The sequence below is a fragment of the Cricetulus griseus genome, chromosome 4 (genome assembly GCF_003668045.3).
Source record: "Cricetulus griseus strain 17A/GY chromosome 4, alternate assembly CriGri-PICRH-1.0, whole genome shotgun sequence".
Lineage (NCBI taxonomy): Eukaryota > Metazoa > Chordata > Mammalia > Rodentia > Cricetidae > Cricetulus > Cricetulus griseus.
Window position 1 is genome coordinate 144,207,992 of NC_048597.1, and position 144,179 is coordinate 144,352,170.

The 144,179-nt window shown below is 41.2% G+C and overlaps 1 protein-coding gene across 1 annotated transcript; it reads right to left on the minus strand.

The window, feature by feature from the left end:
* Positions 1–55,014: 55,014 nt before the first annotated feature.
* Positions 55,015–119,651, minus strand: Barx2 (BARX homeobox 2). The gene is made up of 4 exons (XM_027412207.2): positions 119,465–119,651; positions 67,807–68,107; positions 63,050–63,134; positions 55,015–55,281 (listed from the first exon to the last, which is right to left on the minus strand). Exons 1-4 carry the CDS (start codon positions 119,649–119,651, stop codon positions 55,015–55,017), a joined length of 840 nt encoding a protein of 279 aa, XP_027268008.1.
* Positions 119,652–144,179: the final 24,528 nt, after the last annotated feature.

Genomic DNA, 144,179 nt, shown 5'->3' on the forward strand with positions numbered 1-144,179 from the left:
CTCACTGTGGGCCCAATTAATGTAGAGAGACTGAAAAAAGTATGTTAAGTACATGAGAATGCTTTAATACCTAATTTCAATTGTGTGTTCATTTCTGACAATCTGTCCCTTGTTTGTTTTCCTTCCTCACTGTAGAAGCTACAAGAAGTCTGCTTAAAAACTCATACCTAAGGGTTTTGTTGTCCTAGTCAGGGCTTGTACTTACAAACAAGATCCACCCTGGTTGGTTTATACAAAATAGAATGTGTATAGTTTGTTAAAGAATATTGGGTAGCTGATGAAATTCCAGAAGAGCCATAGAGTTGGATTCTAGGGCCAGACAGCATTCACACCGGAGAGCTTCTCTAGCAAAAACACCCATAAACATGGTATGGGTCATGACTGGAATCATTTGTCAGAACCCAGGTCACATGGCTGTAAACACAGCTGGCTTTCATCTTGGAACAGTGATCTTAAGATACAAGAAAACTGAAAGCTCTCAGAAGGCAGCTGATAATGTTGGCTTCCAGGACAAGAGAAGGCTGTTTACTTCACTCTGCTTGCACAACAAAAATCCAAAAACTAAACACTGCACTTCTTAGACATTTTTGTAACTGTGACTCAGAATGTAATTCAAGACTCACCAATCTGCTATCTTACATACAATTTTGAAGCCAATGTAGAGGTGGAAGCTATGATTCTGCAACTTCAGTTATTTATCTAACATAACTGAGGGGCCCTTTATTTATTTGGTTGGTTTGTTGGTTGTTTGGCTAGTTAGTTGATTTGTTGGCTGTCATATTTGAAAAGAATTTGTCATCATTTGTTGTAGGTGTCCTATAAATGACAGTGTGCTGGGATGCCACATTGTTTAAGGGCTCAACATTCTTACTAGTTTTCTATTTGCTCTATCAGTTATGATGTAGCTTATCTAAATTCCCATAGTCACCAAAAATTTGCCTATTTTCCCTTGAAGTTCTATCAGATGTTACTTTCTGTACTTCAAATATATTTTATGTGTGTGTTTTGCCTATGTCAAATCTCCTGGAACTTGGAGTACAGATTTTTTATAAGTCTTCATGAGAATGCTGGGAACCAAACCTAGGTCCTCTGCAAGAGCAGCATGTGCTTTTAACCACTGAACCACTTCACCAGCCCCTTCTTGATGTGTACTGAAGACTGCGGTATTCCCTGAACAACAGACCCGGCTAACATGAAAACTCTTTGTCACTCATAATGTATGTTCTGAAATCTGTCTGATGAAATCTCTGTCTGATAGTGATATAATCATTTTAATTTTAATTAGCATTAGCATAGATTATCTTCTTCTGACCTTCTACTTTGAGACTAGCTTTATGTTCATATTTGAAACCAGCTTCTGATAAGCAGCACATATTGCTTCTTTAATATAACATGCTCTGCCTTTGGTAAAAGTGCTGTGACTATATGCATTTATTTGGTGATTAAGTTTGAACTCTTCATTTTGCTACTTACATCCTATTTGTTCTACTTGTTTTCATCTCATTTTTTTCTATTATGTCCACTCCTTGAGGTTATCTTGACAATTCCTTATTAGAGTCATCCCTAATAACAAAGGGCCAATAACAGAGGACATAAAAATCCTATACATTAGAGAGCCTAATAATGTAAGTTGATGTACATGATTATATATAACTATATAATGCTACATATTATGTTTGGTGTGTTGAAATATATTTGCACAATGATTTATGCACTTTTTAGAGGTTGCCTCAAGGTTTATAGCATACTTCTTTGCCTCATCACAAACACTATTGAGCTTTTTCACACCAAGTACTGAAACCATGTCTCCACATTTCTCTTCCTGATCCTTAAACTATTGTCATCATTTACTTCATATATTTCATTGTATGTTGTAAATTACATAATGCATTGTTATGATTTTTGCTTAGTCAGTTACATGTTTAAAGTACAATAAATTTTATTGTATTTGTTCTTTGGCAATCTCATACATGTATAAATAGTACTCTACTGTAGCCCCCTCCCTGTCTAGTCTGCATCCCACTCTTAGTACCCACACTCCTACAAGTCCCTTTTCAACACAGTTGTCTTGTTGGGGTTTTTATTAAGTTGTTTGTTTTGAGATGCATTGAGTTTAACCAGTATCATCTGTGTGACTCTGAGTATAGAAGTGTCCATTGGACCCTATGGATTCCTCAGTGGGTACAAAACTGAAGACAATGACAGGCCTTCTCCCAAGAACCCAATAGTTCAGTTGGGAAAGTTAGAGACTGATGAACTCTTCAATCCATGATTGGTTGCTGGTCTTAGATATAGGTGCATTGCTAGTAGCCACAGCATAGTACTGTGAGGTCATGACTGCACTGCCTGTGTCATGCTTAGAAGACCATATTCTCCCTATCTTACTGTTTTCTAAGGCTTTTATTAGGGGTGAAAAAACACACATACAGCTCACACACACAGAATGAAAGACCCTCCACCAAACAGAGGGGGAACTCAGGAAGTTGAAGCCCAGACTTTCCATGAGGGCTGTTTTTTGTTGTTGTTTGCTTGTCTTTTGTTTTTTATTTTTAGTTATTGAAGGGTCCTTTTTCTCTGGTTTGGCCAGTTTGAAGAAAAACAGGACAGATGATTGGCCCACACAGGTGTGTAAAATGTCTTAATCTGCCCTCGAACTTGTTGAGCCAGTCTATCATCAGGGGTCCTACTGGTGGGAAAAGACTGGAAAACCTTTGCTTTAAACTGCCTGCTTTTGTCTTAGGTCAAGAGGGTAAGGAAGAAGCCAGCCATCTTGGAAATTCATTATGTTTATTACCTAGTAATAGCCCTTTTCCCTATCTGTCTGCCTATCATGGAGTCTGTCTAACTCCCAGTTCTTCATTGTCCCCTCTCAGAGGTCTTCCTGACTGCTGTTAGAGGTCTGGGGACACCAACTACTTTAGCTTCTTCCAACTGTCAAAAGGAGACAAAGGAGGGGCAGCAGTCAGAATGCCTCATAAAGAGATTGGTCTAAGGGGCCATGAGGAAACTTAACTGATTGGTGGAGATTAAGAACACAATAGACAATTCATGAAAATGTATGTCCTTGAAAAGTGATATATAAATGAAATAGCATCTGTAACATACATAAAAGTGAGACTGTTAGTACGACTGTAGTCATGCCATCCTGAACACACATGATCTCATATGCTCTTACATTCCTTCCACCCTCCCTTCTATAATGATCCCCGAGACTTGAGTAGGTTGTAAAAATGTCCTGTTTTGGGCTGAGCACTCAACTCTCACTTAGCATCTTGAGCAGCCTACATCTCTGTAATTACAACCACTCATTGCAAAGAGAAGCTTCTCTGATTAAGGCCGGGAGTGGCACTTGTCTATGGGTATAAACATAAATATTTAGAAGGCATTTCAGTAGCATGGCAATTTAGTTAAACAACAGTAGCAAATTCACCCCTAAGGCCCAAGACCTTTTTATCCATGGGCTTTGACCAGGTTTACAGTACAGGGTATGAATACTCCTTTGTAGAGGGAGACTCAATGCAGAGAGCGGTTGCCTCAGTAGCAGTCACGCCACTACAGTACCAGCAGATACTTCTTTCCTGTCAAGTTGGTATTGTAGATCTTTGGTTACCTTTATAAAAGTTTTCAAAAGAAGAAAATGTTTTTATCTACATCCACACAACTACTATTTCCATTACTCTTAAATTGTTTATATTAATTCAAACTCTCATACTTTTATGCATGTATTGTAAACCCCCAAACACATATTATATTCCCTGATATTGTCAGTTATATTTTGGGAAGGAAGATGTTGGGTATTGAATTTAAAGCCTTGGACATATTAAGCATGCACTTTGTCACTGAACTAATTCCATCTTATCTTTTTAAAGACAGATAATAAGGAGGAAAACATTTTACAGATTCATGCATTAACTATTTGTGTTCCTTTTTGTCATTCCTGGCTTCTTTCCGCCTAAAAGATCGATTGCTATTATGAATCCTTTTAGCTTTTTAATATCTGAAAAAAATCCATTTTAAAGATAATTTTTAATTGGGTATAGAAAAAAAGGGGAGTTTCATTTATTTGAGGGCTTTTTTCAGTTTTTCTAAGATCTAGATCCACTCTCTTTTAGCTTATAAAGTTTTCAAAAGAAATTTATAGTTGCTGTTTCTTCTTCTATATAATGATATATTTTTTTCTGGATGTATTAAGCTATCTTTCTTGTCATGGGTTTGAATTAGCCTAAATATAGCATGCCTTGATATAGCTTCCTTCATGTTTCTTGTCCCTGGAATTTGTTGAACTTGTTGGATTTATGTGAAATTTTTATTGAATTTAGAAAATTTCTGGCCATTTTTTTTCTGCTATGTACCTAATATTTTCCCTCCTAATTACACACATATTATGTGACTAAAAGTTTTCTGCAGTTCACTGGTGCTTTGGTTTGTTTTCTTTTCCTTTTTCCTCCCTCCCTCCCTCCTCCCTCCCTCCCTCCTCCCTCCCTCCCTTCCTTTTTCTCCTTTTCGGTCTTCTTTCACTGTTTCGTCTTGGATAGTTTTCTATTTCTGTGTCGAAAGTTCACAGATTTTTCTTGTACAATGTCGAAGTAATTATAGTGAATTTCTCATCTCAGATATTATGAATACTATAACTATTTTGAGCAATCTTGTCTGCTAATTCCATGTTTGGTGTCATTTTGGTTCATTTTGTGTATATGCATTTGCATGTGTGTGTGTTTCTGGGGACTGAACTCATATGCTAGTCAATAGTTGATTATTTTTGCATTACAAGTCATATTTCCTGCCTCCTCTATATGTCTGGTAGGTTTTGGTAACATATCATGAATTATATGTTTTTATTTTGGCACTGATTATCTTTATATTCCTAAAAATTACTAAAAATTAGTCTGAGTCTCTCAAGTCTGTTTCTGCATTAATTTGGTGGCCTCAGAACAGCATTATACCCAGGAATCAATGTTCCCTACTACTGTAGCAAACTGCAGAATACTCTATCCTGCCACATGAATTGTTGGTTGGAGACTATCCTCAGTCCTGCGTGAGTGCCCGCCATCATCATATCTCATCCTCTGTGTGCTTTTCTCACTGTCCCTGAGTAGTTGCCTCACAGGTATCCATTGATCCTCACTCTGGTGAAGAAGGGCCTTTGCAGATCTGTGGACCTCTTTCCTGTGCAGCTTTGTTTTCAAATTACTTTGCTCTGTAAACTCTGTCTTCTCTCTTCACTCCCTCCCAGCTTTGCTTCCTCAACTCACTGATATCACCAAATCATCCTGTGTTGTCCAGAAACTCTTCTCACCTGTGAGATGATATCGCACCCATGATGTGTTCCCATCTCTTGGTATTACTTTCCTTTGTTATCTGATTTTCAATGTTGAACCAGGGTGTGTGTGTGTGTGTGTGTGTGTGTGTGTGTGTGTGTGTGTGTGTGTGTCTTGGTTGGGTTTTTATATATTTCAGGTAAGATGGTATAATCTGGTCCCTACTTTCCAATTTTGGAAGAAATTGAATTCCTCATTACCTATCATTGAACTCAACTAATATTTTGGCCAACCTTGCCTCTGTTGGTTGAATTCTGTACTTGATCCCTTCTGTTGTATAGTGTCCTCCATCACATTCACTCAAAGAATGAATTTCCATGGCCACACCCTCCACATGTATACTCGACCTGCAGAAAGCAGCTGCTACAATACCAGTCCTTTCACTAATTATGACCCAGGACTCTGGGTCATGGAGAACCTTTGCATTCTCAAGGATACACTTACCATTGTTAGATGGTCTCCATATTAAATCTACTTCAATGCTCTTTCTCATGCAGAATCCTTTGGATTTCTTCTCCACATTTTCCTAATGCTGGCTAGCATTTTTGACTACCATACGGCACAGAGACCTGATGGCATGTTTCAGCCACTAAATTAGAGACAATTACAACCACAGAAATTGCTTTAGCACACTAAACTCCACATCATCACAAACTGAACTCATATTAATGAATTTGGCCTAAACCTAAAATTCTGTTTTTGTCCTCCTTCCTCATTTAGCCCCTTATCATTTGTATTTCCAGTTTTTGACCTTATAAGTCAGCACAACTTTATTATTCTGTTTCATTTCCCTAGATTGACTTTGCCATCACCCCCATGGCATATTCTGAGACCTGAGTTTAGTTCTAGGCCAAGAGGCAATGCTAGATAGTTAATATAGGACATGAGGACAATTGGCTTTTACCACTATATGAGCAGCTTTTAATGAGGTGATTACAGATATTTCATTAAGAAACAGTTTTAGTGCAGAAAGGAGGGTAGGCTTCTCCTGCTGAGTCTTTGTATATTGACATGCTCTTAAATGTCTCCACACTAATTCTCTATGTCTCAGTGGTTCCCAGTCAGTGCCCTGGCATTGACCTGAGAATCCTCTTAAGTCTATGCAGTCAGCTTCCCAGGGAGAGTTGGATTTTTAGCTCCATCAGCCTGTGGCTACAAGAGGTAGCATAGAAACTGCCTGATTGGAGGAATCTTCAGATTCCTCCAATAAAATAAAATAAAATAAAATAAATCTTCCATAAAATAAAAAACTTTAGCTTGTGATATGTCTTTTTCTATCTTTAAACTTTCAGCAAGAGGATTGGGTATGTAGCTGAGTGGTAGAGTGTTGGCATGGCATTCATGAAGGCCTAGTTTTGATCAATAGCACCACATACAAAACAAAACACCCAACAGGTGTAGAAGCTAAAACTGAGTTGGTGACCTGTACATTTTCCAGTCCCTCCCTTATGGAGGCCACCAAAATCTTAAGTAGGTAGGTTAGGTGATAATTTAGGAAATTATTGACTTACTATCACATATGACTTTCCTTCTATTAAATGAAAGTACAAATGATATGGAAAGCAGCCAAATTATCCCATGGTCCAGTCTTGCCTGGAACAAGAAGCCTGTATCTGATGCCAAAAATGTCTTCCCTGCCCCTTGGAAATACCATCACTTTGTCACTGTGTAATATCCCTCCATAACCCTTGCTGGTTCTTCTATTTATAAAGCAGAATTTCTGGGTAGGAGATCCTTGGCAAACATTAGGACACTGATGTGCCAAGACAGGATTAAGGTCCTCTGAATCTTGGTCACACCAAAAGCTCATAGAAGGGACAGAAGCAGGTTGTGGCTAAAATTACAGGGTCCAGTCCGACCTGACTCCCAACAACCAGCCCAACATGCCCACGTTTGGAAGAGCTAATATTCCCTACCCTTCTAGAAGTCAGATGACTGAGGACAACAGCCAGGGCTCTTCTGATTGTGATGTGGACGTCAGGGTTCACAGTGGCAGCCGTATCCCCTGGGATTAAAAGGTTGCCACCTCTTTAAATCTGATCTTCCAGAGTTATTAGTAGGCTGTTCTTTGTTTTTTGTTTTTTGTTTTGTCTTATTTTGTTTTGTTTTCTTCTACCATCCTTCATTCAGGATGTAACTTGATCCCGAGAACTAGATCTGTGTTCAGGAGAATAATCTTCCCTAGCAAGAAGGACTGTGTAGGAAGATCACCATTAGCAAGACACATTCATCAAATACCTTCTCAACATGTGCTCCACCAGGACGCTGAGAAACAGAAGCAGGAGGCATGGCCCTTGGCTCAAGGACATGTAACTTAACACAGACGTGGGGGCTTGGACAGGTCTGCAGTGAACAGACATGCTGTGAAGAACAAGAGGCAGCTGACACATAGAAAGACTGCAGACTATTGTGCTGACAGTAAACCCTTTGTTTCCACCCCCCATCCAGGTCCTCACTACCTCATCCTGGAGCTATGTGAACAGTCCCTCCACCGTGTGAGCTCTCAGTGGCTCTCTTCCTGAGCAGGTTATTTCGCTCAGTGACTACACCTTGCTTCCCCAAGGCTTTCTTAGCCTAAGATTAAAAATAAAACAAAAAAAACAGAGCCACACAATAAAATTTTACTCTCATGATTTTCCAAAATAACCAAAAGCTAGTCATAACACAGCAGCAAATTTTTTTCTATTAAGTTGTAGTTCAAGCAGTGCCCACCTCCTTTCACATCTAAGTGGGACCTTATTTGCTCTGTAAAGACTGTTGCACATAACCAAAACAAAAAAACAAAAAACAAACAAACAAACAAAAAAACAAAAACAAAACAAGCTGGGATATGTGAGTTCAAGACCAGTCTGGTCTACAAGAGCTAGTTCCAGGACAGCCTCCAAAGCCACAGAGAAACCCTGTCTCAAAAAAACAAAACAAAACAAAACAAACAAAAAAAAAAGACTGTTGCACATTAGGATTTCTGATGAGACTCCCCATGTCTTCCTTTTACAGGCATTTTATCCTCTTTGGTACACTACTTATTTCTAGGCTTGTTTTTCAGAGTTCATGCCTTTGCTCATACTGTTTGTCCTCTGAAAACCACTATCTGATTTTTCTCCTCATGTAACCAAAACCCTCCCAATGGTACAAAGCATCATATAAATACCTCACAGGATAGTTTGTGCAAGGCTTTCATCTCCCAGTTCATTGGTTCTGGGTGAGGGTCGGGAATTGCAGTTTTATATCCAGGTCAGAGGACAATGAGAGATGGTTAACTTAGTACATGTAGACAAAATTGGCTTCTGCCACTAAGCTAACAACACTTACTGAGGTAATGGCAGATATTTCATTAAGAAAGGAACAGCTGTAATACATCAGGAAGGGCAGGTTCCTCATCCTGAGACTTTGGATATTTACTATCAATTAAACTAAAGAGAAAGAACTTAAAGATAATAAATGACTTTATGATGCCCAGGAAAATATAAACATAAGGCTGGTGATGAAGACAATTTGGGATTTAAAAACAGAATTCAATAAAGAGATAGCAACATTGAAGAGGACTCAAGCTGAAAAGAAGATGGGATTGAAAAACCCAGTAGTTCAACTAGAAAACTCAAAGGAAGGTCTCACAAGTGAAGAGAACCAAGCAGAAGATAGAATTCCATGTTTCAAAGATAAAATAGAGGATCTAGACCAAACAAGCAAGAAACACAAACAATTTAAAAAACCACAGAAAGCAACATTCAGGAAATGTGAGACACTATGAATAAAACAACCTTCAAACTGTAGGCATAGATGAGGGGAAAGAATCTCAGGTCAATGGCATAGAACAGCTCATCAACAAGATCATAGAAGAAAATGTCCCCAAACTAAGGAAAGATATACCCCTAGAGAAACAAGCAGCACCCCGAAAATTAAATAGTCAAGACCAGAAAAGAAAATCTCCATGGCATATTAGAGTTAAAACATTAAGTATACAGAATGAAGAAAGTATTGAAAACTCTAGAGAAAAAGCAGAAGTCACATATAAAAGAGAACACATCAGAATAACAGCTGATTTCCCAATGGAAACTATGAAAGCTAGAAGAGTTGGGAGCAATTCATTACTAGTCTTAAAAAACTATGATGGCCAACCTAGACTAATATATGCAGCAAAACTATTTGCCATTGTTGAAGAAGGAAAGCTTTCTACAATATAAATAGCCTTAAAAATTATACCAAACAAACCAAACCTAAAGAAAATATAGGAAGCAGTATTTTTGGCTGAACAGAAGAATGAGCAGAAGAATGAGACTGGAAGAAATATAAAGTCATGATTACTAGAACACAAAATGCCACTGAGAACACAAATAACAACACCAAAGTTCAACAACATGTTGATCACAATTAATACACACATTTCAATAACTCTAGATAATAATGGCCTCAATTCTTTCATCAAAAGACACAGGCTGGCTGAACAGATCAAGAAACAAAAATCCATCTATCTGTTGTCTACAAGAAACACATCTTAACTTTAAATATAGAGAAAACAATCCTGAGCAAAATAAAAATTAACAATGCTGAAGGAATTACCACTCCAGATCTCAAGATTCATTACAGAGCCTCAGCAATAAAAACAATATGTTAACTGCACAAAACAGACACACAGATCAACAGAACAAAATTGAAGTCCTAAATGTGAGTACATGCAACTTCAGCCAAGTCATATTTGACAAAGATGCTAATAACATACACTAGAGAGAGAAAAAAAAAAGTCCTCAACAAATGGCGCTGGGAGAACTGGATTCCCACACATAGAAGAATGCAATTAAACCCGTCCATAACTTTGAACAAACAAAAACTAATTCCAAATGGATCGAGGACCTAAATGGGAAACTTAAAGCACGGAAACTGCTAGAAGAAGATATAGGCAGCACATAGGTGTAATAAAGAACTTTCTGAAGAGGGCATCTATTTGTCTAAGAAGTAAGACCAACAGCTGACATGTAGACTTTCATAAAACTAAAAATTTTGCACAGCAAGAAGCAATCACTCCAGTAAATAAAAGCCCACAGAATTAGAGAGAATTTTGTCAACTATAGATCTGACAGACGGTTAATATCCAGCATATATAAAGAACTATATAACTATATGTAAGGACAACCCTAAAAAAGAACAGACCTACCCAAAAATGGGGCTGGGGCTTGAAGAGACAGTTCTCAAGAGAAAAAAAGGAGACTAACTCTCAACAGCAAAAGGCCATCTAACAAAAATCCTAACACTGGGCATAAAAAGGCCCATTTTTGAATTGTTGTTCGTGGTCACCCAAGAGACTTCACTACTGCTATCGTTTTTTGGTTGCCTTTCAAGTGGGCTACATCCCTCTTGCTAAAGACACTATGCACTTCAGACACAGGGCCCAGAGTCCCTCCGCTGGAACTGACATAAATGTCTCCTCCCTGAAGACTAGTTTTCATGTTACCAGAAGGCACCATGAAAGATTCCAAGGGAGGGAAGCAACCAACAGTCCTATGCAGCTATGATGCCTATGAAGCACAGCAAGCAGCATGTAAGGACAACCCTAAGGGTACAAGGGTGCAGTAGTGGCATGCACACCGTGGTAGAAATCAACCGTTCTCTTATTGGACTGAAGACACACTCAACAGGAGGGAATTCATGCCTAGTACTGGAAACCTAGCCAACTGTCAACTGCCCAGGGAAAGTTAAGTCATGGATCTTGGAAGAGAACCTACACCCACCACTTTATTAGAACAGTATAATCCTTAACTACATTCTAAATATTTGTCCTCGTACTCACAGCCAGGTGTAGTCCTCAGTCCTCATCAAGGACACATCTCCTTGCAACAGATCACAACTATTTCAGAAAACCACAACCTATCAAAATGCAGAGTTAAGCTTCCTACTTCCAACTGAAACATCTATAATACAATTCCTGCACCTAAGGAAGAGGAGACAGAAAGATTATAAGAGCCAGAGGAGCAAGGAGTTCTCTGTAAGATGCTGTCTCCTAGGAATGTCAGAAGCTACTCCCATAAAGCCCCACCAGCATGACTGCATAAACATGAGCAGAACAAGGACAAGCTCAATGACATGTTAATGTGGGAGGAAGAAAGGCTGATGAGATCTCAATCCTACATAAAGAACTGTAGGTAACTAAGGAATGCCGAGAATGGGAAACAAGTTCTTCCCCATACAAACACATAGACACGTGTAGAAACAAGTGATTGGAAGGAGGCCACAAACTTAAAAGAGAACAGGGAAGAAAGGGAAGGGGGAAATGATGTAATTATGTTATAATCTCAAAAAAATTAAAAATTGTAGAAAAAAATAAGGAAATTACAGGGCAATCTCTCTGATAAGCAAGGATAGAAATATTTCCAATAAAATACTTACAAATTGAATGTAACAACATACTAAAAAGATCATTCACCACGGCCGGGCACTAATGGCGCACGCCTTTAATCCCAGCACTCGGGAGGCAGAGGCAGGTGGATCTCTGTGAGTTCGAGACCAGCCTGGTCTACAAGAGCTAGTTCCAGGACAGCCTCCAAAGCCACAGAGAAACCCTGTCTCAAAAAACTAAAAAACCAAAAAAAAAAAAAAAAAAAAGATCATTCACCACAAGTGACACAAGTGAGTTTGTTTCATTTTGTACATGCAAGTTTGGTTTAAAATATATTAACATATATTTACTGAATATATAAGCATATGTATCCAACACAGAAATCACTTGACAATATCAAAAACTATGGGAAAAACCTTTGGCAAAGCCTAACATTGTGTTATGGGGGAAAAAGCCCTGGTTAAAAACTAGGAACTGAACCAACAACTTTAATATAATAAATACTATGTATGTATGACAAATTATATCTAACACTATAATATAAAACATACATAAGAATAAACCTAAGGCACAAAAATACCTCTACAGTACAAATTTCAAGATGCTAAAGAGAGAATTTGAAGAAGACACTAGATGACAAAAAGACTTCTTGTGCTCATGTCTTAGCAGAATCAATGCAGAGAAATTGGCTACATTTCCAAAGGTGACCTTACAGATACTATGCCACCCCCACCAAATTCCAAAGGCATTCTTCACAGAACTAGAAAAAAAATCAACCCTAAAATTCTTATGGAAACACAAAAGACCTTAAATAGAAGTAATCCTGAGGAAAAAGAACAATGCTGAAGATGTCCCAATACCTGATTTCAAGTTATGTTACAGATCCACAGTATAAAAACAGTGTGCTACTGGCACAAAGACAGACAAATAGACAAAGAAAATAGAACAGCAACAAACTTAAGATGGCAAAACACACATTGAAGAAAAGAGTGTCTTCAACAAATGCTGCTGAGCAGAAATTTTCTGATGACGAAATACAAATGGCCAATGAAAATAGCATTCAATGTCCTTAGTCATCAGGGAAATGCAAATTAAAACTGCCCTGAGATCCATCTCACCCCAGTCAGAATGTCAATCATTAAGAAAACAACACAAACCGGGCGTTGGTGGTACACGACTTTAATCCCGGCAGAGGCAGAGGTAGGCGGATCTCTGTGAGTTCGAGGCCAACCTGGTCTACAGAGCGAGTGCCAGGATAGGCTGCAAAGCTACACAGAGAAACCCTGTCTCGAAAAACCAAAGGGGAAAAAAAAATGAAAAGAAAGCAACATATGCTGTCATGGATGGAGAGGAAAATAATCCTCTATACAACTGGCAGGAATGTAAGCTGATAAGGCCACCATTAAAATCAATGTAAGGTTCCTCAAAAAAGTGTGAATAGAATAACCGTATAATTGCACTCTACTCTTCCACTCTACTCATTCCTACACCAAAGTAATCTAAGTCAGGGTACCACAGAGGAACTCCAACAGCTATGTTTATTTTAGCATTATTAGTAACAGCCAAGGTACTAGCCTAGTTGCCCATCAAGAGATGAGTGGATAAAGATGTGAGATATATACGTGTCATGTATATACGCACGATAGAGTTTTACTTAGCCACAGAGAATGAATTACGTCATTTGCTGGAAATGAATAAATTAAATATTGTCATGTCAAGCAAAATATGTCAGACTCAGAAAGATAACTGTTATATGGTCTCTCTAATACGTGGATCTTATATAGATACATAACATGAAAAGTAGAGAAAAGTCTATCTGAGGCAAGAAAGGGAAAGTGGTGGGAAAAGATGAAAGGGGAAATGGCAAATATGGGATGGTTATGGTCAAAGTATATGATACATTTAAGTGAAAAAAAATCACTATGTGCAATGAAAGTATGCTGATCAATTTTAAGTAAATTATTACCAGGTAAGAAACAGAAGAAAATCTGTCAGTCTGCTAGAGTGTATATGCCCAAACCCTATGAACACAAGCTTGATGGAAACAAAGTAAAAATAGGACTGTTCCCTTTTGCATAACTTAGTGGCTATGCCTGTAGTCTTAACACTCAGGCGGCTGACACAGGGCTGTCATGAGTTTGGCCCAAATTGAGCTGAAGTTTAGGATTCTGTCAAAGAACAAGTAAATAAATGACAATTCAGAGGACTGTTGTGATGACACTTGTCACCAAGCCTGACAACCTGAGTTTGATCCTTGGAACCCACATAGAAGGAGAAAACCTACCAGGGTACATTATCTTCTGATCTCCACATACGTGTTGTGACATGCACAGGTGCACACACAAATACACAACATGACAAATAAATAAATGTAATATATTTAATTAAAATATTCTCTTTAAAGTAAAATAAAAGCAAAAATCCCTGCTGCGATCACTACCTTGATGTCATATTGTAACAAGATCCTCCTTATCCTGTTTAATAGTAGAAAAGAAAAGAAGGGAAATGGGAAAGGAGGAAGGGGGAAAGAAAACATGAAACTAAAGGAAAGCTGTCATTATAAACAGGTTAGACTGTCTACTGGAATAGAAAACCTCTACAATTTCAGGTAGCACTAACAAGTGACCCTAACAATTTTCTGTGTGAACCCATTAAACAAAAATGACCCATAGTCTTACAGGCAATTACAACTGAAAATGGAAAATGTAATTATAGAAAGATATTACCTACAGCAGCAACAACAAATATAAAGTATCTAAAGATGATCCTCATGTTCTAGATGTTACATTTTTTAATCATTAAAAAGTAACTTCAAGATTATTTTCTTTTGAGACATGGTCTCACTATGTAGTAGTGCTGGTTGGCCTGGGACTCCCTACATAGACCCGATAGCCCTGAACTCACAGAGTTCCACCTGCCTCTGCCTTTGCCTCTGCCTCTGCCTTTGCCTCTGCCTCCCAAGTACTGAGAAGCACCAAGAATTTTTAAAAGCATTTTAAATATAATATTCCCTAAATTAATGTACATACACAGTGTAAGTTCAAATTAACAAGGTTTTGTTTTCAGATAGCTTAGCACACTCACTTAAAATTTCATATTTTATAAATCCAAAAAAACTATGTAGATGAAAATGTGGTAAAGAAGAATTGGCTGGATAGACTTTTTCTAGAAAGCCAAATAATTAAATGATCATGCATTTTCATGAAGGTAAACAAAAGACAAACAAAGTAAATGATTATAAAGTCCACTACAGAGAGACAGACAGACATACACCTGTGTCTTAGAAGACATTACAAACCAGTGAAAACTGAAATAGCTATTTAATGAATGACACATATCTGCAGGACAGGGAAACTGTATCTTACTTCATGTGATACACAAAAGAGTGTATCACCTAGAGATAGTAGTTGTTACAAAAGAAACTTAGGGACAATAGAAGAAAACAGAGCTTATGAAAAGCAAAGTGAAAACAAACCACACATTAATATTTTGCAACCACATTGTGATCCACTGTATGTAAGAATAAAGAAAATCAAATTTTAAATTTGACAAAAATATTTTAGATACTGCACAGAGGAATGCATCTGAATGACAAACAAGGGAAAACATGCCACACCTAATAGACAATTAGATACCATTTCATAGCAATTAGATTGCATAAGAGCGGACCTGATAACACTACTCCCATTGCACACTTTGGAGAGTGGTTGGGCGATTTCCATTGAGTAGAAGTTGTGAACACAGCAGACAATAGCAATTCTTCCTACTTGATGTCTATTCCAAAGACACTCACAAATATGCTCGAGGGCCGTGTACCAGTTTTATAGAGTCTATGTTGTAAATCTCAATGACAGTTGCCTTAGTGTATGTCTTTCTTAATTCATGAGCTAGATAAACAACATGCCTTGCTTTGTATGTGTGGTGTGAGGGATTGAACCCAGATTCTTGTGCATTCTAGGCAAGTGCTCTACTACCTAGCTAAATCGCTAGCCTTCGGTTTATGTGCTCCAGGCTGTCCTCAAACTCATAATCCTCCTGCACCTGCCTCCTCAGTACTGGTGTTTCAGGCAAACATCACCATGTCTGTCTTAGAAATACTTAATCTAGACATTAGTGTCTTTGAATTCTTGAAACATTCTTTGATTAGTTCTTTAATGAATTTCTCCACTTCGAACAATTTAATACAGTTTCTGCAATAAAATGTTCAGGTTATTGCCTCCCCAGGCCCATGTTGTGATCATTGGTTCATAGCAGCATTATTTGTAATAGCCAGAACCTGGAAACAACCTAGATGCCCTTCAACTGAAGAATAGATAAGGAAAATGTGGTATATTTACACAATGGAGTACTACTCAGCTGAAAAAAAAAAAAAAACCGATGACCTCAAGAAATTTGCAGGCAAATGGATGGAACTAGAAAACACCATCCTGTGTCTCTACAATTTTGTTCAAATGACTGCAGAACCTGGAAAAGCTGTTGCTGCTATTGATGCATAACATACTGCTATATTGGTCTTTTTATATAAATATAAATATATACATATGTAATTTGAATTTTTGGAAACTTTAGCTGTGCTGTCAACTTTGGAAAAAAGTATCCCAGTTTACTGTGTTGAGTTGGCATTGTACAGAAATCAACAGCCATATTGGTCTAGAAAAAAAAAAAAAGAAAAAAGAAAACACCATCCTGAGTGAGGTAACCCAGATTCAGAAAGACAAATACAGTGTGTATTCCCTCATAAGTGCATATTAGATATAAAGCAAAGGATAACCAGACTATAATTCACAGCTCCAGAGAAGCTAGGTAATAAGCAGGACCTTAAGAGGGACACATGGATCACTTTGAGAAGGGAAAAAAGATGAGATCTACAGGGTAAACTTGGGGTGGGGGTGGGGATGAGAACAGGAGGGAATGAGATGGCTGAGGTGGGGAGGGATGCAGTAAAAGAACAGTGAAAAAGTTATCTTAATAGAGAGAACCACTATGGGCTTAGGGGGAAACCTGGTGCTAGGGTAACTCCCAAGAATCCACAAGCAGGACACAAGTTAAGACACCAAGCAATAGAGGAGAGGATACCCGAACTAGCCTACTCCTGTAATCAGATTGGTGAATACTTCAACTGTCATCATAGAGCCTTCATCCAGTAATTGATGGAATCAGATGCAACCAAGAATTCCCACAGCCAAGCTCTGGGAATCCAGTCGAAGAGAGGGAGAAGGGTATATGGGAAGTCAAGATCATGATGGAGAAATCTATAGAGACAGCTAAACCAAGCTTGTAGAAACTCATGAACTTTAGACCTACAAGTGTGGAGACTCCAGAGGACCAAACTAGACCCACCGAATGTGGGAGACAGTTGTGAAGCTTGGACTATCAGAGGGGTCCCTGGCAGTAGGATGATGATACAAACCTAGTACATGAGCTAGCTTGTTGAAGCCCACTCCCCATGGAGGGAAGCCATGCTTTAATGCCAAGCATTAATGCATGGGAGAGGGGTTTGACCCTGCCCCAACCCATTGTGCCAGACTGTTTCTCATGGGAGCCCTTTCCCATGAGGAGCAGTAAACTGGGAATGGGCTGGAGGGGGAGACAAGTGGGATAGGAGGGGGAGGGGAGGTAGGAAGAGGTGTGGGAGGGAGAACTGTGGTTGGAATATAAAATGAAATTAAAAAGTAAAACAATGGCAAAAAAAAGCTGTTTTGAAGACCATAGAGCCTTTAGGAGGTGGGGCCTCATTGGTAGAAGTAGGTACAGGGTTTGAAGGTTATCCTTGCCCCTGGCTCTGGCTGCTTCTTTGCTTCCTGATCTGTGTTGTGTGAAGGGGCCATTGGTACATGCTCCCATGGCCAAGGAATGAATTACTCCTGCCACCAAGTGGTCCCTGCCATGATAGACTGAACACATACATGAGTCAAAATTCTCCTTTCTCCCTTTAAGTCATTCACATCAAATATTTTGTCACAGCAATGGAAAGGTGGCTAGTACATCTACCCACAGTTCCAGTTAACAACCTGGTGCATCATTCTATAGACAGTCAAAGATTACCAGCATTTGAGGAACCTTCCCAATCCTTAAGATACAGGGAGAAATGCAGATAATGCACTCTGGAACAAGCTTCCCTTCTGTTATATACTGGAAGCTGTACATGGAACTCGGGGTCAGTGCTAATGGGATACACACACATGAGGGTGGTTAGGTTTTAAGGAATTAGCTAATGCGGTACAGGATGCTGATGAGTCCTAAATCTGCACTGCACATTAGAAGACCTAAGACTTGGGTTTCTAAAGACAAGCTCTGAAAGTGACCAACTGCACATCTCCAATGTATGTTAGATCAAGGACTTGGGTCAGTTAGAGGACGCTTTCCTGGCATGAACAAAATCTCTGGTTCAGTTACCAAGATGCCATGAAACCATATAAAACCAAGCATGGGGTGAATTTCTATAATCTCAGCACTAAGGAGGTAGAAGCAGGAGGATCAGAAGTTTGAGGTCAGCCTGGGATATAGAAAATCCTATCTCAATAGAGAAAAAAGAGTGTGGGTAACTCACAATGAGCCAACAAGGACCAAAAAGTAGAAAGTGATGCCAAAGAGTCAAAGATGGGCTGCATTAGATTGTTTCCTGATGACCTGCACAAAGCAATATTTTGATATCCTGATGTTACAGTATTCAGATTATTTTATTCCTTTATCTTATTGTGAAACCTGCATGTTATGATGGCTCAGGGTCTTACAGGGCCTTAATAACAGGTCTCTATGTGGTTCTCACTGTAGCATGACCTTGCATTCCTTTATCTTAGTGTTCTTGTAGCCATTAGTTTGAAAAGATGACCCCCCCAAAAAAAAAAGATAGCCAGCAGCAAAATTTGACACACTACATTCATCGTGAGGCGTGTGGGCTGACTGAGAGTGAAGGGAGGGCCTGCTTTTTTCCCCACCTCCTTAAGCTTTTACTGTTTCGATAACAAATAAGACCCAAGCCAAATGGAATCAAGCAAGAAGGCAACAATAGGACAGTCGGTCTGTCTGTCTGCTCAAGGTCTGTGTCTGCCTCACCAGTGAGATTTCTAAGAACTTCCGGCCTGTCTTCCACACTATCTCATTTCAACCTTTTTCACTGTCTTTTCCTGATCAACTCTCACTTCCTTTTCTCAACATCTGAAACCTTGGGCTGGGGGTACTGCTTAGCGGTAGGGCATTTGCCTAGTGTAGCTGAGGCCTGGTTCTATTATCAGCACTGCAAAAGAATAAGCTAGACTGGCTTACAGGTCTACTCTTCAAGCCATCTTTTCTCAGTTCATCCTGTGTCCTTCTCCTGACTCAATACCTGCTTCTTCTTCTGAAGGGATAAAATTCAAACTTTTATGGACATGTACATCCCTTATTTTGTTCTCTCCCCTCTGCCATTTACCTGTCTAAATGATTCACAGCTGAACCTTGTGTATTTCTTCATTGTCATTCTGTAACTCAATGGAGCTAAGACATGAGTTGTCCCAAGCCATTTAGTTTATAAACAAGGCCCCAAAATCATTTATGAGAGGTACTGTTTTCAGCAACACCATTGATAGAAGCAGGATCAAAATTACTGCATGTGTCCTGCCTGCCATCCTGCCCCAAGGCTTCTTTCTGTCCTGTGAGTCACTGGATTTAGAAGGGTGGGATATTCTGGTAAGTGTGGGAGGCTCTTCTCAGAGCTCTTCCCACACCTCTGCCCAAAATAATTCACCATCTCTCATCTTACATCAACATGACTTTTGTTTTTAGCAGAGTGTCACTGTCACCTCGTCCCATTCATACATTCATTATTCATTCAGCGAACATTTCCATGGACCAGGATAGATTCTTGGGAAACAAAGATGACTGTGAAAATGTTTCTACTCTCAAAAAGCATGTAGTCCTGATGTGGAGGAGGAAGAGGACATAGACACATAAATAATCATTGACACATTGGAGCCCAAAAGGTATTTGAGACAAGCTTGGTATCTTCAGAAAAGATAATTCAGAAACACCTTCAGCCTGAAACTCTAGGGTATAAAGGAAACTCCAGGTAGTTTATTGTGGCTGGTGTATGGGGGAGGGGAGAGTCTTGAGGAGTGAAAGAAGTTATGTAAACCTGGCAATGGGAAGAGCAAATCATGAAGGCCTCGTGGGCCGTACGTGAAAATCTAGACATTATCTTTCAGCCTAACAGGAACCTTAAAGGTATTTAAGCTCTGGAGTTATGTGTCTAGACATGTATTTTAAAAAGGTTACTTTGGGGACAGAGTAAAGAATGATGAGAAGGAAGTGAGACCATAGACCAGGAAATAAATTGACAGATTGTTGTCACAGTGAAAGTCAACAAGGGCCTGCATGGATTGGATTTACCCACCAGCAGTATTTAAGAACACTGGTCATCCTTGCATAGGAACCATGCTAATCTTAGGGGATGTGCCTAGTTTTCCTGCAACTTGATATGCCATGTTTGGTTGATATCCATGGGAGGCCTTGTGTTGTTGGTTACTTTTTACTCCTTTGGCTATTTGGTGACCTGCCACCCAGCTCCCAAATAATTACACACAGAGTCTCACTCTTTTTTATGAATGCCTGGCCTTACCTTGGCTTATATCTAGACAGTTTTTCTTAATTTAAATTATCCTGACTACCTTTTGCCTCTGGGCTTTTATCTTTCTCTATTTCTGTATACTTTTCTTCTTACTCCATGGCTTGCTATATAGCTGGGCAGCTGGGCAGCTGGCCCCTGATGTCCTCCTCTCCTTCTTTTCATGACCCCTAAACTTCTCTTCCCAGGTTTCTCCTCCTATTTATTCTCTCTGCCTGCCAGTCTCACATATCCTTTCTCCTGCTTAACTATTGGGTACTCAGCTCTTTATTAGACCAATCAGATGTTTTAAACAGGCAAAGTAGCACAGCTTCACGGAGTTAAACAAATGCAGCATAAAACATGCAACATACCTTTGCATCATTAAACAAATGTTCCACAGCATAAACAATTGTGACAAATCTTCAATTAATATTCTACAACAACATGCCATTTTCTGGAGAGAAACAGAGGAGTGGTGGTGGGGGGTGTGGGAGAGAGGAGGAAGGGGAAATTGTGGTCAGGTTATAAAATAATAATTAATAAAAATAATAATACAGTTGGATGTGGAAACATAGTAATAGGAGAGAATTTAAGCACAGTTCTGAGGATTTTGATGAGAGTGGTTGAGTGAATTGTGGTCCATTTCACCAGAAAGCAGAGAAAGGAAAAATGGTCAAAGGTGAGGCTTGGGAGGCAATAAAATGACCTCAAGCTTGAAATTCCTAAGTTACATCCAGCTAGAGAATTCTCACTGGCAAGTGGAGATAGAGCCTCTCAAGATAATGACCTGAATTGAAGATGCTTATTTGAACATTATTGTAAGATGGGTCAGCAGCTGAAGCCCTAGAAGAAAAAGGTATTTCCTTTTAGTAGAAGGAAAATTGGGCAGAATCTTAAAGGATGCCAATATTGGGGTGGAAACAGAAAGAGGGGGTCTTAAGGGGCAGATTCATAAGCTGTTGCTAAATAGTAAAGAGGAGAATAGACAGTGTGGGCCGTAAAGGATGCAAAGGGATAGCTCAGGAAGCCTGTGGCCAGTGCTGTCCACTGCAGAGAGGCCAAATGAGAATAGATTCAGGAAGCTACTCAGGCCTCAGCAAGAACTCTGACTACTGTGGTGTTGGAAGGAGTTTGAAGACCTAAGACTAAGTGTAGAAAACTAGCCATGAAATGATGAAATGTGAATATTGGCTAGAACTGTATACAGTGGAATCAACAGTACCTCCTGACTAAGCAAGCCCACACACAGTGTACTGGGGCAATTGCCTCAAGGCCTGCATTCTGGCAAATAACACTCAACTAACAATAAGACAGCTATGGCCTCACAACATTGATGTAGTAGACTATCTCAGGTCTCCAACAGATCACCAGAAATCTCTTGAAAAATTCTAAACACAGAAATGCTTTAAATTCTTCTTAACATGTAATCTTTGTTCGTTTTTTTTCTTTAGATCCAATCATCATAACAATATCCATAGATTCAATGGGATCAAAATCAAAATCACAGTAAATTATCTTACTGAAATGGGAAATTGTGACTCTAGAGTTTACAAGGAAAGGTAAAATGCCTAGAATTGTAGAAATAATATCAAAAGAACAGAGTTGAAGAACTGCCATTGAGTGGACTCAAGACTTCTTTGGATTCCTAGAGCAGTCAAGACAGTGAGTACTTGTAAAAGAAAGAAAACCACATCAGTGGAACAGAATGGAGACACAAACAGATCCACACAAGCAGATTTAAAATATTTCTGATGGAGGAGCTAAGGCCATAGTCTTTCCAAGATGTGAGAATATCTGTACATACATATGAAAATGTTTTTCTTAATTCTAAGCAGACTTTATACTCTTTATAAAGAGTAACTCAAAGTAGGCCAGAAGGTGAAATATAAAGTATCAAAGGTAGAATTCTCAGATCAGCTTCATATTAATCTATACAACCACGAGTCTACCAATAGCCTTCACATGCTGCCATCGGCATGATCCATGAAGACACAATTAATGAGAGGGTTTTGTTACAAACAAAAACTTACAGTCTGGGGGGAATACACTGTCAAGGGACTAAGAAGACAAGACACAAACTTGAAGAAAATATTTCCAAAAGGTATACTTGACAAAAGATTATACAAAATATGAAATAAACACTCAATAATTTAAGCTTGATCTAAAGGGAAGTCCTGAACAGACTTCTCATGAAAGTAGTTAGATGACAAATAGACATAGGTGAAGATTCCCAGCATCATATAAATCAAACGAGGTTCTACTATACACCTATTAGCACAGCCAAAGTTCAAAACACTGACAACAACAAGCATGGAGAAGGATGTGAAAAGACAGAATGTTGGGAACCTGTCACTCATAGCTGGTAGGAATGAAAAATGGTGTAGCCAATTTAGACAACATCTTTGACAATTTCTTACAAATCTAAAAATATAACTTCTGCATAAGTTAGAGGATTAGAAGCCCCACCCATGCAATTCAATAGAAATTTAAAAAAAACGGATAAAACATAATCTCTACTCCTACAAGACAATTTTATCAAGCCAGACTCAATCTCCTTGAGGAAGCAGATATGGATACAGAGAACCCATGCCTCAATGGACTGGGGAACTCTGATAAGGTCAGTGCAAATCACCAGAGAATTACTTCCCTCACATACACTGGCATTACAAGAACAGTTAATGGGCAACCAAGAACTGGACACATAACTGGTGGTGAGGCCTGAAGATGTAATGCTTCAATCTCAACTCACAGAGCTCCAGCTGAGGTCAGTAGGAGCCAACACACAGACACTTACACCTTTGTCCTCTCCTTACACACATTAGCACCTGGGAGCAGCTCCAGGGAAGAGATGCTGCAGAGCCTGGAAGGGGAGCAGTCCTGGCTATGGAGGCCTGGACTGAATGGGTGCTGAGGCTGAGGCAGACTTCTTGGTTGAATTCAGCAGGAACCCACAGAAAGAGCTTCCTGAAAGGTCTCACCTCCTTTTTTCCTTTTCACTACATTCTTCCATAATTTTCATAATCCTAAGACTTTGTGGACCCTAAGAACTATCCCAATCTCCCTTACCAGTTAATTTTCCCACCTCTATTTTTTCTCACTTGATGTAATTCTAACCTCTACCCCAATCCAGTTTGCTTCCCTTTTGCTTCTAATCCAAAAGAATTCAAATAGCTGAGTGAAATAATAAAACAAAAACAAGATATGAAATTAAAATTCAATAAAAGATAGAAATATTGAAAATAAATCAAAATTAAATTTCTGGTGAGATAGATGGCTCAGTGGGTAAGGATGCTTATGTACAACCCTGACAACCCGAGTTTGATCCCTGGAATATATTTGGCAGAAGGAAAGAACTGACTCCTGAAATTGTTCTCAGACATCCACACAAGCAGTATGGTGCACGTGCGTGCACGCGCACACACACACCACATAATACATACACACACACACACACACACACACACACACACACACACACACACACACAATTTTTAATTCTAAAGTCGTCAATAATATATTCAATGAGATCATACAAAGCTTTACAAATCTAGAAAGACAGATGACCGTTCTCTCAGCAGATATTTAGAGCACCAAATGGACAGAAGAGAACCACCCACATTATTCTATAGTTAGAGAACAAAGAAAAATACTGAAAGCTAAAGGCAACAAGCACCAATTCACACATGAAGGAAACCCATCAGAATTGCAGCATATTTTTCCAAACCCTAAATGCCAGGACAGCATGGAATGTTGTGATCCAAGTACTAAAAGACAAAAGTCAACCTGTGCTATACACTCAGCAAAGCTCTTTGTTATAATTGAAAAGGTATCCATTTTCTCCATTCCTATTCAATGTAATGCTCAAGTCTTAGGTAAATCAGTAAGACAGGAGAAAGAAATAAAAAGGATATGTGTAGGAAAGGAAGGAGTCAAGTGTGTTTATTTGCAGATGGTGTCATCCTACACATGAGGGACCCTAAGGACTCCACTAGACAACTCTTAGAGCTTAGAATATTTTCTGAGAGGCAAGATGCAAATGAGTATACAAAAATCGGTCGCTTTCCTATACACTGGGAAACAATCTCATTCACAATTGCCACAGGAAAACAAAAACCCCAGGAATAAACCTAACCAAGAAAGTGAAAGACCTCTACAATGAAAACTTCAAAGCATTGAAAAAAGAACCAAAAACAAACACACTAGAAGACAAAGTCTACATTCTTATGGATTAGAAAGACTAATAGCATGAAAATGGTCTTCCTACCCAAAGTAATATGTAGACTCAATGCATTCTCCATCAAAATTCCAATGTCTTCATAGAAATAGGGAAGAAATCTTAAAATTTATATGAGCATACAAAAGACCTTTTCTAGTTACATTTTGTTGTTGTGATAAACAAGAGGACCAAAATCATCTTGGAGAGGAAAGGGTTAACTTGGATTACACCTCCAGGTCATAGTCCATCATTGAAGGAAGTCAGGGCAGGCACTGGAGAATAAGACAGCAACCTTGAAAGAATGCTGCTTACTGGCTTGCTCTCTAGTCCTCTGCTCAGCTTCCCTTTACTATAGCCCAGGACCACCTGCCCAGGGATGTCACCACCCACAGTGGGCTGGACCCTCCCTCATCAATCATTAGCCAAGACTATTTCGTCACAGATGTGACCACAGGCCAACCTGATCTGGGGCAATCCCCCAACTGAGACTTCCTCAAATGACTATGATCTTTGTCAAGATGACAGTTGTGGCTATCTAGGAAAAGACCCAAGATAACCAAAGTAATCCTGGGCAAAACAACAATGCTAGAGGTGTCACCTACCTGTTTTCAAGTTATTCTGTAGAACTATGGTGCAGTCCTCCAAGCATAATAGCTGTTGTCATCTTCATCAGAGCAGCTGTGACTAGTCCAAGAGACCCTCAAGCTCGGGCCTGTTGTCATTCCTTTGTAGAAGAGTGTCCTGAAGGTCATTAGGCTCTCACTTGAGATTCCTGCCATTGTTTGTGCACAAGCTGTACATGGTCTAGCAGTCTGGGGAAGTGACTGAGCATATATTGAGTGTAGAAGCTAACCGAAGAGGAGACTTCACTGTGCTACTGTGGAGAACTTGGCATCAAGGTTGGGGGAGACTTTTCAGTGGTGTGGTTGTTTTTGGAGCCAGTTTCCTGTAAGTAGCCCTTCACACATGCTCTTAGATTAGTTCAGTAAACTAACTGGTTCACGAACTTGGACTTGGTGGAATTGTACTCCGGTACCCTATCTGGAGTGAGTAGACATTTGTTCCTCTCTCCCCAGAAAAAGTTCACCCAATACATAGTAACAATTTGCACAGTAGTGGCACAAGAATAGGGCTGTAGATCAGTGGACAGAAAAGCAGACCCACACAGCTGTAGCCACATGATTTTTGACAGAGATCCTAAAAATATTCATTGGAGAAAAGTCAATTGTTTCTACAAGTGGTGGCCCCAAAAACTGGATATCTACCTGTAGGAGAATGAAAAGATATATTTACTTTTCACCCCCCCGTAAAATTGCCTCCAAATGGATCAGTGGCCATTAATGAAAGACCAGAAATTCTGAAGCACTCACAGATGAGAACTTACTAAATTAAAAATCCTCTGTACAGCAAAAATAAACAACCTGAGTGAATAGACATCCTGTATAATGGGGGAGAATCTTTGCCAGCTATACACTTGACAGAATTAATGTCTATGCTATACAAATAACTTAAAACTAACAAGAAATCAAATAACCCAACCAATAAATGAATTAATGAAATGAGTACACAGTTCTCAAAAGATAAAGTGCCGATGGCCAGCAAACACGTGACAGTCTGTTCAAAAGCACTCGCCATCGAAGAAAAGCAAAGAAACACTACACGAGAGTCCATCTCACCCCAGTCAGAATGGCTATTAAGGAAACACAAAAACAAATGCTAGTGAGGATGTGACAAAAGGGAACTCTTATACACTGTTGGTAGGAATGTAAATTAGTCCAGTCCAGTGGACATCAGTAAAGAGGTGCCTGGAAAACTAAATACAAACCTATCAAATGACAGAGTGATGCCACGCCTTAGTATTCACCTGAATGACTCCATGTTAACATTTCATAGACATGCTTGCACATTGATGTTTATTATAACACCACTAACAATGGTTAAGTTATGTGGTGTTTATACACAATGGAATTATATCAGCCACAAAGAAGAATGAAGTTAGTCACTTGCAGAAAACAAGTGGACACAACTGAAAATAATCCTATTAAGTAAATTTAATCCCAGAAAGATAAATGTTACATGTTTTCTCTTATGTGTGGATCCTAGATTTAATATAGATAAATAGAATCATATATATTAGTTAGGGTTCTATTGCTGTCATAAAAATGCCATGACCAAAAGGGTTTATTTCATCTTACAGTTTGTAGTTCATCATCCAAGGAAGTCAAGGCAGGAACCTGAGGCAGGAGCTGAAGCAGAGGCCAGGGAAAAGTTTGGCTTCACTATGGCTTGCTCATCTTGCTCTCTTATAGCATTTGGGATCACCAACCCAGGAGAGGTACCACCCACAGTGAGCTGGGCCCTCCCACATCAATCACCAATCAAGAAAATGCACCACAGGGCTGCCTACAGGTCACTCCAGTGGAGTCATTTTCTCCTTGAGGTTCCCTCTTCCCAAATGACTCTAGCTTGTGTCAAGTTGACATAAAACTAGCCAGCACATCATATAATACGGATGACATAAAAATAGATGTGGAACTGTCTAAGGGGGACAAAGGAACAATGGGATATAGAGGGGTCCGAATGGGGAGAGAAGCAGGCAATTGGGGAAATATGCTGAAAGTACATTATGCACTTACATGAAAATGGCCTTATGTAACTCAATAATAGTAATACAAAAAATACTTTAAACATTGTTACTATGTACTCCAGATATCAATTTGGACATTTACTGAAAGCAACTGGAAACAGGTACACACACACACACACACACACACACACACACACACACACACACACACCATCTATTGTAGATTTCTTCATAATTACCAAACCCTGAAAGCAAGCAAGCCATCCTTCGTTATATGAGCAAACATCCTTCAGGAAATGAACAGATAAACTATGGTCAATCTAGACAGTGGAGTATTTTGTATTAATAAAGTGTGACCTCTCAAGGCCTCAAAACACATGAAACTTAAACACACGTTACTAAAGGATCCAATCTGAAAAGACTACTACCATATGATTCCAACTGTGTGATGTGCTAGAAAAGGCAAAACTATGGAGACAATAGACCATGGTTGTTGGGGTTGTAGAAAAGGAAAGAACAACAGGAAAGCAATGGGAAATTCAGGGTAAAGAGACCACTCTACAAGGCTATACTGATGGATACATTTCATACTTGTGTTGTGTTGACATGGGGAAAGTCCATGGGTTCTAGTGGACTGCCTCTCATCCCCCTACCAATCATAACTAGCTTTGGAAACTTAGCCATGGGGATTAGACAGACAATCAAAAATAGAACTAAGTTGAAACAGAAGGGACAAAAGTGGAAAGTCATCAGAGCTTTGCCATAAAACACACAATAGGCAGGTGGGTGGTTCTGCACTTCCTGGTATTTGTGATGGGTGGGTGGGAGGGCTGAGGACACATGGAGGCAACTGTGAACTGTGATTATGTCTAGGGCAATGGAGACCTTCTTAATATTTGGAACTTAGTGGCAATACAAGACTTGTCCTAGTCACAGTAAAATTGATGCTGGAGTGCAGCTATAACCGTAATTGCTACCTGGCTCTGGTTATTAAGAACAAGCCCTGAATTCTTATTCATTTACTTAGAGAATACCAAGGTTCTATCACTAGGCAGGGAGTTTTTGAAGCTATAATGATACGCAAAATCAGACAGCATTTCTAACACCTGAGTGCTTACAGTTCAAACAGTAGAAGGCAGAAATTAAGAAAATACACATAAATATATCATTGCAAATAAAAGGAACTGTTGAACTGGTCTAGAATGTTTGTGATGATTGATTTCCCTAAACTAATAATGTGTGAGGTGAGAAACAAAACATGGAGCAGAGCTTAAGAGAGAAGGGAAAAGATGACAGCCATATTTCGGGAAGAGAGAAGAGCACAAGTGACCAATGAGAGAAGAGGAGATGATGCTTTCGAAGACCCCAGAGAAGGCCAACGTAGTGGAGTCCACAGTAGCTAGAGGAGGAGTGTGAGAGTAGGAGCTGCTAAAGCGGGCCAAACAAAGCAGCACCAGATAGTGAAGACCCTATAAAACGGGGAAGGAATGAGCTGCCTCTTGGGTCTCTAACTCAGTTACTGGATGTATAATAATAATGCCACTAACATGGGCACAGCAAAATCTCCTTTTTTATTTTGTGAGAATAACAAACCTGGGGGAATATTGTAAATTAAATTTAGGACCTGCCGAACTTATGATGTGCTTTTTTCAGTCACTTAGTACACATGTCCAGCAGATAGCTGAGTTATCGTTAAAGCTATGGGTGTACAAGAGATATCTCTCAGAATAAATATGTATAACAGAGAAAACAAAGGACCCATGGGAAATCTAGAGGCATGCAAGAACTTAATGACCTTCATAGATGATGACGAACCTGCAAAGGAACCCAGAAAAAGGTGTTGAAATGGGGGAAAAGATGAATAAATGTCATCGGACAGACTGAAGAGTGAGAGATAGCCCCAAATATGTAGAGAAGTTAAGTAAGATTGGGTCTAAAAATGATTTCCAGTTTTAGAGATAGTTCAGTGTTTACAAACTCTTTCAGTGATGTGATGAGCCAGCCAGAATCCAGACTGGAGCTAAGTAAGAAGAGTGGGAGGTAAAGAAATCTCAATTTTCAATCCAGACGACTTTTCCCAGGAGGCTAGGCTGCAAAATGGCATGATCTGTGGCTAAAGATAAAAGTATGCTCAAGAGAGTATTTTATTCCTGATATGTAAATACTAATGAAACCTATTTCTACTTCCACCCAAGATGGAGTAACAGATCTACCTTCCTGTTTGACATGACAGCATCAACAATTAGACAAATGAATGTTGAATATCTCTGATCTAAAATGCTTCACATTTCAGAGATATGGGGATTTTGGAATATTCGTATATACATAATGAAATACCTTAGGAATGGAACCCAAGTCCAAATGCAAACACCATTTATGTTCATATTAATTTATACTCATAAACAGAAGGTGCTAGGGTATTGTTGCAGGATATCTTCAATATGCCTGTGTTTTGACTGTGACCTTGCCCATGAGACCCCTTGAGCCTTTTCTACATCTCAGTGTCATGTATTATGAAAGGGTTACATTTTAGAGATTTTCACATTTTTGATTTTTGGATTAGGGATGCTTAGTGTGTTTATGGGGGGAGGTTTTCTCAGACTCTGGACAGAAAAGAAAAAGGGACACAGAGTTCAGAATCATGAATGGCCACAATTTATGACTTTAACCATGCTTCCAGCCTGTCATGCATGGAAGGATGGTGCGTGTGCTGGGCTTCAGTTGCATAGACAAATCCCAGAGTCCCAGAGCCCACAAAACCAATGAATCTAAAGTTTGCAGCACAGAGTAGCAATAAGGACAAAACTGCCTAGAAGGGGAACCCCAGAAAACTGCAGGATGGCCTCATGAATATTCAGCAGAATGCCACCAGTCTCAGAAATACAAAATACTTAACAGATAAGTCAGACCAGTGATAGGAAAGATCTATATGCTAAAACTGTAAAACATTATTCATAGAAACAGAAGAAGGCCTAAGTACACCTAGATGGAGAGAAGTGATACTAAAATATCTACATGTGTTAGTAACTTTCAATTGCTATGACAAAATACCTTCTGGAACAGCAGCTCTCAACCTGTGGGTCATGACCCCTTTGAAGGTTGAACAATCCTTTCACAGGGGTCATATATCAGATATTTACATTACAATTCATAACAGAATCAAAATTACAGTTATGAAGTAGCAAAGAAAATAATTTTATGGTTGGAGGTCATCACAAGATGAGGAGATGTATTAAAAGTTGCAAAATTAGGAAGATTCTGGAATCAAGTTAATGAGGAAAAGGTTTGTTGGGGAAAACATAACAGCTAGAATGGCTCTGTCCATGGTAGCATGAGCTTCCAGAGTGGCTTACCACACCTTGATGAAGGAGAGATCTTAGGAAAACCTGGAGGCAAATATAATGTTCCAGACCTGCTCCACCAGAGGCCCTCTTTTGCTAGGTCCTAGCTCCCAAAGTCTACAACCTATCAAATATCATTCCACCATCTGGGGACAGTGTCCAAACAAAGGAATTTATGTGCAACATTTCACACTCAAACCTTGACATTCCACCCTTGGCCCTCACAGGCACATGGCCATCTCATAATGAAAAATGTACTTAATTCAACTTCAAAAGAATTTCTACTCTCAACAGTCCCAGTACTGTTCAACAGTTCAAACATTTTTCTGAGATTCAAGGCAAATTCTTAGCTATGGGTGTCTGAAAAGTCAAAACAAATACATACTTCTAATATACAATGTCACATAGTAAACAGTTCTGTTCCAAAAGGGAAGGATAGAAAGAGAATAAGGAAAGACGGAACCAAGGCAAGTTCAAAATGCATCAAACCCAGAATCTCATGTCCAGTGTCTGAGGCTCATAGAAATCTCATCTGTGATATGATGGTCTTGGGTAACTATTTCTGTTCCTTGAATAATACATGGCATCTCTCTTGGGCCTGCTCCATTTGGTGCCTGCAGTTTTCATAGGCATGTTTCCAACACTCTAGAGTCTCTATTGAAACTTGAAGTTCACTCTCACAACTTTATATATCTGCACTGTGGGGTCTTTCTTCAGAGGATCTGACCCTATCATGAATTGCCTGTCAACGTTGCCTTTTTTCTGGAACAGTGGTACAGCCCTCAGTATCTTGTAACTGTTGTATTCTGGTGCCTGCAAAACCAGCACTACATGGACAATGTCTAATTCTGCTGATAGGCTGAGAAGTAGCCTTGGCAGCAAAAGCCTATGAGGTCCATATGGATAGGTCAGGAAAATCACTTCCATTGGTAGCCCTGTTCAAAAAAGAGCTCCGGAGGCTCTCTTTGTTCAGGACACTCTCCTTTCTAATTAATTCACATTTTGTCACTTGGGACTTCATTTGGGTGGGGCCTTGCCCTAAAGTTACCTTTGCTGTTACCCTAGCAAAATCTGAGGTTACCCTTTATCAATACCAATCTCTTTAACTACTACAACCACTTTGTCTGTACCTGTTTTGTCTTCTCTTTTAAATGTCTTTTCCTTCCTAAACTCCATATCTTTTATATTTTTATATTTCACTTTCTGTTTAAAATTCTCACCATGAATCTGACTGGAAACAGCAATTAAATTTGTGCTGACTTAAAATTTCCTCTGCCAAATAAGTTAGTTAATTACTTTTAAATTAACCCCAAATTTTCAGGTCCTAGACAGAATGCAATAAGATTCCTTACCAGAATGTGGCATAAATGCCTCCACTCAATTTCCTTTTACACTTCCTGTTTCTGCCTGAGAACTCACTAGCACAGTCTTTGCTTCCTTTTTTCTGTAGGCAATCGTCCCTCCAAACTTCCACCAGAATGGCTCATTAAGCTCTAGTCACATCTCCAAACTCTTCCACATCCCTTCTATAAACCAGTTCTAAAGGCTTAGGAATCACATATCATTGTGTATTGCAGCCATGGCCCCACTTCTCAGCAAAATTTTCTCTCTTAGTAAGTTTTGTGCCACTATAACAAAAATGTCAGACATAGCAATTTAATAAAAATAAGTTTACTTTGGAGCGTAGTTTTAGGACATATTAGTCCATTAATTATGGTAGAGAAGGTATGTGGGCTCAGGTGGTTCTGTCCCTGGTAGCAAGAGCTTGCAGTATGAATTGTTATATCTGTGCATATGACAAAGCAAAGAGCATGGGAAGAACTAGAGACTGGTGAGCATTCAAAGTCTGTCCCCCATAACACACTTCTTCTAGATATGCCATAATCCCAAATGTTTCATGGCCTCCCAAAATAATGCCACCAGCAGGAGACCAAGTGTTCAAATGTGAGTCTATGGGAGAAATTTCACAATCAAACCATATGACTACTTTTCTATATATTAAATTACAGTCAAACTCTTACCAAGTTTGTCTGTATAAACTAATAAACAAATCTTAACATACATGTATTCTAGTGCATATGTATGTCATCCTCAGATTTTTTTTTCTGGCATCTAGATACAACCTTCAACAACCCAGTAACTCTTGTATTCTGGTGCCTACAAAACCAGCATTACATGGGCAATGCCTAACTCTGCTCACAGATTGAGAAGTAACATCTTTGGGACATGTTAGCAACAGCCTCTGAGTGTCTATGTGGATGAACCACAAGTCATTTCCACAAGTGACCGTTCAAACAAGATCCTGTCTTGTTCTGTAGGGACCTGCAGGGAACTCTTACCACATGTGTATGGGTGTGCATGTACATGTGAGCATGAGCATATGTGTGTGCATGTGAAGGCCTAAAGTCAATGGTAGGTGTCTTCTTCAGTTGCTTTCTCCATTATTCTCTGAAGCAGGGTATCTCAGTTGAACTCAGAGCTCACAGATATGACTAGTCTAGGTAGCCAGCTTGATTCAGGGATCCTCTACTTCTGTCTTCTGAGGGGGGTGTTGCAGGTAGACTGCTAGACTGACCTGGCATTTGCGTGGTTGTGGTGTTCTAAACTCAGCTCCTCACACTTGTATGGCAAGCACTTTAACCTTGGGCTGTTCATATTCTCAAAGAGCTTAAAATAGCACTCACCCCAAAATGTAAAAAGAACAAAGAGTGGTAACATTGCCTTAGTTCAATGCTTAATATAAAATTATAGAAATAAAACAGTGAGGTGTTAGTGCAATGGTAGAAAACAGACCAGAGAAACAGACAGAAATCTAAAAGCACTTAGTAGCCATGGGATAAATTCTATAACCAACAGTTGCTGAACAACTAGATGTCAGTACTCAAAAAGAAAGAGACTAGAGACCAAGAACTTTGAGATCTTCTTTGTACCTTATACAAAATCTAATTCATAAGCAGATAGAAGGCCAAGTGAGCTTATGATTCCTAGAAGAAAATGTGGAAAAATATCTTTGTGACCTTGAGTAAGACAAAACTGACTTAGATTTGACATGAAAGGCACAACCCTTAAAATAACAAGGCTTCAGTTTATCAAAAGATACTGAAGAAATGAAAAAGACAACAATATTTATAAACCACATTATCTGATCTCTAGTACAGAGAATATGAGAAAACCTCTAAAACCTTAATGATAAGGAAACAATCAACTCAGTGAATATGGACCAAGGATTTGAACAAACATTTCACAAAGTAAGATATATAGATAGCAGATTACCATCTGAAAAGAACTTCAACATACCTATTCATTAAGGAAATGAAGTCCAAAGACTCCAAATGTAGAGAGACAGACACATGGTCCAGTTGGAGAACTCTGTTAATTCCCATCTATTGCAAGAAGAAGCTTCTCTAATGAGGGTTGATCAATTAGGAGTCATTTTATTACTGTGTTCCTTAATTGAATAATAGTATTAGGTTTTACCCTAGACCAATGACCTATCAAGTCTCAGGTTCTTGGTCCCTTTAGCAGTATCAGATCCATCTCATAAAGTGGGCCTTAAACCCATGTCTTTAAAAAGAGAATGGTTAGTTACTCCCATAACATGTGTGCCACTGTTACACCATTATAGCTTGTAGACAGGTCACTGTTATAAGTCTCAGGGTTTATATCTGGGTGATATTGATAATTGTCTTTCTCCTCCAGTACCATGCAGAGGTCCCTCGAGCACCTTGGATGTTAATAATGAGGGAGGAAGCATCCAGTCAGGCACCAGTTCAGCTTCTCCTGTTATAGGGCATAAGTAAGTGTGGTCCGGTAATAGGGTCTTGCCGCCATCACTTTGTAGAGAGTAATCAATAGCCATGGCAATAATCTGTATATTTGGAGTATCCCATGGGACCCCTTTGGCTGATAACTCAATAAAATGCAATCTACTCCTGGCACTTGAGGTTTCTCTTGGCTAGTTGAGGCATTGTCTCCCTGTTATTTAATGACTCCACTTAATGTGGATATTTTAGAAAGTTTCTAAGGTAGTAGGTTTCCATGTGGTTTTTCAAATATTCATTAGTATTGGTTGTTCCTCCCCATATTTCCCTCTTTAACCTTCTCTCCCAGCCCTTCACTTATTTCACCCTCCTATTCCAGCTTATCTTTCCATAACACTATATTCTATCTCCCCTTCCTTGTGAGATTCCCCTCTTTTTTCTGGTCCTTTACTAGATACCTAACCTCTGTGGTTTTTCAGATTGTAGCATACATATCAAAAGCTTAAAAGCTAACATCTACATGTAAGAGAACACATGCAACATTTGTCTTTTGGGGTCTGGGTGATCTCACTGAGAATGATTTTTTTCATAGCTTTATTCATTTACCTGCACATTTCATAATTTCATTATTCTTAACAGCTGGATAATATTCATCGTGTAAATGTACCACATTTTCATTATCCATTCATCATCTGATGGACATCTAGGCTGTTTCCAATCCCTCAAGGCCCAAGGATCTATGAAGAAAAGGAAGCAGAAAGATTCAAAGGAACAGTGTTCAAAGGAACAACAGGACTGATGCACATATGAACTCACATAACTGTGGCACCATGCACAGCTTCAACCCAGATGGGATTCCAGCACCAAAAGTGGGAGGTGAATATTTGGTGCACCCTATAACCAAAAAGCTATTTGAAAGTGATACTTGTTGGCAAAGGGGAAAATCAGTTTTCTCCAATGAAGTATCACTGGGTATATCAGCCACACTCCAGGCGTGCCCAGGAGTAGCTGGTCAACACAAAATTAATTTCATGCATTTGGGGGGACTTTTTGTATTGGTTTGTATCTGTATTTCTTGCCTTGCTTTGTTTATTTTGATTTTTGTTTTGTGGGGTTTTGTTTTATTTGATTTTTATTTCTTTGGAAGAGAGAAAGACATACAGTTTGGTGTGTAGGTAGGTGGAGAGGATAGGGAAGTAGTTGGGAGAAGGAAAAATGACCAAAAGGTATTGTATGAAAAAATTAATCATAAGGCAATAAACATATTTACAAAGGCAAGCACACAGTGGGCTGGGCATGGTGTCAGACACCTTTAATCCTAGCACTCTAGAAGTAGAGCAGACAGATTGCTGCTGTCACATCCCTCTTGGTGTACATAACAAGTTCCAGGCCAATCACGCTACACAGTGAGCCCCGTCTCAACATTAAATTAATTTAAAACCATAGTTCAAAAACAGTACAGAACTATGCATTCCAGGTGGAAAGAGCGAGCATCCTGTGTCGGTGAGGATAGGGAGAGCAGAAACTTTCTCACACTGTTGGTAGGAATCAGAACTAATGCAATTGCTTTGGAAAACAGTTTGGCAGCTCTGGAAGAAGTTAAACATAAAGTTGCACAATTACCAGCCATTTTTTGGGAACTTACCTATGAGAAAAGAATTCAGGTAGTCATTAATACCCACATAAGCTGAATTTACAATGGCATGGAAATGGAAACACCCCCAGTGTCCATCAACTGGTAAATGGATAAATTAATTTTGTTTTTATATACTTTAGAATGTTACTTAGCAATAAAAATAATTTATATATACACAACATGAGTCTCAAAATAATTACACTGACTTAAAGAAGCCAGACAAAAAGTACATAGAGCATGAATCATTTCTATAAATCTTTAGAAAACAAACTAATCTATAATGACAGAAGGCAGATTCATGGTTGTTTGGGGATGACAGGCAGGGAGGAGTTAGAGGAAGGGATTAGAAAGGGTCATGAAGAAACCTTTTGGGATGTTGGATATATTCACCACCTTGATTGTGGTGATGGCTTTTACATGTATATACATATGTCAAAGCTTGTCAAATTATACATCAGCAATATTTAAAGTCTATTATATGTCAATTTTCCATCAGTAAAGCCATTGAAAAATAATACGTCTGAAGTAGGCACAGAGATTGAAGAGGTTGAGAAGTTGTGAAGTTGAGAAAGGGGAGCCAACACACAGGTGGAAGAAGTTTTACAGAAGAACACCTTTTAGTAACAGGAGGGAAGGAAAAAAGAGGCAGCCAGAGATGATGGCTTGTAGGCTTTGTAACAGGAAATTGAAGGATTCCCATCCCCGGCTTTTTTTTTTTTTTTTTTTTTTTTTATGAAGAGTTAGACGCAAAATAATCTGCTGAACATGAGGCAGAGGCATGGACTAGTCACTGCAGACAGAACGCAAAGTTTTCTTAAGTAGAAAAACAGTTTCCAGGAAATGTCAGGGCGTGGCAGAGGAGGCTCATTGTGAAGAGTGTCTGTTGCTCTTCATGCGATTTCCTCCAGAGCAGCAAGACTCCCTCTGTAAACAGTGATGGCAAAAATATAAAAGGGGAACACAGATCCGATACCGGTGGGATGTAGAATTCAAGGTGAATTTGGAGCAAAAATGACAAGGCTAATATTGTCTAAGAAAATGCTATTATGAAATGGGGATTCTGATGATACTTGAGAATGGTTATAGAGTACATTAAATTTAAAATAGAAAGAATTAAAAGTTGTTATGAGACTGTTTGCTGCTGCTTAATCAAATTAACCAGAAAACAGAAACAACCTAGACGTCCCTCAACAGAAGAAAGAATTTTTCTTTTTTAAAAAGTGGTTCATTTACACAATGGAGTATTACTTGGCCATTAAAAATGGCATTATAAAATTTGCAGGTAAATGGATGGAACTAGAAAAAAATCACTCTGAGTGAGAAACCCCAGACTCAGAAAGAATATGGTATGTATTCACTTATACATGATATTAGCAGTTAGCTGTTAAGTCAATGATAACCAAGCTACAATCTGTAGACCCACAGAGGGTAGGTATAGAGTAAGGGACTAGATAGATCTTGCTAGGCAAGAGGAAATAGAATAGTTATGGGTGGATGGGGCCTACAATGGGAGGATCAAGTGGGGAGTGGGAGGAAAGAGAGGAATGAGGGAGGGAACACAGGGAGAGACAAACAGGTAAATTAAGGGCCATTTGTGAGGTATTATGGAAACCTAATACAGTAGAAGCTTCCTAATGCGCGCGCGTGCGCGCGCGCACACACACACACACACACACACACACACACACACACACACACACACACGTTGATCTTAACGAAATGGCCAGATAATGGGGGAGACAGAGTCCCAGATAGACATCTTTTGTCACCAAATAAAACTTCCAGTACTAGGTTTGGGTTACATCTAATTGAGTTTTTGCCAAAGGGGTCCCAAACAACCCAGGCTGTTGCCAAGACAATAGGTTTCTCTCCACAAATATTGACAGCAAGGCTCCATTTTGCTAAAACAACACCTACACAACTCCTTGAATATAGTGAAGTTGAGCTTGTGCCTACAAAGAGCCTTCATCTCTACATTCTAGCATCTTTGGTACAAGAAGATACTTGGCATACTACTGAAGAAGAAACACCAACCCAGTCACAAACTCTTTGATCTGTAATGATGCCCTTCTTGCAAGTTATGCTAGGGCAGTGGTGGCACCAAAGTCGTGGGAGTAACTGATCAATATATGATTTGACTTAAAGCCCATCCCATGAGATAGAACTCATACCCAACACTGTTTTGGTGATCTAGAAGATGCTAGATACCCTGGAAACTTAGGGTAAAACCAAATACTACTGTTCTAAAAAAGAAAATGTAGTGATGAATGACTCCTAATGCTATACTCATAGATCAGTGCCTTGTTTAGCCATCAGCAGAGAAACTTCCTCCTGCAGCAGTTAGGAACAAATTCAGAGACACACAGCCAGACATTATGCAGAGAATGAGAGACCTTGCAACATTCAGTCCTACAGGGGATGTATCCATCAAATCCCTCCCCTCAGGGTTCAGGGAATCCAATGGAAGAGAAGGCAAAAAGAATGTAAGAGCCAGAGGAGATGGAGAACACCAAGAAATCATGGACCTCTAACTCAACATGATCAAAGTTCATATGAACTCACAGAGACAGGGGTAGAATACACAGGGCCTGCACTGGTTTGCACAAGGTCTTCTGCATATATCTTATGGCTTCCAGTTGTAAGTTCAGTCCCCAGTTTGGTGATATGGAAGTGATTTTTAAAACTTTTAAGAAGCCGGGCAATGGTGGCATATGTCTGTAATCCCAATACTTGGGAGGCAGAGGCAGATGGATTTTTGTGACTTTGAGACCAGCCTGGTCTACAGAGTGAGTCACAGGATAGCCAGAGCTGTTATATAGCAAAACCTTGTCTTGGATGGGAAAAATCTTTAAGCAGTACAACCCATTATTAGGCCATTACAATAATTGATCTCAGCCCCGTGGATTTGGCCTCTGATCACTCTCTTGCTTCTTGTCTGGTTATCCTTCATTCCCTGCCACCCTCCAGGAGGTGACACAGCCAGGAGAGGCCCTCAAGAGCCTGATATTTGTATTTTGGCTCCCAAAACTGTAAGTTGAATTTCATTTCTAAAAGAGTACGCAGATTTTTGTTACAGTAACAGAAAAGAAACCAGGACTGATGTCAAGGGTGACTTGCTCTGAGAGAGTGAAGTTATGAAAGTCCACATAAAATATGTCATTAGTGTTTAGATACTGCAGACTGTGTCTCTGGAGCATGTTTTAACATATTCCCCAGCCTTTATATATATATATATATATATATATATATTATATATATATATACGTGTGTGTGTGTGTGTGTGTGTGTGTGTGTGTGTGTGTGTGTGTGTGTATATAGGCATTTTGATCTAGAAGTTTGATCAGAGTCTAGTTTGATTTCTGTTTTGCAGGAGTTCTTCCTAAGTAATGCTGTACACTTTACTGGGACAGAGTTCATGTTTGATTATCTCCCTGGGACTCTAACATGCATTGGTGATTATCACTCACATCTCTTCTCATTAGCTTCCAGGAAACAGATTTCTGCCATTGGTTGTTAAGATACAAAAGAAACATCCTTCGTAGAAGACAGATGTCTCATGTTTTCTCTTTATTAGTTTTCAAAAGCATCAGTTGGTTTCTTATTATCCTTCTACAGGTGATGAATTCATTTTTCATTTTAAATTCTGAACACATGGATTTGTGCATGTCCCATGTACTTCAGCTCATGGTTATAATTCTTACTGGTTTCAATCCACATCATCCACTTCAGTCAATGGAAACATCTTGGATCCCGTTCCTGTGTCCTCCATTCCTTTGGCATGACTTGTAGTGTTCTACAGCTCCACTGCTTTCTGGTCTAACAAGATACTCAAAGCCAAACTTGCAAAAGTCCCACCCTGGATCTAGGATGAGTCACATCTTTGAGACTTCTAGTTGTTATTTGGAGGCAAGAAAGTTTAAAGAGGATCATCTCTGCACTGCTAGGTTAATTATCATTTCTTGCATTTTTCAAAAAACAAAGCGAAAAAGTACTTGTTTTTAGAGACAAATGAATTCACACTAATACCAGAAATCAATGATTAAAGTTCATATATTCATGGAAACGATGAATCTAATTAATTCACAAATAAATTGCAAAAGAGAGGAGGAGACAATATGGAGAAATCTATAGGTAAAAGAAACAGGGGAGACATACTTGCTCTTAAGCTCATGCTGATTCTTTATTCCAGCTACATTTCCCCAATCCATCTTCCAAAATTGAGTTGACTTCTAAAAGTTGACAATGGTGGCAAAATAAATGAAGAATATTTGTGTCAGATTTGCTAACTTTTACTCATTAATGTTATCAATACAAATATGAATCAAATATAAAAGGTGAGGTAGAGGAAAGGGGGCAATAGCCAGAAACTCCTCTGGAGGGGTAGGGGTTGGGGGAGAACCCACAACCACAAGGTAAGCCAGTTTGCCCAGCAGCATGCTGGCAGTATTGGCCAAAAGGAGAAACCTTGAATCTAATGAGAATGGTTGGAGTGACCACAACTTCTTTTGCATAGAAGTTAACATTAGACAAGAATGCCATGGCATTGTTTCCTGTATTTCAGAGTGTGTAATGGGGTGTTATCTTGAGAAGGGCCTTATTGTTTGAGACTTACTGTGGGAACTTAAAAACAAGGAACAATTGAAAGTCAGAGAATCTGGGGACATGTTGCCACAGTAGATGAGTGAGAAATGTTAAGAGGCACAGTTATGGAGTTGGGGAAGAGTTGCATCTAGAATTGCTAAGAAGTGTAGGTAGCAGAGAGCTTGTGCTATAGGAACCAGCGGTCCCACTTCAGGGGTACCCAGTGAGTCCATCCCTGTAGATTCCTGAAAGGTTCAGAGTCAGAGCTAGGAGCTCTTGGCTGCTGGGCTGCTACAGAGCTGCCTCTCTGTCTTTTGTGGTTTGCATCTGGTCAGGACTCAGAGCGCTAAGGTCAGGCCCAAAGGATCATTCATTAGATTTCTCCAGTCTGGTTGGTGAAGGCACGGAGACTGGAAGACAGAGAGAAATTCAGCAAAGAGACAGGGATTCTAGAGGGAAAACAAAATGAAATCCTGGAAATAAAAAGCTCAATGATGGGGCTGGAGAGATTGTTCAGTGGACAAGAGCACTGGATGCTCTCCCTGCGGACCTGGGTTCAATTCCCAGCTCCCACATGACAGCTCACAACTGTCTGTAACTCCCATTCCAGAGGATCTGACACCCTCACACAGACATGCAGGCAAAACACCAATGCACATAAAATAATATTATTAAACAATATTAAATAATAATAATAAAGATTAAATTTTAAAATAGGTTTTTTTAAAAGCTCAAAGAATCAAATTTCAAAAACTAAATGTCTACATCAAACCAGGTAGAAGAAAGAATACCAGGGTCACAAAAGAAGGCTGAGCAGTTATTGCTTTCAGATGGCAATAAAGAAAGCAGGGAGAAGCCGGGCGTTGGTGGCACAGGCCTTTAATCCCAGCACTAGGGAGGCTGAGGCAGGAGGATCTCTGTGAGTTCGAGTCCAGCCTGGTCTCCAGAGCGAGTGCCAGGATAGGCTCCAAAGCTACACAGACAAACCCTGTCTTGAAAAACCAATAAATAAATAAATAAATAAATAAAAGAAAGCAGGGAGAAAGGCCATCATTATCATAGAATTCAAGATGCTAGGACACAATTAAGTGATCAAACTTATAAATCTGTGGTATAGGAGAGGGAGCTAGAACAAAGAAAAAAAGGTATAGAAAAGTCCATTTAATGGAATTGTAGCAGAATTTGGACTTTTAAGTACAGGAAGCATTTAGGATACCAAATACAAATGGTCATGTTATACTATAGTTAAAATGACCACTCAAACATGAGCTGAACAAAGATGGTACTAAAGAACGTGCCAAACTGAACAGGGAAGAAGCCCATGAAGCCTCAACACTAAGCAAAGAACTTCAGGCAACTCAGTAAATTTGGTAATGGGAGAAGTGATCCTCCCCAGGGAAAAACACACCAACCCTGAAAACATATACGTAAGTAGAATTATATGGACTCAACAAATTATATTTGGGAATATGTGTATGTGTGTGTGTACGCGCGCACACAGTGTTCATAGTTTTATGTCAATTTGACACAAACTAAAATCATTTGGGAGGAGGGAACCTCAGTTAAGAAAATGCCTCCATAAGTTTGGGCTGTAGGCAAGCTTTTAGGAAATTTTCTTAGTCATTAATGGAGGAAAGCCCAGTCCATTGTGGCTTGTGCTATCCCTGGCCTGCTGGTCCTTTCTATAAAAAATCCGGCTGAGCTAGCCATGATGAGCAAGCCAGTAAACAGCACCCCCACCTCTGTGGCCTCTGCATCAGTTCCTGCCTCCAGGTTCCAGTCCTGTTTGAGTTCCTGTCCTGACTTCCTTTCATGATGAACAGCAATGTGGAAGTGTAAGCCAAATAGACCCTTTCCTCCCCAACTTACTTTTGGTCATGATGTTTCAGCATAGTAATAATAACCCTAAGACAATAAACAAAGACATATATGTATGTAGTGACAATTAATGAAAAGAAGAGGTCATGAATCCTAAGGAGGAGAGTGGGAAGGAAGGGGTATATGGGAAGGTTTAGACTCTAAACTTTAATGGGAAAAAAGGGAAGGGAGAAATGTAATTCGATTTCAATATCAAAAATGAAGAAAAATTAATAAATACAACCTAAAAGATAAATGCCATGGGAACACAACAAATAAAAACTGTAATAGAGAAGGCACAAGTTACTTACAAGGCAAACATGAACAACAGAAGAAGACCTCTTGGCAGAAACCCCAAAGGCAAGGAGACCATGAAGTTATGTAGTTTAAGCTCTAAAACTGATATATTTCAATCCCTTGGCAACCCACATTACTATATCTAGAAAAGTTATCCTTCAGTATCAAAGGAGAAATAATTTCCATAATGAGCATAAACTAAAGCAATTTAGGAACAATGACTGGGTTTTACAGGTGAAACTTAAAGGCATAAACGTGTAAAAGAGGAAGAAAGATATACACAAATAAGAGAGCTCAGAAAATCACAACACTTGTAGTAGTATAGAAAAGCCAATGACAATCAGCAAATAGTCAAAATTTGTAGTTTAGTAATCTAGAAACATCTAAGATGAAGAGAGGAGAAATTAGTACACTTTTTTCAATAATAACTAAATGGAAATAGTCTTAACTATCCAATTAAAATATGCAGACTGGCTGGGTGGATGGAAAAGCAAGATCCAAAGGTTTTTTTGTTGTTGTTGTTTTGTTTTTTTGTCAAGAAACTCATCCTAATGATGAAGAAGAAAAGGGTAGAAATTGAAAGGATAGATGATATTCCAAACAAATGGAATTTAGAGACAAGCAAAAAAGCCATAGTCATATCTGAACAAGCAGAAAGCAAACCAAAAGTAATCAAAGGGATAAAAGTCATCACATATTAATAAGGGAGGTATAAGTATTATAAATACATTAAATGTAGATTCAGGCATGGTAGCTCACACCTTTAATCCCAACAGTAGGCAGAGGCGAGCAGATCTCTGAGTTCCAGGCCAGCTTGGTCTACAGACTAAGTCCAGGACAGGTAGGGCTATACAGAGAAACATTGTCTCAAAAAAACTAAATAAATAAATGCCATGAATATTGGATAATGAAATAAATATACCAATGAATATTGGTACGCAAACTTCAGAAAACAAACACTATCAAGCATAATGGACAGAGAGGTCCAGATATAAAAAAACAAAATAAAAGTTTATCAATAATAGACCATTCAGATGAAAAAAATTCAACAGGAAACTTCAAAGTTAAGCTTGTTCCACAGATCAGATAGACTTAACAAATATCCACAGATTATTTTACCCAACGGAGATGCTACATGCTCTTTTCAGTAGCTGATGACACTTTATCCAAAATAAATTGCATGTTATGTGATACTGAAATCCATTTAAAAATGGAATAATCTCTTAACAAATCATCACAGAATAGAGCTAGCAAAAGAAACAACATAAACACATGAAAACTGAGCAGTATATTTGTCAATGAGTCTCGCTGAAGAAGGCAGGAGAAAAATTTGAAATATTTTGAATTCAGGCTGGAGAAATGACTCAGTAAGTAAAAGCACTTGCCATACAAGCCTGACAGCCTGAGTTCAAATCCCTAGAACCCTGTGAAAGCCATATGTGGTAAACATATATTTATAATCCCAGCACTCCTAATATGAGTTGGGAGGTAGAGACAGGAGAATCGCTCCCCTGCCAAAACTCATGTGCCAGCTACTCTGAAATACATAGAGCAGCAGCAAACCACAGAGAGCTCCCCCTCAATCAAGGTAAAGATGACCTAATATCCAAGGTTATTCCTGCCCTCTACACACACACACCCATGGCATGTATACACCCTCATATACAGACATGTATAATCACAAACACAAGAATAAAATAAATATTGTTAATGCTTAGGATAAACTATAAATGTAAACACAACTTAGCAGAACCTTTGGAATGCAGAGAAAGTGGGAAGTTTTAGCTATGAATATTAGCATTAAAATGTCAGATCTCAAGTAAATGGCTTACTGATGCACCTCAAAGTCTTAGGAAAATAAAAGCAAGCTGAATTCAGAACTAGTAGACAGAAAGAAATAATAGGGATCATATCATAAATTAAAGAATAGAATCAGTGAAACAAGGAATAGGTTCTTTGAAAAGACAAATGAGTCCAATAAGCTCAGCTGACCCAAATTAATAATTATAGACAAAGGGGGGATATTATTATAACCTGCCAATGAAATCAGAAGAGTTTTAGGGAATACTTTGAAAACATACCTTGTAATAAATTGGAATGTTTGGAGTAAACCACACTGAACGAAGAGGACATTAACAACATAGTCAGAACAGCAACAAGCAGTAAGATTGAAGCACTAATAAAATGTCTCCCAGCAAAGGCCAGGGAAGAAAATGCTGCTAAATTCACTGCTAAATTCTACAAGACCTTTAAAGTACCTACCACCAATCTCCTCAAAATAGCAAACTGAATAAGAGTGAAGGGAACACTTCCAAGTTCACCCTGAGGGGCCAGGATTACTGTGATGCCAAAACCAGAGGGGAGAAGAGGAGGGGTAGGGAGATTTTAGAAGACTTTTCTTATGAACACAAACACAAAACTACTCAAGAAAATATCAGAAAAGCTGATTCAACAACACATTTAGAACACTTGCTCAAACTGCTTTCACTGTCGATACAAGGAAAGTTCAACCTTTGCAGGTTGATAAATTTAACCGAACACACAAATAGAATCAAGGACAAAAGTCACATGATCTCAACAACAGATGCGGCAAAAGTCTTTGACAAAATTAAATATCCAAAAAAGCTAGGGGTAGGAGGATCTTGCCTCGATATAATAGAGACTGCATATAACAAACCACAGCCAACATATCAAATGGGAAAAAAATTGAAAGCATTTCCTATAAAAATCAGTAATGAGACAGTGTGTACTCTCTGCACTCTCGTTGAACATTAGAGTTGAATTCTTATCCAAAACAAGAGCAAAAAGAAATAAAAGTAATGTTAATAGGAAAGGAAGAGATTAAACCATCCCCATTTTCAGGCATTATGAGCTTATGCTGAAATGATCCTAAAGTCTCTGCCAGAAAGCTTAGATTTGATACACAGTTTAAACAACATAGTAGGATATAAAATCAACATGCAAAAGTTGGTAGATTTTCTACATATCGACAACAAACATTCTGGGAAAGACATTAGAAAAATCATTTCACTCACAATAGCCTTTAAAAAATGAACTTATCCAAGGAAGCTAAAAGGAACTGTTACAGTCACTGTGGAAATCAGTGTAGCTTTCCTCAAAAGCTAAACACAGGAGCCACCAAAGAGATGGCTCCACAGACAAAAGCATTTACTGTCTGTCCTAGTTTGTTTTCTGTTGCTATGGTAAACAAGACCAAAGCGACTTAAAGAGGAATGGGTTTATCTGACTTATACATCCTACCACAGTCCATCAGTGATGGAGCTAAGGAGGAGGAGAGGCAGGAACCAGGGAGGAAGGCTACTTACTTACTGCCTTGCTTTTTATGGCTTGCTCAGTTTGCCTTCTTACACAATGCAGGATCCAGGGTTAGCACTGCCCACAGTAAGCTAGAGCTTGCCACATCAGTCATCAATCAAGAAAATGCTCCCATAGGCCAGTCTGATGGAGGCAATTCCCCAACTGAGTATTCAACTGACACTAGTTTGTGTCAAATTGACTAATATCTGACCAACACATGGGTCTTACAGAAGACTAGGTTTGGTTCCTAGCTCACAACCTCCTGTAACTACAGTACCAAGGGATCTGATGCTCTCTGGCTTCATGGTGCACCTGAACAAACAAACTGTTCAAGGATGTGGCCATTTGCACCATGAGGAAGATGTGGAACTTGAGGACCACTGAAATGTGGTGATCCTTGTTACAGCTACAGATGCAGAGGGCACTCTTCCCCAGATGTCCTTGGAGTGACCTCTGAGGTCTTAGGAGTCTTCATGATCTGATCCCCTTCCCAGGGTCACCTTGTTTCTGACCTTCAATCACTCCAGGGCACCTTTTCCTTTCCCCAACTGTTCACTTCTTCATCTTTTTGGTTTCTATTTCAGACACCGCTTTCTTTTCACATGCACTTTGTTTTCAGTTTGTTTTCAAGGCAAATATGGTACAAGATATGAACTCCTCACTACACAGGATCCCATTAAAACAGCTGTTCCCAATGCAAATATGAAGAATGCTCAGAGACACAGCAGCCAGAGGTGGCTGTTATGACCGCTTTCTGGGCTGGCAAACGTTGGCTTTTGTTATCAAGGCAGCTGTGTGTGTCTGGACCCTGGAATACTGCTGTGTGGTCACAGGAGCCAAAGGCTTCAATGAGCATGAGTTTTTTTAGAAAGAAAGAAGGCATGAAGGCAGCTGCAGCAAAGAATCTTCCAGATTCAGGTCAGTTTTAGACTTAGTATCAAGCATGGTGGTCCAGGAAGTGGAATTAGGAAATCCTGTTTCTTTGCTTCAGATAGTACTCCTCCCTTCAAGTTCATCCAGATGTAAGCACCTGCTTCCAAGGTTACTGTGAGTGACTTCAGTACCCCTTAATCCTCTTGAGCCTCTGGACACATAACAGAAGAGGTGAGAAAGAATCCGGACTTGTCACATTTATGGTGGCTGGGATGGGCAGATTGTACCCCAACCTGTGAAGAATGATGCCCATATTTCAGCCATGTGGGAGCAGAGATGACGGAAATTTTCAGGGAGAGTGAGGGTGCACAAAGCCTGCCAGTTCCAAGCCACTTTATCCTGGAACCAGCCTTCTTATAAGCAAGTTGCCAAAGCCTAGTGCCCACCCTACATCCTTGGTCTGCTAAGGGAATTAATGTGATAGTGTAAAGAAAGTCCCCATTGCAGAACCTAGTGTTGCGTTAAAAAACAAACAAACAAACAAAAAAAAAAAAAAACCAGCCAGTCTGAACTTTGCTGCTTTCAGTCAAGCAATGTATGAGAGTGAGGATCCAAGTGATTGGGAAGAAAGGTCACCTGAAGGAGAGAAGGAACCCAGGGAATTTGGATGAAGGGAGCTGCTTTCATCCCAAAGGGATGAGGATTCGGCCTGGCATGTCTTGAGGTTCTTGGCAGGTATTTTTGAGCAGGTACACAGCTGCCTCTCAGCCTGCCTCAAATTGTGTGTTCTCTGCAGGCAAAACAAAGAAATGAACTCTAGACCCCAGCATCCTGAGGGAGCGATGACACATGTCTTGATGAACAGGGTAAATCCAGGCACCTCTGAGGGCCCTTGTTACATTCTTGAGCTATAGGAGAGGCCTCTGCTTAGGCTTCGGGTGTACTTGGCCTCCTCACTGACCTGGGGCACTATTTCCTCCTCCTCTCTCCCATGCCTCCCCCACCTTCTTAAAAAAATGTTTAAAGGGTTTTGTCCGTGAATGAACTTATTCATGAAGCAGGCATGATGACAGTTCACAGAGTTAAATGGGCACTTTAACTGTGTGTCTAATAAATCCGCAACAAAAATAAACAGAAGGGAAGAGGGTTTGGGAAAGAAAGGAGTCATGCAGGTTGGCAGACACGAAAGGAGGTTGTCACACTGATTTACACAGACCCTTAGAAAGCAAGGTGCCTGCCCCTCCCAGGCCCAGTCGACCTGCAGGCCAGTTCAAAGCAGCCAGGTAGAGGCCAATTCCAGAGCACACCTGGATGGTGTGTGAATAGTGGGCAAGACATGATGCATCCACTGCCCGTCAGACATACAAGGGCAAAATGCAAGGAGGCAAAACCAGACTGGTGCGGAAGCACCTTGGGATCCACACCCAGATTACAAATGGCATTACCGGGCTCTTTCTGCCTACCCCAAATCACCCTCCACCCAGGATCTGGGAGACAAACTGGGATTAGAGCCATTCAGGTGAACTTAAACACCTGTTGCTCCAGTGTTAATCACCATTCCAGGTGTACAAGGGGCCTACATAAGACCTTAACCCTTTCTTAGCCAGCCTAGCATGGTAAGGACATGCTTTGGGGTATATCTGCCATGAATCACCTTCCTTGCCCAGGAAGAATGTCATCACACAGGGAAAGGGAAAACGTCTATGTAGTGAAAATGCAGCTGGAATCTTTAGTCCCATCCTCAAGCTTACAGATTATAAATTTCTCTAGGGTTTGAATTCATCAGTGGGCAAAGCCACCTTTCCTTTTCCTCTTTGCCCACCTCTCGCCCCCACTGAGTGCTATTTAAGGCTAGGCACAAAAAATTGGATGTTAAAACGCTTGCTGCTAGTGGCTCTCTGGAGCTCCAAATGCCCTGGTTTAAGGTTCTGCAAGCTCTGGGACCTCTTTCAGATCAATGCCATCTCCATCAGCTTCTACTTTGCAAAATAGAAAGTATGTCTCTAACTGGTGCCCATTCCAACCTTTGGAGCTTGGCTCCATCCTAAAGCCGCGCCTATTGGCATGGCTCAGACCTTCTTGCCTTCACCTTCCAGCCACTCTACCCAAGTCTAGGGCTCATCTTCCCACTCCTTGTTCTCACAGGCAGAACAGCCTCATGACTCTCCACCAGCTACCCAATATCATTTTGTTCTAGACAGATTTTTTGTTTTAGATAAGTACTTAGCAGGCATTGCCTTTCCGCTGGCCCACAAACTGCCCACACCACCCAGGACTCTTGATGGAAAGCACTTTGAGAATATCTTCAAAACCCTGTCCAGACTCTTTCCAAAAGGAGATGGTACAATCAGTGGCCTTTGCCCTTCCCCACAAGGGCCTTCAACATAGATTCCCTGTCACACTTCTTTCTGCATGGCTTACCCAGGGGAAAATGACCCAGCACTATTTTATTAGGTTTTGGGAGAATTTCAGTGGGCAGTGAAGCTCTTGTCTTTGACCTTCTTGACTGAAAACTGTAGACAACACCAAACCCCACGGACAGATCTGCTGCTCTGAGGATGGCCAGGGACCAGAAGTACTTTAGGATGAGGGGCCTCAGGTTTCATGACTGTAAGCAATGCAAATTTCTGTAGATCCAATAATAATAATAATAATAACAATAATAAACTGATAATAATAACTTAGCAGGAAGCCAGAAAAACACAGACCCTCTAATTGCGCAGCTGCAGGCCTTTGGAGACCTCAGCAGAGAAAGAGGAAGTGCCAGCACATAAACCGAGAAACACCCTCAAGGGATTTATGCTCTAAATAGGGGAACAAAAAAGAATCCGTGTTCTTCTTGGGAAAACAGCAGGACGCAGCAGCACTTACAAAAGGTGCATTAAGAAGAAGAGGCAAGGGAGGAGTGAACTGGTTGGACTGGCGCGAAGGTGGGGTTAGTTACCCAGCACTCTTAGGAGGTGACTTCACACTATCCGACTGAGGTGTGAGAAAAAGGAGTGGAGAAAGAATACTGTCTCTTGGACACAGGGCATATTGGGGTCCAGCATCTCAGAGACAGAGTCACCTGACCCAAGGAAGAACAGTGCCTCTGTGCCTGCAAAGAGTATAGCAGGCAGCAAACACAAACAGATCTGAGAGGGGGTCTAAAAGCACCAGCTAGTCCAGGATTTAGGTAGTGTGGGCAAGGAAATGCATAGAAACCCTGAAAGAGGAGTTTCTATACACAGTGCATTTCAGCTCTGCCCCTAACATGTTCTACCCATCTCTGGTTTCTTTCAAACAGGGTAAGGAAGTGCCTACAGACAATTTTGAGCCAATTAAGTCTTGACCTAGCCACAGACTTAGGCAGGATGGAAAACTCCAAACTGGTCTACTTAAGGCTTGCTTCTGATGAATCTGTTTAGATGAATTTGGGGGTTTATGGCTCATACTGTGAAACCCAATGCATTACTGAATTCTGCGTGGTTTGGGTATATCTTAGCAAATCTTTAAAGATAGTATGGGAGCCATCTGGCACACACAGTGACCCAAAACACAATCATGTGGTTAGATGAACATCACTGATGGCCTACAGTGGGCTCTACAGCAGGAGTCTGCTTTCTGCCAGAAAGAATGCACACTATGGGAGCAGAGCCAGAGAAATCCCCTCAAAAATCCTCAGAGGGCCTAACAGCATGTCCACTCCAGGGCCACTGGAACCCTAGCTTGGTCCTCAGCAACGCTCCGGAGACACTGAAGGACCCAGAAAATGGCATTTGTCTCTCTCTGGCTAATGGGCTTGTATAAAACTGAAAGAATCAGCCCACCTCACAGCCTAATTGAGTGGCTGTTGTGGGATATGTGTACGCTGTGTGAAGATGTATTGTTGTTATTGAGGTAATGAAAAGCTGAATGGCCAATAGCTAGGCAGGAGAGGTTAGGCAGGATTTCCGGGCAGAGAGAGGAAGAGGAAGAGGAATCTAGGCAAGAGAATTTTGCCAGTAGACTAGAGAGGTAACCCAGCCACATGGCAGAAGGTAGATTAAAAATATGGGTTAATTAAGTTATAAGAGCTAGTTAGAAACAAGTCCAAATTAAAAGTCAAGCTTTCCTAATTAATAGTAAGTCTCCATGTAGTTATTTGGGGACTGTTGGGGATCCAAAGATAGCCCAACATGAAAGCTTGCTATGGGCAGCAGTAGGTCAAAAATGTGGTGAAAGGGGTCACTCCTAAAGAGTGAAGTCAAAGTCTCTCTCTCTCTCTCTCTCTCTCTCTCTCTCTCTCTCTCTCTGTCTGTCTCTGTCTCTCTGTTTGGGGACAGGGTTTCTCTGTGTATCCCTAGCTGTCCTGGAACTCATTCTGTAGACCAGGCTAGCCTCAAACTTACAGAGATCCACCTGCCTCTGCCTTCCAAGTGCTGGGATTAAAGGTGTGTGCTGCTACTGCCCAGCTCAAAAATCAAAGTCTCTTGGGTCAGTTGCTCCAAGTAGATTCTGAAAGACTTGCCTAAGATCTTTTTCTTCCTCTGGAAAACTTCAAAAATTGACCAGAGGCCACCTTTTACATTGAAATCTGAACCCTTGGTGACTATCATCCTGTATTCCAGAGAAGAGAGAGAACACATTCACTTAGCAAGGCCTGCAAATGGAGACAGGAAGTTAAGAGGCACTAAGAAATGATGGGGGCAAGGGGATGCTGTGGGAGTCAGTCAGTTCCAGAATTGCTTAGAGCAAGCTACCTACAATGACATCCCAGAGGAAACTTGTGAAGCTGGTACCTGGATGCCTATCACAGGTCCTAGGAACTATGTGAAAAGGGAAAGACAGAGATGGAGGAAGAGCATGGCATATCTTACAGACAAGGCCTAATCCCTTTCCTCTCCAGTGCTGGGGAAAGAGACATCAGCATGTCTGTTTTCACGTCAGTACTACCCACAATAGCGGAGATGGCTGTCAACTCTAAGATCCAACTGACAGGTGGATAAAGGAACTGGCACATAGCTACAATGGAATACTGTTGGGCACAACAGTGGAGGAAATCTTATCATTTGGGATAAAATAAATGGATCTGAAGGTTATCATATTAAGTGGAAAGAGGGGACAGTGATAGAAGACAGCCATGACATGTTCCCTTACTTGGCATGTAGATGTTAAGGAAGTTGAGGGTATGATAGAAGTAGAGTGTAACCATGGTAATTACCAGATGTTAGGGACGGGGGACTAGGTCTGGAGAGATGCTGGGTAAAGAATACACAATTTCGTGGGGCTGGAGAGATGGCTCAGTGGTTAGGAGCACTGGCTGATTTTCCAGAGCACCTCGATTCAATTCCCAACACCCACATGGCAGCTCACAACAGTTTGTAACTCAAGTTCTAGAGGATCCAATATATTCACACAGATATGCATGCAGGTCAAACACTAATGCACATAAAAGTAAATAAATCAATTTTTTTTTAAAAAAAGATTTCAGTTAGGATGAATAGGTTCAAGAATCTGTTGTACAACATGGTGATGACAGGTTTCAGTGTATGAGTAATTAAAAGTTGCTGAGAGTAGATTTTCATATTCTAGCCACAAAATAATGATATATGAGATAATACAAATGCCAATTTGCCTAATGTAGCCATTCTACACTGTGTGCAGATTTTAAAGTATCAGGTATAGTTAAGTATTATAATATGTATCTGTCAATTAAAAAATAATAATAAAGGCCCCGCCTGGCCCATCTTTGATTCATCAGAAAAAGAAAAAAGATGAATTGCACATCTTAGTCTGGAGGAGAAGCCAAGAGCTTGTAAGTGGAGGTACCCTTGGGCTGGGCCTTACCAAACACAAGGAATGATAATCCTAGGTCTTAAATTCACCAGTGAAATGTCTTCAACCCCTCCAGGCAAGAAACACACCAAAGAGGATGGGCCAAAGAGTAAGCTGGAGTCAGAAGCACCTGGCACCCAGCACATGGGAAAAGCAGCATGTAAGCACACAAACAGGTCCATAAGGTTGCAGTCTTAGTCAGAGCATGGTAAAGGACATCATAAACACCCAGGGCAAGAGACCAAAAGCCCTCATAGGAAACCAGCATCTCTCTGAGAGGTGTCTCCTAGTGCAAGGTCAATAGAACAGCCCTCAGAGTCTAGCCCGATGCCCCTCTGTGTGCTTATAGTGGCCACTGTGCATATTCTTTAGCTTGTTGTGACACCATCTGGTCAGCAGGTTGTAAAATTGTACTGCGGGGTAGGTAGAGGTGAGTGAGACAGCTTTCTGCTCACTTGGGCTACAAGCCACCTCACACAGGTAGCTGGGTGTGGTCTGCACAAACTGGTTCTCAGAGGCCAAGTCCTTTAACTCCTTTGTCTATTCACGGGAGTAAAAGAAAGACTGCTTTCTCTGCTCTGCTCAGTAGCAGAGGGATAAGGTCCGCCTTGGTGGCATCAAAGCTGCTGTTGCCTTCCAACTGCTTGTCAATGGAGATAAGCAGGCAGGGTCTTTCCTGTTGGGCTCTAAAGTGTGTTATAGGACTGTTTCAGAATAGTCATTAGTTCTGCCTCCTAGTTGAGGCCCTAGTAACAGCTGACTGGTATTCTCCAAGCCTACAACTTGGCACAGTTGACAGTAATTGATGACCGGCTAGCCACTAACTAGGTGTTAAGTCCTGAAGAGCATCATAGGGAAACAACCCTAAAGGTGACCCTGAGAAATCAAGCCCCCCAGCCAGAGTGCATGAGGGTCAGACAAAGCCTCCCTGTGTCATTCAGTGTCTGCCACTTCCCAGGCCTTATTTAAAGTAGGGCATTAATACTGCATTTCCTTTGTCTTCCTCTGATGCTGGGAGTGGAGCCCAGGCCCCTGTGCATGTAAGAAAGCACTTAACCACTGGGCACCAGCCCCAGTTTGGGACATCACTTTTAAATTTGACATGACTTAGCATGGCTAGGCAGTCTGTTCTTAAGTTTTCTTAGAACTTGGACACTCCAATTTTTAAGCTGGGAGAACTACCAACAACTGTGTTTAATTGTTGGCATGGAAGCAAGGCTCATTTTTCTAGTTTTGACCTTTTAAAGTATATCACTTAATTAGTTATTCAAAATGTAAAACAGGGCCAGTCTGCAAGACAGCTGAGCAGGTAAAATCACTCACCTCCAAGCCTGATGACCTGTGTTCAGTCACCAGAATCCACATGGTAAAAGGACAGAAATGATTCCCACAGTTTGTCCTCTGGCCCACACACACATACTGTGGCATGGGCATGCACCACACACACTCACACATACGCACACACACACAGAGATGCATGTATGCAATCATCATTCACAAACACTTGCAAATAAAATAGATTTATTTTTAAAAGGCCACAGCAACTTTTAAAGTTGAAACCCCAGATGTACAGCTGCTGGCCATGGGGTTGCTTCTCGAGGGGCAGCCTAGCTGCTCAGCTTCCTCACCTCATGACCACAGCATCACTTCTGTGGCTCCTGTACTTAGGCATTAGTGGTCTGGTCCAACCTTTTGCCTTGTAGATGGGGAAAGGAAGGTCCAGGGAACCTGGATACCTCTCTTTCCATAGGACACTTCTCAAAATAAAGAAAGAAAAGAAAACAAGATAATCCTCTTGAAAGATTTATTTTAATTAAAAAATAAAAATTATCTTAATGTATCTGCATTTGCAGCTTCAGGGATGGCAACTTAATGAAGCAGGATAACCAAGGCTCATAAGTTCTTTTTGTCACCTGACCATCTTATAAATGTACAAAGGCACACGTGTCTCCAAACAGACAAGCAGGACTCGGAGATGTCCTAGTAACTCGCAACTCCCTCCAACTCCCTTTTTGCCTGCCTTCAACAGTTTTCCCCACCCCACCCTCCAAAAAGAACCCCAAAACAGTCAATTCTCTTAAAACTACAGAAATAAGCACTGAGTCAGCAAGGAGCCTGGGCAGGCTTCCCAAGCATTCCCACCTGCCTCTCTCTGCTTTGCTGACTGGCTGGCTGCCCAGAGGGAAGCAAGGAGGGAGAAGAGCAGCCCTCACTTCAGGCCAGCCCAGCTTGTCACACTGACAGGCTGCTTGCTGTATCTAACCCCACAGCCATCACCCCAGCCTGGGCAAGCAGCTCCAAGGCGCTATCTCCCTTACTCAAGGGTATCTGTGGCTAACACAGCCTTGCAAGAAGGGCAAGTCCCAAGGCAAACAAATCTTCATCAAATGCTCAAGATGAAAATGCCTCTGGGAGGAAGGAGACAGGTGGTGCTCCTCCATCCACTGACTAGGCTTTAGAGTTCTTCTCTCCTGAGTCTCCTTGTCCCAGTCTCCCCCTTCCCCCAAAGAACACTAGTTTAGCTTAATGGTGGGGGTTCAGAAGAAGCTTCTGGCAACTCCTGGGGCTGGTGAGGTGGTTCTGCCACCTCCAGGGGGACATGGCATGCCTTGGGCCCCTGGGTATCACAGGGCTCCTCATGTCCCTGCAAGGACTCCAGGTGCTCTTGGCTCTGGGCCTGGCTGTTCATCTTCTCTTCAGCTTCGATCTCCTCTGATGTGGGAATAGAGTTCTTCTTGGGACGCCCCTTAGGTTTTGTGGGTGCTTCCTGTCCACCTTTAAGAACCTATGTGGGAAAAAAGAGAGAGAGAAGTTATTGAATCTAAGAAATCCCATCCTGCAGCCTCCTGGTCCTGGTTCACCTTCAGACAGCACTCTGTAGTTTCCCTCCCATAGCAAAGCCACAGGGTTTGGCCACATGTATTTTAAGGCCATCCCCTGTAGTCAGCTTCTTCCATGTTCAGTGGAGCCACCTACTTTAGTAAGGGAAGAAATTAAACTTCAAATGCTAATGTAGGGCTGGAGAGATGGCTCAGAGGTTAAGAGCACTGACTGCTCTTGCAGAGGTCCTGAGTTCAATTCCCAGCAACCACATGGTGGCTCACAATCATCCGTTATAAGATCTGGTGCCCTCTTCTGGTGTGCAGATATACATGGAAGCAGAATGTTGTATACATAATAAATAAATAAATAAATAAATAAATAAATAAATAAATAAAATCTTAAAAAAAAGAGCACTGGCTGTTCTTCCAGAGGCCCTCAGTTCAATTCCCAGCCAGCAACAACATGGTGGCTCACAACCATCTGTAATGAGATCTGGTACCTTCTTCTGGCCTCCAGGGATATATGCAGGCAGAATACTGTATTTATAATAAATAAACTTTAAAAAATGCTAATGTGGTAAATATCAAACTGACAGATTAAAAGGACAGGATCTATACAAGCAAGAGAATAAACACACTTGTGCAAATGGTCCCTGCATCATCTTTTTAAGACAATCTGACAATCCAAGTTAAAAGCTTTACAACATGAACCCCTTTAAAAAAAAGAAGTTCTTTGGGATAAATTCTCAACACCCACCAATGTCTAAAAAAAGGTTGATCTGCAAAACATGGTCAACCCAACATTGATTATAACAACAAATGCTAGAGTGGGTACCCTAAAAGTCAGATAATTACAGTAAATTCCAAAGAGACATTCCTGATAACCAAAACAATTATTAGGGAGGAGAGTGTTCGCTCGGGAAAGATTATGAATATATTTTTATAAAAGCCAAGTTATCATACAGCATAGTCCAACTTTGGGTCTAGACAGCTATATGCTACCTTATGGCAGAATCAAGATCATGGATAATGCTTCATCTTTAATGTTATGTTATTGTTAAATTTTCACCAAGGATCATTTATAAGAACTTCTGTTATCAGAAGAAAAGGTGTTAAAAAATAAACATTCTCCTGTTTGTTTGTTTGTTTGTTTGTTTATTGCTGAAGAGGTAGCTGGCCATCTTAGAAAGAGTTGTAACTACAAAGGCTAAATTCCAACTCTGCCGCTTCCCACCTTTGTCTTTGGGAAGCTCTTTAAGGAACCCAAGCCTCCCTTTCCTAGTCTGTAAAACAGGGCTCGGAGCATCTTCTACCACAGAGTGACTGGGAACAACTCATGTGTACATGAGAAACCAGGATGGTTGCTGAATGGTGGCTTTCTCCTGCTCATAGCAGCCTCTCCTTGGCTGACATCTTCTGGAAGCCTACCTGCCCTGCTCTTCTGAGTCAATCGTATTCTCTCCCTGCATGTTCCATGAGAACTTTCAAAAAAAAAAAAAAAATAACACCATCTCTACATGTGTATTTGCCAGCCCCTCCCACTAGCTCCCTGCACACAGCAAACATTTGACAACTACTGTGGACAGAACCGTTAAACACTTCAGAAAGTTTAAGAAAGATCAAAAGCTCAGCAAGGTGATGTATGCCTGTGATCCCAGAAGTTGGGAGGTGGAGGCAAGTGGATCAGGAGTTTAAGGTCATTGTTGATTATATAATAAGTTCAGGCCAGCTGAGCTACCTAAGATCCTATCTTTAAAAAAAAAAATAGAATTTAGGGAAATGGGGAGGTAGATATAACCAAAATGTATTGTTTACATATGTGAAATTCTCAAATACATATGTATTATAATATATACAATAGGCAAAAACCCCACATCCCAAATGGCCTTTGTTGGTATAAAAGATTTATATACTTATCCCATTTTGTGATCCACAAAAGAACCCCTATGAGACAGATAGAAATCATTTTTTAATTTTTCATAGTTTACTTTGGAAGGTAATATACTGCCCCTTCTTCCATCATCTCCAACCCCTGGTTCTGTGTAGTTAATGTTCTGGGCAGCTAGTGCGAAGACCTTTGGGAGAGCTTGAATCTAATAGAGAAGGGGTAGAAGATATTTTTTGCTACTTTCTATATTAATTAGATTCGTATCTCTGGGGCATAATACCTGAGATGAACAAACCTATCTGAAGGAAAGGATTCTTCTCACAGTTGTAGTGGTTTTATTTTGTGGTCGTCCCACTACTTTTGGACACGTGGTGAAGGCAGAATAGGTAGTTGCTAATTTCATGGGATCAGGAAACAAAGAGAAACATGAGGAGCTGTGGTCCTGGTGTCCACTCAAGGACACTTCCCAGTGACCTAACTTTCTTCCTCTAGGCTCCACATCTTAAAGCTCCCATCATTCCACTACCCCCGACAGCATTACAGGCTAGAGATGGAACCTTCTACACATGGGCCTTCAGGGTCATTCTAGATCCAAACTACAGAACATCTCTAATTTACCACTGTCTTCTCCATTTGAACAGTAGCTCCTTAGTGGCAAATCTCTCCAGACACTTCAACTGCCATGACCTTTCTATGTAGTCACTGGTATTTACCGACCCCCTCTCTTTCTACAAGGACAGAAAAGGGCCTTCTTGGTCTGAACTTCAAGAAGGAGTACAGTCACTCACCAAACTTTAAGTTCTTATTAAAACAGCTTTGAGATATAATTTGAATGCATGCCCAATTCAACAATGTTTAGTGTAATTGCCAGCTTGGGCAACTATCATTGCAATACAGTTTTAGAGCATTTTTCCTCATCCCCAATAGAAACTTTATACCCATTAGCACCAAATTCCCATCACCCACAACTTCTTTGCCTGCACCTCAGCAACCAGTAGTCTTCCCTTTGTCCTTACAGATGAATCTATTCTGAACAGTTCATACAAACAGAACCGTAACATGCGGACTTTGCTTACTTCACTTGGCACAGTGTTTTTTAAATTCACCTATGTTGTAGCATGTACCAGAAAACAACATTCACTTTATGTCTGTATCAAAGTTTGATGACTCACTCATCAGCTGATGGACACTTGGGTTACTTCTACCTTTGGGCTCTGCGAATAATGCTGTTATAAACATGGGTGAACAAATACCTCTTCAAGTTTCTGCTTTGACCTCATTCTAGTCTATACCCAGAAATGCAATTGCTACATCGTATGGTAACCCTATGATTAACATTCTGAGGACGTTTTCTAAAGTAGCTGCACCACTGTGCATTCTGCCAACAATGTGTGTGGATTTCAGTTCTCTACTTCCTCACCAGCACTTGTCATTACACCTTCCTGATTATAGCTATCCTCGATAGTTCAAAATGGGATCTCATTGTGGTTTTGATTTCCATTTCCCTGGTGATTAACAAGGTTGAGCAGCATTTCCTATGCTTATTGGCTATTTGCACATCTTTTAAAAATAAATTTAAAAATATATCATTCCCCATTCCTTTCCTCTGACACTTCTCATGTATTCCTCTCCACAGTGGTATCTTTCAAATTCATGGCATTCTTTTTTAATTGTTGAGATTAAACAATTAAAGTATACAAGTACAGCTTGCTCAATCTGTATACTGCTTCTTGTGTGTATACAATCCCAGATTTGACTATGTTGTATGGGAGGACCATTTATACATCTGTTTTGGAGGTAGGTCTGTTCAAATAGTCTCCTTAGAATACATCATAAGAGATTTTTTTAATAATCTAGATACGTGTTCCTAATCAGATAAAATATTTGAAAATATTTCTTCACATTCTAAAGGCTTTCTTTTCACTTTTTTCTCCCTTTTTATTGTTTTTACTTTGTGAAACTACCCTTCACAGTACACAAATTTTAATTTTCATAAAATCCAACTTAGTTTTTCTGTTGTTGATAATGTTTTTGTGTCACATATCAGAAGGTCTCATTTAATCCTAAGTCAAAAAAATATATTAACTCATGTTTTCTTCTAAGGCTTTTATGGTTTTAGCTCTTGTGTAGATTTGTGATCCATTTTTAGTTCATTTTTCTATATGAGAGCCAGGAAAAGTATGTATTCTCAACAAACCCTCCTTTCCAGCTGCACTTCTTCTTGGCTTATTTGAACCCAACTAGATAGCTCACACAGAGATAGGAAGTAATCTTCAACAAGGTATAGACGGTAACAGAAATCACCTCTGGAGAGATGACACCCCTGTATTCCTTTTTGTGTAAGTCAGTATCTGATTTTGATGTCAGTGCTTTTGAAAGTGCCTGGCTGTGCCAGGACAGAATCTACATGTTGAAAGCAGCTCCACCGGGTATGAAAGAGGTTATACAAAAAGCAGTTGCCCCATGCAGTAATCAAGTTAGAAAAGGGCGAGCCTAAGGAAGCCACCTAATTGGCAAAGGAAAGCCCAGCAATTAGAGAACACCACCCACACGGCTTGGATTTACCCCACCTGGCTGTTTTCCTACAGCATGAAAAAAAAAAGTCAAAACAATCAAACCATTTTCTAAATGGAATAAAACATTCCAGTGCAAGCAATAATTAGAAGACAACTACCCTCCTGGCTGCTTTCCGAATAGACCTCTGGCCCCTGCCTCTCAGCACCTGAGACATGCAATTATCCCCACACCCTCCCTGCACCAGGACTACACATTCACATGCACCCTGCAGCCCTGTCTGGGGGCTTGCTTCCTCACTAATTCCCAGAGACACTTTGTTCCTTAGTGCAGAGAGGCCAGGCAACCCACTGGACATAAGGTCACAAGCATCTCTGTCTCTCACAAAAACACCTAGAATGAGGCACTTTAGTAGCTGTGTCTGTTGGAATTCCTACTCTGAACTCTAAATTGAGGGATGTGACTGTCCTGTAGCTGAGGATGTCAAAATGGACCCTTCTGCTTTCTTTGTGAGGCACTTAGATGAAGTTCAGGCAGTCACCTCAGAGAGAACAAGATGGCAGTGTAGAAGTGTGAATCTGCCTTCCTTCACCTTCCAGACAAGAAACAGTTCCAGAAAGGGCTTTCAGGGTCAAAGTGAGCCAAGAGCAGAGCTGGGCTTGAACATAAGATCCCTAACCACTCAAATCTAACATTTTTAGCAGCAATTTATTCTGTGTAGTGTGCAACGAACACAGGACATGCTGCTGTGTTTTCTGATTCCTATTCATCTGCACTTACCCAACAGATGCTTATGAACTTAGAGTTTTGCTTCTCTCTCCCCTCCTCCCTCCAGCCCTGTGGGGACCACAGAATTGATGACAGTTTCAGTGATGCAAGGGGGAAAATGTCTGGGTTCTCCTGTGTGAATCTCTCCCATGGCATTACTGCTCACATTAGTTACTTGTCCCAGCCTGGGGACTTAGTGTCACACAAGGCCTCAAAGTGTGTCCCAGTGCCAAAGCTCTGAGCAGGGGACCAACAACCCAAGACTCCTCTCGATTTTGTAGATAACAAACAGTAATAAAAATGGCAGCTAATATCGATTGTCTATATCCTTTATGGCAAGAACTGTCCTAGGTATTTTATAGATGTTACCTCAGTTAGCACAACCCTGTGAAGTGGATGAGGTTTTACCAAGGAGTCCAGGGTCATATGGGTAATAACCAGTAACAGTTCCACTGAACTGTTGACTCCTAGGGACAATGCCAAAGCTAGGCAAAAAAAAAAAAAAAAAAGCATGACAGTATAGTCCACCCACATTCTGGTTCTGGTTTGGGATTGGATCCTCTTTCAGAGGAAAGCCAAGTTTAGGTTTTAACACTGCAGACCACTGAATAATGAGACGTTTTCAGCCTGATACAAATGCTGTGGATACAGAAAAGGAATATAGGATAAGTGCCCCGTCTAATGCGCAAGATTAAATTTACTCAACCCGCTATAGGTTACAGATGCTGACCAGTCAAAACTCGTCAGAGATCCTATCTCGATCTTGGCATCTCTGTCCTTGGCAGCCTCAGGAATAAGTCTGAGAATCAAATACTAATCTTTTTCCAGTTCCAATTAGGTTACTAGCCGTGAGACATCTTTATTACCCAACTATCTTTCTCTTTCCTTCTCAGTACCTGAAGAGATAGCCTTGAAAGAGTTTTAGCAGGAAAATATGTGAGGCAATCCAGAGCTCAACAATGCCTTGCTGTTCTGAAGGAGTCAGAACTCAACCCTCACAACCGAACGCCAAGCCTTTGTTGCTCCCGCCATTTTGAAGTTCCTGAGCATCCGTAAGTTTCCTGCCTGCAGTCCATTCCCCACCATCATTGACACATTTCCATTCATCCACTGCAGACAGCCTAATGGTACCTCTTCCATAAGGCCCTCCCTTCTCTTCTGAATCCTGTCAGTCCCTCCTCTGTTGCCCTGGTTACTTTGTGTAACTTAGTTTTCAGGTCTGTGTCCCTGACTTGACAGAAAATATTTTTTTATATTCTGTGTGTTTTGATTAATGTCTTAATTGTCATGCAAAGCATTAGATTTCATAAAGTATTTTGAAACACCTCTTGTTTGTGATGACTTTCCCCCCTTTCTTCCCATCCTCTGCCTCCCCTTGTACTCCTCGCCTCATCTTTCCTGTCCTTCAACACCTTTTTCTCCTGTCACAGGCCTTCTGAGTTTCATGACTTATACCCACACTCATAGCCACCATATAAAAACACAAAGGGTCACAAAACGTGTTTAAGGTTTTAAGAGACAGATTCAGCTTGTCACTTCATCTCTATTATCTATTACAAATTAATTGGTCCATATGCTATTGCTAACATGAACTAAAAGCTTTGTTCTCTTCTCTCCTGAAGGAACCTGAGTTTGGTTTGCCTAGAATGTTCTCGGAGGTTAAATCTGCAGAGTTACTTCCATTTTGATGTGTAGGGTTGATAATCACCATCAACAACCCCACAACTGCGCCAGCAGTAGAGTGGCTGATGAAAAACAAGTGATGTCAGAGCCCAAGGTGCACTCCTGTCACACAGGGGACTGGGAGGTGCTGGCCCAGAGGACTGGTTGTCAGTTCGTTATTCAAATGACTCATGAGAAGAGCTGATAACCAATTTAACAATACTCTGCTACTCGGGAGACATTGATTTCCATGATGATGATTGATGGGGAAAGAGGTAGGTGGTGGAACTTAAAAGGAAAAGAACCAAAGGGATGTGCCCCAAGCAGGCAGGGAGGGGCATGCATGGGAATGCAGCCCAACACCTCTCACTCCCAAAGTTGGTTCCTTTAAAGAACTACAAACCCCCCCACCCCAGTTTCCACCGTAGGTTCCATGTGTATAGTAGAGCCTTATAGAATGTTTAGAATAACTATTTATCTGAATTTCATTGTCCTTTACATTCAACTTCTGTCTGCAACTGTCTTCACTACCTCATCTGAACTCTTTGGGGTCTTATCAGCAACCAATTTTAAAGATCCCTGCATTCAGGGACATAGGCTGTCACTACTGCTGGGAGGGAGACAGTTCTTTGGAAGCACTAGCAGGTGGGATTCAGAATAGCAGACACTTGTAGACTTCCTTCTTTGATTTCTAAGAAAACTGAAAAAAAAAAAAGAATATCTCTCTGGTTAAGAGATGAGGTCAAGTTTAAATGTCCCCCCTCCCAGCCAGCACCTCAGAAGACCTTCATGTCTTGAAGCCCAAACTACCCATGCTCCTTCCTGCCTCCCCACTGACCCATGGTGGGAATTCTCGATATAAGGATTGGCTCGGGGTTACATTCCTTGTCCTTTCTTACCATTTTCTTCCATTTCATCCTGCGGTTCTGATACCAAGTCTTCACTTGCAGCTGAGTAAGTCCCAGAGACTGGGCCAAGTCCAATCTAGAAGGCACGAGACACAAAAGAAGGGTGAGGAAGAGAGGCAAAAAACAAGAGACCTGGGTCATGCTGGCTAGTACCAGGCACTTGCTTCTAAATCTCAGACTGTCACCATTAAACCAGTCCATCCCCAAGAGGAAGAGTGTCTCCCCTCTAAAACACTGTGCAGGAAACTGGAAGCTTAGAAATAGTGGCCATGTGCCAGAACACAGGTGAGAGTCCTTGTCCTAGACACCTTCTCTCTCTGAAATGAACCGGACATCTGAGCCTTCAATCGTCACCCTAATCCCCTATAAAATGCATATTTCGATCCCTAAACACTGGAAATAAAAAGCGAAGCTATACATCTATGGGAACTCTACCCACCAGTTCCAATCCACCTCCAGCAGGTGAGTCCCCGAACTCCTATGACCCCTCCAATTCAGCAGTCCTCCAATGGACAACGTTGTCAGCTATCTTCAGAGCAAGTGTTACTTCAGCCTCCCCAGCTCAAGACCAAGTCTTTCCACTTAATTTATGTCCCCAGAAGTATCTACTACTATATTGCTAAATCCAGAAGCAGGGTTCAGAAATAGTTTTGCATAGCCATGTGTGTAAGTTTAGGAGCATTCATGTCTGTGTGTGATGAGCAAACACTCAAAGTTGATGTCAGGTCTCATCTTCATCACACTCCACTTTATTTTTTGAGACAGGGTACCTTGCTGGACCCAGAGTTTTCCCATTGCCCTGGGTATCCCGTGTTTCTGTGTACTAAGTGCTGGCCCTTCAGGGATCAGCCACACCTGTCAGACACGGGGTTCTGGGGATCTGAACTTCAGTCCTCACAATCGAGAAGCAAGTGACTCATCCACTGAGCCATCTCTTGAGCCCCAGGAATTTACTGTAGCTGCCCTAAATTATTATAATGACTGGAATGCAAAACCATAAAGAAGCATTAAATCCATAGTCCCTCCTGCTTTCTATGCTCCTCGTGTTTCTACTTTTCTCTATGGCCTTCCGAAAGGCCCTAAAGTCAAAGCCATTGCCATGGAGGGCACAGTAGGAGGTAATTCCAAAACACAACAACCATTTCCAGAACGTGACAGCATCCCAGAGAGATTAGAATTTCTCAACCATATAGCCAAACCCTTCCTGACGCTTGATTTTCTTTTAAACAAAGTTTATTGGAATACAGACAAGTTTGTTTGCTTTCATGCTGCTCATGGCTACCTCTGTGCTACTTCAGCAGATTCGATCAAGTAGCTACGACAGACCATGTGTCCCAAAAGCCTGAAATAAACAGTCTTCTGGCTCTATTTTTGCTGACTCCTGGATCCTGGAGAGAGAGTGAAATCCACCCATGGCTGACATGTATGCCACCTTCTATGTGAGGGCCACCTGCTATGTGAGGGCCCATCTCACAACAATTCTCTACAACGCAGAACTGTCTAAGGGACACAAAAATGCCACAGCCTGAGGGCATAGTTAACACTCCAAAAGGAGCACATGTGGGAAGGGGCAATTAGTCAGGTTTCTACCCTTAGTCCTCAAGGCTGCAGCCAGGCACCAGTGTGGTTACCTGGGCACCATGTGAAGGGACTTGAGATTTGAGAACATGAGTTGCCTGCCTGCAATTTCTCTGGAGCACCCTGCTCAGTGCAGCAGTTCAGATTTGTACATCAGCTTGAGCAGTGGCCACACTGCTACTTGAAGGTTCCCAGGTTTCTGAGAATTGCCACTTGCAGATCTAGGGCCGCTATTTCTAGCAAGCCTGCACAGGCTCAGACCTAAGCCACAGGCAGTCCAGGTGTGAGGCCTCCGCTGCAGCTTTTTCTACCTGAGGAGATGGAGCATTGGCAGGAACACTGAGCTCTGATCCTGGTATCAGCCAATTCTTAGTGCTCACAGGCACAGCTGCCCAGAACTCCTGATCAGGGTTTATTAATTAAGCCTCTAATAATAATTTAAAAATTAGAGTCTGCCTTTAAAGGAGTATTGAGCTTGTCTTAAAGCTACTTTTGTACATACCTGATCATCCCTGTAGAGGGGCTACTAGCAGCTGAGCATTTTATAACCCACCAAAGCAATAAACTCCCAATGCTAACAGCAACATTAATGAAACACTATGCCCTAAGCAGTCACTCCTATGAACCAGCAACCCAGGGAGGGGTCCCACATTTCTGGTCCAGAGCTATTCTGGGCTCTGGTAGTCCTAAGGGTCCTCTCGGGCTCCTGCAGGGTTTTCCCTGAGCCTGGTTCACCTGAGGCCATCAGGTGCATTAGTCAGTGGAAGGTTCATAGTTCTGCCATGGCATTAGCAAATGCTGTTAGCTCACTTGGGAAAAATGCATCCTTGACTCACACTGGCTGCAGAAACATCTCACTGTCATCAGCTTTCTCTCATTACCTGCCACCGTTACAAATTCTCACTTCCCTGCATATTCACTCAAATGGAGTCACCTAGGAAACTGGGGAAACAAACACAGAGGAGGAGGAGGGCAGGAGCTGTGGGAGGAGGGAGTGCTCATGGCTCTGGTCACGTAGGGAGAGAGAGGGCGGGTTGAGGCGTCAGCTTCAATGCCAGCCAGATGGTGTCCTCCCTAGCAAGTGAATCAGTTCTGTGTGGGTCACCTGAGAGATGCCTGGGCAAGCATCAGGAAGCCCCAACAGATTTATTAAAAATTAGCATTTCTAATTTTTTTTTTTTTTAGTTCTCTAGTTCCTGAGAAATAAGCCCAATTCTACCCATACTTTCTGAAGCCTCTTAGATACACAACTGGACAGCTAATGATGGCTGTCCCACCTGGTCACACAAGCTTAGTTACCTGTATTAATTCCAAATTCACAGACCTGACTGCCCAATGTGACCCCCCCAGTGTGAATGTTCAAGCAATGCTCACTTTTGCCCATTAATCCCAGCCTGCCCTGGCCTTTCAGCTTTAGTGAATAGCATCCTTGTTCCTAGTGGCCTGCCTCATTCAGGAACCACAGGACACTCAACTCTCACCCTTCTCCCTCATCCAGTGTCAGTGCTGCCCATTCTACTTCCAAACACCACCACCCCACCCACCCCCAACCCCGACTTCTCCTCTCTATTCCCAGTGTGACATCCTGCAGCTATCCCTAGATCCTTTCATAACTGCTTCTCTGCCCATCCATCACTTGTCAGTTGTGGTACTACCAAAGCTATGATCCAAACATGTAAATCTTGACTGCCTCAGCAGCAAGATCTTGTTCTTCAGCCAGGCATCTGGGGTCTTTCTTACCCTATTCATGCCCTGAGTGGAAACACTTATGCTTGTAGTTCCTACAATGTGCCCAGTGAGACCAACAGTCTACACCTTTTGGGGCATCCCTTCTATGTAAACTACTCTGTCTCTTCTGGAACCAAAGCTCTTCTTAAAGGCTTCCCTGCCACACTTAGCAATATCTGTGGGTTTCCATGGCAACATATGGCACCGGTACTGGTTCACTATGCCATAGCAATTATAGTCATTCTTAACTCAAGTCCTTCAAAGCAGGGCTTCATTTACTGCTTTCTGGACTCCCACCACCCCATCCCATCCCACCCCCGCCCACTCCTGCTTTGCCAGCACCCAAGCAGCTGACTTGTGGAACCAGTAAACAAATTCTCCCTGAAGGGGTGATATGCAGACTGCTCTTTCACTTCCATCTTCTTTTCTAAACAGCTACTAAATAGCTCAGACATTCATCTGCATTTACTTCCCATTCTCTTTCATAGCACTGGGGTCAACCAAATACAAACAAAGCAATTTTAGTAAAAGAGAAAAAATGATTTTTAGAAAGACCAGGGAAAAGTCCCCTAATAAATAGTCTCATCCCTGAGTTCAGCAATCTCTGGGTGAGATAAGGCAACAAGGCAAGACACAACTCAGCGTATTTTGTAGTTGAGATTTTAAAGACCAGGGTGAGATATTAGGCCTCTACAGAAAGCAAGGGTTACAATCACCCCACCCGCTGCATGAATTGCAAAGGGGTCTAAAGAGAAGACTTCCTTCCAGTTTTGCAGGGATCTCTGCCAGGTGGCTCTGCTTCAATCCTGATCAGACTCTACTACTGTGGAATCAGAAACCTCCTCCCCTGGATCAATCCAGGCCTTTCCCAGCCAAAGCTAGGCCAGCAAACTAAATCCACTAGGTGTTCAAGGTGGGATGGGAGAGCTGAAATCAAAGCTCCAGTGTCCAGGTCTAGACCCAATGCACATGATGCTAAATGTTGGGGGCTTTAAAAGCCCAGCTAGAAGCCCAGTGGTGGTGGCAAAAGCCTTTAATCCCAGCACTCAGGAGGCAGAGGCAGGTGAATCTCTGTGAGTTTGAGGCCAGCCTGGTCTACAGAGTGAGTACCAGGAGAAACCCTATCTCAAAAAGCAAAACAAAACAAAAACAAAAACCCACCTAGATTCGCTGGATTTTCCTCTGCTTTTTACACTGAAGAGGTTTATCTAACACATAGAAGAGACAGAGGAGGGCATACATTCAGGCTCTGGGCTGATGTACTAGATTCAGGTAGGCTGCCTCATCTAAGCCAATGTTGACAGGGATTGAGCAAAGGAATAAGAATCTGGACCAAGAGTGTAAACCAGCACTGAGAGAATCCTCCGTAAATCCATATCCCACAGAGAGCAAAACACTTCTCCAGGGTGTTACCTACAGAGAGTGCCTTCCTATGCCCTCACCTATCTGGGGTAGACAAGTACTTCTGTTTCTGAAATTTCTTCTCCAGGCCCATGAGCTGCAGCTCTGTGAAGATGGTGCGACTCCTGCGTGGTTTCTTCTGCCGCTGTGTGGGTTGTTCTGTCTCAGATTCGCTGCTGGCTAAAGCCTCGCCTCCAGGGGTCTCAGCTGTAGCAGCCTCAGTGACTGGATGTCGGGATAACACTGGGGTGATTCCTGGGCCGGTGGGAACCAGGTGGGAGATAACCGTGGGCTGTCGGGTGATCACAGAGAGGAGAGGATATGCCCGTAAGGAAGGAGAGCCTGGAAAACAAAGAGTCAAGTCACCACAGAGCACAGGCAAGACCAGGGATGAGGATTCTGAAGAGAACCCTTTGCAAAGCTCTGCATGAATGCTGGGCCTCTTGCTCATCAGAAGGTTCAAGTGGAGCAAGCAAAAAAGAAAAACAACTCAAGAACCCAAACTGCATGGTGGGTCAAGCATACGGAGCCTTGCGTCAGCTTGGTGTGTGAGGCCATCTGTGCCCCATTTAGCCAAGAAAGGTCCTTGTAAGTCCTCTCATTTAAATAACTCCCTTTCCCCCTGTGAACACCTCAATTCTGGTTTCAAACATATAGATCAATGGAACCATGCAAATAAAAAACAGTAGCCAAGAGGCTAGAAACATGTTCTTCTGGATTCCAATAACAGATCTGTAATATGCAAATTCCCTAAACAAACAAACAAACAAGAAACTCCTATGGTCTTCTTCAAAGGCCTGCTGATAAAATCATAGACTCCAAACCTCTGTGCCTTGAATCATAACAATGTTCAGAGCAGCAGGATGCCTAATGATTACTGCACTCAACACCCTCATTTCAGGGCAAACTAGTCTAGAACAGTTAAGTGACTAGCCTAAGACAATGTAACCAGGAAATGCAGATCAAGGGGTCAAACCACAATCTCCTGGCCTAAAGTCCAGGGCTCTTAGCATCAGTTCATGAAGCACATGTTTGGGGGGAGGGGGCGCACACAGATCTTTAAAATTTATGAGGGGGCAACAGATGTTTAATTCACATAAAAATGGCTCAATTATGACTAGTTACCAGCAGCACTGTTTAAGGAGGGTTCTTAGGCTGGGTTGGAACTTTCTGGGATTGATTAACAGTGTCTGCCACAGGCAGGTGGTGGGTGCAAAGGTTCAGGGATATATGTACTAGTTTTACACTACTTCTTAGGAATTCAAAGCAAAAGGGCTTTTGCAGCTAACAATCTAAGTCTATAAAGTACACATAAAAGTGCCCACTTTCCTTTTACTGTTTAATTGTATGAGGTTTAAAGTGTCGGGACTGTCACCTATGAATCTCACTTTGTCTCTCCAGATAATAAGAGTAGCTAACTTAAGAGAACTCTTCAAATTCTGACATACCGATGCTACCAAAGCATCTCTCACCCCACATTCAACAGCTGATAGAACAGGGTACTGCCCTTTGAACCCTTGCCAGCAGCCACAAGGGCAGAGCAAGTGAGAGTCGACCATATTCACACTAGTCCTGGGCTGAAATCAGTTACACCACAGAAGCCCCCAGGTGCTGCTGCGAACCGGCTCTCCTCTAGCTTGGCATTGCTCTTTGTATTCATTCCTATGCCTGTGTTCTGGAGGCCAGGCCTAGTCATTAAAACAGATAGCTGCTCTTGTTCTTTGAGTATGGTCTAGAGAGGCCTGGCAGAAACCGCAGAGTTGTTAAGTAACAATAAATCACCAAGTGCAACAACTTCCACGAACCCTAAAGCCAACTCTTAACACTTGAGGTTTTGTGCTGTCGATTCACTTTAAGAAAAACTAAAAATCAGGGTTGGAGTGATGGCTCAGTGGTTAAGAGCACTTCTGTCCTTCCCAAGGGCCTGAGTTTGGTTCCCAGCACCTGTGATAGGCAGAACACATCTGTCTGTAACAGGGGATCCCAGGCCTCTGAATTCCAAGGATACTGCACTCACTTGCACACACCCATACACTGGCACACAAAATAATAAAAGTTAATTTGAGAAAAAATCATCTAGAAATAGTACTTTATAAGAAGAAAAACACAATCCTAGCTGTGGACTTTCAATTTCTCAGAACACATCAGAAACGACCCTACATAACAAAGTCTCTGGAAGCTTCTATAAAGACAAAGGCTTCTCATCTCCAATCACTTTCCTTCACACTTTGTTCTCTCTTTGTGAAACAAGCTTCTGATCTAGGAATTCATGAGTTTGCCAGCTAGGACATGGAAAATATCTACTTGCAAGTCTAGGTTTTCGCTACTGTTCCCATTTGTAAAGGAGTTGAAAGTTTTTTTTTTTTTTTTGCTAAAAGTGGTATAATATATTGTGTTGACAAAGATGTGGAGTAATAGGCACATGTATACTGATGCTGGGAACATAAAACAGGAAAAAGCATTTACCTGCCCACCATCAACGTCTACCAAGTCACTAACATAAAACCTAGTATGAGTTCTACTGTTTGTGTATACAGGGTTGTGTGTGCCAGTATATCCATATCCACTACAGTCCTGTTTACAGTAGTGGAAGAGGCCACAATCCACAGACCTATTCACAGGACAATGAATTGGGATCTACTTGTAGTGTTCACTATCTGTATGATCTGATAAATATATAGATGAATGGATAAACTAATTACCCAAATATATATTATTAAGTGAGAAAAATACAGCAGAAGAATTCTGTCCTCAGAAAAGCTGTGTGACAACTGTTACAAATGCATTTTTTTTTTTTTTTAGAAAACCAAAAAGCTATTTCCCTCATGAATAACAACCTCAGGGGGAACGGTGGAAGTAAAATAGAATAGAAAGGAATCTACTGGTGTTGATCTCATCCAGTATGTAATCTTCTGAGCATAGACTATGGGCCACACATTCTCTGGAAGCTGAGGTTACAGCTATGAATCAAGTAAAGTTCCACCTTTGTGGAATTTACATTTTGGTAGAGCCAGCAAGCAGAAAGTAAGTAGTAGAATCATTGGTAGTGGTGAACTCTACAAAGAAAGGTACAGCAAAGTGAGAAGACAGACAGAGAAGGTACGTGGGAAAGGATCCTGGAAAGGCCTGTGAGGAAAGATAGCATCTCACTGTGCTAGAGTCTGGAGAAGACACAGGGTTCAGCTCCAAAGCACAGAACCAGTGTATGCAAACCCATTCAAGGGAACAAGCTTTGACTCAAGACTACCAAATAGACAGAAGTGAGGAGAACAGAAAAGTCCAGAGAGACCTGCTGGTGTCAGGTCACATGGAGATGTGATTCAGAATGATGAAAAAGCCATCCATGGGATTCCAGCTGGGCCAGGACATGATCTGGCCTAATCATTAATGAGCTTTATGGCTACTGTGGAGAGCAGGATTTAGGAGCCGGTAGGGAAGCTACAAAACCTGTGAGGAGTAGAGGCTAAATCCCAGGTTCCTGAGCAGCGGTTCTTAACCTATGGGTCAAGACCCCTTTGGGGGGTCAACCCTTTCACAAAGGTCAAATACCAGATATCCTGTATACCATACATTTACATTGTGGTTCATAACAGTAGCAAATTTACAGTTACGAGGCAGCAATGAAAATAATTTTGTGGTTGGGGGAAAATAATATCATTAGGAAGGTTGAGAACCACCACCATAGAGTCCACATTTGTGGCTATGATGCTGTCCAATTCTGAGTATATTTCACTGATAGTGTGAAAGGGTCTGTTGGACAGTTTCAGGTGATAGCCAGGTTTTTTGTCTTAGCAATGGAGGAATGTCACTGAACTTCACCACAATGGACAGCCAGGACAAAGAGCAAGGATAGGTGCGGAAGCAAGACTACTGTGGTAGAGGAGTAGCTGTTAGACATCTCTCATGTGTGGAGGAGGCAGCTGGGTGAACCAGTCTGGAGTTCCAGGAAGCACAAGGCTGGAGGAGCTTTGACTGGTGAAGTGTCTGTGGCATTTTGAGCCATGAACTGAATGAGATCACCCAGGGAGTAAGTAGAAGAAATAAGAGATCCAAGGACAGAGCCTGGGGCATACCAGGCTCTGAGGTCATGAGGTGGGAGAGATGCCAGCCCCAGACAGCAAGGAAAGTACAATGAAATAGAAAGCCAGCATCCCCTGGTGTTCCAACACCCAGATGATACTTCTGCGTGTATACTCTGTCACACACTTGCGATATTTTTTTGTAAATTTTAAAAAGGCAGAATTCACTTAAATGAGCCTTAAGTTCCATTCTCATTCTAAAGTTTTGATATATTTCCCATCTTTCTTGAGCTTCTAAGAAGCTGGGCAAAGAGAACTGATGCATAAACTATGTTTGGTTTTGTGACACTATTGGAAAGCCAACTGATGGTCTCTTAGACAAAAGGGACTCTTTTCATCAAATTTTCTTTATGCTGGAAGATGTTTGAGTTCATAATTCATATTCTAGGTTGAATCATGTTCTTTCCTTTAGGATAAATTCCATTAAATGTGGAAAAGTAAAAGATTTCTTTTTTCTACAAGTGAAAAAGAAAACAGTCTTGGGGGGAAAACCTATGCTTCCTAAATTATTTAAAAGGTTACTCGAAATAGATCATAGATCCTAAATACACAGAAAAATCTCACAGCTTTGGAGTAGGCTGAGAATTCTTAGTAGTGGCACCAAAAATACAATGCATTTTTAAAATGGGAAAAGAAAAGATGATCCTCGTCAAAATTAAATCTTTCATATATAGCATGTTTTCTCATATGTGGAATCTAGATTTAAGTGTGTGTGTGTGTGTGTGTGTGTGTGTGTGTGTGCGCGTGGTGTAAGGGAAAGAGAGAGGAAAAATAGAAAGAGGGAAAAGAAATCTTAAGGGATTTCAAGACAGCAATGGGATATATTGACACAGAAGTGGAGACTGTGTAGGGAGAGAAACAGGACCAGGAAGAGGGGAGACAAGAAGGATGGGGAGTGCAATGGAGGAGTGAGATGACTAAGAACAAAGTATAGTGACATACAAGCATGAATAGTTCACAGTGACACGCCTTACTTTGTGTTCTAACTTCTGCCATGCAAAAGATAATATTGGGGAAAGAAAAAGGCATGCCATAGATTAGTGAGTGTGGGGATATGCATCTAAATTGATAATGATTTGCATAGAGAGTATATTAAAGATTTCAATTTTTAAAATGATAAAAACGAGCAAAAGTAGGCAAGGTGTGGTGATACATATCTGTAATCCCAACACTAGGGATGCTGAGGCAAGAGGGATGCAAATTAGAGGCCAGCTGGGCTACACAGTGACAACTAGTCAGACATATTTTAAATTTAATTTTTTAAAGACACAGATTTGAAGTTTTTTTTGTAAAAGCACATCCCCAAAGGTGATTAAGATGATCAGTCACTTGTAAACACAAAATAAAATCTGAAATTCCAGCCGAGCAGTGGTGGTGCACACCTTTAATCCCAGCACTCGTGTGGCAGAAATAGATGGGTCTCTGTGAGTTCCAGGACAGGCAGGGCTACACAGAGAAACCCTGTCTAGAATTAAAAAAGTCCACAACTTTTTATAAGCTGATAGAATCGAGTGTGGACAAGGAAGAGGAGCAACTGGAATTCTTTTTTTTTAATTTTCATAACACATTTTAATTGAAGGTTCTCCTACAGCTCAGCTTTGCCACTAGAAAAAAAAGGGCCAAAATATGAGTCAGTCAGAGAAACTCAAATTTTCAGTCAGATAAAGATATCAAGCCTGGAAATCCTCATTTCCCTTTGTTGTCATTTTTTAATTGTTTTTGTTGGGTTGCATTTTGTGCTAGACTACTAAAAACCTAGAAGAGCCTCATGGGAAATACCAACTGTGGCTGAACCTACAAGTACATAGATCTGTGGGACATAAATGGACAATCCTGGTTCTAGACAGTTCTAGACTGAAGTTTCTCATTACATCATAACAACATAGGAAGTTGCTGGGGTTCTTTCTTTTTTGCAACTGGAATTCTTATGTACTGTTGAATGGCTCATCTTCTTTGGAAATAAGGCTGGTAGTCCCTTATAAAGGTAAACACACAGAAACCATATGACAAAACAAAGCAAGTTCCTAGGTGTTGATCCAAACAAATGAGAAGAGCACACAAAATCCACAAGCCAATGCTTACTAACAACAGCTTATTAGCAATTGCCCAACACTGGACACAATCCAAGTGCCCCTCGGCCTGAAGGGTAGATAAACTAGTATTCACAATGAATACTCTATTCTACTCATAAATAAAAAGAGAACACAGGGAAATCTCAAATGCATTGTTCTAAGCAAAGCACTAAATGCTGCCTGATTCCACTTCCCTGACGCTCTGGACACGGCATAGCCATGGGTGAAGAAGACACTGACAGAAGTGGGAACAAGGTGGTGCCAATTACAGAGGGAACACAAGCAAGGGAACTGAGCGACGCTGAAACTGTTTTGTATCTTGAATACAACAGTAGTTATACAGCTTTTTGTCTTCTTCAAAACTCATATCCATTTAAAAAATGACATTTTACTGAACGCAAACTAAGAGAAATTGAAAACAGCTCAGTTTTTGGTTTGTTGTTTTGGGGGGAGGCAACTTGCCCTTCCATACATTTGCATTCTAAGCCTCCATGGATCTACACATAGGGTTGTCCCCACCCCCCTGCCCTGGTTCTGGGAATTGAGCCTGGGGCCTCACATATGCTAGGCAAGCATTTTGTCACTAACTTACATGCTTATCTTTTAATAAGTTTTTGTTTGGGTTGCAGAGATAGCTTGACTATTAAAGGCTAGGCTCACAACCAAAAATATAAATATTTTCATTTTAGTTGTTTATGTAGCAGAAGATGACCTTGAACTCATCATCCTCTGTCCCCCTCCCCCCCACACCTTCTGGTGGTACATAGTACTTCAGAAGCACCAAACTCTATAGTATCAAGAATCTTAACTGCATATTCTAATGCAAATTCAGAGACAAAAATCCCATCCAGCTGACCTCTGAGAGCACATCTGAGCTTGGGGACACACACAGATGGAGGACCGCCACCATGACAAATATTGTTGCAATGAAATTCAGGGTTTGGGTGTTGGCTGTATATCTCTAAGATTTAGAAGGGACTAGCATGACTGAACTAAAAGCTGGCGGGTAATGTGTGTGCATAAAGCCCTGAGTCTCCTGAAGGGTAAATCCATACACACAGAAAAGTAAGGCAAAATATGCTCAAGTCAGCTGCTCCTGTCTTTTCTTGTATGACCTGATTTTCATCAAAATAGCTCTGCATCAACATTTCATATGCCGAGATGGTTTAGTAATGTGCCTATATTTTACCTAAAAGTCTAGAGGAATTTACAAATTAATGCATAATTCTTAGAAATTATCACTAAGAATGTTGACTGAAGACAGCTGCCAGGATAGCCTGGATCACTCATATGCCCTTGGGAAACTCAGGCATTTATCTGCCTGAGAGAGTGATGACTGTAATAAATACTCTATTTAAACAAACACATCTTTAGTTGACAAAAGGAGTGTAAACATGACTGCACTGGATGTATTTTCTAATAGTTGTTCTTCAACTTAAATGGTGTTTTCCCATAGAAAGAATAGAGCATAACTGTGTGTAAGCTGTATCTAGAAATACTTCCCTTGCTGAATGTTTGGCCTTTCTGAGAATCTGCCTTTGAATTTTAAGACCTGAGTTTATTATTGGTTGGCTGGTGCCTAGGAACATCCCAGGAGTTTGAGGAGATGGGCTAACCACAGTACTCACAACTCTAGATTCATGAATTGTCTGCATCCACGAATTTATCCAACCTCAGATTGAATGTATTTTTTAAACAATTGAGTCTGTGCTGAACATGTACACATTGTTTTCCATTATTCCCTAAATAACCATTTCCATAGTGTTTTCATTATGTCTGATATTAAGATCATCTGAATAAGGTTTACATTACCTAGGAGAAAGTGTGCCATTTTATACAAGGAATCTGTCCATTCCCATGTTTGCTTATGCACAGAGGCAGGGTGACCTAGAACCAGTGTCCATGATTACTGAAGGATGACAGTACTTCCAGGTTCCTCACACAGTATGTGAGCTCACATGTGTGTATACATGCCAGAGCCAGGCAAGGACACCATCCAGAGCTGCCAACTCCTATCACAGCTCACCTTTAGCCACAGCTGAACTTGAACTACAGAGCAGAAACCCCAGACAATAGTACCTTCTTCTACAAATCTCCTTTGGCCTTCTCTTCCATTTCTTCAACATACCAGTTCCCAAGCTGCCTCTCCACACCCACATTTCTGGCTGACACAAGCAAGGGCCAAAGGTCAGAATGAATAAGAATCTCTAAGATGCTGATTGACTCATTTATGTTCCAGGAATGTGTGACCTACATATGTGTAGAATACTCCAGAGCAGCCCGAGCAGCACACACAAGAAGAGACAAATGTGCTCAGTCAGCCTGAAAGAGACTTGATGGAGCACTGGGTAGCTGAGCTCCTGGGGGGTAGGGGTGGGGGGATGACATAATCACTCACATGGAATGATTTCCAATAGGATTTCATTTCTCCCAACTGACTGGTAAATTTGGAGGGGCGCTGGGGACAGGGTCTCTACTTCCGACTCTCAGAGCGATCTGGAGCAGACAGATGTCAAATATTCCTTTGTTTTAATGTCATCATCTATAAAGCAAACAAATACCCGTTCTTCCATGTGTAACTGTGAGAATTAAACAAATTAAAATATGGGAAGTGCCCAATAGGTGCCAGGTTGCTCTTAGTCCCCTTTCTGTCATCCTTGACTCGCCTATTTGTGACTGAGCCACAAGGGGATAGGGCTGACTTTCTTACCAAGAGAGTGGACTTAAATTTGGCTTGGGGTACAGGTCTGTAATCCCAGCTAGTCAGGAGACTGAGACAGGGGGATGGCTTGGTGGTACACATCTTTAATCCAAGCTAGTCAGAAGACTGAGATGGGGGATTGCAGGTTCAAGGCCTGGGAAGTATAGTCAGACAGCTGTTAACTATCTTGGAGAGGTAGGGAGACAGTTTAGTGGTAGAGCACTTGCTTGGTATACATGAGGTTCTGGGTTCAAACCGAAGTACCAAAAATAAGGAAAGAAAAAGTAAGCCTACTTAAGAACAAGACATATTCCTTTGTCCTCTGGTATTCATATACAATGCAAAAACCATCGACCCAGACAGAGTCAGTCAGTTTCTCTTTGCCTGGTGAAAGGCTGAAGCCATGTGCTGAGACTGACTACAACCAGAGAGCAAAGACATCAGTGTAAACTGGACAGAAATTCACCTAAAACCGCCAGAATTTCCGAGAAACAGTTGATTTTACAAATCAATAAGGGAAAGAAAAACAGAGCTAGAGACACAGCTCAGTGGCCAAACACCTGCTTAGCATGCAAGAAGCCCTGGATTTCATTTACACACACACACACACACACACACACACACACACACACACACACACACACACACACACTCATTGAACAGCCTGAGCATCCCAAGTGCATAGCCCATGTCAAGGTAATAGGGAAGGAAAGATGAATTCAGGATACAACAGATGAAACCAAGGACAGTGTCTCTGAACAGCAGGAAAACAAGCATACAGTTGTTCAAACTACTTTGTGATGAGTGAGCTAAAGGTAAACAAGAACTGGACATGAAGTTCAGTGGCTGTAAGTATTGAATGAAGGGATTTAAGGAGGAAAGAAACAAGGAGGCTGGACAGCCCTTTAACTCCACGACACCCTCAGTTTCCAGCCCAGCACAGTAAATAAAATCGACTGTGATCCTGGGTCACAGTTTTATGTGGCTAAAGAAAAGAGAAGCTTTTTTGAGAAGCCAACTCAAAAGCCAACAAAATATCTTAGCTGTTAACTCCTTCATTAAAAGGGGGTGTTGGCATTTAATGAGGTTAAGTGTAGATGAATTTGAAACATGGAAGAAATTTATTTAAAAATCCACATGAACTGGCCATGATATAGAATATAATAACCATCTATGTGGTTATAAAGCAAGCAAACAAACAAAGAACACTAAAGAAGATTCATAAAGGTTCAAAACAAAAGACAGGAGGTGCCCGGGAGAAGAAAAGTAAAGGAGGTGTAGGAAAATGAAGGGAGACTGGGAGGTAAACAGAGAAACAGAGAAACCCTAGGAGGCTGGTTGCATCACGCTCTGATTCGTTATGCATACAAGCTCAGTCTTGTCACATTCAACCTGCAATTTTATCAGATCTATAGCTAGCCACAGAATATCAGGCTATGCTGGGAGTTGACATCAATCAAGATAGCCAAGAGGATGGATCCCTGGACTAAATGCAGATTGCCCCATCCCACCACCACTGTGAGTCTTCAGCAGTCCTCAGCTCACTCGGCCAAGAACACATGGGAAATGGCTTGGTGTTCCTTCTCCCTCCCAGCCTTCCTATAGTCTATGTACAGCCACACCTGCTCTCATCCACTCCTCACAAGCCAGCTCTGACAGAGCGCTGCCCAGAACAGCTGTTGTTTATTACAAAGACAGAATTAATCACTCCTACCTTCATGTATCCACACCTTTTGTTTTTGTCCTTGTTCACCCTCACTTAATTCAAACCTTAAGTTGAAAGATAATTTATTACCCATCTGTTTCTCATCAACTTGCAAATTTCTTTATCAGAAAAATCAAAAAGCCTGTCTTCATAGAACTTGGACTGCCATTGGACTGATTTTACCAGAGCCAAGAGATTAAGGACGGAGACAACAGTTCTGATCCACTGGGCTCTGTGGCTTTGGCCAACTCATGCTTCACAGCTTCGGTTTTCTCCTTTTAAAATGGAAATGGCACTTTTCTCCAAGTATGTCATAGGACAACATTGGATAATAAATATGAGAATCAGTGAAGAATTAGTCCAAAACAGGTTTTCTCTCTCTCTCTTTTTTTCCAAACACCCATTTAGCAGGCCCAACTGAAGCTTCCAATTTTACAGATGCCATATTCACTAGGAAATAACAAACTCCTCTCAAGTGTCTTATTAAAAGTTAGGTAGCTACTGTGGTCAGGAGACAAAACAGTTGCAAACACATCTTAAGTATGAGGTAAGGAAGAAAGGGAAGCCCTGTGTAATGGTGGGATCTTTTAAAACTTTATTTTATTTTTATTTATATTTAGGCACACATATGTGGGTGACCACAAAGCCAGAAGAGAGTGTAGGATCCCCTGCAGCTGGGGTTACAAGAAGTTGTGAGCTGTCCAATGTATGGGCTGAGGACTGAACTTGGGTCCTCTGTGAGAGCTGCAAGCACTCTTAACTACTGAGCCATCTCTCCAGACCCCACTAATGGGATCTTAGTGAAAAGAATGAAAGTGTTCCTATCCCTTTCTCTCTTACTCAAGCAAAGGTACCCCAATTGTGAAAACTGTGAAAGTGCATATCATGCTGAGATAACAGCAATAGGATGTTACAACACCATGAACAGCAATTGTGCAGACCACAGTATCCAAACAGGACCAAAGCCAATTTCTCCCTTAGGCAAAATGGCTTTGTGCTCACCCTACACTGAACCAAATCTTATATATTAAGATTCATCTATACTGCAGCAACTCCATTCAGTTTGCTCAGCCTTCCAACTGAAGGTTGGAAGTCTCTGAAATTTCCTCATCTGCAAACAGGGAGGTGGATGATTTTGTGGCCCTTGTGGTACCAAAATGCAGTTGCTTTACTGGTATGTTATACTAAATAACAAGAGTCTGTCTATATTTCTCAATCTGATTTGGAGTCTTTGTTTTATATTTCTACCTGCCCTTATATTTCTCATAGGCTATCAACTAAACAAACACTAGCTGAATTAAACAAGCAACCAAAGAGTTTGAATAGTAATACATGCAGATAAACTTCTCCAGCTCTACTTGGTTCACAGGAAGTGGGGTGATAAGCTATTTACTTATCTGATATCCCCATAGGTGATCCTGATTAACTACTGGAGGCAAATGACTCTATCTGCATAATTCTCCACTTGCTCAATTAAGACTTTGAGGCTCTGTGATTAATACCTAATGACACACTGAAAACAAAACATGAGGTTATTGTTTTCTAAGCCAGCCTTTGATGGATGGGGCAGCAAGCAATGAACACAGCCATACAGATAGTCCCTGTCTGAACTCAGGAACCTCTGGAAGAGAGAACTGTTCATCTCACTGGATTGACTTTGTAGACAGAGGCCACCAAATGCTTTGTACTGCCGTCCCTTACTCTGCTTCATGTAGTTTATTTATCAGAAGCTTGTGTGCTCTAGAGTATAGCTAATACTCACATATATTACCAGCCACTGTCTCCCTTAAGATAAATACATATGTGGGAAGAAAGGGTAAGCTTCTGAATGGTTGACAACACAGCAATACTGATGCTGGTGTTGCTTTGTTCACTAAAAACTAATGGTGATAACAGTCTCTTGACTCCTCACAAACACTACCCAATGACTAGAGCATGTGTCTGGGATTTGAACACAGCCTTTTTGATTAGTAGACATCCTCTTCTAATTACATAATACCACCTTACAAAATTCCAAAACATAACTCACCAGGAGCTTGGCTTTCTGACACTTGCATTCCCTAAAATCAGTGTGCCTTTAGACACTGTTAAGACCTCCTGCTTCTTCCAAAATGTGCTTGGTAGTTAAGCCAGGTGTTAGCTTACATTGCTTAAGACTGATTGATGCTTGTCTCAAGGTCTTCAAGGTTTTTCTGACATGGCACCCAATTCCCAAAAAAGAGAGACAGTCAATGGATGCATTTCATTTCTTCTAGATGACAATTGTTCCAAAACAGTTAATAATAGATTTCAGTGTAGAGAAACACAGAAATATGTACCCCCCCAAAACAGACATGTGTATTCCCACATACAGAAAAGCTATCAAAGCTCATGAGTTTCTAAAACATAAAGGGAGCCCAATGTGGAGAGCTTCTTCACTATTAAGGAAAACAATGGTCCTTGGGTTCCAGTCCAGGTAAGAAGAGGACAAACAGTGTGTTTCCCAGTGAACAGCTTGGGTTGAAATAATATGACATTCTAAGATCTATTTAACAGAGAAATAATGACCCCATTACCAAATCCAGAGAACTGAGCCAAGACACACATGGATGATGAACTCAGATTTGCAGCCAGATACTCAGGTATTTTCTTATTTTCCATGAGCCATTTACCTACTGACCGTGTAAGAATATATGTTGCTTGAGGTTTCCTTTAAGAAGTCAAAATTTACTTCTTAAACTGGTAATGATATAATAAGTGCTTTAGGGACACAAGTACAAAAACCAAAGCTAAAGGGGTATAACCTCCTCCAAAGTCTGACTCTGGATTATAGGCTCAAAAATTGTGCCCCCAGCAGAAAAAAGATAAGATGAATACACACCAGTAGCTATGATGACTCAGCAGTTAAGAGCTCTGGCTGCTCTCCCAAAGGACCTGGGTTGGAATCCAAGCACCTACATGGCCACTCACAACCATCTGTGATTCCAGTTCCAGGGGATCTGATGCCCCCTTCCAGCACCCGTGGGTGCCAGGCACACATGCGGTACAGGCAATACATATAGGCAATACACCCATACACATACAATAAAAATAAATAAATCTTTAAAAGGAAATAAATAAATAAATAAATGATAGTGGAATGTTTTACCATGACAATTGCAAACCATGGGTTTTAGCTAGGCATCCTATACACCTGTAATCCTGACACTCAGGCATTTAAGGCAGAAATATTACAAACCTAAGCCCAGCCTGTCTATACAAGGGCCTGTCTTGATACAAATTTTGGATCTCTTCTGTCTTGCTAGTAAAATGAAAGAGAAAATTATTAAAATGATAATTTGGTAAATTTCCTTCAGAGGTATTACTGTGCCTGTGCTCGAGTTAAGGTGGTAAATTAGATTAAGAAAAGCTCAAAAAGGAAAGAGCAGCATAAATGTAAATCATTACTGTCATCTAGATGTCAGGGACCCATTTGTGAGCCCAGTAATCCCCCAGAACATCGTTCTTCTTGCTGTTGGCATCAGAGAACCCAGTTCCCACCAAAAGTGAAGATATATATTCTGAAACAGATCCATAGGCCTCTAAATATTACAGTATCTATTCATATCTGCAATTTCATATAGCATAAAAAAGAGGACTTTGAAGGAAAAAAATCTCCAAAAGGAGAATTTCAGTATACAGCTGGCACTGCAGGGTGTTGAATTGAGCTACCACTTTCATTTAGTGCTCACTGGACCTTTGAGGACAGAGCCTACCTTCTCTCTCTCATTGTACATCTGAGAGCAGGAATGCAGAGTTAATCCAAGGGGTGTCTTTCTCTGTCTTGGGGAGCAGATCTGAGAGGGAGTTGGGGCAGAGTGGGGTTTCTCTTTCACTGGGCTTTGCCCATGTTTTTTATCCCATGACTCAGCAAAGGACCGGTAGAGGCAGGAGTGCTAAGACATCCCTTAAAATGAAACAAAGACACAGAATAAATGCACTCCTGGGATATCCCAAGTCTCCAACAAATAACCTCAAACAGCAGCTGAATTATATCACGCCGAAATCCAAGTAGATACTGCCCATCCCTGAGGAGAGGAAGAACCAGTTGGTCTCTTACATTTTTATGCCTATAATGAAGTTATGTGGAGTCAGGTTCCAGTTGCCAACGTGTTAATTAAACAGAAACTGCCACTGTCAACTTGTCAGCCCACCCACTCACTGGTTAGGGCTTCTATCTGGTCAGAGTTCAAAGGGGAAACAAACAGCCTCTGAGTATCAGCCCCAAGTGTTTTTGACACACCACTCAATTTCTTGATAGTCTGAACTGATGAGGCACCATACAATTCTTGGTTTGAAAATCCTTGGGGCATTGCAGATGAAGGGAAGTGGTCAGAGATGCAAAGCTAAGTCACTTCTGAGAACTCTTGAGAAAGTTTCTGTGGGAAAAGCCGCCTTGTTAACTTCTCCATCCCCAGGCCTGGTCCTCCTTCTCAGCATGGGAGTATCTGCCAGTCTTTCTTAACCTTCCCACCTCCAGCATTAACCACACCCTATTCTCTTGGTAACCACCCCCGAATGTCACTTGTGGGTGATAAAAACCCCATGTTCAGAAATATCAAAACCCTGTAAGATGCAATGATGGGCCTCAATTGTCAGAGTATAGAGACTCAAAAACTTCATTCAAATGTGCTCAGAGTCCCAGCCTCAGCTATGAAACAATCTGCAGATTGGATGTGAAGGTACCATATTTCCAGAGCTCACGTGAGAACAGCCCACCCACCCATTCAATCTTTGCTGTGAGAGACAAAGATAAACAGGTGACTGGCTATTTATAAAGAAACCCCACCTCTGGCCTGAGGTGAGTCTTTCTGGGGATGAACATATGGCGCCTAAGAAGGAACATAAAAGCCCAGCCCATGTCAGACCCAATAAAAAGACATGGAAATATTGCCATTTCTGAGCCCTAAGCCACAGCTAACTTCAAAAATATCTAGGGTTACCCATGACTGCAGGATAAGATTCATCAAAAAATTTCAACATGCTTTTCTTCTGGAGGAGAGGCATGAGGGAAGGGAAAAGAGAGATTTTTTAATTAATTTAACAGACATAAAATCATACATATTTATCTGTGCAACAGTTTTATGTTTCCTTGCATGTATACATGTATTACACATACAATATGTAAATAGTCAAATTAGAGTAAACCTGTCTATCTCCTCAAATAGTTATTATTTCCTAATGGTAAAAATATTCAAAATCCTTTCTTTTAACCTTTTGAAATATATATGTATATATATATATATATATATATATATATATATATTTCCTATCACTGTCTTTTGCCACCCTTTTGTGCAATAGTACAGCAGTTTTTACTCCTGTCTTAGTACTACTGCTAATCAATTCTCCTCATCACCCTAGTCTCCTAGTCTCCCAGTCTCTGTTAAACACCAGTTTGTTCTCAACATTTTATAATCCACATATAAACAAAAGAACTGAAGTCCATTTGTCATCAAGGTCTGTATGGCAAAAACAGGCAGTAAGTTCAAAGCCAGTCTGATCTACACAGAGACTTCCAGGACATCTAAGGCTACATAGAGAGACCCCATCTCAAAATACCAAAAATAAAGGTGGCTGGAGACATCTGTTCTCTTGTATTCACTATAATTCTCTTCATGATGGCTGGGAAACGGAAAGTGTCCATCAACTAACTGATGACTGGATAAAGAAAATGTAGAATGTCTATATAATAGAATATTATTCAGCCATAAAAACAGGGAAGAGCCTGGAGGTGGTGGTGCACACCACCTTTAATCCAGCACTGGGGAGGCAGAGGCAGGTGGATCTCTGAGTTCAAGGTCAGCCTGGTCTACAGAGCCAAGTTCCAGGACAGCCAGGGATACACAGAGAAACCCTGTCGGGAGAAAAATAAGGGGGCGGGTAAACTAAGGTTATAACTCAGTGGTTAAGTATTTGCCTAACATGCATAAGGTTCTGGGTTTGATCCCCAGCACCACAAGAAAAAAATAATGAATAAAACCCTGCCATTCTCAACAACACAGATATAAAACCATTTGGTAAGTGTCTTGTCTAAATCCATCATGTACACTGAAGATGTGTTCATTCCTCAGCTTTTTAACAATTTAGGCCTGAAAAAGAACCATAAGTTCCCAGAACTCAGTGCTTTGGTAACATGAACAGGCACCTAGCTTTTCCTGGGGATAAAGGAAAGAGGTTGAAAGAGCAGAACAGGCATTTTTGCCTCTCTTAAATGTTTGGCCAGCTACAGGGAAGCAAGCTTACTGCCTGGTACAGTTCAGAAGGCTCCTTCCCATGATTCCTGCAGGCTTTGCTGGGAGGGCAGGAGGAAGAATTTTCTGGTGCTTTTGAATTGGGGCTGGGGGGGGGCACCAAGAAGAGAGCAGCTGGCCAGCAGAGCCCACATAACAAAGTCAGAAAACACATCAAAGAGGCTGGCCTATTAGGCAACAGACGTACACTTAAAACTCATCATTATCATCAATAGCACCATCAAACTGGCTATTAAGAACCTAATTATGGGGCCTATCACAGGGAGTGAACTGAGGAAGTTCCACAGTAGGGAAGCCACAGTTACAGCAAAGCTTATAATGGGAATGGGGACCTATATCATCTTCTGTTTAAAATGGACAACTAAATAAAAAACAAGGGAAAGCTAAACAGATCAATATTACAAGAGCAGTAGGAAGTAAAGGTGTCAGTGAGCACCAGTTATCATGAGATGCTTGCTGCCCGGAGCCAAAAAGGACAATGAGCTCACTCATTCAATAATTGCTATCTCATTATTTGGGAGTGTTGTTGACAGTGCTATTGTTCACTTTAATTATTTTTGGCCTAAACTCTTTAGCCCTTATGAAAATCATTAGTAAGAATGCATTTGAATTTCTCACACCTAGCTCAGGTAGTGTCTCCACATACCTTTGATAGGAGTGATGAAGGCCCAGGGTCTTTCTCAAGCTAACACATGAATGACTACAAACACAACATAGGTATCAACACACCCTGATTCACTGCCTGCTTCTCCCCACTCCAGTCATGGGCAGGCCATGCTAATTCGATTTAAAGGCACCAGTGAGATACAGAAATGCAGCACCATGGAAGCCCAGGAAAGGGCTAGATTTGCCCTAGACTCAGAGAATATGGAATTTGGTAGACAATGGTCTGGAGTTCTTAAAGAAAGAGGTGTATTTAACGTGGCAGCTATAATTAACAGAAAAGAAAACAAGGAAATAAGAAAACAATTTACTGGCCTGTTGAGAAACATTGTCAGAGTCCTGCATCAGAATCTGATTGTATTTAATTAATGTAATCCCTTTATCTCAGAACTTGTTAGATAAGGCATATGAAATAGCTTAGTCACAGAGGCCAAAATGCAATTACGTACAACACTGAGCTGAATCAAAGGTCATATAGTCCTGATAAGCCCAGAACTAAGGCAGAACTTAACACCAGCTAAGAAAAACCACTTACCTTTTTTCTTAAAAACTGTGAAAACCTAAACTCTAAAACCTCCCTTCTTACTGCAGGTAGTCCAGCATGGGTGCAAACCTCACACCTACCGTCTCCGAACCTTTCCTGTTCTTTTCTGCCCTTCCATTCACCACCTACTTGATACTTTCCATCTTTGTGCACTGCCACCCCCTCCCCCCCAAACCTTCAAGTAATCCATAGTATCCGAAGCATAAAATTGTTTCTGGGAAATGGCAGTGGAAACCCTTGACAAACTGTCAGCTTTCGAAATGGCTTTATGGATTGAGTGTTTGCCATACAAGCATGAGGATCTGAGTTCAGATCCCATGTCAAAAGCCAGGAATGGTACACATCTGTAATTCCATCATTGGGGAGGCAGCCATCCTAGCCAACTCCAGGTTCAGTTCGAGACTGGTCTCAAAAACCAAGATGGAGGTATCTACTTAGACTAACCTGTCACCGAGTCATGTTTCAGAAAGCACATGGTCCACACCAGCCTCTCCTCTGCTTACTCTGGTTCTGCAAATGGTGCTGATGAGCCCAGCAAAGAACCACACAACCCCACTCTAAAGTAAAACCCCAACGGATAAGCCTTGGCTTTTCCACCTCCAAAGCAGAGATAATAACAGCGCATACCTCCTAAGGACAGCATGGAATGTAAGAGGCGCCCTGTGCAAATGCTTAGAGCAGTGCTCACCCAGAAACTGCAATGCTTGCTGGCTCCTGCTTAAATTACTAAGCTAATCTCTGGAGTTCTTCATGACAAAACTCAAATTAGATGCGCAACTAGGAACTTTCTCCAAACATAGCCAAACTGTCTTCAAATTCTTATTGCATTTAAATTCCCAAACATAATTTAGCATCAAATAGCTCCATTTCCTCAAGCTTGTTATTCTAGCTGTCCTCAATCTAAAATAGAAATTTCTTCAGAATCCAGACTGTTGTATCTACTTCAGAACATATTTCAGACCAGGCACAAAACTAGCTCTCTGTTAAGAGACACTATCCAACCATCCCAACTGTAAAGACAGCTCCCTCATCTAAGCTCATCCATGTGAATATATTTTTCATTTTAAAATAATTTCATTCTGATTATTTCTTTTTGTGTATGAAGGAGTGTGTGCCACAGCATGTGCATGGAAGCCGGAAGACAACTTACTAGAGTAGGCTCTCCCCTTCCACCACATGGGTTCCAGGGATCCAACTCAGGTCCTCAGGCTGGATGAGCAAGAACATTTACCAGCCTAGCTATCTTGCCAACTCCTATATTACATTTCATAAGCTGCCTATTCATGATTTATAGACATCTCATTCTTTAACTTAAATTCTGAGTGTTAAGTTATGAGCTCCGATAGATCACCTTAAAAGCAGTCTCTTGTATCTGATTCATTTCCATAAGACTCCCACTCATTCTATTTTGTTCTAGTTCTAAATCAAAAGGTCCTGGAGAACTTTTAACAAATAGTGATCCCAGGCCTCACAGCCAGGACTTCCGATTGACTGTCAGGTGGTGGGACCTGGTGACTGGGCTGTGTAGCCAGAGCTGAGAAGTGATGGAGCTCAAATCATACAGTTCTTGTTGAGAGACTGATAATAAACAAGCTTGTGGACTGCAGGAAGCCTCTCCGTCCCTGTCTTAGTGTTAGTGAGCTTACTCTCTCCAAAGGCACCATTGTGTGGACTTCAGCTCAGCTCTTCCTGTACTCTCCCTGATTCCATCGAACACACAAGCCCACAACTCAATTACAGACTTGCTATCTAAGCAAGCTCCCTGAAGACTTTAGTGCAAATGCTGCCTGAGACTCCTCATCCATATTATTCTCAGTTACATCCCCTGTGAACATCTCTGATACCCGCTCTCTGTACTGCATGCTATGCTGCACTGAGAGCCTGGATCTGACCAGCACAGATCAACTTCAAACCTGTCTAAGAATTAACTTGGAAAGAATCTTGTAATATGTAAACATGTCTATAATGCAGCCAAACAGCTTATATTGTGAAGAGAACATGGTTTCCACATTCCAGGATCCATAAGGGCTCTGGACCCATAGAGCAGACAGGTTTGTTGGGTATCTGCGCAGAGCCTTGATATGAACCCCGCTGGGGTTCAGCTCTCCTAACCAGTTAGATACATCTCAGGCAACCTTCCAACAGAAACTGGAGAGATCCTTCTACAGAGAGAAAAAAATAGCCTTGGCAAAAGATCTACTAGCACTGATAACACTGTGTGTCCTCCAGTTGGGCTGCCCTACCCCTGCTTGAACACACCACAGGGGAACACACCTGTTGAGGGGGTGTACACACAGCCATTCTTGTACACACACCCTTCCTACTCAGTGGCTTAGAGTTCCATTCTGGTATAAAAAGACACAACCCAAGTCACTAAACATTGAAGCAAGCCTTGAACATGAAAGTCAAAAATAAAATAGGGAGAAAAAGGGAAATTGGTGCAATTAAAGACAATTCAGGGAAGTAGCAGAAAAACTTAAAAGAAAACTCATTAACATCCTCAGAGAGATGAGAAAAATTCATATTCATGAAATAGAATGCTATTTTATTTATAGAAGGAACTATTAGATGACAAGAACAAACTTTTAGAATACAAAAATATGATAGCTGGGGGCCAGTGAGATGGCTCAGCAGGAAAAAGACACTTGCTTCCAAGCCTAACACCTTAAGTTCACTCTCTAAACCCATAGAGTAGAAGGAGAGAACAAATTCCCACAATTAACCTCTGATCTTTTCTCAGGTGCCATAGCATATGCATGTCTTCATATACACAATAGATAGATGATAGATAAGATTGGTAGATCACAGATAATGTTTTAATATTACTTCCAACAACAATAACAAAAAGCAATAACTCAGAAGGTAGAGTTGAGAAAATAAAATTGCAGTAAACTGGGCATGCTAGAACATGCCTCTAACCCAAGCAGGAGGATCACAAGTTCAGGACCAGCTCAAACTAGACATAGACAGCAAGACTCCATCTTAAAAATAAATGAATAGACAAATAAGAAATAAATTAAAAGCATATGGCTATCAAATACACTAAGAAGAGTAAAGCAAAAAGCAAACACCAGAGAAAATCAACAGCAGTGAGAGTTTCTAAACATTTTATAGTCATTTGTAAATATGCTGCAGGTCACCAACTTGTGGCAATATTGAGACATAATGGAATCTTGAGGAAACAGGGTACTAATGAAGCTTTCACATTTCAAGTTCTAATCAAGGTACCAGACTCAGAAGTGTTTCTCTGGCCCTCTTCCATTGCAAGTGAGAAACAAGGGCTTTCCTTTGTAGTCAGGGAGCATGTTCCATGCATTTCTATCATAGCATTCAATATGAAATTTTGGTAATTTATGCTTGTCTTTCCTATTGGACTCAACTAGAATCTAACCTAGTCCAGGGTTGTATCTTAGACTAATAGTATATAGGAGAAAGATTAATAGTTCACAAATACCCATGGCTTATCAGATAAATGTATCTAATAAATAAATGAAACATGGAAAACACCTTAGCAGCTGCCTGTGAAGTAGGGCTGGGTGAAAGGTAAGATTTGAGATCATTATAGTTCAAGAAAGCCACAAAGTAGATGAGGCTTAGCCTTATCAAATGTGTCCTATGAAGATGCCTGGGGACTGCATAGGCAGATAAGTTGGAGTCCTTCTCCACATCAGCTGCACACAAACATGACACCCAGCATGGTGACCTGAGAAAAAAGCCCTACAGTATACAGAATACTAAACCAAGTGAATTCTTAGACCCCATGGTACAGGCTCTAGGACTCAGAGAGTCTACAACAGAGAACATGTGTAAAACATATGTGTGCAGAGCAAATCCAAGAACATGCTTCCTGAAGACACTATCAGATTTCTCACTAGATGCCCCTCAGTGCTGCCCTGGTTTTTTTTCCACAGCATGTTATAATAAACATGGAAAACGCTATAGCAGTGGTGTGTAGATGAGTGGAGCGTAGGGTTTGACTATAGTTCAAGACAACCAAAACAAGCTGAGGCTTCATTAACAGCAGGGAAAATTCATGGCTATGTTTTCAACCCAATTTTAATTAGAATATATTCTATATATTCTTTAACAATTTCATACTTAACCTATTTTTTTAATATCTTAGGGTTTTGCCTGCAGGTACATATTATATCACATGTATGCCTAGTGCCCACAGAGCCCAGAAATGGGTGCCAGGTCTCCTAGAACTGAAGTTACAGACAGTTGTGAGCTTTCATGTGGGAGATGAGAAGCAAACTTGGGTCCTCTGTAAGAGCAGCAAATGCTCTTTTTTTTTTTTTTTTTTGCTCTGGATTGATCTTTGTTTTTCCAATCCCTTTATTCTTAGAGTTTTTACTTCATTGAAGCTAACTTCCTTTCATTAGGTTTTGCTATTCCATTTCATATTTTTTCACTTTCTTCTTTTTTTAATTTTAGAAACAATCTTATTTTACATATCAATCCCAGTTCCCTCTCCCTCCCATCCTTCCATGTCCCCCACTGACCCCACCACCCACCCACCCACTCTCCAAGGATAGTGAGGCCTCGTTATCCTAATTTTTTTTTAATTTACAAAATCTATAGACAGATTTCTTTAGCCTTTCATATGGTCTCTCAGCCTATCATCATTTTCATCTCCATCCTTAACTACCATACCCTGTATTTTATATGAATGCTAAAACTGAAGGTCAGTGTCACAGGTGACACTGTAAAAGTAGGTTTCCCTCTGCTACGACCATGAGAAGGGATGGTGACAGATGGGTTAGTGTTGAGATTGGGCGCCAGAACAGAGAAGAACTGTGTGTGTATCCTACACAGTCCCTTCTCCTCTCATTGGTGAAATGTCTTGCAGTGTCCTCACACTCATGCTTCTCCAGGTACATTTACAGCAGGTGCCTCTCTTACAGAGGCTATCACTGCAGTGGAACTTGTAGATTCAACCCCCTCCCCAACTAGCCTGGAGGCTTCTTAGAATCACTGGCTGGGTTTATCTCCAGTTCACCAGTCCAAACATGGTTTGGGAGTCAGACAGACCTGAATTTGAGCTCAGACTCAGGTACTGACAAGTTGGATAGCTGTGAAGGAATTGATGTCTTGCAGGCCTGTTTTTCTAAAATGAAATGAGGAAAAAAGTTTTTAAAAAAAGTCCACTTGTGCCATGGGATTATTATGAGGATTAAATGATATTTATATGAGTCTTGTTAATGAGGATCTCTTTATATCTTCACTTAAGATTTATGGTCACAGGTGATATCAGATGAATATGTGGTTATCATAGTCTAATACCATCCATTTACTTTTTTGGTTATTTAATTTTTTTGAGACAGTGAGTCACTCTGTAGCCCAAGATTCACTGAAACTCACTATGTAACATAGGCTGGCCTTGAACTCATGGTAATTCCCCTGCTTCAGGCTCTTGCATTGTGGGATTAAGTCAAACAAGCAGAATCAGTAATGTTAAGTGTTCTAGATATTCAATAGAAAGAGTGAAACCATCTGCCTGGAGTGTCCTGATAGAAGATGGCAAATAAGCTAGACTCTGAAAAGATTTTGACCAGTAGACAAGGCATGAAAGCATTCCAGGCAGAGGGGACCTCGCAGTGGATGCTAAAATATAAAAATTTCCAGAATAGATCAGAGAGGAAAGATCATGAAAGGTAAGTGGAGACTTGTGTTGACATACAAAATCTAATTTCTACGTTTTTAAATTTTGTGACCTTTTGAAAGTCACAGCTTCTACGATCTCCTGAGGTCCTCAAAAGCATGCCTGAGCTTGCTCTCCTATCACATGCATTATCCCAAAATTAATTCTGCCAATCATCATTCAGTGTGAGGGTAGATCATCCATTAGGATACCAGGCCTGGTAAGAATGGCCTGGGCTAAATGTAAGGATCTGAAGAAGCAGATCTTTAAAAAGAGAGAAGTCTGCAAAGCCTCCGGAGACTGGTGAAAGAGAAGAGAGAGGCTTCTCCAGAACTCAGTGTCTGTGTAAGGAAGCAAATGGCAATCCCATTAAGTCAAATGAAAGCATCCCTTGGGAGAGAAGAAAGGAAGAAGGGAGGGAGAGAGGAAAAGAGGGAGGTAGAGAAAAGGAAACTTTGGGTTCAGCCTTGCAAACTCCAACATCCAAGTTTAGACTCAATACACCCAGAAAAGCTTCTCAGACTTCTGCCCCGAGTATGGGTAGCCTTTTGGTGTATTAAAGAGAGTCTCGCTGAGAGGCTCCTCAACTTAGGGGGTTCTGTCCCAACCATTGTGAGTTGCAATAATGCAGGTCAGAGATGCATTTCACAACTGCCTCTACTGTGTGTATTCTCAGAGTGCATACATTAGCTTACACTTGTGCCTATCTAAAGCCTATTTGTAATTAAAGGGCAATTAAAGAAACCCTAAGTAGAATCACTGACAGTCATGGTCCTGATGTAGCCGTAACATCTCAGACATGATATGATGAACGTCCCAGTGTTCTGAGACTTTAAACCCCTCAGATCATCAAAGAGACTCCATTTCCCTGCATTAGATAAAAATCTCCCTCAGATCAAGCTATGACTCCAAGCACACAAAAGACTGACTGAGAGCATCCATGCACAAATGTATATACAACCCACATACTCTTTGCATACTTCCAAACTGCACTGTTTATGCAGCTGTCCACAAACCCAACTTGTCTGTTTATTTTTGTCCTTAAACGAAACAGAGAAGAGAGGACTGCCTATTAGGCACAGGCAGATCAAAGAGTCCCTAACCAGCTTGGGAGAGTGTTCCACTCCAGCCTTCCATCTAAGCAAGATCAAAACTAGGCTGCGGCCCTGGCCTGGCTCCCCAGCAGCAGGCTTGTGGCGGCACCTGTTGGGTCCCTCCTTTCACTGCTCACACCAGATGGACATGCCTCTGCTCTCCTGGGAGTGAGCCATGGAATAACATTGAAACTCTCAAAAGTAAAAACATTTCACACCAGGTTTATTGAGGCCATATTACTATCTCAGGGCACATAGTGCCACACTGCTTTATAAACCAAAAGGGGTGGGGTTTAAAAAAAAAAGAAAAAGGTCTGCAAAGGTCAGTTGGCAAACTAAAGGTTATCCAGCCATTTGTAGGTAGACTCTAAGGTGGCAAACACATGCTTTCTCTCTTGGGCCAAAAGGAAAAAGCTGGCACCTTCTGTGTTTTCACTCCCCCTTTCTGCTATGTCATCCTCTTAATTGGTTCTAATCACCTAAAGCAAGTCTGTAGGGTGACATTTATATCCATCACCATTTTGGTTGGCTGCGGAGACAGGCATGCCCTTGTAAGCTATGAATGCTGCATTGTTCATCTCATCAGCCTGTGGGACACCTACTTCCCTCTCAAGCTGCCTACGGTTTGCTTGGTGTTATGGTAATAGCCATAGCAATCAACACCATAACCCAAAAGGTTGTGTGACAGCAGGTGTGACTTTGGGTCTCAATAGTTCTTTTCCTTTGGGAAATTTCTGGATGAGATGGGTAAGAATTGTGTCACAGAATCTTCGATCCAATCAAACTATGTAGAACAGGTTTCCAGGCCAGGACCCTGACCCTTGTTTCAATTTTGTCCTTATACTTGATGACCTTTCCATGTCGGAAAGGACAAGTTGCATTTGGATACAAACTCCATAGCCATGGAAAAGACTAAGGGCTATATCAGCAAGAAGCAGTGTGACCACTAGGTCACTGCTTTCTTAATCAGGTTCTAGTAATTTCCACCCGTAATCAACAGCAGGAAATGCCAGTTGGCAACATGGTAGCCATAAAATGGCCATGTTGTGTAGAGGCAGGACATAGCACACCTGGCGCAATCCAGACTAGCGGGGAAATTCTCCCAGAGTGCTAAGTGAGGACTGTGGCCAAAAGTGGAAGGACATAATGAAATGTTCCAAGAGCATAGGCTGAGAAACCAGAGCTTCCTGTTGAGTAAGCCTGGGTGACATCTAAGGCAGATAGATCCACATGTCACACAACCTTTTGATGTGATCCAATACAGGAGCCCCCACAATAAAAGTAAGCTTACCAGTGCCCTCCTGCACCCACCGATGTCCCACCCACCACTTACTCTGCAGGGAAGAAGCAGAAGACACTTCGAGTAAATGACCGATGACAATCCCAACTAGGAAACCTAGGGGCTAAGCAAACCAGGCAGCAGAATAGAGGGGAGTGGCTTTAACTCCAGGACTATGCACTGCATGTCCTTCCAAGGTCTTTCTGAAGGCCGTTTCTCCAAAGATGCATTTGCTCAAGAAGTGCTTTGCAGCAGTGCCCCCCTCCTCTGAACAGCTCCCTCACTTGGCTCTCACTTAGCCTAATCCACCTTCCTAGCCTCTCTTCCCTTTGGTAGACCTTCTGCCCTTTGCTGTTTATTTTGGTTCTTTCTGATGAATTGTGGTGACTTATATATACTAGGGATTTAATTAGCAAACTGTTGGCTGACGGGCCTATTTCCATATAAGAACCTACTAGGAACCTGAGAAAAAGAGTTAAACACCCAGTTGACCCTCTCACCACCAACATCTACTCAGTACTTGCAAACTTGGTGAATGTAGTCCTTCAGCTTCCAAAACATTTCATTTCATGAAAGTGTCATAAAATCTTATAAATAAAAGAATGCTACAACAATCCCTTTTTTTGGAGCTGGGGAAGTTGTGACATTCCAATATAAGTGGCTGCGAGTCATCCAGTGATTTTTGCATTCACTCACACATCATTGGAACAGCTGTTGGGCATCGTGTTTGTGGGTACTCATGTGGCACACCTGACAGTCTGCATACACACTTGCTCATTTGATCACCGTGGCAATCCTGTATAGTGCGTGTTAGGATGCCTTTTTTAGAAATGAAGAAACAAATGCTCAAAATGTCGAAGTCATTTGCCCACTTTATTACACTGAGAGTCGCATGAGGGCTGTCCCTCTAGAACTACAAGTTGTTATTAATGTACACTGATGCCTCTCAATGCAACACAAGACAGAGCCAGGCCTCAAAGCCAAGCATCAGCCCAATACTGCAGCAGTTACTTCATGTCAGCCCACATTGCAACAATTCATACTTGCTCACATACCTCTATGAAAAGACACTGGTCTTCTTCATGTTTGGTATGTTTCATTCAATAAACAAATACTCAGCCAACCTGTGTGCTAGAAATCAGCCATTATTTCCTTAAATGCCAAATATACTCATTACAAACCTTTACATACAAGGTGTACTGGGTAATTTGGAACAAATACATCAAGCTTGCATTACCTACTACATATAAACTTCTGGCTAGAGTTAGTTGCTGTTTCTTGTTTTGTCTCCACCTGCTGTATGTCAATCTATAATCAACACAACCACTACTTCACTACAGAAAGTCCAGGATCAAACTACTGAAGGCTGAAATATTTTTAATGTAAGTAAAAACTATTTTATAATTATCTTTATCTTGATCCCTTGAACATCCATCATCCACGTTCTTCATAAGCCTCCAATTCTCTATTTTCCTATCAACTAAAGGAAGTTGCTCTACTTTCATAATAAAAATGTGTTTCTTAACATATCCATCTCTAACAACAGTCCTTTTTCCTACTATAATGGAGTTTAAGATCATATTTTCTCTACTTTCTCATTCTTAATAGATTCTCTGTTATGCTGCCTTTGTCCCAACCCTTCCAATTAGATGGTATGTCAAGGTCATCATTACCATTTCTAGTTTTAAGTAACACCTCTAAGTATGGAATGTGAGTTTGCAGTCCTTAAAAGGCACTGGTGCTGCTCAACCCTGAACTGAAATTTGGAGCACCGTCAGTATTTATCCAGTGGAACCCTGACACTCTACTGATTGTCTTTTCATCCTCTAGCTGGGTTTGCCAGGGCTCCTAACCTCTCCTTCTTGTTAAGCACCAGAATTCTACACCACCACCCTGGCTCTGTGTATCTTGCCTGTATGTTAGTAGGAGCCTCCAAATGGGTTCTCCCATCACCACTCTCATCCTTGTCAAGGTCACCTTCCAAAACATTCCCCTCAAATCCAACTCCAGTCATATGTTTCCCTTTCTTAAGTCCATTCCATGATTCTCCAGAGTCTATACAACATGGTTTGGGCCCCTCCTCTCCAATCTCACCCCACAACATTTTCTCTTTATACTTCCAATTCCATGGACTTGTCCAGAGTCCCAAATGTATTTGCTGCTTCAAGCCTCTTCACCTTTGGTTACATTGTCTCTTTTCTCAGATATTTCCTGCTTCACCTCATAATCTCATTCCCTTGGCTAATTCTTATTTATCCTTTATTATTCAGCTCTGGTTTGCTCATCCAGAAAACATTCTAAAGCCTTTTCCTGCTCCCTCTGTACACTCTGGGCTAATTCACTTCCTCTGTATGTCCATGGCACCACCATGCTTATTGACTCTCAGGCCGAGCTTTCCTGGGTATTTGAACTGACTTCTTACTTACTTGTATCCCTTTACTAGTCAGAAAACTCTGAGAAGGGGTAATTCATCCTTATAGGTGCTTCTTCAACTCTGAGAAGAGTAGGCTCTTGATGAATGTTTTGGAAAATGACCTCAGCTTCTATTTCTCCTCTACCAAATCAAAATGTATATGAGGGGAACCCTAAGTGTCTTTCTACTGTAAGGTCTGCAGCTCTCTGTCTTCAAAGGAAAGGTAGTTAGCTGAGTCAAACTTGCCTTGTTTGCTCTCCCAACTATTTGTCAGTTTGACCTCTGACCAACCTGAATGTCTTCCTATGAGGAAAGTTCTCCAAATAATAACAGATCATAAGGTACACCTCTGGAGAACCTATGGAGCCAGGGAAAGATACAGAAGCAACTCTGGTGGGCTAATATGGGCAGGCATGAGATGATGGATAAGGTCTGTCACAATGTTCTTTAAAACTACAGATTAATGGTCATGCTTCTCTCTCTGACAGTATCTCTGGGAGACAGTGATGGCTTAAGGAGATAAAATAGCACACAATGTTTTCTCTGAGTCATTGTGCTATAGAAAAACAAGTACACAGCTCAACAGACCACTGCTCTCACCTCATCAGAGCCTGGTAGTTTCCTCTGCAAACAGTATAGTGTGCTTATACAAAGACAGCTACAATGTCACTAGGAAATAAAATCTTGCCTTAGCATAACTGTATAGGGAGTCAGGCATTAGCAGAAATGTCAGTATGCAGCCCACGATTACAGGGAATGGAATTCACACCCAGCTTTTACCAATGGCTCTAAAATGTACTCTATACAAAGTGAACTAATACATATTCAAATGATGTATGATTCAAAATAAAAAAAAATACTCAAACATGAAACTCTCAAATTCCAATGGGAACATCAATGATACAGATTTTTTTGTTCAACAGCTGCAACAAAGATTCTTTTCTGTTTTGTTTCTTTTTTTTTTTTTTTGAAACAGGGTTTCTCTGTGTAGTCCTCGATATCCTCAAACTCACTTTGTAGACTTGAGTGACCTCAAACTCAGAGATCTGCCTGCCTCTGCCTCTCACGTGCTGGCCTTCAAGGCTTGTGTTGCCACATCAAGCTTGCCACTGGGATTCTGATTCTTTGTTAGAAGCTGTGGATGTTTAAACTCTGAAATTGAAATTGGAAAACATTTACTGGGGCTCTGTTCAGAACACCTAAAAATCTGTAGACTCTAATTTTGGATTTTCTGCTTCTTAGTTGATGTGTAGGAGTCCCAAGGGCTTCTGCAATGAGGCCCATATCTCTGTACAAGAAGGAGAAAAGAGTTCAAAAGAGAAACAACCTAGCCATGTCACGCTAGGGGTTCATCACAAAGTTGTGAGTAAATGTCACAGGTCATGTGAGCCTCTCTGGTCATGGTAAAGCACAAAGCCATGATTTCATCAAAAGACACAGATACTATCATGACTCTCCAAAGCATCTATGTCAAAAGAAAAAAAAGTTTGAAAGTCATGAAGTAGAAATAAGTAAGTCAAACACATGTGTGACTCACTGTATCATATTGTGCCCCCCAAACACTGATACAATTTTACAAACATATCACAGAAATCCACATTTGCAACTATATTATCACTCAGACTCTACTTATATTTTTTATGTGGGACATTTATGACACTGTAAAGACTAGTGATAAAAAAAAAGTGAATGTCCTAAAAGCTTTGAGATCCTCAGTCACCACCAGTGTTCATTTATATTAGTTATCCCACTCAGAAAAAAAGGTCTGCATTTACAAAGCCTCTCCTGGAGCACTCCTTTTAACCAGCGATTGTCCAGCAGGCTCAGTTTCAAGGCTGCCTTCCCTAACTGCTCAGTCCCAGTGCAAGTTCAAGGCTCCTCGGCACACCTATCTCCGGACACCGGATCTGTGGGACAGCATTGACATGGTCTCTTAAGACTCACTCACCTACATCTCGAGAGAAATGACAGGACTTAGATGCTAACGTTCCATCTCCACTTCCTGCACATTTGGGGGTAGGGAGCAAGCACTTTTTTTAAAGCTTTAGTGAAACAATCAAGGCTATTAGCTTTTCATTGATTTAATCAAAAAGTATGATTGCACTACCATTTTGAAGTTGGATTCAATTTACTAAGGATCTTTTTTTTTCCCCACATACATATGGATTGAATTTCCCTTAGCCAGAATGCTTGGGACCATAGGTACTTCAGATTTAATATTTTCATAGAATTTACCAGTTGAGTATCCCTAACCCAAAAATCCAAAATCTAAAATACCTACAACTTGTTATATTGTTATTAGTATTATTATTTATGTGTATATTTGTGGTCTATGTATCCACATGTTATATGCGGGTGGGTGCCATGGAGGCCAGAAGAGGGCATTGGAGCTGGTACAGCTGGTATTACTCTGAGATAAAACCACCTGATGTGGGTGCTGGGAACCAACCCCAGTCCTCCAGAACAAGTGCTCTTAATCTCAAAACTATTTCTCCAGCCCCATTACTACTCTATAATTGTAAAGCTCTTGGGTGTTTTGTCACTTCTTAAAACAGTGAGGAAAATCTTGTGCCTTTTGGAATAGAAAAGCCGGTCTGTACTGTAACTTCTTTATTAACTTGTTTAAGATTTGATTTTGAATAAATGTTTTTTAAAACCCTGCAATGCTTAGACAATTTCCTGTGAGTTAAAAGAGGCAAATGAGCTCACTAATAATTTTATTTCCAAGTGGGTTAGCACTCTTAAATGCTATGAATTTCCCAGGGAGTTTTCCGATATCTGCCAGCGAAGGCCAGACTTTCTCATAAAAAAAAAAAAAAAAAAAAAAAAAAAACTGTTTAAATGTAGTTATGTATATTAGGTGATGAGGGTTTTATTTTCCCTGTTTCTTGGTATATCTTATCTCTAAAGGCTCTAAAGGATTCTGTGACTCTTCTTTATAGGACACTAGCTAATGTGACACCAACTATGCAGTCCTTCTCATACAAGTTTAACTTAAGAAAAAAGAGGTAGAATAGATGCAGAGGCCATATATACAATTCCATAACTAAATCCCCCTGCTGACAATTCCTCCAGCCTTTCTCCCAGGACATTCTGGGGCAAAGGTTCAAGAGTTCCGGTCTGAGATACAGTTATTGTCTACAACTGTAAGTTCAAATCCTATATCCCACAGCTCTCAGTGTCCTCATCAAATTCCAAAATATTCTATTACTCCTATTTCTTTTTCATGTTTAAGCTGTTGTGAAGAGTTGCTATGCACGCTTAACAGCTGCCATTTCACTGCTATTCCCCCACATCCACCCAAAGAGGCTACACTTTAGTCTTGTAGATTAACTTGAAATGAACTATTATCCCTCAGGATGAAATACAATCAAAATGAACTTAGAGAATTTAAATACACACACACACACACACAGCCAGCAGACACTTTAATGTCTATAAATAAGGCCTTAAATATTAAGCAGAACATTCCAGACAACTCCAGCTGCATATTTTAAGTACTTAGTACAAAAGCAGGGAGTGGAAGCCAGTTGGGAGCAGCAGCATAGGAAAACTGTATGTAGAGTCAGAGGGCTGGAAAAGGTTCATGTGGACAGAAGAAGCAGGGAAAGACCAAGGAAGAGAAGACTTGTTCATAGTAAGAAAGAGAAGGCAAAGACAATTCTCAGCAGGTTACCAAAGCTCAAATCCACACTGTTAGGACTGGGGACAGAGCCCCGAGAAAGTTCTTGTCCAACCAAGGTCAGCTCTTCCCTTGTTTCCCAGTACTACAAAACAAACAACAGCAAGAAAAACAGAGTGTTTAGCAGGCACCAAAATGCATCCTATATGCTCGAGAGAAGAGATAGAGAAGGTAGGCCTTTCCCCAAAGAAAGCTCAGCTTTCCTAGCAGGGAGGAGCCAATGAAAGCCACTAACATGGTGGACTGAGGAAGCTAGCTGGTGACACCAGATCTCAAGCTGCAGGGGTTTGGGTCTAGCAGTCAGTAGGGACCTAGCCTCTTGCCCATTCTAGTCTCTGGCTTTCTCATGCAAAACCTAAAGAGGTACATGCTGATTGTTTTAAAAGTTATTTCAGAGGTGAAATGTTTTGTCCACAGTGGAGTCCCAGGTAGTCGGCTCTAAGCCTGGTTGCATTCCTTTCATTATAGATTTTTAGTTTGTGGTAATTTCTCCTCAAGGAGCAGAAAGGCAAAGCCCGCCCCTGGCAAATACAGAGTGCATCAGTTCCTGAGGGGTTAAGGGACTATATTTCTTCCATGCTGAGCCATGGTTATTTCAGGATGGGGACACAGGCAGAGGGTGGGAGGTGGCCCCAGGAGTGTGACAGGGAGGGCGAGGGGATGTCAAGAACATGAAAAGCTTCACACCCAGCCCTAAATGGAGGCCCTTACTTCCCACTAACCCTGGCTAATCCAAATGGCCTCCTGAAGGCCTCCCTTGCAAAGCTGCCGCTTCCTTAAGAAGCAAAGCCTCACTCACTCCCACCCCATCCCTCCATCCCACCTCACCCACCCCACACAGCACAGCACAGCACAGCACTTGGGGGGTTGGGGTGGACAAAGTGTCTAGAGAGGCCTGTGCCCCTATTGACACAACAGACTCCTTCAGGCTCACCTGCAGTACCCTTGGTAGAGAGCAAGTTGTAAGACAATGGAAATATTGTCACCACCAGGAAGTAGGGACTAGGTGAGACCCCCCTGCAGACTCAGCACCGAGAAAATTTGGTGTAACAGTCACACCTCCAAGTGTCAGGGACCGTATTATAGACTCTCATTTTAAAATAATATTAAATATTTGAACGAAGTTGTATTGAAGCAAATACTTATTATAAATGAAAAAACCTGACACTTTCAAAATTAGAAGAAACAACCAATTCACAGAACTGTTGTGGAGGCACCGCATTTAAAGGACACACAGCAGGACTCCCAGGGATCTAGATTAAAGGACTTCATTACTCTGGACACTGCTTTTCTTCTCCAGTCACAGCAGAATTTGGGTGGATAGGTCGTCTGCCCCAACTGCATAACTCTGTGGATTATTCCAGAATGGTTTAATGTCTTTTCTAGACTCTTAATAAACAAGTGGTGCCTCTGTGGCCTCCTACGGAGGGCCTCACCATCCAGGGGGAGCAGAAGGGACATGTGATAGGTGGGGTTTTAGTTGGGGGAGGGTGGTAGGGGAGGACGGGTGGGAGAGGGAACTGGGATTGGCATGTAAAACAATGTTGTTTCTAATTCAAATAAAAAAAATCTGCAAAAAAATAAAAAATAAACAAGTAGTGCAGAGATCATCTCACGGGTCCACAGTAATATTGTTTGCTCAGTGAATGTTCAGTTTTCAGAAGGGAAGTGTTTCACATTCCACCACGTTTTAATATTTTAAGTTTACTCATCTAAGCAATGTAAACATCCTAACTATTAAATACACACCTTTTGGTGTTTTTTTTTTTTTTTTGTAAATCTTAAATGCTTTGATTTACTTTAGAAAATTAAACATGTCATTGTTCAAATCTGGAAAACAATGAACCCATAAACCAACTAAAAATAAACTTATTTGACTGGCAAATCTGTGCCCCAAATTAAAACTACATTTTTGTGTATAGGAACAGATATAAATTGCCACTGGCAATTATGAATTGTAGAAAAATAATTATTTTATTTAAATGACTCTTCAAGTTAATGAGCTGGGGAAAAATTTAACAAGAAGATTCTAGCAACAATATGTACAACAATAAGAACAGGATATATTCCAAAAGTCTATCAATAAGGTGAAAAAATAGAGTGTACTGTATTTATGCTCTGTATGCTGTAATAAAAATGCATGAACTACTGCCATGCACAACAGCAAAAAGGAATCTTGGAAGCACAATAGTATGTGAAAAGGTGAGTCACATAAAATACACTCAGTTATACTGATGTGACTCCCAAAAGTGAACAAAGCAAAGCAATACCTGACAGTGACACAAACATGTCAAAACTATAGAGAAAAGCAGTCATAGCAGAGAGCTCTAAAACATGAGTGACCTCTAATGGGGACAGGTATCAGGCAAAGTTGCTCTTTTCCAAGGAGGATTGATGGGCATATTGTTGCTCATTTTATTGTTATTCTTGATATTCTATCCGTATTTTATCCATAATTTTACATGCTGTGTGTGTGTGTGTGTGTGTGTGTGTGTGTGTGTGTGTGTGTGTGTGTGTGTGTGTGTGTGTGTGTGTGTGTGTGTGTGTGTATGTGTACGCACTCAGACTTGGGATTGAACCCAAAGCCTTGTGCATGCTAAGAACACACTTTCCCACTGAACCACACCCTCAACCCAACTTTAAAGCAGAATGAGAGTGATATGAAATGTATTTAACCATCTGCATCCTTGAACAGCATAATGGATAAGAGTGGAGCAACATCCCTGTCACTAAACTTGCTCGGCAAATTTGGCATAAAACACATTCCTAGGACTTCAGCTATATGAGATTTGAATGGCTCTAAAACAAGAAGACAAATAAAAAAGATATCCTAATCCTTTTTTGGAATAGTTTGGTATATCCTAAATTTTACAAATCAAATCAGTAACAATTAAATTATGAGCAGGAGGGCCTCCAAGAAAGCTCAGGAGGAAAATGTGCCTGGCAACCTGAGCTCAGTCCCCAGCATCCACATGATAGGAGAGAACAAGCCATCCTCTGACCAACACACCTTCACTATTGCACTCAAGTGAGCACACACACCCAGAGACAGACAGACAAAGAGAGAGACAGAGACAGAGAAACAAAGAGACAGAGACAGAGAAAATGTTCCTCTCAAAAACAGAAAATTTCATAATACATGTACTGCTGAGGATCCCCTACTACACAACACTTTCTTTTAAAAATAAATTTTTCAGATAACTAAGATCTAAATTGGGCAGCAGTAGGCTTTCCTATACTAGTGTCCAACAGGTCCCATTCCTTTCAGGCAAATCCCTTCTCTCCAGCAACAACATTCAGTGTGTCAAAAGGTAGGCATATGCAAGTGTTTTCTATGATGTATGTTTTGATAAACACACATTATGAACTATGTATTATTATTTTATGAACTTCACCTAAGATTGAAGAAAATCTGAACTTTAGTGGAATTCTACCCACTAAAATCAATAATTTAGTCCTCTGAGATTAACTGACCTCGTGACTCTCCAACTCCCGTTTAGTGGTAAGGGTTAAATCTAGAACTTCTCAGCCTAGAGTCTGAGTTAACCCTATAATGCAGAGGCAGCTAGAGTCTGGGTTAACTCTATAAAGCAGAGGTAGCTATAAAAAAACAGCTTACCGCCTGGGCGGTGGTGGCTCACGCCTTTAATCCAAGCACTTGGGAGGCAGAGGCAGGTGGATCTCTGTGAGTTCAAGACCAGCCTGGTCTACAAGAACGAGTTCCAGGACAGCCTCCAAAGCCACAGAGAAACCCGTCTCGAAAAAAGAAACAAACAAAAAACCAGTTTACCATCACACACCCTGTTCCCTAAAGGGTTTTGCTCAAAGGCTGCTCACCATGAGTAAACATTCTAAATGGAAGCAAGGGAGCCATTGAAGAGCTAGAGGATCACACTTTGTCCTTCCTAGAAGGATTTTGGAGCTGCTGCAGCAGGCATTTGGGAACTCAGAGGCACAGAGAGACATCCACTGTACAGACAACCACCGTCAACTGCCTCATCCTGTTTTGCATTCCCTTTCCCGCCAGGGCTGTGGTAAATGACCACATAACTTTTATTTGTACTTAATATTGTATCTAGGGATGGGTGACAAGTTAAAGCCAATTAAGAAGTATATGAACTGTCACCAAATCTCAAGCCATCAGTCATGCTGATTCTCTAGTTTGTCCTCACATGTCAGCCTCCAATTCCCTCCAGGAAAAACAGCGTAGGTTGAAACAGCAATCTTAAAATCTTAAAATTATTTTATTGAATTCCAACCACTCTATTCAACCACTTTATTGGAAGTATTTTTGATCACTCTCTTGGTACAGAATTATTTTGAGAAAAAATAGGGAAGTCATCCTAAGAGCCCAAGCCTGATCTCAATTTTGAGGGTCTTTGCATAGATCCCCACTACTCTAACCTTCAGCCCTACACATGTTAAAACATGACAGCAGCACCAGGGACCTTGATGGACAAAGAGAGCTATTTGTGTGGCTTTGGATGACATCAGATGCTGTGGACCAGTAACCGCCTTATTTCACAACTAGGAACTCCTCTTCCAATAGCCTCTGTCAAAGGTTGGCAAAATTTTCTGGAAAATAAATACTTAAGGCTTTTGTGAGCCACACTGTCTCTACCACATCTCCTTGCCTCTACTGATCACCGTAAGAGATGCACAATATATAAACCAGAATGTATGGTTAAGTTTTTATGTGTGGGTGCCAGCTGAATTCCATAACATTTTCACAGATCGTGAAATATTCTCTTGATGTCTCTGTGACTATTTATAAATACAAAAACTATTCTTAGCTCACAGTAACAAAAAAAAAAAAAAAAAAAAAGATGGTGGACTAGATTTGGCCAGCCCCTACACCCACTTGCCTACAGAACACAGTAATGTCTATAATTACAAAGACTACTTAGCTTCCCATATGCTTATCATGTTTTTATCCTTTCAGAGCTAAGTTAATAGTCCTTAATCAGTCATTCCTCTCTAGCACAATGGGGAGGTAGGGCCTGTTTTATCAGTAATAGAATGCAAAGCATTCAAACATTATAGTCAGGGAAGGTCCATAAGTAATCAGGCATGGGGGAAGGGGAAGGTTTATTTTGGTTTGGTTAGAACTCAGGACTTCACAAATGCTAGGCAAGCACTCTGCCACTGGGGCTATATCGCCAGCCCAGGAAGAAGGGTGGTTTTAGCAGGATTTCCACCTTGATCTCTGCTTGCGCACGACAGGTGTTCATCAAGTACATAGTTTCCTGTGTGGCACTGCATGAATACCGTGGCTGTGTTAAAATACAGTCATAAGGCTCTTTTGTGATCCAGGATGATGACCCTTTTTAACGCATCATTAATGTGTGCAATAACTAGGCTACATGTGTGGCTGGGCTATTGCCCCATCAGAAATCAGTGGCTGCTGTGAGTTAGCAGGCACGCCTCTGAGAGGAGCACGTATTCACAAAGCTGTCTCCAAACACAGTATTCCGGTCTTATGTTTAACATTTGTTTTACTCCTGTGGACAGCAGGTGCTAAGCAGACATCCCAGGACCCTGCTACAGTCCGCAGGCTAGTGTCCTCATGCCTGACTTTTCATTCCCCATTTGCCAGCATTCCTCACCCCCACCCCATTCCTGCCTACTGTCCTCCCATGAGAACCAAGCGCATGCACACACACACACACACACACACACACACACACACACACACACACACACACACACACGCTCACTTTGTCCGGATCCAAAAACATTTTCAACAAGCTGCTGAAGATACCTAAGTTCAACTGAGTCCTGTCTCAGCTAATCAAAACTCAGACTATGGCTGAAGGTCAGCCAGAGACTTGACCACCCTCCTCCTCACAAACACTGCCCTACCATGCCATGGTGACACACCCATGTTACCTTATCCTCTGGCTTCCTCCCGCCTGGTCCCCGCCACCATGAATGTGGAAGAGGACACTATATCATGTTTATAGGACTCAACATTTGAGCAGTTGGACAGATGAACCATCCTGTGCATAGCATTTCCTTTGTGCCACCTGAGTGAAAACTGCTGGTCGGGGGACTTTACTCATATCGAAGGGAATCACAACAGAGTACTACCAGCAGATACTAAACTCTTTAAGGTACAAGTGATCCTCTGCAACCCAATCCCAGAAAGATCCATGCGGAGCTCTCATTAAGGCTGTCCTTCCACACAATGATCACCCACCATTGCCACTTAGCAGATCACCAAAACATTCACCAACAATTCAAAATTATAAAATAGGGCTTTGTGTAGAATGCACCCCAAATCCGGACCCTGAAATAAATCAGGAAAGCGAACCATCCTCAAACTGCTACTTTCTTCCATCCTATACCATCAGCAAAAAATGTCTCTGTCAAGTTATTTCTGCCTCAGTGTCCTAAAAAAAAGAACATGAACCTTTACTCTCCTCTAAAAGATGATCCCTAAGCTCTACTCTTACAGAAGAAAAGAAATCCAACTCCTTGAGAAGTTCCTCTCCTTTTCTAACATAGTTCTGGAGTCCCTAACACCCAATGATCAAATATCTCCTATGGGTAATTAATCCTAGGTCACTCCAATGTAAAAGAAATCAACAAAGCTCATTTTGTGAGGCTGCAGTGTCAACCTGTTTGTGCCACTCATTTAAATTTACAAAACTCTGAGCTCCCATTGTAAAACAGAATGGTGGGAGGAATGAAAAATACCTATCCAGGAAGACCTAAACTCAAACACCTTGCACAGACCACCCACGTTGCCCTAAAAGGCAGTTACCACAATGATGCAATCCAGAAGTAAAGTGGGGTTTTTTGAGAGAGAGCTAATTTTGCTTGAGTTTAATACATAAATAATGGTAATCTTTCTCTAAAGGGCTGTGCCTCAATCAACTGAGAAGACATTCTTATTATGAGACAATTATTTTTAATACAAGCTATCAATTACTGAGTGCTTTGTTTCCAGGAACTATGCTTAATAGCTTTATAAACACTATCTTATTTAACTTAAACAACTAACCCTATTGTGTAGTCATTATTAACTCCATTTTATAGATGAGGAAATCAAGTGTCAGAGAGGTTAAGTGGCTTGTCTAAGGTCACACAGACAATAAAAATACAAACCCAGAACTGTCTAACTAAAAATCTGTACACAGTATGCCTCCACTAAATAATTTCATGTATCTGTAAACACAGAACACAAATTACACCAATTTTATCCTTACAGTTATCCACAATCCAGTAATCCCTAATTTGCAGTTCCAAGAAATCTTTTAAAAACAAAGATTGTGCCAGGTGGTGTATGCCTTTAATCTCAGGACTTGGGAGACAGAGGCAGGAGGATTTCCGTGAGTTTGAGGTCATCCTGGTCTACACAGTGAGTTCTAGGATAGCCAAAGCTACGCAGAGAAACCCTGTATTGGAAAAACAAACGAAGATTGTGACCATCTTTTTAATGAAACCTTGTCATTTACAGCAAAATTAATGGAACCAGAGAGCAGTATATTAAGTGAAATAGGCCTGGCAAAGAAACACAAGTTATGCCTGTTGATTAGAAACTAAAAAAGTTGGTCTTTAAGAAGCTAAAAAGGGTAGAGGATAGAAGGAAAATGGACAATGGGTATCAAAGAATGGTTAGATGGAAGGTTAAGCATTTTTATTCTATAACATAGTGTGGGGGACTGCAGTTTATACCAATCTGTGACATGTGTTGTGGGTAACTAGATGGAGCTCAAAACACAGAGAAGTGAGAAATGCTCATGAACATGGAAATGATGATTACAGGCTTTGACCACTACACACTGCATGATGTATTGAATTATCACACTATACCCCACAAGCATGTGTCAATTAAAATGGAAGTAAGTGGAGACTGGATCTGAGTTGTTAAGTGTTTTCTGTCCAATTCATGACAATGGAGGAATGCAGATTCAACCCTTGATTGTTCCATGAGAAGCTTTACTCAGCGAATCACAGCTCAATGCTGCCCAAGAGAGACTCAGCGAATATCTCCCAGCAACAAGTGAGTCACAGAAGCCGATGGTAGCAGATCTGCAACCTCCTGATAACCAGACAACTTCATTTCCCACCCCAAATCCCACTGCCTCGTGGAATTTTCTAGAATCACTAAAACCTCAATCACAGGGAAAAGTTTGGACTTTGTTGTATATATTATAAATACACATATACACAAATATATATTATGAAGCCTGCCTAAACAGGGGCAGATTTTAATTCTACTTTACATGCCTAATAATCCCATGAAGTAAGTAACTTTACCTTGAAAGAGACGCATGAGTCTAACCTCAACTTTGCCATTTGCTCGACATTTTCTATGAACAGTGGTAACGGGAACTACATCATACAAGGTCTCCATTTAGTTTAACTGCCTTTATGTCTACAAGTTCTTTGCACGGAGCCTGGTATACAGCTGTCTCCCCCCCCCCCATCCCCAACATCCTAAACAGAAAAACATATTCTGTTTAGGCTAATTGTTCCAAGCATCAAAGACAGAATATTCCAGTAGAAAAACATAGCCAGCCCTATGACAAGGTGATCTGGCCTGCTATGATCTCAACAGGCAACTTGGAAAATAAACTTTCAGTAGTCACAGCTGTCTAATGTGTTAAGAACATCTGTGAGTATCATGATATTCAGGGAAAACAAAATTAATGACACCCTCTAAATAAAATCTCCCTAGGGATGACATACCAATTTTTTCATTAATTTTTTTAATCATGAAAAAGAAGTAACTTAGATAGGATGCCTTTTCTCCCTGCAGTCTGCCAACGCATCCCTCATTCCCTGAATAGCCACCTTAACTTTCTTGTCTCTAGCAGTTTCCTTTTTTTTTTTTTTTCCAAGACAGGGTTTCTCTGTGTAGCTTTGGAGCTTATCCTGGCACTCGCTCTGGAGACCAGGCTGGCCTAGAACTCACAGAGATCCACCTGCCTCTGCCTCCCGTGTGCTGGGATTAAAGGTGTGTGCCACCAATGCCCGGCAGCAGTTTCCTTTTTGTTGTTGTTGTTTGATAATTTGTTTTTTTGAGACAGAGCAGCCTTTTGTAGGCTGGATCTTGCTGTGTAGACCAGGCTAGCCTAAAACTCACAGAGACCTCCCTGCCTATGCTTCCTGGGTGCTGGGATTAAGGTCATTTACCACCATGCCTAGCGTAAGTAGTACCTTCTTAAAGATTTACTTTATTTTTATTTTTACATGTTATGTGGGGTGAGGGTGCCTAAGGAGGCCAGAAGAGGGCATTGGATCCCCTGGAGCTGGAGTTACAGGAAGTTGTGAGCAGCTGGGTGGGCGTATTGAACAGAACTATGGTCCTCAGAGAGAGGGACAAGTACTCTTATCCACTGAGCCAGTTCTCCAGCCCCTGTCCCAGGTAGTTTCAATGTGAATATTTAAAAGCAGATCTACCAAATGTGATGCAAGTGTGCAGACTTTCATTTTTCTCATAGACTTCCACATGGCTGTGTGGAAACTCTTTGGAATTCAGTCATCCTCTTACCCTTATCCAAAGATGATGTATTTCTGCTCCCTCCATGAATATATGAAAGTATAGCTAGTATCAATCCCTATGTGTCCTGCCGGCTTCCTTCCATTTATATCATAAAGCTAATTTATTAACTATAGTAGGTGACTAATAATAATAAAAGAAAACAATTGTAGCAACATACTCTATTTATGTAAGAGTCCCTGCCAACATCTTACTGAACTGTTCTCGCCCTTCTTGCCATCTTGTGAGATGTTAACTGGATCTTCACTCATACATTTATTTTGGCATAAAGGGTTAGGGTTAGGGTTAGGGTTAGGGTTAGGGTTAGGGTTAGTCTGGGGAATGGGGGATGCTTTGGCAAGTTCAATTGTACCAACTCCTTCACATAAAGGAGGGCAAAACTCACAAAGGGCTATATTTTTGCCAAAAGGCCTAAAAGCAGTATTTCTAAATTAGACCTACCATGCAATGATAATTAAAATGTCTGGACTGCTAAGATAGCTGGATAAAGCATCTGCCACTATAGTTGTCATTATAGAATAATGTGATTGAGATTAGCACCTCCAAACAACAAGATGACCACTTATTACTGGTAACAGACATCTCTCTGGAGATTGCCATGGTAACATTCATCCCTTCCAACAGTCCCTGACACCACACGCTGAACAGTTTTAAAATTAAATCATGGTTAAAAAATATAAAGAAAACTTAAGATGACATACCAATAGTCTTATCCTCCATTGCCCAAGAAGCTCCAATTTAACATCACATTCTTTGATATTTAATCTCAGTTATCCTAGACAATTTTCACCAATTAAAATATCACTCCCAATGAGTGACTGGCCAAAAAGCCAAGAGTAGCATATCACCATATCAGCAAATATTTATAAAAACTAGGATGCAAAGGAAAGGCAGTTTGTTATGGCTTTAAGCATTGTTAACAATAAGAAATCTCAATAACTTAGAATTACATAACTATCGATACACACTAGCAGGGAACAACAATTATGAACTGAGAGTTCTAATAATTTCTTAGAAGTTCAGAATTTCTTTACTCACATGCCAAAGCATTGATTGGGGTACAGCAGCTCCCCTGGAAAAAAATAATGCTGTCAACCAGGCTAGGAAGGTGGGCAAGACCCCAAATTCAGCTTCACAAGCCACAGTGGCTGTTTAGTACGAGCTGTTCATGTATCTAATTATAAAGTGACCTTGTGTCCCCACTGTGAAACTGTTGACAAGCTCTGTATTTAAAAGCTTTTGTCTCAGGAAGGAAAAGCTATTGAGAAAGCCATGAAAAGTTCCACAAGATTAAGAGTTTCATGGATATGTGTGGTCCCATATCCTATCACTTTTCAACATTATGAAAAGTTTCAACTCTACGCAGAAGTGCAAAGAGCAATATCATGAACACCTGTGTACCCACAACCAAGTGACAGATTTGTAATGCTTAGACTGAGTCACAGAAGGCCTTTTTAAATGGTAAACAATTACATAGGAAAATAAAAATGTGTGGGTCGATCTCCCCACTGCCATCCTCCCGCCCGTTAATATCCTGTACTACCCTGAATGTTTTCAGTCACTCTATAAATAGTACCGGACTATACACACCAATCTACAGCTTGTTCATCCCCTGCATTTTAATTCCAAAAATTGATCCATGTTGACACAAGCACATTTAGATCATTTATTTTAATTACTACATAAAGTTTATTGCATGATTACGGCACATGTTATTTTATTCCCTGATAGGCCAGTTAGGTTGTTTGCTTGTTTTTAATTTTCCCTAATCTAAAAACACAGGAATGAACATTCTTATCCGTGTCTGGGTACACATCTACCATGACTCCTCAAGGCACAATTTTTCAAGGCACTGCAGTGCATGGTGCATACATCTGTGGCATTACCAGGAGCTGCCAACTGTTTTTTTGTTTTGTTTTGTTTTGTTTTGCTTTTGCTTTTGCTTTTTTCTTCAGCAATCTAACCCAGACTGGTGTCCTGACTCAGCCTGCACAAAGCCCCAGGTTTGATCCCAACACACACACACACACACACACACACACACACACACACACACACACACACACACATCTAAAAATCCCCCCAAAGTAATCAAACTAAATGACACCTTAACCACCAGTGTCTGGGTTTTGAGAAGGTCTACTTCTTTACATCTCTGTCCTCAAAATGGCCAGACCCTCTGCTTTGCCTACCAGGTAGCTATAAGACATCTCAGTCTTAGAGTTTTATGTTTTCCTGACCCCAGTAAGGCTGAGCATCCTCCCTGCATGTACTGGCCATCTAGACCATTAATGTGACTTAACTTCTCAAATTCCTCACAAGCAAATGGAGATAATAGTGCCCCCTCTCAGGGATGTTTTAGAACTGATTTTAAAAGCATTTATGTTTTGATTGTGAGTCTTGCCTTTAACGGTGGTGGCACACGCCTTTAATCCCAGCACTCGGGAGGCAGAGGCAGGTGGATCTCTGTGAGTTCCAGGCCAGCCTGGTCTACAGAGTGAGTTCCATGACAGGCTCCAAAGCTACAAAGAAGCCCTGTCTCGAAAACCCAAAATTAAATAAATAATAAAATTAAAAAAAATCATGCCAATGCTATGTCATTCAATAAAAAAAAAATTACTGGACCAGCTAGATGACTTAGTATGTAAAGGTGCTTGCCACCAAACCTTATAACATTGAGCTTGATCTCTTGGACCCACAGAGTGGAAGGAGAAAATTACACATACTATTGTGGTTACGATTATGAATAAGGAGGCTGGAAACATAAAGTGTCTCTGCCATTTCTCCTGTTTGTAGTCTCCTCTGGATGATGACTGCAAGGCTGAGAGCAGGTTCTTTGCAACCCCTCTTGCTCAATCAAGATAGCTCCCCAAGGTAAGAAGTTACACTGTCTGTTTCTGGTGTCCATTCAGGAAAAGTGCAGTCAGCAACACAAGGCATTATGTAAACTAAATCTCAATCAATACACTTGTGAATGTCACCTTGTTTGTGACAGGATCATTATCTTCAATCTCAGCAATTGTTCTATCACAGAGTAAAGGGAACTCTGAAAGAACAGGATGGTGGAGGTTGACAGGGACTTGCCATCCCCAAGTATTTCCTGGAGTGGAAATACAGTCAGGCCTTCATAAATTTCACTATTCCCAGGACCACTCCATTTCCCCACAGAGTCACAGAGATCTTACCTATGCAAAGGTAAAGGGCAATCATAGCATTAATTGAAAAACTAAGTCACGTGTAATAAAAGTAATAATCAAAAGTATATTGAGTCTGGGCATGGTAGTACACACCTTTAATAGCAGCACTCTAGAAGCAGAGACAGGCAGATCTCTGAGAGTTTAAGTTTAATGTCAGCCTGATCTACAAGTGGAATTCCAGTCTAGCCAGGGCTACAGAGTGTGACCCTATCTCAAACAAAGTATTCTGAGCTGAAACATTAGCATTTCAAATTTGATTCGGGCTTGGACTACACAGTGAATTCTCATCTATTATAGAATACAGAGTGAGACCTAATCTAGATAGATAGATAGATAGATAGATAGATAGATAGATAGATAGATAGATTGATAGATAGAGATAGAAGATCATTCTGCCTAGACTCGGGAAATATTGGATGTCCTATGACCAATTGCCTCTGACTCTCTTCATTTGTATTTGACCTTTCCTTTGTGGATGGCTGTGCTCATCTTTGTGCCCTTAGCTAGTAGAGTCAGGGAACATACACAGCTGGATGCTAGACCCATGACGTATCCCTGACATCAGCACCCACTGGTGACTGGCAGGGCCTCCTCAGATGTGCTTCCATATCATCTAAAGTTCATGATTACTGTCCCCCTGCAGTCAATTTCAACTGGCACACAGACACCAGAAACTCCTCAGTAACGACACTCAGAGGTTCTCTGTCCTCTCCAGAGTTGACTCAAGACTCAGCTGCAGCCCAAATATAATTAGACGGCCCTTCTGAAACTCTCTAGGTGCAAGGCTTTCTTCCACACATGAGTGCCAAGTTTCCACTTTCAAGAACTTAAACTGCCATATAAAATGCCCTAGCAAGGATGAGTAATTAGACACTGTAATGGAAAATTAACTGTGTTTTTATTTAGAGCACTTATTTTAACAAGACTTTTTTTCTAACTATTATTAAATTGCAATAAAAATAAATTAAATCCTGAGAATTTACAAAGACATTCTGTTTTGAAAAAATAATAATAACAAATGAACACTCTCCTGGAGAGTATTTATTTTGTTAATGCTATGATGTTTGTGTAAGGTCCAGATCAGAACCTTGTTATTAATGAGTCCAAATGCTGAATCTGTATCTGCCACACTTGCTGTGGGAGAGACATGGTTTGCAACTCTCTAGCAGCTAAAATAGCAGGCACTAAGTAGGCCCCCTGTGAATTCCCTCAGCCCTTGGTCCTCTTTTTCTCCTGTCCTGCTGATTGACATAGACGTGTGTGTGTCCTTGCAGCAGAATGCTTTGTGAACATTCTACGAGCACCTGTGGCTTTAGCAAGTTCCTGAAGTAGGAAGGATGCTGGCTAATCCAGATGTGAGCCCATCTCAAGAGACACACTGGGAAGAACTCTTCCACCCAACAAAAGTGCCAAGCAAGGACTTCCTAAGAGAAGATGCGCACATCTCATAGCACCCAAATCCTTGCAGCCCTTCAGTCATATTCCAGTTAAGAGTTGGTAAGCTAGCTCAGCCATGAAGCCACAAAATTTACTTCAGGACAGAACAAATGGCAAAAATGGGAGAACTGGCTCCTTCACTTCCACAGGAGGGACAAGCAGAGCACAGTGAGTGAAGCTCGGACCATCCGAGCTGTTATTCTTTTCATTTGTTCCTTTCCCTGCAGCTCTCCAAGTTCCGGAGCTCCAATCCCTCCTCCTCCTCCAAAGAAACACTTTGGATATATCATTTCTTCAGCTGCTTACCCCCTGCAATGAATGTTAAATGATAGGCAGTACCAGGCTCCAGGAAACTCCACGTAAGGTGCCTGGCATGAATCTAAGTAAAATCAATGTTACCTGTTTATTGTCTGTGGACAGTGATTTCAGAAGCCACCTTTATTTGGTCTGTACAACAAAATGTTCCAACATATCCTGCGATATAAGGTTGAACCTGAGCGGCCTCAAGATTTCACAGAAATCCACTCTCTTTTTCTCTATTACCTTCTTTTTTTTCTTTCTAATGTCTCTTTACAATTTAAACAACCATATTCAATTTTTACTGCTTCTCATATAGGCTGCTGGAAAATCTGCAATGTGCTAAAATTAACTTTTTAGTATCTATACCTGGCATTATAAATTCTGTCTTCTATTTCCAAGAATAAATAGCCTGCATATATGTAAGTGGCTTTTGTGTGTGTGTGTGTGTGTGTGTGTGTGTGTGTGTGTGTGTGTGTGTGTGTGTGTATTCCAAGCAAATATAAATATTTGTTTAATTGAACTTGAATTCAGTGATATATAAAGGATTGTAGCATTAGAAGAAGCATTTTAACTCTGAACAGAATTTCTGATCTTTTTTCCATCTGCAGTTAGGAAAATCGGTAGCAGCAGAGACTTTGTTAGTAAACAATTCATAAGCTCTTATATCCAATTCCTAAGGAACCCCTCAGTGTCTCAATTTAATTTCTTTAAAGAGAAATTATAAAACTCAAGAGGTGATAACTCAAATATATTCTGACCCTGAGCAAGTCCCGATGCTGTATGTCCCTCAGTGTGTTCACCTTTCAAATGGGAATAGGAGAAACTGGTGTGAGTAATTGCTAATAAAAGCCTGCTTGCCTCTGGCAGCATTGATAATGATCATTTTCCCAGACCCTGGTTTCCGTTTCTCCATTAACATTCCAGGGTCCAATTCTCAAGTTCCCAATATGCTACAGGACTTGGTCTCCAACTAAAAGAGCTGAGGTTTGGGGAACTTCATAAAGCACTTGCTGGCTCTCTAAAGCGGCAAGAGTCGTGCATGTCTGGGCCTTAGTTAACTTTTCACAGAGTGACACTCGGTCTTTGTGAAAAATGTGCTCAAGGACACCACCCCAAAGAACTTGTTTCTCATGGACCCACCAGAGGATAAAATGTTCTCAATGCCAACTCCTAAGATAATCAGCCTGTCCCAAATGCCCCTTTTAATTGGTTGACTGTCCCCTGGGTGTGACTGCATGAGTTTATCCAGGGTGTGTAACCAAGATACAACAGTCTTCCTGATTTCTGAGAATCCTGACAAGGGCAACAGTGTAAAAAGTGGATTGAACTATGTTGAAACCCAATGTGATGCTGTGACTCTGCAAAAAATACATACATACATACATACATACATACATACATACATACATACACAGACAGACAGACAGATAGATGGATATCTTCCACTTGGGTAGATTGTCTTCTCTCATCCTGCCTGTCATCTCCAAAGCTATGGCCAGACCTAAAGGATTGACACTGAAGGTCATGGATAGATTCAGCAGAACCATCCTGTCCGAGAGGGGGAAAAGGAGCTAGACTACAGATTGTACTAGAATAATTGAAAGCCACAAGCCATAAAGTGTCCAAATGTCTGCATTCTCTTCCCTGAGATGAGCAAATGGAACTGTAAGCTCATTTTAAATAGCAACAATAAATTATAAGTAATTAATACCGTAGGTATGTTTATCAATAGCCTTGCAGGAAAACCCGTAGGGTGAGCTGTTGCACGTTTGTGTTTGTGGAACAAGTCATCTGTTTTCTCCGAACATTCCCCAAATTTAGAAACTCTGACCGTCTCTAAAAATGTAAACCCAGAGGCAAAGTTTTCAAAAATTCCAGTGCCAACAGCTTTACAATCTAGTCTATGTGAGAGGTCAGTTCTATTCAAGCAACTTTCTGTCAAAAACAGTTAATGATGATCCAAAATAGACAACAGCAACACACCCCAAAAGTTTTATTATATTTATAAACTCATAAAGTGCAACTTGTTTGGGTAAACTTTGGATCACCTCCTCCATTCTAATATTTGAGAGATGATTACTGACTTCCAACTGGCAATATATTTGGTTCTGTGTGAGGATTACTGTTATCAGATTTAAAGAGAAGAGCTACGGGTCACATACACAAGTAAGTCAAAAAATACTGTCTACCACACTGACAGTGCGAACAGTAAACTTTGTTTAAATGGAGGCTTTCTTTAGATCAATGATAAACTTTTCTTTAGTTTAGCTTAAAGAGAAGGATTCTCCTTAGCATCTATTAAGGTGGTTTAGGGGGAACTACTGGAAAACAGCATTTAGAGACCACTCTCAAAGAGTAAAATTATTGTGTTTTCAATAAAGGGCCTGTTGAAATAAACAATACTTTTTGATGATGAGTATTCATTCCATCAAGGGGAAAATGTTTAGTAATAAATGATTTCCAGGTGATTATCTGCCTAATGAAAAAGATTTCCATTCCTCTGTTTACTTAAACACAGACTCATCTGCCTGAGGAGATTTGATATCATGCATTGCTACCTGGATTACTAAATCTAGCAACAAGGACTGCTTAATTAGGTAGAAGTCTTTTAAATGTGGCTTTTGTTCTGCCCCTATCCTATGTGGTTATTATGCATGCTGGTAAGTCAATTGGGAAGAACATTTTAGTCTTAGTTTTCAGTGTTTTGCCTGGCAAAGTTCACTTCTGTTGCAGTTATTTAAGCTGGTGGACATGGGCAAAATGAAAGATGAGAAGATTTGGTAACTTTAATTCCAGTATAAATTTTCACTTACTGTGAATTTCTTGTACATTGCTCCTGCCATACATGCTAAATATCTCTCTCTATCCAGAAAGATAAGTTACTGTTTCATTATAGATAACAGCAACTTATGATTTTTATTTCTCATTAATTTTTAAAAGATTGTGCTTACCCTAGCTAAGATTCTTGAGTCTGTATTTGACACTTAAAAAGTATGAAAAGGCTTTGAAAGCATGAAACCCCAGAGAAGTCACTAATGGGTTTCCCGTGATCTTACATGTAAGACTTCCACTGAAATTGTAAACCCACTGAAGGCTTAGGATCTGAAAATATGAACTGTTGTTGCCAGTTTTTATGAGTTTAATTCCACTAGCAAATCCTACTTTCTATATTTTAAGTCTCAACTAGAGCAAAATCAAGACACATTCTGAAAGGAACAATCCAAAGGAAGAATGGAAAAAGGCAAGAAAACCACTGCCAGTAACCCCTCCTGGCACAAACCACCAAAGAACTCCTTGGAACATAGGACTGGCCTACCATGTCTGTCAACGCACGTTTAACACTCCCAAAACTGCCTTTGAATCGTTAGACTTTTCTCTGTTTTATTTCCCATAAAGTTCAGTAAATCATGGAACTTACTCAGCCTAGACTGACTGCATGACAGTTTTCTGGGCTTCCCCTACCCCCTTTTTCCAGCATGTTTTTTTGCATGACCCAATTCTGTGACTCCTGCGAACCATGAAAACCTGCCTCAGAATCATGGCAGAGGCCCTGAAAGTCAGCAGGTACTAAGGGACCCCTAGGTCTTTAGGAACATTGTTTTCCTCCCTGGAGCCTCTCTCCTGGGCAGTGACTGAATAGGGTGCACTGGGATTTGCCCGGAATCAAATCCTCTAAGATTTGCATTATTGTAGCAAATAGATGTTCTCAGGAGAAGATTTAGCCTACTTATCCCAGCCTGGCATATTCACAGACTACTCACCATGTTAGGCACCACTTGCAGCAGACACACAAAAGTAAGAGTATCAACATGATGGGTATCCCCTGTGTTTCTAAAATCCCCTTTATGTATCTTATTATTTCCTTGTTTGTAAAATTCAGTATTACGAGGCTTATTATGGGACATCAGATGTAATTCTACCTTGCTGACAAAACCTGTAATATTCATTTTGTAGCCAAATAAATGTAGGAATATCTTGCTTTTGCAAAGACCTTGGTACATTTATTACAGATTTAGTGACATGTTTAGCCAGACTGTCGATAGAAGCAAGGGAGAAATAGGATTCTAAACATTATATTTAGCAGCTTTTTATTCCAGATAGTTCTCATAATAAGTAGTCAAGAACCACTGCGAGCACACGCTTCGATTTTTCAAAATATAATTTCATGAACTTGCTTCATGGCATCTACACAACAAGTATAACGCCAAAGGCCCCTCTCGCGTGGAAGCACTAAGTGTTTGCTTTTAATAGAAAGTATGGTCAAGAACTTCTTTGAAAAAAATTTTTTTCTTCAACCCTTTTTTTAGCTACATCCACGGTTTTTGTAGCCTGAATCCCTACCATGCCAGGAAACTTTGAGATCCGGAGCTTCTCTCACGGCACTCAAAAGTGTTTTAAACGTCTTTGGATTGGTTTCCTACACAACTACTTTTTCAATATTATTACTAAATTCTGTCTCTTTCCTTTTGGTCTAGCTTTTGTGGAGAGAGGAAATCAGGTTGGAAGGCTGTTTTTACTGTTACTAGTGTTAGTTTTAGTCACTTAAAACAAACAAGGGGTTGATCCTCTGTTTGTGTCAAAACGCAGCATAGTCCAAAACTACTTCCCTAGAGAGAGGTCATTTTAAATACAGTTCGGCGGATCCAGTAGTTTGTTTTGAAGCCCAGGAAACCGATTTACTTGTAAAATTACAAAGGAGACATAAGTCGGGCATTAAGGGTAAGACCAAGTTCAAGTTGAAACATACAAACTCACTGCGCGAAACTACCTAGGCACCGCACCGAATCTGGTCAAGTGTTTTGAAGTTTCTCATTGGAACTCCATAGCGCCAGGAAGGAGGGAGCTTTCTCCAAGCAGGACGGGGTGCTATAAAGGCGCCCCACTCCAAGGGCCGCTTGGTCTTAACTTATCTCCCATCCAGGGAGCGGTACCTGCCCGGGAGGGTTGCAAACGCTTCGCTTTTGAATGTCCGCCGCTGGCGAGTTTGTTCTCCTTGCAAGGACGCAGGAAAAGAATCCCTTGGTCCCTCTCGCTCTCAGGTTGGAAAGCAGAGGCGACCGCACAAGGGCGAAAGTACCACAGCCCACTATCTCCCAGCGATTGTCTTACCGGTACAAGAGTGCAGGGGCTTGGGTCGCACCACCAGCGATGGGCACACAGAGTAGAGGGAAAGTTTCTCAAAGTAGTCGCAGGTCTCCTTGGAGAGGATCTCATCGATCATGAAAGTCTTGTAGCGCCGCCTGGCTGCTTTGAGCTGGCCGGGTGAGCTCAGCCTCAGTTCCGCGTGGCAGTGCATGGTGATCGGGCACTGGAGCCTGGCGACCTGAGTGCTGCGAGCGCCGGCTCGTCCAGGAGCGCGGGGGTTGGCACGCAGGCTGGGGCCAGAGCCCCACTCTTCCGCAGCCAAAGGGGCGGCGGGGCCTGGAGAGGCGCGCGGACGGACCTGAGCTGGCACGGGCGCGCCTGCTGCGTCTACACCCACCCGCCGAGCAGCATCTTTGACTACAGCCTTTTTGGGACACCGCAGCTGTCAATCAGCGCGCACTTCCTGCAGGGCCAGGTGCGGAGCGCGAGCCGAGGGGCGTCGGCCGCCACCCCGCCCCTGCGCGTCCGTGCGGCCCGGGCGCTGACCTGCTCACCCACGGTCGAGCTGCTCTAGATCTCGACCTCCCGCCGGCCCGAGTCGAGCGCTCCCCACGCTGGCTCTCTATTTTAAGACACTTGCTTCGGCTCTCCTCTCCCCCTCCCCCAAGCTCCAGGTGTGTGTACTGGGGTGCGCGCGCACGCGCGTGTATGCACGCGCAGTCAAGCCGGTGCGCGCCGCCTCCTCCTGCCGCCCAGGCGTCCCGCAGCGGCTCTTCCGAGCTGCATCTTCCCCTGCCCTCCCTTCGAGCCAGTCCTGCCAAAAGGGCCACTGCTCCCAGCCCCCGCAACAGTGCGAATAGCTATGTCCGCCTCTCTTGCCACAAAGCAGGGGAGTCCTCGTCCAGACTCCCGAGGCTCCGGGCCCCAGAGCACGCGTTTCCCGACCACCACTGTGCCTCACTTGTCCCCGCGTGGGCCATTTCCCAGGACCTTGACGTCCCCTTCTCAGGCCGCAGCTCCCAAGCCCGCGCTGCACCCGTGCGCTCCTGGCATGGGACGTTTGCGCCGAGGTTGTAAAGTTGATTGTCTCAGGATCCCAAACTACAAATGACCTTAGAACATCCCGTTGCCCCAATAATAAATCGGGGGAATAATGTGCATTTGTGTGTGTGTTTAAATTCTGGTCATAAAACGGTTTGCTTTACTGGAAAGGGCCAAAAGAGTGGGATCACGACGTGTCGATAGTCAGCCCAAATTCTGGCTTTTCCTGTGCCCAGTCCCGGTTTTCATTCCCAGACATGACAGACTTCAAATGTTTGGAGATTGTTTGCCCCTTTTTCCTTAGGGTCCTAATCTCAGAGTCTGTCCCTATCAATTGTTTTCAACAACAATCCTTGCGTGAGAGGGACTGGGCCGGCACCTACGTGCCTGTGACAGCTTATGCTGTCGGCGACTCGCACCGCCGTGGAAAGCGACCTCCCGGTGCACTCGGCCCCAAGAGTGTGTCCCTAAAGCGGTGTACGGGAGCTGGGAAGGAAAACGACCGTGGAGACACAGGATTTTGGACACGAACAGCTGGTGATGCTTCCTCGATGCTGGTACCCTGGGGGTGACCGTGAGTCTCGGGGGTGTTCTGCCGGGCTGCGCGCTCCAAGCATGACTAGCTACAGAAGCAAGTCGGGACGCGCACCTCAGCCGGTGCTTAACCCCGCGAAGGGACAAACTTGTTGAACTAATGATTAAGCCCTTAAGGAAAATAGGCAGTAATAGACGGAATCATAACCAAGCGTTTGCTATGGCCCGAAGCCCATGTTGACGATCTTTATTTTCCACGTGTCTGCGTCCGACTGATTCCGCTTTCCTCTTAGCCATTTGGAATTGCTTTTATTTCTTCTCCAGACAGAAGCAGCCCGCCAGGACTACAGCTAGGTATTCCGGTGGCGGCGCGTTTCTTGCTTTCATGCCTAGAAGACCCTGTGGCCTGTCTGTTGTGGGGGATCGAGGGCCTAAGACCTGTCCCTGATCAGTCTGAGCGTTGCCATCCGTCGCCTCCGCCCGCTGTGCGAGGAGATGGGGCCAGGGACAGGGACGCAATGCTTGCTGCCAGGGCAATACTGGGAAGCTCTCTTCGTCCCCAGTACAGTGCCGCACTGTAAGCGGCCTCAGAGAAGCTGAATGCTTGAGAAGCTGAATGCTTGGCGGGATCCGCGTCTAACCGAGGCGACAGCGAGGCGAGCATTCAGTGCTCCGAGCCCCGGCACTAGAGTGGCCGCTAGCAGGCTCCGCCGTAGGCTCTGGGTCGCTCTGTGGGAAACCTGCCCAAGTACTGCGCTCCTTTCCTTCAACCCTTTTCTTTGCTCTTTCCACTCATTCTCCCACTAATTCTTTCCCCCCCTATCATTTCTCCTTTTCCCTCATTGGTCCTAGCATTTGGAGCGTCTCAGTTTAGCCCCCTTCTCTTTCCTTGCTTCTGCCCTTCCTTCTGTCTTATTTCTTTTTCTTCCTTCTCCATATCCCATCTTCCCAAACTCCGGGTAGGAGTGGCATTTGTGTACCCCGTGCCGACGATAACTCATCGGCAGACACAGGCTTTGAACCCCTAGCCCAGCAGACAGGAATCAGCCCTTGTACTGGCCCTCTCCCCCTGACATGTCTCCCCCGGCCATCTTCTTTAAGTCCTCTTACTCCCTACTTCCACAGAGCCGGCAGGCACAAAATTCATTTAGGCCCTGCTGTAGATTTGTTTTGAACTCTAATGAATTTTGATAAGCAAAGAAGTAGAACACCCTTCATCAATGCCTTAGTTTGTTTGGTTTGGTTTGGTTGTTGTTTTGTTTTTGTTTTTTGTTTTTTCTTTCTTTCTTCCCACTTTCTACTAGGAAGGCCAGAAATCTGAGGGGCCTGTAGAAACGAATTTCCGCTGGAGGGAGAAGGGGGTGGTTCTGGATCTTGGAATCTGGAGTCTCTGGCGCCCTGGTAGTCATTTCCTAAATAGTGATCTTGGCTTTTCATTTTCAAATGCTAATCCTAATTTCTACTTCACAGGGTTGACCTTTCAAAATCCGTGCCTTTTACAAGCCTCGCCTTTAATTGGAATGCCCTGCCACCTCTCCCCTCCCTCCTTTTCTGACAGAAAAACTAGACACCCATCTCAAATACAACCTTCTCCCAAGAAGCCCTTTCTCATTCCTAGGCCTGTCTGTCCCTTGCTGCTCCTGACTCTATGCTAGCATTTCCTTCACTGTGTTGTCCCTTGCATGTTTTTTTTTTCATCCGATGGGCAATGAATTCCTGATGGCTAATGCTTTGTCCAGCTCCTACCATCAATATCCACATAGCACCTAGCAATGGTCTCTTTCGGTAAATGTGTCCTGAATAAATGATTACATGAAAACTCTGGAAACAGACTTCTATAATGTGTTTGATGGGACATCAAGTCTTAATTAGTTGTACTAAATCTGTCTTTCTCTTTAAATGAGTCTCTACTTTCCTCGTTAAATTTTGAGCTTTGAGTGATGGCATGCAGCCCAATTTCTCTTTCTTTCTTTCTTTCTTTTTTTTTTTTCCCGTCAAGCTCCTTCCCAGGCCCTCTCTGCCACTCTTAGACTGTAAAACATTTCCATGGGAGGAAGCACACCGCAGCTGTCAATCACAAAGTGGAACTTTGTTCAGAATAGTCAGGGGTTTTGTTTCCAAAGTTAATGAAGTGGCTGGAACAACAAACATCTGCCAAAGGGGCTCAAACCTTTTCCAGCTGCTGGAGACTGGCAGACACTCTTCAACGTCCCTGTCACCATACCCAGGCAGTGTCTGCCCTTGCAGCCACTGAGGAACACACAGGGAGAGGGACAGACTGTTTACACTGAGTGGTGAGCATACTAGGTGAGAAAAATTCACACCCCTCCCCAATTTGGCCCCTGATTTCCTGAGACAGTCCAGGATGAAAGAAGGGTACAAGGATGAAAGTTGGACGTGGTGGTCTGAAAACCAAAGATTCCATTTGCCTTTAGATCTCACACTCAGCATCTCCACTCATCAAGAACTCTTGAAGTTTAATGAAAGAATTCTTCTAATCCCAAACGTGACACTTAAATTACATGTAGGACCTACCGTAGGTGTTATCACCTTAACTCTTAGTTAACCACCCCTTTATAATCTTGATTATAATGCAATCAGGTATAATTATGACATTTCGAAGCTATCATTTCTTCAAAGGGGACACAGAGAGCAGAAAGCATTTCTTATAGGCTGGTCACATGTATTTAATAACTTGTATTTCAGCCACTAAGTTTTGAAATAGTTTCAGACATGTAAAAGCAAAATAGGGAAAGTCTTGTAAGCTAATATTCCCCTGGGCCCCAGGTCCATGCCAAAACCATGCTGTCTGTGCAGCCTGACCCGGCAGCCTCAAATAACAAGTTAAAGGAGGTGTATGAGGAGGCCAGCTTATTTTTAATGATGATATTAATTTACAAAACTGCTCTCATACACTGTAAGGCACCTTTTGAAGAGAGGCCACAAATGCAATTCACTTGACCAAAGAGCTTAGAAAGGATGGAGTAGAGCCACCTAGCCTTTCCAAAAAAACCAAATTCAAACTGGAAAACCATAAAGCAATAGCTGTATCTATAAAGTACTGAGCACTAATACAAATATGAAAAGGTTCAGTAAATGATTCAGGTAGTTCCAAATTTGACAAACTTAGTATACAGATGAAGATGCATAGATTCTCTCTCTTTCTCTCTCTCTCACATATACAGACACACGCATGAGCACGCTGGAATGTTGTGTTTGTTTGTTTGTTTGTTTAGAAAATGTTTTATGAAGCCAGGTGTTGGTGGCACACGCCTTTAATCCTAGCACTCGGGAGGTAGAGGGCAGGCGGATCTCTGTGAGTTCGAGGTCAGCCTGGTCTCCAGAGCAAGTGCCAGGATAGGCTCCAAAGCAACACAGAGAAACCCTGTCTCGAAAAAACGAACAAACAAAAAAACAAAAAACAAAAAAACAAAAAAAAAAAGAAAATGTTTTATGTATTAAGGCTTCCAGGCTTCCCTTGTACTTACTATGTATCCTAGGCCAGCCTTGAATTCCAGCTTGTCCTATGTCCATCTCCCAAGTGCTAAGATTATAGAACTACCAGGCTGTGTTTCTCCTTTTTAACTATATTATGCTGATATCATTTAAACATGTTTCTGGCCAGGCAGTGGTGGCACATGCCGTTAGTCCCAGCACTCTGTAGGCAGAGGCAGGCTTGACTTGGTTTCAAACTCACAGAGTTTGAAACCAGCCTGGTCTATAAGAGATAGTTCCAGGACAGCCTCCAAAGCCACAGAGAAACCCTGTCTCAAAAAAAAAAAAAATGTTTCTGCAAATGGCCTATGTGCCTCAGTTATTGCAACTTGTGTAGCCAGGGAACTAAAGTTTGGCGTTACGAAGTTTATCATAAAATTGTGCAAAACCTCTGGGAAGCCTGGAGCATCACTGACAATGCTTTTCCCCCACCTGTTATCCCTTCTCTAAGGAGAAAGCTCCAGCAAGAAAGCAGCATCAGTTTGAGACACACATGGAACTGTGTCTGGGATAAGCAAAATACACCTTCAAGTCAAACCAATCTGAGTTCCATTCCTACCTGCCATGCTGAGCTATTCTCTGACCTCTGATTTTCAACCACCTGTGTATAAGGAGAACAGGTCCAAGTTTGGAGGAAGATCCTTTGGGATTCTGTGTACCTAACACTAACTCAAGAATTGCTAGTATCCCTGACACCTTCATTGTTTTAATAAAATAAATAATTTTCACAAAACAAAACTGTCCCTTAAAAGGTGTGAGGACCTGCCTCTCCTGCTTCAAATGCTTAGTGTTAGATTTTCTCGATATTCTGAGTCCAGAATCAACCAAGATATTATGAGTGGGAAGACAGAAGTGGAACGCAGCATGGCTTGTAAAATACTTGCCTGGATTCAATCCTCGGTACCATATTAAATCAGATATGACCACATATGTCTGCACTGAGGAAATAGATACAGGAGAATCAGGGGTTCAAGCTCATCCTTGGTTACAAAGCAAGTTTAAGGTCAGCCAGAAATACATGAAACTTTCACTCCAAAAAAGGAAAAATATGTTTGTTTGTTTGTTTATTAATGAACAGAGAGCAGGACTAAAGTAAAGAAACAGCCTTGGCTACCTAGGGCCCCTAAAAGCATCTGGACCTCCAGCAACAGACTCAGCACATCTGCAGGTTTACCCAGCACTTTACAGTTTACTAACCGGTTTACCCAGCACTTTACAGGAGCCTGGGTCATTTATGATTCATATGATTGATCATGCATCCACTAGGAGACAGCTCATCCAGATCATTTCATAAACTATGTTTTTCTCTTCCTGTTCTCAAGTAGTTTCGAATTGGATTTTGTGTGTGTTCTCTGTAGAATTCCCAACCCAGGGCAAGTAGCCAACCAAGAGAGATGGGTTTCAAAGAAGGCCAGCAGCCCCTGGGTCATTAGCATCGGCTGTTATGCTAATGAGTACAGAAGGCTCCTTGTCAGCCAACGCTGGAAAAGACTTGTGGAGCCAGTCAGCCTTCTGAGCACCCAAAGAAAAACAACACTCGCTGGAGAGCCTTGGGTGATTAAGGGAATCTGCTGGTAGGATTATTACTCTGCTAATACAGAACAATATTTACCAAGAACACTGGGTGCAATATGCCAATCAAAGAGTGTAATGATCTCTGCACTCCAGGCCCTTAAGAAGGGGAAGTTTGTACAGAGTCCTGGACACAGGTGCTAATCACCTACTGAGGTCTGCATGCAGAGGCTGTGTGAGAGTCTCTCTGGGTGCCCACATATGGTCTTGTTTCATAAGCTTTTTGTCTATCCTCTCTCTCCCTCTCTCTCTCTCTTTCTCTTTCATTGTGTCTCTGTTTTTGTCTTTTTCTTCAATGAAGAGAAAAAAGGGAAAGAAAAGACATTTTAAAATTGTATTTATTAATCAAATTCAAGAGAACTAGCCCATTCTACAGGAGGAAACAAAACATGCTGGGCAGGCTCAACAAGCCAAAGTTTCACATTTGGAGCACAGGTCTGTCCTATCTCAACCAGTCTTCGATGCATGTACAGAGACGTAAACTGTTTCTCTTTCTAAGATCTGTTTATAAGGAACATTCTTTATCATCTGTGGAGATGATAATACAGCAAATGTGCTCATGAAAAAGCAGAGAAACAAAAAGAATGAAAAATTCTGGCATAACAAATATCACATGAAATAACTCAAAACTAAAAACGCTAAAGTATCCTTTCCTAGAAAAATTAGTCAAAGGGACCTCTCTTGTCTTTTCTTTTCTTCTTCTTCTTTTTTTTTAATCAAGGGTTCTGCAGAGAAACATTTTACTTAACTTCCAACAGACAACCTGGGGACAATTTTTCCATTTCTCTGGTGTTATGGATGTTCTTTCATGTTTTTCAACAGTTATAGGAATTCACAGACTTAAATGGGCTATAAACTACCGAAGTAAGTGAACTAGATGGTGCCAATCTCTATTCATTTCAATTATGTGAGCAGACTGCCTTAAAAAAAAAAAAAATCAAAGTCATCATGGAACAGAGAATCCCTGAATCCACTGCCAGTCCACATTCTGATACGTTTACTTAAATCAATTATTGAGTTACTTAGATTATGTCTCCAGGAGCTGCCAAAACATCTGGTGGTTTCAATCAGGTCAACAGGAGTTTGTGCCAAGTCAGGGGGAAAAAATTAGTCTGATTACTCATTTGTATAGGCAGAACAAGGCTTGTTTGATTCGCATAGACAGTGTGGATATAGCTCCAACAGGTTTTGTTTTTCTCTTCGGAAACCAGAATACAGTTCATAATTCCTGAAAGAGGTTGTGATTTTTATCAGTTAATGCTTGCAAAGTATTCTGACAGATCCTGAGTCCACGATGTAATGGATGTGAAACGGACTCATGTCTGTGAGACAATTCTGTGTTCATTTGAATTCTGTGTTCTGGAAGTTGGAACCAAGCCAACAGACCGAAGCTGTTTGGTATTCCCTGAATGCTGAAAAATAAAAGTAGCCATGCTAGCAATCACAGGATGGTGTCCTTTCTGTAACAAAACCCCACACGTGGTTTCCATTGCCTAAAGCACGTCTATTCACAGCTTTGCACTGGAACCTTCATGCGTAGAATCCTTCTCTATATGATCTTGTGTAGTCTGGGATCAGCAGAGAACTTTGATTTCTTCAGCCTCTCATAGGACACCCTCAACTGATACCAGTAATTTCAAATCATTAACTTTATGACTCACATGGACACAGTCCCAAGACAACGAGGAGAGGGAAAGCCCCGAGAGCCCAGCATTCTGAGGACATTGTCCTGATTTCCCTTCCCCATGTGTTACTTGGGGAGTAAATATACTATGATTTATAACATTCTCTTGAATAATTTGATTCAGAAATCTACACTAGAATAAAGATTCTTCTTTGAAGAAACATGTTGGGGAAAGAAAACATTTTCCTATTGATTTGTGACATTAGTAACAGATTACCTAGCTATTTCTAATTTTTATAGCTTTCTTATCTGCATATAGTTTTAAACTGAAAAGGAAAGTCAGAGACAATTAGAAACAATTATTATCATACCATATATAGACTTTGTGTGATTGTCGGGGATGACTCACTTTCCTACTGAATATTCCAGAGCACATAATCATTCATGCTGATGTCTGTCTAGAACTTGTTAGGTGTCTATAGCTTAATGGATCAGAGTTAATTGCTAATGAACAAGTTTTTTGTTTTGTTTAAAGTGTTTCTTTCTCCCAAAGGAGAAAGTAATTCTTTGCTTCAGGACAATGAAATTTAAAGGAACTCATTTTCTCAGTAGGAGGAAGTTTTTTTTTATGGGAATAATACTTTATTTAGAATCTTAGCATGAGTAAAATCTTGCTTCATTTAAAACATAAATTAGGCCTGGAGAGATGCCTCAGTGATTAGTAGCTCTGGCTGCTCTTCCAGAGGACCTGGGTTTGATTCCCAGAACCCACATGATGGCTCACAACCATTTGTAATTCCCATTCAAGGGGATGCATCACTCTCTTCTTGCCTCTAAGGGCACTAGGCTAGCATGTGGTGCACATCCATGCAAGCATAACACCCATCTACACAAAAAATTAAATAAATAAAAACAAGTTTTATTAATTGCTCACACTAGTGATGTAACTCTGGAGTTCACACACTACTTGAGCAGAGTGCTAGGATGGAGCCCAGCCCTATGTGTGAATTCTGCCTGAGTTATACAACCAGATCCTGTGCTGTTTGTACCTTCTTAGGAAAAGTGGGTGCTGAAGAAAATGGCTTGGAGAACACAAAGGGAGCAGATCATGAAAGAACACTGAAGAGGTGGCAGTATGTTCTTGAACAGGCTATGACAACCAAGTCCTAAAAGCCTCGGAATTACTGACAAGCAAGATGAAATGCCAGACCGCAGTTACAACTTTAGAATGACATACCTGCCTGCAGACACATGGAGGCTAGCAGCCTACAAGTGAGCTACTGTCCTAATGACAAACCGAGAAGTCATTTTTAAGGTCATGGTCTGGAGCACAGTTAGACACACAAAAAAGAAGCTAAGTGACTCACACCCTGTTTGTGGGCATGTGACCTGGTATGACACTTTTGGAGGGCAGCTTGGCAGCACGTCAAATTCAGAAGCAATCTAGCAATCCCAATCTAGCAACTGAAACCAAAGCTGTGGTTCTCCAGTGCCATAGAAACCAAAGCTATGGTTCTCCAGTGTGACAGAAACCAAAGCTGTGCATCTCCAGTGCCATAGAAACCAAAGCTGTGCATCTCCAGTGTGATATGCACATAACACTCTAGGTCCTCAACTTCTCCAAGAGTTTAGGAAAACTTGCTAAAAACTGTCAACACCTGGAGTGTGAAAACTGACCTTCTTTAGTTTTTGAGGCGTTTTTTCATGTTTTTGTTTGTTGTTGTTGCTTGGGTTCTTTTTGTTTTGTTTTGGTTGTTTTTTTGGTGGTAGTGGTGATGTTTCTTATGACAGGGTCTCTTGATGTAGCTTCGATTGTCCTAGAACTCACTCTGTAGACCAGGCTGGCCGCAAACTCACAAAGATCTGCCTGCCTCTGCCTCCCAAGTGCTGGGATTAAAGGCAAGTGCCACCATACCAGGCAAGAATTGACATTTTTAAACAAGCAGTCTGCTCTTGGTTTTACAATAAAAGTGGGGTGTTGTGAACAGGAAGAGATATGTTAATTGTAAGATTTCACATTTTTGAGCCTCAGTTTTCTTCTGTTTGAGATACATACACACACACACACACACACACACACACACACACACACACACACATCTCTTGAAGCTCTTGTGGGACTTAAAAAGATATACATTTAAACAATGCCTGACATAAAGGTAAACAACTGTTATTTATGGAAACCAAATTAAATGAAAAAGTCCATTTAAAAAAGAAGGAAAAGGTTTATTTAAATACTACAATGTAAAATACAATACAATACTGTTCATGGACTTGTGTGTACATGCAGACATGTCCCAAAACATGTTCAAATATTAGCTGATAATCTCTTGCTGGTGGATATTTACAGGATTTATCTTAAGTTTTAAACAAATATCTCCATTACTTTACTTTATTATTTACATAAAGTAAATATATAATATATACTATATATATTAAAATGTATAATTGCCCCCGAAGCTATAATGTTTAAGCTCAAAAACTGTATACTTACAGCTGGGCACACACCTTTAATCTCAGCACTCTGGAGGCAGAGGTGGGCAGATCAATGTGAATTTGAGGTCAGCCTGGTCCACATAGTGAGTTTTAGATCAGTCAAAACTACACAATGACACTATCTAAAAACAACAACAACAACAACAACAAAAAAGTGAAAATTATATACTTAAGTCTAACAATGTAAATGTACTTTAAAATATCTTAAAATATCTTATATTTGAATAACGCATTTGCAGAAGTCTTTCACATGTGTTGCTTCCTCGAAGCCTCAAGCAATCCTCTGTATAGAAAACCAATGTGTCTACTACTCCTGTTTGACATGGAGGAAAATGAAATCACCTGCTTCCCTTAGGCTTTCCAAAGATAGTTCAAGTTTTAGATCTGAGTGCCAAATCCAGGTTTTGTGTTTTATGTTTTTTGTTGTTGTTGCTGTTTTGTTTTTTGTTTTTGTCTGAGTTCAGAATACCCTATATTGGACAATGCTTTCTTATTGATCCCAGTCATTTTTTTTTTAAAGAAATCTAATTTCTACTGTTCATTTGTCTGCCCCATGGTTTTGTTATCTTTTTATATGTCAAGCCATTGATAACATTGAAGTTATTTGAATATTAAGAAGATTGACAAGAGAACATAGTTATAGAAACCTCAATCATATCATGGGCTGCGAAACTCCAGTTATGAAGTAATCTAAATATAAATAGTTCCAATTGCCTTTTAGAATTAACAGAAATTTCAGAAGCAAGGAAAGTTAGTTGACTAAGTATGCGATGCAAAAGCTGCCATCCGGAGCTCTCCTAAGCATTCTCAGGCCAGCAATTCAGCTGGGAGCCTGGTGGAGATTTATCTATCAGCAATCAAATGTAGCTGTTGACTCTGCCTGGAACCCTCAGTAGCCTGAGGCAAAGGCACTATCTCAGAGCTGCAGTTTTTTGGTTACTGTCCTCTATCAGAGGACAAGGATGTCGTCTGTGAGATGGAATCATGGCTCCCTCTATTGGTAGGATATGGGAATGTCCCTGAAGACAGGGTTCCTGAGGTACCAAGTCAGACACTTGTGTTCTCTAGGGACCCTTAAGGGCTGACTTCAACATTGTGTCGGAAGCATCACTAACAACTATCCTTCCCAGATCTGGAACCAGCTTCAGATGTGACAAGGAAGACTCTTTGCTGACCTTACATCCATTTAGGGTTCTGGTAACCCCCGCCATCAAGGACTTGAGTATGCATTTAAAATAATTTAAGTGACTTAACTTTGTAACAAGAGTATTGAAAGAAATATATGGGAGCAGATCAGAACACAAGAAGAATGTCTATAGTACCCTACCCAAATGACCTGGCCTGTGTCCTGATGCTACAGTGTAAGCCCAAATCCAAACTCCATTTAGGGACCTTAGGCAATACTGAAAGCCCACTGGCCTGAGGGAGTTAGCCTCCAGACCTCATTAGTACACTCAGCAAATCTCCAATATGATCAACACTTGTACTTACAGTGTATTTTAGTGTAAGTGTGCCGTCTCCAGGACATATTTTAACACCTCCAACTTCTGAGGGTTAGGTGCATTTAACATCACCCTGAACTTACAGATACACCTGGTCTCCTTTATCTCAGGCTGTAAACCTTCTGGGAAAAGGAGTAGAGAGCAAGGCTGAAGTAGGAAAATATAAGACAAAATGTTAGTAACAAGATACACATAAAAGAAGATAAACCAAAAACATCTCATCTTTCCCACCATGGAGCAAAAGCCCTGGCCTTAGAAATGACTGGGTCGCTGTTGACTCAGCAGCAGTGACATTGGCATTTTCACATGAAATGCCTATTTCCTTATTCTCCCCTTCTCTGCAATAGGACATAGCAAGCTAACCAGTCTGGCTAGGCATGAATAGCAAGTTTGTATGTCACTACAACCATCCAGCCCTGCCGAACCTTTCAGAGCAGAGCTCCAGTTCATGTGGCTGGCTGAAACCAGCACAAACTACAAAGCACTGTGGATAATCATTAAGAAGCTGGCTTGGGTACTGCATTCCCAGCAACCATTTAGCCAATCAGATAACTGAGCTCGGAACAGGACATTGTTGTTTCTTGATACTTAATACCACATTGTTCAATAGCAGCACTTTTCCTTTGAGCTGCATTGTCTTCTCATAGTCATGGCTGTGTATTTCAATTCTGTGTAGTGGAGAAAATGCACATAAGTTAAATACAGAGAAAATGTATCTAATTATTTGTTGAATGTCATTTCTGTCCCAGAAGTCCTGGCATGTGTGTGGGGGGAGGGGCATTGTTGGAGAAACATGGGTAAAAAGTAGACAGTCCTTCCGACTAGCAGACAAATGAATCAACAAGCAGATACCTATGCCCAAGAGGATGTGTTTGGAACTATCCCAGTAGGCCAGTCTAAGAAGAGATCACAGAAGAATGTCAGAAACAGAAGAGGGAAAGAAAAAAGCCCATTTCCATCTAAGTTAGGATCTAAAGTCTAGAAGCAAGTGAAAGTGTCTGGTGGTCTGGAGGTGGCAAGCGCAGCTAGAGTGTAGTTATAGAGAGGGCAAGGTGAGAAGATGGGCAAGACCATAGAGCATCTCCTAAACTGCCATGGACTTAACCTCATCCTGAAAACCTCCCTGTCACCTCCATGGCAGGAGGGTGAGGTAAACAGATATGTGCAGACAGGAAACCACTTAAGAAGTCACAGTATGAAGGTCGGTGAGCAGTAAGCTGTTTTCTGAAGCAAAGGAGGAGAGGTGGAAGTAGTTTTGAGAAATTTGAATCTGTGAAATGTGAGGATCACTTTGATGTGAGAAAAGCAAAGTCAAAGTCTAGGATGGATGCATTTGGCCATGCAGCTCATTCTTACATTCCCCGTCTTTGGGAGGCTGTAGCAGGATGCTCATGAGTTTAAGCCTAGCTTACTACATAGCAATTTCAGGCAAGCCCAGGCCATTATATGGAAAGACACTGCCTCAAAAATGGGGCAGGCCTTGGTGGTACATGACTCTAATCCTAGCACTCCCGAGGCAGAGATAGGCAGATCTCTGAGTTTGAGGCCAGCATGGTCTACAGAGTTCCAGGAGAGCCAGGGATACACAAAGAAACCCTGTCTTAACCTCCCCCCAAAAGAAAGAAAGAAAGAAATGATACAATTTAATATCCAAAATATTTAAATTTTCTAACATATCCATTCAAAAGGGAGCCAGTGTACTGATTCATACCTATAATCTGAACACATGGGAGGTTAAAGCAGAAGTGGGCCAGAAATTAACACCCAGCCTGGGCTAGACAGTGAATTCAGTCCAACTTGAACCTGTCTCAAAAAAAAAAAAAAAAAAAAAGGCTTGAATAAACTTTTCTCCAGCAAAGGTATAGAATTGTCAAGCACAGTCAAGCAATGATGCTCAATATTACTCATCACTACAAAAATTAAACGAGCCGGGTGGTGGTGGTGCACGCCTTTAATCCCAACACTCGGGAGGCAGAGGCAGGCAGAGCTCTGTGAGTTCGAGACCAGCCTGGTCTACAAGAGCTAGTTCCAGGACAGCCTCCAAAGCCACAGAGAAACCCTGTCTCAAAAAAACCAAAAAAAAAAATTAAATGAATAAATTAAAACTGTAATATAATCCTTCACACCTATTACCACCAAAAAGAAACAAACAAAACCATATTGATGTCGATGTAGAGAAATCGGAGCCCTTGCCTTGATATGACTAGTAGGAAAGTTAAATGGTGCAATTGCTGTAGAAAGTAGCTTAGCAGTGCCTCAGAAATCTAACCATAAAGTCACTATACTCTCTTAGTCACTTTTCTATTGCTGTGTTGAGACACCATGACCAAGGCAACTTATAGAAGAAAGCATTTATTGGCAGTATTAGTTTGGGTTTAAGTGGCTGTGAATAGACACTGTGACCACGGCAACTCTTACAAAAACATTTAATTGGAGCATCTTTCTTACAGATTCAGAGGTTTCGTCCATTATTATCATGGTGGGGAGCATGGCAATGTGCAGGCAGACATGGTGCTGGAATAGTAACGGAGAGTCCTACATCTCACAGGCAACAGGCAATCAACTGACACATTGGGTGGTATCCTGAATATAGGAAACCTCAAAGCCCACCCCACAGTGACACACTTCCTCCAACAAGGCTATACCAACAAAGCCACACCTCCTAATAAGCCACTCCCTCTGAGGTTATGGGGGTCAAATACATTCAAACTACCACATTCTACTCCCTGACCCCTGTAAACTTGTAACATTATCATAATGCAAAACACATTTACTTCCACTTCAAAAGTCCTCTTAGTCTATCACAGTCGATCACAGTCTCAACAATGTTTCAAAGCCCAAAGTTCAAAGTCTCTTCTGAGATTCATGCAATAGCTTAACTGTAATCACCTGTAAATTTCAAAATCAAAAAGCAGATCACAAACTTTCAACATATAATGACCCGGGGAACCTGGAGGCAGGAGCTAAAGCAAAAGCTATGGAGGAATGCTTCTTACAGTTTTGCTTCCTCTGGCTTGCTCAGTGTCTTAGTTAGGGTTTCTAATGCTGTGAATAGACACCATGACCATAGAAAGTCCTATAATGGAAAACATTTAACTGGGGCTTGCCTACAGTTTCAGAGGTTCGGTCCATTATTGTCATATCTGGACATGGTGGAGAAGGCCTACATCTCAGAAGGAATTGAGAGTCCTACATGTAGATCTGCAAGCAACAAGAAGAGAATACCACACTGGTTGTGGCTTGAGTATCTGAGACCCTAAAGCCCTCCCCCAGCAACACACTTCCTCCAAGGCCACATCTACTCCAACAAGGCCTCATCTCCCAATAGTGCCAGTCTCTTTGAGCCTATGGGACCATTTTCATTCCAATTACCACACTCAGCTACTTCTCTTGTATAGCACAGATCCTCCAGCCAAGAGATGGCTCCACCCACAGTGGGATGGACCCTCCCACATCAATCATTAATCAAGAAAATGCCTCACAGACATTCTCATAGATGGGTCCATGGAGGCAATTCCTCAATTGAAGTTCCCTCTTCCCAGTGACTGCAATTCGTGTTAAGTTGACAAAACTAACCAGGACAGGCCTGACCAATAGTTCTTGGACTCAAGAAGGGAATCTTGTATTATTTTTAACATGTATTTTAAGTTACTCTGAAACAGAAGTTTAAACTTTAACTTTTCCTGAGTATAAGGTTTCCCGTGCTCTATTGTCTGTAGGAGTGCCATCCTATCCTTTAGCCTTTTAAAATTGAGAATGTCATATTCATATTTCATACAGTGCTTTGATCAAATCACACCCTATAACCTTCCCTCCAGTTCCCCCCCCACCTAATCATTTCCCCTCCTAATCTCAAGTACTGTATTTTTTTCTTTTTTAAATTCACTGATTTTACTTTGTGCTGCCTATATATACATAGATGTAGGAATATCTACCAAAGCATGGTTAGCTTTTCAGAAGTCACATTCCTGAAGAAAACATACTCACACTTCCCCAGCAGCCATCAGTTGCTGATAGCTTCTTAGCTAGGCATGGGATTTCATGAACCCCTCCCTCATCCATGTTGAAATTTTGGTTCGCTTAATCTTGTGTCAATCTTGTGCATTCAGCCACAATTGCTATGAATCCATGTGCATAACAGCCTTGTTGAGTCAAACAAATACATTTCCCTTAAACTTCTTTTCAGCTTGTAAGGGTTTCCATGGGATTATATCTTGATACTCAAGATATAAATTACAAAAGTTTTCCAACAAGAAAGTAGATATATAAATTGTTCTACATTCATAAAATGGAATATTATACAGCAGTTAGAAATAATTAACAAGGGGGCTGGAGAGATGGCTCAACAGGTTAAGAGTGCTGACTGCTCTTCCAGAGGTCCCGAGTTCAATTCCCGGCAACCACATGGTGGCTCACAACCACCTTGAATAAGATCTTGTGCCCTCTGCCGGCATGCAGGCGGAAGACTATATACATAATAAATAAATAAATAAATAAATAAATAAATACAAATTGAAAAAAAAGAAATAATTAACAAGGCTAGAGAGCTTAGTGGTTAAGATTATATAATGTTCTTTAAGAAGACCTAAGTTCAATTCCCAACACCCATATCAGGTAGCTCACAACTTCCTGTAACTCCAGTTCCAAGGGATAACACAGTCTTCTGGCCCCTTACAGCACCTGTACATACACAAACACTCACACACATACACACAAACAAACCCCCTACACACACAGCACTTGCACACACACTAAAATAAGTCCACAAACAAAATTTTGTATGTGGAAGCTGTACTAAGTAAATTATAATACATTACTATTATTTTTAAGAATAAAGGGCCCACAGTGTTAACTTGGTGGTTGCTCATTTACCAAACTTGCTCAGGGCCCAGAGCCACAAAAGAACAACTGAGTAACTATCCTAAGATTTCCTGATGTATGGATATTATACTTTTGGATTTTTCAAAAATCTTTCTAAATGCCCTTTAAATTTCATCATGAGATTCTAGATTATATCAACCACAAAGAAAACACAATGTCCTATTTGTTTGTTTGCTTATTCATCCTACTAGTCTGTCTTATGATTGAGGAATTGAGATCCCTAACATTCACTTATTATTGGAAGATATTTATTAATTCAGAGTATTTGGTGTTTTCCTATTCATCAATTGCCTACTATCCTAGCATGTTTCATCTTTCCCCTGTCTTTATAGATGTGTTCATCTTTCTTTTGGTGCATAAAGTTCTTTCCAGTATATTCTGCAGTGTTGGTAACCATGCATTCCTCTAGTTTGTGCTTATGTTGGACAATTTTTGTTCCCCCACAAACTATGACATATAAATTTACAGAACTCTCAGTTGGCAGCTATTGTCTTTCAGTGCTTAGATTAAATTGTCCCATTCTTTTGGGATTTCTGACGAGAAATTTGCTGTAATCATGATACGTTTACCTTTATTTGTGATTTGATGCTTCCTTCTTGCAGCTCTCAGTATCTTTTCTGTGCTCTTTATACTTAGTGTGGTAACTAAATGACATAGGAGGTTTGTTTCTTACCCTGTGTGTTTAGTGTTCCAAATGCTCCCTGAGTTTTTAAGGCATTTCTATCTCTAGATAGAAGAGAGATTTGCTGTTGTTGTTGTCATTATGATATAAAATTTGTGTTTGTTCTGAAGTTCATTTTCTGTCCTCATGGTACATAAATTTGGTCTTTAATGGTAGCCTGTAAAGCTCATGTACTGAGCTGGCTAGTTGGTTGTTCTTGTTGTTTGTGGGTTTTTTGTTTGTTTGTTTGGTTCGTTGGTTGTTTAGATCTGTTTTTCAAGATGGGGTTTCTCTTTGTAACAGAGCCCTGGCTGTCCTGAAACTCACTCTGATCAGGCTAGCCTCAAACTCACAGAGATCTGCCTGCCTCTTGCCTCCTGACTGCTGGGATTAAAGGCATGCATCATCACAACTGGCATTCTGGCTAGTTTTATGTCAGCTTGACACAAGCTAAAGTCATCTGGGAGGAGGGAAACTCAACTGAGAAAAATGCCTCTATACAATTGGGTTATAGGCAGGTCTATAGGGCATTTTCTTAATTAGTGATTGATGGGGGAGGGCCTAGTCCATTGTGGATAGGGCAGGTGGTCCTGGGTTCTATAAGAAAGCAGTCTAGGGCTGGAGAGATGGCTCAGAGGTTAAGAGCACTGACGGCTCTTCCAGAGGTCCTGAGTTCAATTCCCAGCCACCACATGGTGGCTCACAACCATCCATTATGAGATCTGGTGCCCTCTTCTAGTGTGCAGATATACATGGAAGCAGAATGTTGTATACATAACAAATAAAATATTTTAAAAAAAGAAAGAAAGCAGTCTAAACAAGCCATGGGGAGCAAGTCAGTAAGCAGCACTCTTCCATGACCTCTGAATCAGCTCCTGCCTCTAGGTTCCTACCTTGAGTTCCTATACTGACTTCCTTGAATGATAAACAGTGATGAGGAAGTATAAGCTTAAAACCCTTTCCTCCCCAAGTTGTTTTGGACATGGTATTCCTAACAGCAATAGTAACGCTAACTAAGATATATGCTCTGTTCATACTGTTAGTATATACTTCTTAATGTCTGAATGTACTTATTCATCTATCTTGTCTTGCATCATATAGTTGATTTGTGAAGTTTTATCCTGATTTTTATGTGCGTTAGTGAACATTTTGTTTCTGAAATTTCAATTTTATTTTTTCAATCTCTCTTTATTGAATTAATTTTTTATATCCTGTATTGACTCCTTTACTTCATGCAGCTCATTATTTGTATTCTTTTTTAATTTGTTTAGGAGCTTTTTTAAACCTCTTTGATTCCATTAAACATTTTTATAAATTTTATTTTGAATTCTTTGGGATTTAATCACTCTTTCTAGAATTCTGTATTGTTGAATTAGTATTGAATTAGTATTTTTCAGAGAAATCATACTGCCTTGATATTTTTTAATGTTTCTTATATTTTTGCACTGGGACTTGTTCATCTGGGGTTGTTTCATTAGCTGGATTTATGTATTTCAGCTGTTTTCTTTCAGTATTTACTCTTTTGTTGTTGTTTTATTGAAAATATTGTTTTCATGCAATATAGACTATCAAGTTGAAGTACTTACAATACTCAGAGGGAACTAGATTAAGTTCTTCTTCCACAGGGGACAGGGGACTGTGTTCTGCTGTTAAACCCTCAGTTCAGGTGCTCAGTGCTAGGTGAAAGCCCAACACCACTCTGAGATTCAAATATCAGCTGAAAATGCAGCCACAGTCATCTCAAAGTTCAGTAATGACTCTGGAATGAAGTGACAAGGATAGCACCGCATGTACTTAGTTAGTGTCTAAGGTTAGAGATGGAACAGAAATAGACTAAGGGTAGGCATGAGTCTATCAGTCTCCTCTCCCTCCCAGTATCTCAGTCCAGGTTGTCTTCAAACTCATTGAACTCATGATTCTCCCTTTCTCTACCTCAAAAGTGTTAGAATTACAGGGATACATTACCATACTCAAGTCAGGGATTACTATTAGACCAACCAAGAAAAAATCCAGGAGGGAAAGTAGGTGGAAAGAGGAGTTTGGGATGATGTTAAGATCCACTGAGTTTAAGTATAATTAAAGCCAATTGGTGGTGGTAGTCTGCCACACCAAATACAGTAGATTCTGTGTGACAAGTTCCATAGACTGAGGGGATAACTTCAAAAGAAGGAGGTCTCCTGGAAACAGTTATGGAACTCTCAGCCAGAGAAAAATATTGGGCTGTGATTCTCATGGCAATTTCTGTTTGTTCTTCTATTCCTTTTTTCACATTAATGAAATGTTCCTAAAAGCCTATGCTGACATTTTAAACAAAAGAAATAGATAAGAAACCATCTCCTGAGATGAGCCATAACCTCATCTCAGGAAAAACCAGCACTTTCCAAATCATTCATATCATTCACATAAGTACAAATAGTAAAGACTTTCCCAGCAATAAAATTTCATATGTCTGTACATGTGACATTGAAAGTGGGCTTAAAGCCGGGTGTTGGTGGCGCACGCCTTTAATCCCAGCACTCAGGAGGCAGAGGCAGGTGGATATCTGTGAGTTCGAGGCCAGTCTGGTCTCCAGAGCGAGTGCCAGGATAGGCTCCAAAGCTACACAGAGAAACCCTGTCTCGAAAAACAAAAAACAAAACAAAACAAAAAAAAGAAAAAAAGAAAAAGAAAAAAAGAAAGTGGGCTTAAAGTGTCTGGTAATGAAAGCTTTTAATAAGAAAGAGTTAAAATAGTTAAAATAGCTCAATACTTCAAGAACTAAGTAATAGATGTTAAATATTAACTGACCATAAAATATGTTAATTTGATTTAAGAAATATGTGGTTAGCCTTGGATGATCCCATGGTAGTCAAGGACAGTCCTATGTTTTGACTAATCAAGGACAATTTTATGTTTTGATTAACCCTGGATGACTCTAAGTTTTGGAGTTCTGCATCACTGTGCCAACTAACAATAATGTCATATGTTTGGGTTTGTTTAACAAAAACATCCCCTGGGAAAATATCTCTATAAAAAACCTTGTTTGAGAACTGCAAAATATACTCAGATTCAAACTGCCTCTGTATTTGTTTCTGTTTGTCACCACTGAATCCTTACCCACCTATTCTTCGAGGACCCTCATCCCAGGGACCCCCATACCCAGCTGAGGTGGTCTGTGTCAGTAGTCCATGTATTCAATCCCAGTGCTCAGGGAGGCAGAGGCAGACAGATCTCTGAGTTTGAGGCCAGCCTCAAAACAGAGAAAGAAAGAAAGAAAGAAAGAAAGAAAGAAAGAAAGAAAGAAAGAAAGAAAGAAAGAGAGAGGAAGGAAGGAAGGAGGAAGGAAGAAAAAAAGAAAGGAAGGAGAGAATTAAAGTTCAGAGCCACTGAAAGTTAAGACATAAAAAGGGGAAGGGATGGGAAGACAAAGACAGAAAAAATGAGATAGGAATGAGAGGAATAGTACACAGATATACTCCACAGCTGTGTAGGCAAGGTAGTAGATGATGGGATGGGTGTAGAAAAATATAGAATAAGCATAAACAGCCAGGCGGTCATGGTGCACGCCTTTAATACCAGCACTTGGGAGGCAGAGGCAGGAGGATCTCTGTGAGTTCAAGACCAGCCTGGTCTATAAGAGCTAGTTCCAGGACAGCCTCCAAAGCCACAGAGAAACCCTGTCTCGGAAAAAAAAAAAAAAAGAAGAAGCATAAACAATAATGAACAATAAAACTAATGCAAAGCCATGAGAGGAATCAAATTTTTAAATAAAAACAAAATAGATTTTGAAAATTATTAATAGTGGGCAGATAAGATGGCCAAGAAGGCTAAAGAGCTGTCTGAGTAGTACTCCATTGTAAATGTACCTCACTTTCTTTATCCATTCTTCAGTTGAGGGGCATTTAGGTTGCTTCCAGGTCCTGGCTATTACAAATAATGCTGCTATGAACATAATTGAGCAGATGTCCTTGTGGTATGAATGTGCATCCTTTGGGTATATGCCTAAGAGTGGAATTGCTGGATCTTGAGGTAGACTGATTCCCTTTTTCCTGAGAAACCACCATACTGATTTCCTAAGCGGCTGTACAAGTTTGCATTCCCACCAACAATGGAGGAGTGATCACCTTTCTCCACATCCTCTCCAAGAGGTAAGAGAAAGAGGAGGGGAGAAAGGGGGAGGAGAACATGAGGGATCAGGAGGATCGAGTTGGGGCAAGAATAGAGAAGGAGAGCAAGAAAAGAAATACCTTAATAGAGGGAGCCATTATAGGTTTAAAGAGAAATCTGGCACTAAGGAAATCTCCCTGGATCCACAAGGATTCTACCCAACTAAGAATCTAAGCAATAGTGGAGAGGCTACTTAAATGTCCTTCTCCTATAATGAGATTGATGACTACCTTAAATGCCATCCTAGAGCCTTCATTCAGTAGCTGGTGGAAGCAGAAGCAGAAACTGACAGCCAAGCACTGAGCTGAACTCCTGGAATCCAGTCATAGAGAGGAAGGAATGATGAGCAAAGAGGTCAAGACAGTGCTGGGGAAAGCCACAGAAACAGCTGACCTGTGCAAGTGGAAGTTCATGGACCCCAGTCTGACAGCTGGGAAACCAACATAGGACTGAACCAGGCCTCCTGAATGTGGGTGTCAGTTGGGGGCCTGAGCAGTCTATGGGGCCTCTTGCAGTAGAACCAGTATTTATCCTTAATGCACTAATGGGTTTTGGGAGCCATTTCTCTATGGAGGGATACTCTCTCAGCCTAGATACATAGGGGAGGGCCTAGTCCCTGCCCCAAATTATGTGACAGACTTTGATGATCCCTCATGGGAGGTCTCACCCTCCCTGGGGAGCAGAAGGGGGATGGGATGGGGAGTCGGTGGGGAGCATGGAAGGACAGGAAGGAGAGGGAACTAGGATTGGTATGTAAAATAAGATTGTTTTTCATTTAAATAAAATTTTATTTTAAAAAGATCCTATCTTTTAAATTATAGCATTACTTCCTTTGTGGAATTGGTTTTGAATTATGCGGAAGCAGGAAGTACAGTTTACAGCTTCAGTTCAAACTTGTAAATCATATTTGCTGGTGTCCACTGGAGTTCAAACATCTTTCAAGTTGAGCTCCTGCTCAGTCACCAGTAGGTGTCAGCCGTCCTTTGTTGTTGTTTTTCTCCAAGCCTTTGGCGAGAACTTGTGGGAAATCACCAGTTATTGTTGCACAAGTATTGGGTTTCTAAGTTAGGTTCTGATGTGACCACACCCCTTTGTTGGTCATATATAGAGCCAGAAATGCTCGCTTTACCAGTGCTCCATTGTGTTTCTTGGTGTCCACTCTGGAGTTCTTCCAAGCTTCAGATCAAGCCCATTCTTGTGTGATGAATTCATGGCTCTGTCGCTACAGTGCTGAATTCCCCAGCACATTTCTCAGTTCCCATATTCTTGGCTTGCCCAGTCAGTGGACGGTCAATGACAGTTCATATGTCACACTTCAGCTACCATCTCATGACACTTTGCTGGGTATATCCAACCTGTTTCTTTTCTTTTTCTCCTAAAAAATTGCCTTATTACTTTGTATGTATGTGTATTTTGCCTGCAATGTGTCTGTGCACCACACTTACGCACTGCCCAGAGGTCAGAAGAGGGTGTTGTATCCCCTGGTCCTGGACTTACAGATGGTTGTGAACTGTCATGTTAATGCTGGAGATTGAAACCCAGGTTCTCCAGAAGAGCAGCCAGTGCTCTTAACCATCAATCCATTGTTCCAGGTCCAACCACAGTTTCTTTTTAGACACATCTTTACAAATATTATCTCCCATTCTGTGGGTAACACAAAACAAACTCAAAGGCGTTTTTGGAGGCTCTTTGTCTCATAATGTTAAGATATATGTTAAAACATATGTTAAGACATCTCATAATGTTTGTTTTATTTTTTCCACCTTACAGGCCTATTGTGTCTACTAGCCCATTAAGGCTTCCAGTTTGGGGTTTTAATGGGAATCCTCAGTGTGTGTGTGTGTGTGTGTGTGTGTGTGTATGTGTGTGTTTGTGTGTATCTATTTGTGTTTCTTGTGCTTTTTACTTTGGCTCTTTTATTTGGTTGCTTTGTCATATTCCATTTGTTCTTGTTATTGATTTATCTTATTTTATTATTATTCCTTAGATTCCATTTATTTATTTATCTGTTTATTTGGGTTTTTAAGACAAGGTTTCTCTGTGTCATTCTAAATGTCCTGGAACTCAGTCTGTACACTAGGCTGGCCTCGAACTCACAAAGATCCACCTGCCTCTGCCTCCCAAGTGCTGGGATTAAAGGTGTGTGCCATCACCTTCTTTTGTTTTCTAAGGAGAGAGGGAAAGTGGGTGTGAGACCAAAACAGGAACGAGAGCAATACTTGGTACAAATTAATGGGAGACCCAAACAGAACAATACCCCTTAAAAATGCAGGATTCTGTTTGCAATTAAGAGGGGTTAAGAATAAGTTCCCATTTATCCTCTTTGTTTGACCCATCTGCACCGGGTGTGCTTGATCACATACATATAGGTGGGAAGTACATAGGCAGGATATATGTTGGGATATATGCTTGCCCCTGATTGGACCTGATGGGAAATGGGGTGAATTATGGGGTTTGCCTTTTTAAGCCCCTGCAAAATATGACTCGTGGCCATTCCCTGGGAACCCACAAACAGATAAGGCCAAAGTCCATCCACCCAGCCAGTATTTAATTAAAGCTTGCTTCAAATTTGGCTTTATACTGTGGTAGGATTCTTATTCTTGACCAACGGGATTAACAGTGGGAGGGAGGAACTGGGAGGAGTGGCAGGGGGAAATAGTAATTAGAATATATTATAGGAAAAAACTACTTTTGATATAAGAAGAAAAAACATTATTGGGCAGGCAGCAATACAAAAAGGAGGCCAACAGTGAACATCACTCTGAAGCATGTATGAAGTAAAGGAAG

Bases quoted from the DNA above. Each gene is read 5' to 3' on its own strand.
- Barx2 (XM_027412207.2), bottom strand. From the start codon at position 119,651: ATGCACTGCCACGCGGAACTGAGGCTGAGCTCACCCGGCCAGCTCAAA. The intron at 68,108-119,464 runs GTAAGACAATCG...TTTGTTTTCCAG, and splicing joins GCCCCTGCACTCTTGTACCG to GCTCTCCTTCCTTACGGGCA. The intron at 55,282-63,049 runs GTAAGAAAGGAC...TTTCCCACATAG, and splicing joins GGATGAAATGGAAGAAAATG to GTTCTTAAAGGTGGACAGGA.